At 35.8% G+C, this 117,768-nt stretch overlaps 1 protein-coding gene and 1 non-coding gene across 13 annotated transcripts; one reads left to right on the top strand and one right to left on the bottom strand.

Moving 5' to 3' along the window:
- Positions 1–4,437: 4,437 nt before the first annotated feature.
- Positions 4,438–106,664, bottom strand: PICALM (phosphatidylinositol binding clathrin assembly protein). Of its 12 annotated transcripts, none has more exons than XM_090265763.1 (22): positions 106,461–106,664; positions 74,411–74,553; positions 70,485–70,560; positions 67,363–67,465; positions 59,345–59,438; positions 55,818–55,929; positions 54,198–54,304; positions 51,920–51,961; positions 47,209–47,294; positions 42,882–43,005; positions 42,480–42,616; positions 40,238–40,341; positions 34,509–34,658; positions 27,318–27,425; positions 25,546–25,677; positions 25,419–25,449; positions 25,143–25,242; positions 22,445–22,468; positions 20,981–21,040; positions 19,374–19,478; positions 5,785–5,887; positions 4,438–4,535 (listed from the first exon to the last, which is right to left on the bottom strand). In XM_090265763.1, exons 1-21 carry the CDS (start codon positions 106,588–106,590, stop codon positions 5,795–5,797), a joined length of 2,061 nt encoding a protein of 686 aa, XP_090121889.1. In that variant the 5' UTR covers positions 106,591–106,664; the 3' UTR covers positions 4,438–4,535; positions 5,785–5,794. The 12 variants fall into 12 exon arrangements, with proteins under 12 accessions (XP_090121889.1, XP_090121890.1, XP_090121891.1 ...); XM_090265764.1 differs by having other exon boundaries at positions 25,546–25,662; XM_090265765.1 differs by having other exon boundaries at positions 34,509–34,637.
- On the top strand, positions 51,241–51,354 carry LOC150018655 (small nucleolar RNA SNORA27). Its single transcript, XR_016509509.1, has one exon. It is a non-coding gene; the product is annotated as a small nucleolar RNA SNORA27 (small nucleolar RNA).
- Positions 106,665–117,768: the final 11,104 nt, after the last annotated feature.

The raw sequence follows: 117,768 nt of genomic DNA, 5'->3' as shown, positions 1-117,768 counted from the left end.
CTATTCCTATTTGATTGAGATAATCACCGATATTTTCTCATCTTTTTAATTCCCTGCATATATACTTTTTAACCCACTTGGAATTTACTGGAAATTATGCCCCCTTCTCCAAATAGATACATGGTACTAGTAAAATTGTTTAAATAGTCCATCTTCTTTTTAATACTTCTGACACCAGATGTGTGGGTTTTTCACATCAATTTTAGAAGACTAAGTGGGGGTCCTATAATTCTTACACTTAAGAGTTGCAACAGATGCCACCCCATGTGTTAAGGGCTCAGTCCCAGATTGCTCCCCACTCCCACTTCAGATGCCACTTCCAATTCTAGGTTGTCACCTGTACTTCTGGCTGAGCAGCTATAAATCAGGGTTCCTGTGACTCCCTTCTTGGGTTCAATAATTTACTAGAATGGCTCACAGAGTTCAGGAAAACACTTAATATTACCAGTTTATTAAAAGGATACAGCCACATGAAAAGATACATACAGTCAGTCTGGAGAAGTCCCCAGTGCAGGAGTTTCTGTCCCTGAGTTGAGGTGCACCACCCTCCTGGCACGTTACTATGTTCACAATCATGGAAGCTCTCGAAACCCCTTAATAATGGTATTTTTATGGCAGCTTCAATGCATAGGCATGATCAATCATTAACTCGGTCTCTAGTGCCTCTCACCTTCCTGGAGGATGGTGTTGAGATTGAAAGTTCCAAGCTTTTAATAGGTCTTTGTGGCGAACAGCCCCCATCCTAAAGCCATTCAAAAGCCCAGTAAGAGTCACCTCTTTAGAACAAAGGACACTACTATCACCCAGGAAATTCCAAGGGATTTAGGAGCGCTATGTTAGAACTGGGATCAGAGACCAACTACTAGAACAGATGCTCCTGGTGTTCTGAGCACTTAGGAAATTATATTTTAGGAACTCTGTGCCAGGAACCTACTTTATGACAAAATAAGAACACGGAAGAGCAAATTTCATTTTGTGCCTTTTAAGACAGTCACTAAGCTAGCTGGCAGAGCCAGGGTAGTGTGCTTCATGCTTTCCTGTAGTGTTCTTGAAAGGCCAAGGAAATCTATTAAGTTCTGTACCTGAGTGCAGACAGCTTGGAGTCCGGGTGCATAAGGGGAGTAGGGGCTGCTTGCTTCTCTTGATACTGTACTTTCTTCCCTACAGTCCCAGTCAAGGGCAAGATGCTTGTTTACTGGTGGTACTGGACAGCTGCCAGCTGCCCGAGTGCAAGAGAGGCTGAAGTGTCTGACTGTAGAAGGCTCAGACAGGGTGGAGTGTAGCTCCCTAGGTGATTCTCACATAGCAATTTTTTATCTCAAAACCAATTTTAAAATTAGTTTTGTAGCAGATCAGGAAAAAACAATTTTGAATGAGTACTTATTTGGAATCAAAGTTTCCTTAAAACTTTCTCCTTGCTCTTCTCTCCTAGCTCTCTGACACAAGACAGTTACATCTGCCCCAAAAGAAATATCATAGAAAGAGCTTTACACAACTTTTGACAATGTGGGTAGTTTTATACAGCATAAAAACAAGACCTGCATGCTACATCAATAACAAATGGAACATTTACATACTAAGTGCTTATACCAAAATTAGACTAGAAGTATGAGCTAGCAACTTACATGATTGGCAACACACCAAATAGCACACTACTTCTTAATAATGGCAAGAAATCAGCTTGAGATTTCCTAAGAGACTGCACAGTAGATGATCTTGCAGTCTTTCCATTCACAGCCTATTCAGACAGCAGAATTCCAAAAAAGCTAGTCAGACCCATGGAGGGAGGCAAGTGTGATGAACGAAGATCTAAGGTAGGCACAGAGGTGTGTGGATGGAAGCTGGGGTATCACCTTTTCTGGAAGGTGAGAGTAAGCTCATCTGGTTGAGTGCTGTGGCCACTTCATATACTCTGTGACAAAACGAACATTTTACTTTGAAAATGACTTGGGATGGGTATAGCTACCCTCTGCTAATAGTCTTCTCCCTCTCTGGAGCCACTACCAACTTTGCTAGTTGTCTAGTTAAGATGGTGTGGGCACGTACAGGTTAATAACCTGATTTAGTTATGCATTCAACAGCTGATGTACTTCATTTGTTTTGTTTTGATTCAAGTTAATATAATCATGTTTTGTATTTTTCCTTGTTAATGATGTCTAGACATCAGAAAGGAGACAGGAAATATGATCCATAGGAGATCATCTGGGAATGAAGAGTGGTTATCAGTCTAGACCACAGAGGGGGAAAAAGTTCCCTTTCCAGTTTATCCACCTGAATTAAAAACAGCAGGTCACAGAGAAAATGAACCATGAAACCAAAGACTTGACTCCTCTGCCTGTTATTTTATCAATCTGAACAGCTCTTTTCTAGTTCCTAATTTAAATCTGTAAAATGGGTAAAATATGGGTAATACCTATCTATCCAAAAGTCATTTGAACAAAAAATAAGATGGAAATGTTTATGAAGCATCTTCACAAACTGAAACATACTTAAAAATGTAAGATAATATAAAAGGAACAAGCATAGGCCTCAAATGTAACATCCACTCAAACACCAGCAGAGAAAAATAAAAATCTGTGATGTTAAGGAATTTAACTTACAAAAGTACAATTTCCCAAGTTAATATGAATATAGTTTAATAATTGTGAAACTTAAAAACTGGTAAAATTAACAAAAGTATATTGACTAAAGACTATTTTTTTCCAACCATGGCAAATATTATGCAAACATTTATCAATGCACAAAGCTTTTAACTCCTCTATTATGTATTTTGAATCCTACCTACTATTCAATATGAAACATGATACAGTCAGAGGTTTCTTTGGCAGACATAATCACATGCATCAATATATCAAACTCAAAGCATTTTCTCCCTTAAACTTACCTGACTAAAGGCATCTTATCAAAAGACAAAAATGAACATTTTTTAATTTGTAGTTCAGTTTATCAGTAAGAGCCTAGAAAGTAACCGAAAGCACAAAGGTAAGACTTTCTGGAAATTAAGTTAAAACAGGAATAAACTTTGCAGTTTATTAAATCAGCAAATATAATCACCTGCATATACTTTGATTAGGAAAAAAAAAAAAGATACTGATGATAAAGAAAAAAAGAAAGAAAGAAAGAAAAGAAAAGAAAAAAAGAAAATACATCTCAGACCAGAAAAACAACAAAAGTTTTGTGGAAGCTGCATTTTATTTGAAAATCCACCCATTTTTGCTAACATACATTTTAATATTGTAAACAAAAATAGAATCTGCAGAGACAATGCAACAAGTATGCTTAAACTGATGTACAGAATTGCTTTCCTACAACAAACTTTCCTTCTTAAGGCCCCGCTCAACCCAAATGTTAAGATGTATTTACACAAAGCACCGATCAACAGTGCAGTTTATTTTGTTAACTAAACTCTTGGCTAGACATTAACTTCAAAGATATTAATTCCCCTTATTTAAAAGGTACATGATCATAACATGGCATGAGCCAAATAAAAGGTTCAAGGATTGTGTCCCCTTCCCTCCCCCCATAACACCTCCTAGAGTTTTACTGAAAAGAAGGAAAGTCTTGAAGTGAAAGCAATTCCTCACATTCATTTGGAAAGGCCCTAATGTCAAATGGAAAATAATGACATGCCAAGCACAAAGCAGTGAAGCTCCTTCTTGATGCACTAATGCTGAATTTAAATGTAGTGCTTTTCCTAGTCAGTGAACTGTTCCCTTGCAAAATCCTAGGCACAGAATTGACTATAAGGATTAATGCATTTATAATGCTTTCCTAAATCCCATAGACTGAAAATTCTTAAGTGATTCAGACCTATGGATTTGCCTTAAAATACTTAGTGCTCTGTATGTCAGCTGAAAAGCATTCTGAATCAGATCCATTCTTGTGGATAAAAATCAAACATACCATGTACACCCATACTCATTTTCATAAGGAGGTTTGATACAATATTAATGTTATGTAAATTGATAATCATAAATAAATACAAATACTTAGGGAATGTCTACTGCAAACTGAATATATATATATATTTTTTTTAAAGAAAAATTAATATTAGTTATTATTTGTGTTTGTGAGGATGGGAGAAAACAAAGATACTGCATAATTAAAAGTTATGATTTTGATCTTCGCAGAGTCCTGTTGCATTACAGTAAAGGACACAGCTCTTCTCTCCAGGCAGCTTTTCCAAGTACAAATTTCACACTTTCCAAATAAGGGCTTTTCTTGGTAGGTTACTGATTATGGGTATTAATAGAAGTTGAAAGAACTGAAGGGTTAGTCACCAAAAAGACAGATCTTAGTCTGAAATCATGGCAATTCTTGGCTTTATAAACTGCATTAATATGTTCTCATATGTTCTCCTATAGACTAGTCCCAATTTCCTTCATGGGCCTCCACTGTGTTACTGTAGCATTCTAATGGAAGAAGAGAATTTAGAGACAGCAGTTTGGATTTTGCTGGAAGTAAGTGTTTGCTGCTTGAGCACTTGTCTTTTTGGAACAATTCCATTCTCTTCCATCTAGTTACATAAACTGTATCTGAAAAGAAAAAAGAGAGAATGTAAGTTAATTCATTGCATTGTAGGATGTCTTCTCACAAGTAAAAATGTTTTGTGGCTTTTACCACTCAACTGGCTCAGAAGTGTTCATAGCATGCTTATCACAAACCTTGATTATAAAACAAAGTCAGTATCATCAGCTTATCATGTGACAGAACTCAATATTTGAAGCAAATTACAGGGTCTTCCAAGTATCTTTCTAATTACTAAAAACCAAGGGATAGAAGAAAGAAGACAAATGAATAAGTTTTCATGACAAGTTCAGAAAATCCAAGAATACAAAAATTCCATGTAACATCTCTTTCAGGAAAGCAAAATTTGAAACATTATTTCCAAATGGTATTATAAAATTAAGAGATAATTAAGGGAATAGTAATATTATGCTTATTAAATCATTTTTTTACTAAAATAAAAATCTGAAAGATCTACAAAGGAATACTTTTCAATTGGGTATCACTGTTCATTGAGATACTTCACTCATGAAATCCATTAAACTGCTCATCCAGAGAGAGTACTTAAGTAGAAGTGCTAACGAACTACTGTCAAATCAGAGGAGTACAGACTCAGGATCAAGAAGGTATAGCTACACCGGGGGCTATAGCACCAAGAAGAACAAATTACACTGTCTTCCAGCAAAAACAAGCAGTATGGATCAAATGCAGAATCCTTCTATCAAAAAGGCCCCAAGGAGTCACTTTCCCTAATTAAAATAATAACAACATAAGCTGGGTTTAAAAAAAAGTTACTATTTTTAGATGAAATGCCATACATAAAAATACAACCCTTTAAAGAAATGGTTAAAATAAATCCTTCACACCAACCCTGGCCATTATGTTAAAACTGAAGATGTTCCTATCAGACTCCAAGCTGATATTTAAAATTGTGTTCCCTGTAATTCTTTTAAAACTGACTAAAACACCCTGTTTTTAAGAGCGGTTATTTGATCTCATCCATCTGCTGTGAGCAGTGGATGCCTGTATGTAAACATGAGAGACGGTCTTTTGACTTCACACCTTCTAATTACATTACAGATGTTTTCCAAAGTTAGTTCCCCTTATATTCTATCTTGTTCTATTTTTACTCGCCACTTAAAGAATAGAGGAGGAGGAGGAAGAGAGGGAATCTAGAGTCCTTTAAAGAAACTACAGAGAAGAGCAAATGGTGCTTAATTGTTTGGTAATTTAAAAAAAAGTATTTAAGCCCCCATCTCCCCCAACAAGCAGCAATACCTAAAGTGATTTATAAGAAATCCTCCAGAGAGAGCTCTGCAAAAGGGTCCTTTCCTGAAGCTCTGTGAGGACTGTGACTGGAGGGGCTGGAGGCTGCCGACAGCTGGGGGAAAGAAGACAGAGGGAGGGAAAGAAAAAAAGAGCTCAGAATGACAGAACATGAAGGCAGAAAATGTAATGAAAGAAGAAGTGGTTTTGTTTTGTCATCTTTAATAAATATAAAGGCAGCCTTTGTAGAAAATGGAATTATTAAAACAAAAATTTCTGTCCCGTGTCAAGCTAAAGGGTATCTAATGGCAAGCATTTTTCAGAAAACAAATTCTTGTTTCTGAAATTCCAAAGGGATAAAGTCTTTTACCCAAAAAGGTTGACATAAGCTGACCCGTGGTTAAGACTTTTATTCTATGTGTGCGTGGGAGAAGGGAAGAAGCGCATAATTGTGGTGGTGTTTTTTCAATTGAGGGAAGATGGCTTCCTGTGTCCAGGCTGTCTGTCAAAAGCTGTGCAAAAGCTGACCCCAGTCTAGACCCAACACATCTAGTTGCAAAATTCCTTCCTTCCTTCTTCACAGGACATGGAAATCCTGCCCTCAGTACTCACACTCTTTGCACATTGAGTTGGCTTCTGTCTGTTGCCTAGACGTGGTGCAGCTGATGCGCATCCTCTGGGAGGGGAAAGCGACCTTAGAGGTCACCTAGTCTAACTGCCCACATACTGCCCAGAATACAGGAAATTAAATTGAAGATTTTTTGACTGTCCTTCCTGCTTGAATGTTTGCTTCATTCTTGGAATTTTCTCCTATGGTTTAATATATGGTAAACCAAGTAGAATACTTTGTTGAATTCAGTAACATGATCTTAAGTTATTCCCCCAATGAAAGACAGTTCCTGAACACCCAAGATGTTCATTTTCATGTACCTATCTCCTTCATCAAGCCTACTTTCAGAGTATTCAAACCAAACACGGCCATTTTAGTTTGAAATGAACTTTTAATAGTTTCCCCTCCCCTGCATTAAGACTGCAGTCATGTGAACACAGAGCTGTTATAAAATGAGCTGTCCTTTTTTGGGGTGTAAAATTGAGTTTTATATCAAAGTTGACTAAGTGAAAATATTCTCAATTTATACTTTAACATTCAAATCCTATAAAAAATTTCAGTCCCCTATATCTCATTGTTGGTTCAAAGTGATCTCATTACACCTTTTTTTTTTTTTTTTTTTTTTAAAGAGAAACACTATAGAGAATGAGTAGCCAATGAGTTTCTTAAACACTACATCAAAAGTATATGCAATTTACTGTTTTGGATGCCAAGACTAATTTATAAGTTTAGAAACCATCTTTCAGTTATATCAGTGGTTTACTCATTTTCTAATCCATACCTTGTTCTCAGAAATAAATGTTCAAAGACAATGGGAGAGATGATGGAAATTACAAAAGCAGCTACAAACAGGAGGACAAGACAGCATGTCTGGCTTTGGAGATTCGAATATAGAGATTAAAGTACAACTTAATTGCAAAGTCTCCTTCTCCTCTCTCTTAGCCCAACCATGGATAACCATTTAGTCAGAATGATTTCAAGTGAAGATATCATCAGTCATTGAGCTGGAGGGAGTCTAAAATTCACTGGGTTTCTCTCCAAAACAAATTTTCTTTCACTTGAAGTTAAAATAAAAACAACAAAAAACCTTGCTTATTGCAGTTATTTGGCATTCAAAATCACAAGTCTCCTATGAGAGCCACACACTAACAGGTCTTCTTAAATCACGTTTTCATGACAGCAGCAGAATGAAGACCTAGAGGAAAATGTCCTTGAAGAGTGTGATCAAAGGGAACACTTACTCATTTCAATAGATGAACATGCTGCTAGAGAAGAATCCTAGAGGCTTACAAATAATGCTGAAGAAAACGATTTTTCTTCAGAGAAAAAGTGCTAGTTTCTAACTATACTTCTACTATTCTCTTAAATTGGCAAAATAATTACACGTACATGTGTCCCACACCTAATGTAGCTAAATTAAATTAAAACATGGAAAAATGAGACTTAATATTCCTGCAATAAGTTTCAAATAATCAATATCCTCCTCAAGCAGATGTTGAGATTGTGGCCCAGACGAGTTTGGCTAACTGCACAGTGTCAAGGACAGGGCCATACAACAGCCTTTGGCCATCTGGTGCCACTGCTCCCCACCACCTGTACCAAAGCATAGGCACACCATGCACGAATGAGAAAGCTGTCAGCTCAGAGAATAAATGAGAAAAGAGAAGGAGAGGAAATACGCTGCAATAGTCTAATTAGTGCTCAAGGAAGGCAGTAAGAACAAAAGAGCACAAAAAATCAACAGGATCATGGCGCGTAAGAAGCAGCAGGATTTAAAGAGCCTGAGAAAGTCTGACACTATCAGGACTGACTCTCCTTAACTTATCATTCTTGTGAGTAAATTAAAAGAACATGTAGGGCTGTTAAGTATTAGAGAATAGGGAGTTTTTTAAAAAAGGAAAAAAAAGGAGACTTCCGGTCAAGATGGAGGCCTAGACTGACACGCTCCTTCTCCCTCCACAACTAAGAAAGAATAAAACTACTGCAAAACCAGAATAACCAGAAGTTCCAGAAAATAAACGGAAGCCCAATGTATGAAGTTACAAAGAAGTGGTGCTCATCCAGACGGGTAGGAGGGGCAAAGCTGGGGCGGAGAGGTCAAGCTGTGCTGACGGCGGCGATGGTGGCGGGACAGCAAGAAGCACAGACACCCGTATTTAAGGGGAGGCAAGAAGTGCCTAGGGAAGGCAGACCCCCATTGTCTTGGACTGTGAGTCCCGGAAGGAATGGGGACGGAGGAGGACGTTTCCGGTCTCTCAGTGGAGAGTAAACAGCAGGAATCCATCTTGGACCCCTACCCCCACACAAAACACCACAGCATGGTGAGAAGGGTCACCCAGTAGTGATGAGTGCACAGGGCTCCGCCTCCTATAGCGTAAGAGGTGGGATAGCCCCGCCCAGGAAGCAAAGGTAAACACAAAACTGTCAGGATGGCACAGATCATGATAGAGATCCCAGTGACACACCTGACCAGACAGCAAATACCTAATCTAACGAAGCAGCAGATAGGAAATCTTTGAGGCACAGTTCAGAGTTTTCGTTATAAGAATGCTTACAGACCTAACAGCAGATCTTAAACAAGACAGGAAAAGAATGAAGGCTAGTCCTGCTAAAATGAATGAAAGCACATATGAAACTAGTGGTGAGAGAAAGAAAACCAGGTATCAAATCAACAAATCGAAATATAGGGAAGGAGCAAACAGTCAAGCAGTGCAGAAAGAGGAAACGAAAAGTGAGGAAAATGAGGAGAGGCTCAGAAACTTATGGGACAGCTATAAGCAGGCCAACATCTGAATCATAGGGTTGGCAGAACGTGAAGAACAACAACTAGAAATCGAAAAATTATGTGAAAAAATAATAAAGCAGAACTTCTCTAACTAGGGGAAGGAAAGAGACTTACAGGTCCAGGAAGCACAGAGAGTTAAAAAAAAAAAAACAAAAAAAACTAGACCCAGGGAGAACCACACCAATATAATCAAAATGTCAAAAATTAAGGATAAAGAGAGAATCTTAAAAGCAGCAAGAGAGAAGAGAATTACACACAAAGGGATCCCAATAAGACTATCAGCTGATTTCTCAAAAGAAACTCTGCAGGCAAGAAGGGACTGGCAAGAAATATTCAAAGTAATGAAAAGCAAAAACCTACAACCACGATTACTCTATCCAGTGAAGTTGTCATTCAGAATAGAAGGACAGAGAAAGTGCTTCCAGGGCAAAGTAAAGCTGAACGAGTTCATCAGATCCAAACCACTGTTATATGAAATGTTAAAGGGACTTGTTTAGGAGGAAGAGGATCAAAACTATGAATATTAAAATGAAAACTGTATCACAACAACCAACAACAGAAGTTAGGGAACCGAAACAAAGGCAAACTCAGTAGGCAACGAGAGTGGAAAAAGAATTATAGGTATGGGGAACATTATAGGGGGAGGTCAGCGGGGAGAGGGAAGAGGGGAAAGGGAGTGAGATGGTGCAGAAATTAAGAAGCATAGTATGAGGGAGTGGAGTAGACAGGAAGAGATTGAGAAGAACTATATGCACAACCAATGGACATGGACTAAGTGGGGGTGGAGATGACTGGAGGGAGGGGAGTCACTGGGTGGAGGGGAACAAAGGGAAAAGAAATTGGGACACCTGTTAACAGTTTATTGTAATCAATAAAGCATATTAAAAAAAGAAAAGAAGAAGAAAAAATTGAGGACTTCCAGTCAAGATAGTGCTGTAGGTAAATGTGCTACTCACCTACCCCACAACCACACCAAAACTATAGCCATGGCTGGTGTGGTTCAGTGGATTGAGTGCCAGCCTGTGAACCCAAAGGTCACTCGTTCAATTCACAGTCAAGTCACATGCCTGGGTTGCAGGCCAGGTTCCCAGTTGGGGGTGTGCGAGAGGCAACCTATCAATGTTTCTCTCACACATTAATGTTTCTCTCCCTCTCCTTCTCCCTTCCTCCCCTTCTCTAAAATAAGTAAAATATTAAAACAAAACAAAACTATAGCTAAACTACAAAAGAATCTGGAAGTTGTCCAACTAGGGAATTAAAGAAGAAACCACATCGAGACTGGTAGGAGGGAATGGGACTGGTCCCACAGCCATGTGTCAGATAAAAATTGGGAGGGATATCTGGACTGTGAAGGGCCTCCCTGAAGAGTAAGGGGTCCCAGTCACACACTAGAACCCCCAGGCCAGGGTCTAGTGCAAGGAAAAGAAGGCCCCATAAGTTCTAGCTATAAAATCCAGCGGGGATTGATGCTGAGAGGGTTTCTGGAGCCCCAGGCAGTTCCTCTTGAAAGGCCAGCACATTAGAAAATTTCTTATCATAAATATTAAAACAACAACAACAAAGCTCTGTGTTCTTAAGTCTATTACAAATATTTTCACTTGATCTTTATAGCAAACCTATAAAGTATACAAGGTAAAAATCACCATTTTATAGATTAAGAAACCAAATCTCATCAAAGTTACACAGGCAACTTGCCCTGAAATACCAAATTAGTGAGGAGCTGGGTTTAGACTGTTGAATTGTGTACCACCCTCAAAAGACGTTATGTTGAAATCCTAACTCCCAGGTACCTATGAATGTGACTCTATTTGCAAAGATGGTCTTTACAGATGTAACAGTACCATAATTTATAAAAGAGGGAAATGCCCGTGAAGACAGACACACAGGGAGGATGTCATGTGACAGAGGCAGAGACTGAAGTGTGGCAGTTGCAAACCAAGGAACAAGAGGGGCTACCAAGAGTTGGGAGGCAAGGAAGGATCCTCCTCTAGAGGATCCAGAAGGAACATTGCCCTTGTTCAGACTTCTGACCTCACAGAACTATAAAAGAATAAATTACTGTTGTTTTAAGCCACCAAGTTTGCGGTAAACTTTGTTACTGCAGCCCTAGGACTAAAGACAGACCCAAAAGAAGTTTCACTGACTTCAAGGTTAGTGCTTTATTCCGTCTCAAAAATTTGCAATCCCAATTAATTTCAACTCAGCTAGAATTTGTGGCTATATTTAACAGACAGAAAAAAGTTAAAGTGAGAGTAGACAAACTTTTAAAAAGACTTCTCTACTAAATGTTACATAGTCTTCAACCCCTGTGCTTTCTATACACATAGTGCTCTACATGGTCACTAATGTTCATCATGAAGATTTTGTACAACTTCATAGTCACCCAAGATTTTACAAATATGACCTGGTTTTAAGGTAAGAAATTAGATTTTTACCCTTTAGAAAAAACACCCTCAGCAATAAAACTATTAAAATCGTCTTATTCTACAGGCTGACTTTATAACAACAGTGATCACCGAACGGGGCTCCTCAAATTTTTGTTTTGACTAACTCTAGTGTCCGCTGGGGACTCCAGAAGCATTCTAAGCTACAGTACAAAATCCAATTCCTCAAGTAAATCCCCTCATGGTATCTTCTGCTAGGCAAGGATGAATGAGGATAATGCCCTGCTGACAGAGCAAAAGGCCTTCACAGAAATACAGCTGTGCAGATCAGCTGACAGAAGAGGCACTGCCAACACCCACAATTAACACACCCAGAAAGCAGGGAAAAAACCCCACAAAACTAGCCTAAAAGCAAAGAAAGCCATTACTGCCTACACACAAGAAAGTCATTAAAAAGGCCATTTTTTTTTTGCAAGCCTCAAATTATTCCAATATCTAAAGCCAACAGTACCCCTATTTAGAAGGGTAAAAAGCATGCACAACAAGTCACTGTTTCCTTTCAGACACTTAACTGATGTCAGACTTACTTAAAATTGGCCATTACAAAAAAAACCAAAGCTGCTGTTTTACATTTTTAGCCTTATCCTCCATAAACAAAACTGGAAATCCTCCATAAAAAAAAAACACCCAATACCAATCAAGAAACATACAAAACTTTTAATATGCTTATTTTAAAAATAAAATGCCCAAATGCAACACTCTGTGCTTTTCATATTGCTTTTGGGAAAATAGATTGACAAGGAATCACTGAGTTTCTCATACAAGTAAGTGATAAATACATAACAAGCACAACCACCCTCCCCTGCAATTATGTTCAACATCCTCACTGCCTTACAAACATTCCTTTAAAAACATGTTACTTCATATCACAGTGACTTTCAAAAGAAAACTGAAACTATGTCGACTGTCTTCATGCTTAATAACATAAGAGCTGGACACTGCAGTGCAGAAGTTTACAAACTATTGGTCAACAATGGACACTCCAATTCATATACCAGTAAGTACCAGTAATATTTACATAAAACACAGGAAAAGAAGGTATTATAACAGTCCTCCTTCTCTCCAAGTTAATAAAGAGACACACTAATAACCTGCAACGACCAATCAAAAAGTGAGCAAACACTACCAGTCAAGATGGCAGCACAGGTAAACATAAAGCACAACCACATAAAAATCACAAACTAAAATATAGAACAACCATTATTCAGAACCATCAGAGATTGAGTTGAATGACATCTAACAACTATAGAATTAAAGAAACCACAGCCATCCAGACTGGTAGGAGGGGCGGAGACATGGAATAGACTGGTCCTGTGTCCACAGGAGGGATATCTTAGAAGCAGAGTCCCAGCCCCACACCAGGGTTCCAGTGCCAGGAAGATAAGCCCCCATAACTTCTGGCTCCAAAAACCAGTGGGGATTGAGTTGGTGAAAGAAACTGCTGGAGCCCCAAGCAGTTCCTCCTAAAGAACCCACACATGGACTCCTTACTCAGACTCACTCCTTCTGAACTCCAGCACTGGGGTGTAGCAGCTTGAAAGGCACCACTGGTAATACATGGAGGATGTGAAGTGTCTGGCATCAAGGTAAGAGCTGGGAGACAGCTCTCTCCCAGACAGAAAGGTGGGCAGAGGCCACTGTCCCTTTTCTGAGCCCTCCCCCAAGAGTCACAGAGCCAGCAGGCAGGTGCCATATTTGAGACTCCATCACCCTGGCTACTACTATTTGCTCTGTCTTGGGAGATTCCTTGAAACTCTGCCCCAACCAACTTTCCCCCACCAAAGCTGCATTTCCATATGAATGGCTGGTCTTGTATTTGTGCTTCACAACTTCTCAAATCCTATCAAATAAGCAACAGACAGTCTCAGTGAGCCCACAGCCCCTGTACCTCTTCCTAAGGGCCCCAGGCCTAGCACAAGCAGCAACCAGTCTAGATGCAAAGCTTGGCTTTCCCTGGGAATCTCCAGGTCCAGCTGATGTAGCAGCCATCTCACATTGCTTTATAGTTCAGGCAGGGTGAACGTGGGTAAAACACAGGTGGGGGCTGACCCTGGACTGCACCACACAGGAAATCCCAGAGCTTGTACACCGAGTAGACAGCTACAGATCACGTCAGAACACCACCACCGTACCCCCTACACAGCTGATCCTCCACGGGTGGCAGAAGGTGGTGGTCAGTGGTCACAGGCAGTCCTTGCAATTGATGTAAACCCCTCCCATTGATCTGCCAACAGCAATCAAGGCTCAACTCAAGAGGAGGGCGTACTCGGCCTAGATGAAGAGCTCACCTGGAATACTCAACTTGGGTGATCAGGGAGGCTGTGCCATTGGACCCTACAGGACACCTACTACATTAGGCCACGCTACCAAGACATGGAGTCATAGCAGCTCTACCTAATACATAGAGAGGCTGCCAAAATGAGGAGATAAAGAAACATGGCCCAAATGAAAGAGCAGATCAAAACTCCAGAAAAAGAACTAAACAAAATGGAGATAAGCAATTTATCAGATGCAGAGTTCAAAACACTGGTTGTAAGAATGCTCAAGGAACTCAGTGAGGACCCTAACAGCATAAAAAAGGTCCAGTCATAAAAACATACACTAATTGAAATAAAGAACAATTTACAGGGAAACATGAGTAGAGTGAATGAAGTTGAGAATCAAATCAATGATTTGGAACATAAGGAACCAAAAACAATCAATCAGAAAAACAAGAAGAAAAATGAAGCCAAAAAAACCAAGGATAGTGTAACCAGCTCCCTGGGACAATGTCAAGTCTTCCAACATTTGCATCATAGGGGTACCAGAAGGAGAAGAGAAAATACAAGAAATTGGAAATCTATTTGAAAAAATAATAAAAGGAAACTTCCCTAATTTGGTGAAGTCCTAACATGCAAGTCCAGGAAGCACAAAGAGTCCCAAACAAGATGGATGCAAAGAGACCCACACCAAGAACACATCATAATTAAAATGCCAAAGGTTAAAGATAAAGGGAGAACCTTAAAAGCAGCAAGAAAAAAACAATTACCTTCAAGGGAGTTCCCATAAGATTATTAGCTGATTTCTCAAAAGAAACTTTGCAGGCTAGAAGGGACTGGGAAGAAATATTCAAAGTCATGAAAAGCAGGGACCTACAACGAAGATGCTCTATCCAGCAAAGATATCATTTAGAATGGAAGGGCACATAAAGAGCTTCCCAGACAAGAGAAACCTAAAGGAATTTATCATCATCAAACCACTATTATATGAAATGTTAAAGGGACTTCCTTAAGAAAAAGATCAAAACTATGAACAATAATAAATGGCAATAAATACATATCTATCATCAATTGAATCTAAAAAACAAACTAAGCAAACAAGAACAACAGAGATAGAATCATAGATATGGAGAGGGTTTTGATAGTTGCCAGATGGGAGGAGATATGGGAGAATGGGTGAAGAGGTGAGGGGATTAAGAAGTACAAATAGGTAGTTACAGAATAGCCATGGAGATGTAAAGTACAGTGTAGGAAATGGGGAAGCCACAGAACTTATATGCATGACACATAGACATAAACAATGGTGGGGGATTACCTTAGGGAGTGAGGGGTGCTGGGTGGAGGGGGGCAAAGGGGGAAAAATTTGGACAACTCTAAATAGCATAATCAATAATATATAATTTTTAAAAGTGAGCAAAACTATGAAGTACAGAAGACAAAAAAAATTAACCACAGGATCTAGTATTTCCCAGGTAATCAACATCTAAGAAGATTGACTAATGTACATCTTTTTTTAAAAAAAACACAATGTTAGGCATGAAATAGAACTTAATGCCCATCTTTAAGTAACCAGTAGTCACCTAAGCCAGCACAAAAAAATGGGGACAGAAAGGGGTTGCGTGTATAAAAAGGCATAATTTCAATACTACAGTGTTGTCTATTAAATTAAAGTTGTAATAAAGGCGATTTCCTAAAAACAGAACAAACTTTCTCAATAGTAAGCACTAATGCAGCACTTACAGTAACCTAGATAATAATGTAGAACACACAACACATGGTTTGGAATGCCTCACTAAATAGTGAGAAGATAAACATATCTGGGAGGGCTGAGGTACTCTCAAAAATATTAATCGGATTTTAAGAGTAAATAAAGCAAGAGAGCAGGAGCCATAAGTTATGCCCTGGGTGAGTAATGGCTTCCAAAACACTTCAAGGAGCAGAGAAAGACTTTTGGCAATAGCTATAGAACTGGGATTTGATTTAAATATTTTACTTAAATTAATGGGATTTCATTTTACATTTACACTATCATTTACTTTATTATAACATACAAAGAGATGTCCCCTGCCCTCAAGGAATTTTGAATCCAACTGAAAAAAGAGAAAAATAATGAGAGAACAATTAAGTGGTAATTCATTAAGAAAAATTATGTTGGTTACAGCTAGCACCAAAAGGACAAAATTAATCCAAGAAACTGGCTAAGAATCATTTAAAAACTAACGTATGAGAAAATCTCACCTACTTTAAATATAGTTTAATTTTTAAATTACTAAAAATATTTAATCATGAAATCAAAGGCATCTTCATTCTTTAGGTGACAGTCATCTAATATTTTAGCTAGAGTAACTATTATCCAACAAATTAAAGCAATATTGAACGCTGCTATATTTTCTTTTTTTAAGATTTTATTTATTTATTTTTAGAGAGAGGGGAATGGAGAGAGAAGAGAAAGAGAGGAAGAGAAACATCAATGTGCGGCTGCCTCTTGCATGCCCCCAACTGGGGACCTGGCCTGCAACCCAGGCATGTGCCCTGACTGGAATCAAACTAGTGCCCCTTTGGTTTGCAGGCCAAGCTCAATCCAGGGAGCCACACCAACCAGGGCAATTTTCAATGGTTATAAGTAAGTAAAAAGAGAGATCAATGGAATAGAGTAAGATACACAATGGAACAGTTAAGTTTTTCAATCAGATTCACTTGTTTGACAAATAATGCTCAAAAACTCTCATAAGTCAGGTATTGTTCTAGGAACCAGGGACAAAGAACTAAATAAGCCACATGAAAACCCGCCTCTATAAAAGGCTTACAATCTAGTACAGGAGTCTCTGGCTAGAGTGGATGAATGGATGCACAAGCAGATGGACAGACAGATATCAGGTAGTGATAAATTCTTTAATGAAAAAGAATGCAGAAAAGGAAAAGACTTTCAGACCTCAGAAAGTGTAGGAAAGAGATGAATAAAGAACAAGTAAAGAGTAAATCCATTTTTACGACAGGGTCTTATGGAAAAGACAATAGCAGCAGAACATGGGATACTTATCAACAACTGTGAAGGCACGGGATTTGAAGAACCTGAATATTGTTTCATTATTACTCTTACTAAGACTTTGTGACATAGTTTACAGATGTAAGGAAAGCTGAGGGGACATCTTATATATTCAGTTATATTTAGTTTCACTTCCTTAGATTTTTGAATATAGAGATATACTACAAATACTACATATAGAAGGTCATTCAAGTATCTACATAATGGAGTAAATTAGAATGGCAAGGAATACAGGGAGACTTATCAAATGAACATGGGATAAAGAGGTTCAAATCCAGGTGAAGGTTATAGAATGTAAGAACGGTGGATCTAATGATAGCAGAGAAACAATTAGTGGGACTATGTGATGAGAAACATGGAGAACAAAGGGGATAGAGAAACTGAATGTAAAATTAAAAGGTTCAAGATTCTGACTTTTAAATGATTGAAATGACTGTGTAAGGAGACCAAAGCCTCTAAACCACTTCCTTGCCATTGGATTTTCTTTTCCTAGTTGTCAATTTGATTCCTTTATGTGCTTTTTTAAATCAATAATATTTAGCATTAAGTAGTCATTTCAAATTTGACTGCTCAACTAAAAACTTATTACCTTAATGTTCTCCTTCTATTCTGTTCTGGCATAAGTAATTAGGAAAGGGTATTTCTGTTATGGTTTCTTTTCATGCACATGGAAATTCTTACACTATTTTTTGGTGTTTTAGTGAAAGAGTTATGTGGATTTTAGAAGCAACAGGACATAAAACTTGGGTTAACAGCAGATGCTAGATGGTCAGCAATTTTTTAAAGGTTAGAGCTTTACTAAGATTTCTTTTTAAACCATATTAAGAAGAAGAAAAACAAAACTAATATAAAATATTTCAAGGTTAATGGTATTCTCCAAAACCGTATAGAATGTTCTTGACAACTATAGTAGTTATATCCTGAACGTGTAAATTTAGTTCATAATCTAGCAGGAAACCCAGGGGACCTGCAGAGCGACTCTGACAAAAGGAAGGCAGCACTGTGCAGCAGCCACAGAAGCGCAGTCCTGTGAGTAGAGAGGTAGTGCGGTACCAATGAGCACTGGACTGGGACCAGGGACCAGGTGCATTTCACTAGCTTTTTAGTTGAAGAACCTTTTCCAGTCTCAGTTCTCTATATTTATAAAACAAGATGGTGATAGTAGGCCCATCTACCTTACAGATTATTTTGAGAATAAGGTAAGATAATGTATGTAAAAATGCTTGGGAACTGTCAGGCAGTATTCAAACTTAAGGTAACAATATATTCTGTTTCTGAGACAGTCGCAAGAGAACACCCAGACAGGGCTGAGGGTTTATTTAGCCACACATCAGGGGAAAACTTGTGTTGTCAGCAATTCCTGATAAGTTTAAGTTCTTATCACTTAGTCTCTTACAGCAAAGAAACAATTTTTTAAATAAATGATATAGATCTGAAGTTAAAAGAACAAAGAAAAAAAGTAAAGGAAATGAGGAAGCATATAATCTCAAGAAACCATCTACATCAATACTTAGGGAAATCAACATCTTAAAAGATTGTAAAAACCGAGTTTCCTTTTTCAGTAAGTTAAGCCAATATATTAAAGTACTGCTGGTAAATGATAAAAAACTATCCACACCTATAACTCATTTTGTAAAATCAAATGCATAAAAATTAACTGACTTTATAAAAGAGTAATAACTGCATCAATTTGCCCGACTCCCAGTTATATTCACTCCTAGTAAAATACTTAACTGATTAAGGAACAAGACAAAAAGGTCGCTGTAACATAAAAAAAGAGGCATCTGGGCAAATACATGAATTGCAAAGAACATGGATTTTACCTCTTAATAAGAACTAAATTCAAAATCTACTCCCAGTTACTGGTACTCCCCAAGATGCGAATTTATTAAAATAAGTTCAGTACTCAAAAAAGCTGAAAAATGAAAGAATCTCTTGTGCTTCACTAGTCTATGAAATACGTAGAGGCAAGATTCAAACTGGATCAACACAAACTAGTAACTTTCGCAATGTAACGCTATATGCACTGGCAAATACAATACTACATGCATTCAAGTGGAAAAGAATAACAAGTCCATTACCAATTGCACTGGCACTCCAAATGCCAAGGCACTGAAGCTCTGAGTTCAAGGTTTCTAGGGTTCACAAAGGAGATCATGCCAGAATCATGAACAGAAAGTAGGTTCCTTAACCTCAGAAAAACCGTCCTCTGGATTCACCAACTGTAAGTTATCAAGAATGTTCCATCTTTAATATTTGTAATCTGCTGTCCTTTTCTTTCAAATAATCAATATTCCTAAAATCTCTTAGATGAGAAAGATATAAAGCAAATAACATCCACCATGAAGGAGAATAATGCTAACAACTTGTTTCTCAAGTTGTATAAAAGGACTTTTTAGCATTGTATTTCTTCCACATCAAGCACATTAAAAGTTATATGTAGCGCATTAATTAATACCTGTGCTCCTGATACAGGGCCAAAGGGGTTTGGTGGTCTCATGACAGGTTGGCTGTATATTAAGGTTGGTTGTGTCATTACAGGTACACTTCCCATTTGAGGAGGCTAAAAAATAGAAAAATATCAAGTTAAAAATGTTGATTAACATCTCCTTTATTATAAATAAATAAATAAAAAGGATGACAGGGAGCAAAACTACTACTACTTTTGCTTTAACTCCAAGGGACGAGTCCTATAAATGCAAATAACACTGACAGCTACAAATTTTTTAAGAGTATTTATTTTGGTATGGGAAGTCTTTTAATGTGCCTATTTTTAAAGTCTGTATAAAAACTTAGGTTTTTCCATACAATGAGTTGTAAATTTTAGACCTTACTACAGTACAGCAGACAAAATAATTTAGACTAAAATTTTTCAAATTTGCCAACTTTAGACACAGGGAAACTTAAAACTGTAAAATGACTAAGACATTTCAAAGTAAACTTCCTTTCTATATCAAATCAAGTTCTTATGCCATTGTGAAAGTGATCACAAGCGAACACAGCTGATTCTTGGAAGAGGTTTACTCTCTAGTTCTTGCATTTTATTTTAGACATTTTTAGGGAGAATCAAGACGATGCTTAAATTTATACACAAAGAGGTTAATTCATTATTGACTAACTGAAAACAGAATCTCAACTGACCATCTCTTGCTTTAAAAATCACCAACTCCGTGGTATAAAATTAACATAATCAGTGACAAGAGCACACATAGACCACTACATAATTTTGGTTAAAATGCAATATAAAATCTTATCTTTCTATAGTTTCTATTTAACCTTTCAAGTAGACTCTTATTTGTAGAGAGAACTTCACTAACTTGACTGCCCAAGTTTTTGTATAGACTCCTTTCTTATGTAATGACCATCAACCAAAAGTTGTGAAACTTCTTCACATATAGGAAAAGAGCTACTTCCATAAGATGTAAATGAACACGTAGCACAGGAACCACCGTAGCAATAGGAAGGGATGTAGAGCTGCCTCCTATCAGCAAGGGTTCCTCCAACATTTACAGGGGGTTGAAACTACTACTTCCATTTCTTATCTACGTGAGTCTAGAGAGAGAGAGTTAGGAGAATAAGAGCTATCTAGAATGTGCATTGTGGCCAGCTTAAAGGGCAGTTTGTACTGTATCAACCACTGTCATAGGAAAATTTCTCTGGCCTTTACTAGACTAAATTTACCTCTACACAACTCAAAAACTTAATTATTCCCTCTCCTACAATATTAAGGCTATAAGACCTCAAAGGTATTAATATAAGGTCACAACAACAAAGCCTTGGAGTTAATACTAATGTCTGAGTTTGTAATGAAGTATAAAATGCTAGCAAAGTTATGACAGAAAAAACAAGCCAAGCAATACTGCGAACATTAGTAATGTTATCAGTTGTATGGCTATTCTAGAAATACTTATGAAACCAAAGAATGCTGTGGCACACACAAGGTTCTGCGTCAGGCACAAAGGATACGGGTGGCAGGAAGTTCCTCTTGCAGTTAAGTGCGTAATGAGAGCATGTTCAATATGAATCAACCTATTTTCAAAAAGCTGTGTAGAGAAAAATACTTACAATTCCATACCCTATCATGCCTGTTGGTGTAGTAGCAGGATAGGCCATTACTGGGGGTGCCTGAAATAGTGAAAGAAAAAATAAACAAGCAAGTATAACTTCTGTATGTCAACTGAGTTTAAGGAATTAATAGCTGTAGTTCCACTAAAAGAATTGCTAAGACAGCTGTGATTAAATGTGATACTTGTGATCATTAATAACTGTGTCAATTTGTCAACTATAATAAAAAGTGTCAGTGCTCAATGAAAAAAGGTGTCCTGCAATTAGCAAAAAAGCAGAATGATTAGAAGCAAAAAATACCCTTTAACTTAGATACTTCTGATCTAAGATTTCAATGAGTTTTTACAGCTTTAAAAATCTTCAGATTTTAAACAATATTCATAACTCCAAATTTTAAAGTCTATTACCATCATTAAAAAATGGTTACCCAGAAAAATTAGTATTACTGAATGTTTTTCTAGGCATTTAAGTTTTTAAGCAAAGAAAAATAAAATTAAAGATCCCAAATCAATTAATAAACTGATCTTCCAAAAAAGTTAATTTCTAAGGACCTCATGTACTTTTTTCAAAGAAACCCAGAGATGTCAAACCACTACTAAGTATGACTATTTCTATAGAACATATGGTTCTTACAGAGTATGTATATTAGCATTCCTTCTTATTTATCCCATAAATGATTTAAACTATCTTCTGCAAAGCAGCAAACTGAAAGAGCAACACATTTTTAAGTCTGTGCTTTAATGCTGAAAAGAGCCACCTACCACTAAGATGTTTAAGTTCCCCTCCTCCTACTTTAACTAATGCTCTATAAATACAAATTTTAGATATATTTGCTGTCTTAACAACATTCCCTGTCTGTGTTACTTTATAATGAAAACTAACACTGAACACAGGTGAAAGACCAATAACACTGCTTGAATATTAAAAAAAAAAACAAAAACCTGAAAATATATGGCAATTTGAACATACACATGGAGAAGGTAAATAAAGCAAAACTAAAGAGAATAGTTAAAAGTTTAGTATTTGGGTGAGCATGTAGGATTTATTGGTCTCTCCCTACTTAAAAATCGAGAGCTGCAAGAGCAGCAAACACACTGCCAAGTACAGCAGAAGCCTGTAAGATGTCATGCAGTTGTTATTTTCAACATTACCACAATCAACATTTCCCTTCATTCAGAAGTCATCAAGTGCATAGTGGCAGCACAGATACACACACAGACACCCAGCCATCTGGCAGCAAATGGCAGAATATTAAGCAAGAAAAAAAATTTATATTTCCCATGCCATCATCAGAATCAATTCTGCAACACACCCATGAAAATCAGTAGATGCTTGGAAGAATTTTGGCACATTGAAAATCTGAATGTGAAAACAAGTAATAGCTGAAAGGTTATGAGATTCTGCTATAGCAGTGGTTAATAGCATGCCAATTTATTGCAAAAAGGCTAGTTTTTGGTCACTTACGTATTGTGGAAAATGCATGCCATTCTGTTTTTCCCAGGGAGAACAATTACATAATGCAATAACACTGGATTAGAACAAGTACTTACACAACAGAAAATACACAGAGAGCATTTTAGTTCACATGTACATTGACAAACTACCTAAAATCCCCTGTATTTCCAGTATCTAATGTAAGAACATCTATACTAAAACACTATCAAGGTTGACAAGGAAAACTTAAGTCTTCGGCATTATCCCCTTGCATAAATAATAATTTATTGATTACAAGTGTCATTAAAACATAAAATCTATTAGTCATGTCAATGGTATAAAATTCAGTGCATCCCATCAACAAGGCTGCATCATATAACATCTACCACAGGAAAAAAAGCAAGCATAATTAAAAGAATCTGTAGTATTAACATCATTATACATTTTAATAAAATACCAAAGACTTTGTTTTAAATTTTAAAAAGATTTAAAAACCTTGACAGTGTTTAAGGATTAATAAAAAGGTTAGAAATGTAAAGAAATGTCATAAGCAGCAGTTTACCTAAGTAGTGAATTATATCACCAGCCCTAAATGTTAGTCATTAAAAAGAAATTCTATAAAACACATACACACAAATATTTTAACAAAATCTTAAGAGATGATACACATCACCATATATAACACAGCACCATAAATATTGTTCATTAACTTACATACGAATTCTAAATGGTTAGATGCCTATTATATTCTAGTAGTTTATCTTTACTAGCTACAAACTCCTAATATTTCATATAGATTAATACTAATAACTCAATATAAAATAAGAAGATATTCATTGTATCTTTCTCATATATTATTAATGTATAATTCACACCTGAGGCTATAAAACCTACAAACCTAACCCTCCTGCCATTCCCTAGTCAGTGAAGTATGTCTAGTTGCTTTGCACTTGGGGAAAAGTCATAGAACTTCATCCTTATAACTCAAACACCTCCAAGAGTGCATTGTTTATAGACTAAAGATAGTGCCTGTGTGTAGAAAGCTAACCTATTTAAATGCAAGATTTTATTATTCGTGATGGTAGTAACCACCATCAGTGAAAAGTTACTGCCTTAAAAAGGTGGCCAAATCAATATTATTTTCTATTTATGAAGACTGAAGATAACACAACTCTTTAGATGATGTCTCACAAAATTTTAACAGCGTGCTATTTTATAATTAACCTAAGTAAAACAGGGCAACGCCCTAGAAGGTATTTAATGAGTAACTCTAACAAGGATAATGGGGGTCTCTAACAACAACAAGAAGGCTACAGTGTGTAGCTTGTGTTGTTAAAATGCTGCCATTAGCACACTGTTACAAGAAAACATGTTTCAAATTCTTCCACAAGAAGAAACTGGTTTTCTCTAACCCAGGAACTTACTGGGGATGGTAAAACTGCAGCTGGCCAAGGACAAGAGTACAGTCAGAAAGCTTCACTGGAATAATTACGACTTTGAGTAATTAAAAACAGTTAATAGAACTCGTTCAGTACTAACTGCTAATTATTTAGCATATACAATTAATCTCCATTCTTCATAGGATCTGTATTTGCAAATTTACCCACACGCTAAATTTATTTGTAATCAGAAAATCAAGGCTTGTAATGCTTTTTGAGGTTATTTATGGACATGAGTAGAGTGGTGAACAATTTGTCTCCCTGCGCATTTGTTCCCAGCTTAAGCCGAACAAGGTAAGGCTCTGCATTGTTTCAGGTATAACAGGAAGATGACCCGAGGACGGAGAAGGGAGGGAACAGTAAGTACCAAGAAGCAAGAAGATCAGGCTCTGAGGCCACTAGACAAAACTAGAATCTCAACTCTGGCACTGTTACTGGGGCGGCCTCAGACAAGCCACTTTAACACTTCTAAACCTCACTTTCTCTTTTGTAAAATAAAAAATATATAATTTACCAGAATAAGATTTTTAAAAATTTATGATTAAAATCTAAGTAAGATATGTGTGTGTGCACATACATGTTTATACCCCCACACAGCTGATTTTACTATGGCACTGAATTGGTTAAGCACTGAACCACTGCTGGGGGAAATTCGTGTTGTGAACCTAGCAATGGTTCAATGTTTGGTGACTTTAAGAACATAAGTGCAGCAAATGAAGAGAATCAACTCTATAAATTACATGACAATATTAATAAAAGTCAAACAAACAGTTTCTTTACCAATGGTGAGATTAAAAAAAAAGTTAAAGATGATTTTTTTCTAGAAAAATGAATAATAAATTTGAAACTAGTGGCAGAGAGTAGTGATTAAGAGCATATGGCTACCTGGGTTCTAAAAATCCATCGTATTTCTTAAGAATTCTGTAATCCTGAACATAAGTACTTAAATTTGTCCCTCCATATCCTCATCTGTAAAATGGGAACAATAATAGTTGCTACCATTTAAGGTTAATTTGAGGATTATATAAAATAAGACCACAAATTATTTAATAAAACCACATATCATTTATTAGAATATGCCTGACACACATAACCTTTAAACAAATGGTAACTATGAAAATGTACCGGTAAATAATTAACTAAGCCTCCTTAAAAGAAATATAAATTCCTTCTATTTCTAAAACTCAGTAACAATCTTTCCATTTATGCCTATCACTTTAAAAACATTTTTACATTATACGTTTACCTAAATTATTCATGTCAGTATATCATGAGCTCTTTTGACTCACCATTGTTGCAGCATTCCAAGCAGTTGTTGGTGCAACTTTTGGTTGCCAGTTAGATCCCCCAGTTAGCTTCTTTTCACCTGGCTGACTCCAATTTACATCACTTTAAATAAATATAAGTGAGCATATTACATGTCTGTTATTATGAAGCTTTTTTACTATATATTTAGACTGAACAGAGCAGTTAAGATGCAGATAACATCTCTAAACACACTTTCGAGGTGAAAGTCAAATCCACCTCTAAGTGGCACATGGGAAAGAATACAAATAAAAACTCACTTCTTAGTGGTTCCATTTCCAATGCCAAGATCTAGGACATGAAAAAAAGAAAGTAGTTAAAAACCAGATTCTTTTTTAATAAAACAACATATTTCGAAGAAAAGTAAAAGATCTAAAGAATACTTACTGCCCACAAGGTTGGCTAAGGACGAATCCAAGTCATCAGATACTAACTTATTAGGTGGGAGTTTGGCAGCAGGAAGACTCTGGTTCTGAGAGGCCACTGTTGGTTTGAGGAGTCCACCTAGTTCATCAAAGCCTTAAAGTTACAAACAGATGAAATAGGACTTGTAAGGAAGTTTATGGTGCTACAGCTTTCTAAAGGAGGTCTCTGCCTTTTCTCCTTTTTTGTTTACTAAAAAAGTCCTCCAAAAATCGGTAGTAAACATGAAAAAGAAGAAATTCACCATTTAAGTGAGCTGGCTGAGAAGGCTGTATTTGCTTTGACAGAAATAATTTGTCTTATCTCATGATAAAACTACATAAAGGTTAAAGGGGATGAAGAAAAGAGCACTCAAGTGAACTATTCTTATTTCAAAGTTGTAAAAGAGAAAGGAATGAAATGCAATTCACCCCCTTATTGGACAACATTTTCTTAAGACTCTCATACCTGAAACAATACAGGCAATCAATCAATCAATCAATCAATCAATCAATCTCTGGAAACTTTGAGAAAAGTTTCTATTAAGAAATAATATTTTATTGATCTTTTTATACTCTTCAAAGTGGAGAATGCAAGGTATATATAAAATAGTATATTAGAAGCAAGTCAAAATGAACCATCAGATAATCTCTTTGGTTCTGTCTAAAACCAGCTAAACTAAATTATATCTTAGAAACTGCTAAATTATGTTCCAATTGCATAAAACCATCTAGTAAACTAGGACACTGCTTAGAAATAAATAAGATAAAATCCCTTATGATTCTCTACTAAAGGGTAGAAGGTAAAATAATCTGATCAAACCAACACCTAAAGGACTAAACAACCTAATCTAGGGAATACCAGAGAATCTGAAAGTCATTAAAAATGGTGGTTTACAAAATAAATACTTGGTCTCTATTTTCTTTACCCCTTTTCTCAGCAAGATAAACACAAAAGGAAAAAGTCAAATGCATCAAAATATATAATTACAACCCCACTAGTGTACAGAAAAAAATGCTCAGTCCATACATATTCTGTAACAGCTCGCTTCTTACTTTTTGAATGACTAATTGTACATTATAAAATTAAGAGTATCTCAATATATTTCTTTAAATGGCTTGAATTTAAGTACTAACCAAAATCAAAGGTCATCCCATGGTAAGAAGAGAATTTTGAATTTCATAGGAACGCTTCATTTTTATAAACTTTTAGAAAACAAGATGTTAAATGGAAATAATTAAGTAGGAAGTTGGCTCTACAATTTATAAAGTTCTTCTAAGACAAATGAATAAGCACACTCTAGTAAGAATTATCCTCAAAACGATACAAAGCCCTTATACTCATACTGTGATATTTAATATATTCTAGCTATTTATACATGGACTACACAAGTCAAAGTATGACAGGTTATATTTTCCTGGTTTTCAAAAAGTCAATTTCCTTTCAGTAAAAATTGTAGCGAGTAAAAGGCCCAACAATGTATACACAACCACTATCAATTAGCACTACAATTTGAGCAAAACCTTTTTCCCCTCTCTTATTTAGCTCTGGGAGAAACAAGATCTTCCTAGAGTCAAAATGCTACTAAGAAAGATTAACAGTTAATCGTCCCTTGATGTTCTCATCTAGTGGTTGGAAAAAGAGGGATAACTTCTTTGGCTACTGCAATTTATTTATACGTGTTAAGAGGAGTATTACCTGTCCTTACACAAAATCTAAATTAGAACATTACAGTAACGTTAAGAATATTTTCTTACCCCCAGAATCTATAATAACATTGGTAGATTTATTTCCAAACACAGATTCAAAGTCAACATTAAGGCCAGCTGAAGGATGTGGCTGTGCAACTGGAGAAGGAGTGAATCCTAAGAAAAAACAAAATGCAAAATGCTCAATTCTTTAATAAGTCTGCATTTATATCTTCCATGATAACAGAATAGAAAAAGCAATACATTCCCACAAAAACAAGGCCAACCCTCCAAGCAAAATGTTTCCTACACCATTACATCTTTTTGTGGTGATTACACAATCTGTAACAAAAGTCCCACTGACAAAGAAAACAGAAGAGCAAATGAAGTTGAACTACTAGTATGTTTTGTTGCAGGAAAAAAAAAAAAATCCTTGCTTATTTTCTACCTTAATGTTGTATGTTGATGATCTTAAAAAAAACAAAAACAAAAACTAAACATCTAAAATATACACAAAGTGATGGTTTATTTGGGAATGATATAAGTAGTCTATGTTGCTTTAAAAATAAGCGAATCCATTTAATATCTCCATGTCTTTTTCCTTCTACCAATTCACCTTCCATATTTCTCTCTTTCCTTCCTTCAATGATTAATAAAAAGTTATATGGTTATATTCATTTCAGAAAAGACAGGATTCTAAAACTTACAACCCACTAGTCCTTACATTCCCTTGTGTCATAGTGCTTTTCAAATATCAAAACCCGCCCCCTGACCCCAAAACACCAGACCATTTTCAACTCTTCTAACTTTAACTTACTATTTCCAACAGTAGGGTTAACAAATATACAATCAGGCATGCTAATTTACCTAAATCTAGTCTAAATTACCAGAACATAAATAGGAAATCTTATTTTTTCTTGTGTTTTATACTGATGCTAGTGGTATTAAGTCAACAAACACCCAGCTCATGCCTCTGAAACCAGACTACACTGAGGTAACAAATGTAAGGTCTTCAATTGTGTAAGGTTGAAATCATTTAAAATTATAAAGACTCTCACATGGCTTGAGGAGTTTTCAAATCACTTAGTACATATCCAAATACAGACTAGTCTAGAAAAGGTCACAAAGAAGCAATTCTTTTACTTGTTAGAGGCTGTAATAAATGGCTCCTAAGTTTTTTCCCATCTCTAAATGCTATAAACCCAGAAAGGAAGGAAGGAAAGAAGGAGAAAGGAGAGAAGAGAAGAGGGAAAGAAAGGAAAAAGCAAAAAGGAAAGAAGAAAGGAAGGAAATCTGATATTAGAAGATTAGTAACTGTATCATTAAGGGAGAAATTCAACTTTTGAGTCCTAAACATAGGCTAACTTTCAAATTTCTGCTGAAGGACTTTTAGACTGTCAGAATCTCACTTTGAATTCCTAATGTACACAAAACCAAGATATAACGAGTATAATATAATGTTAAACCAAGAAGACTAGTCCTAAAAAAACAAAAAACAAAAACAAAAAAAACCCAACAGTAAAAAGTAGGACAAGATTTGGTGAGAAATCCAAAAAGGTCCTCAAAGACAAGGGCCAGAAAGCAATGACTTACTATTAACAATGACTCACAATCTAGTACACATCAATAACACTACTTTAAAAGTAGCATTTTATATCATAGCATGAATATTCTGTATGGCACAAATTTTTAAGAATGTACAAATTTGATCTTATTTCCTTAAGTACTTAACCCTTAAAATATTCTTTACAATGTCAGCATAAATACTATCAGAATATAAAATAATTTACTATATAAATCTGACCATTCATCAAAAAGGTCCTAATATCTATTTTACAGACTTAACAATTTAGCAGCATTTTAAACTGCACAAGCCGTTTAAGAATTATACCATGGGTTTACTGGTTCTTCTTACAAAAAATAATCAATGTATCTACTCAAGAAAAACAAAAATCTACCATGCCTAATTATGTGTCCATGCTATCATTACAGTGTAAAAAGTATACACGTTTTTTAAATCATTAGGAAACTGCATCTTGGCTATGATGTCACTAAGCATTAAAAGATACATGGAACAATAATTTATAACTAGGACAGTAAATATATCAAATTCCTATTTTCTCCTATTTTGTCCCAGCTTTTTAGAATTTGGTTGATAATCAGAGATTAACCTATATTTTATAGTAACACAAGAACAACTTTATTACGTTCTGTGAAGAGAGGAGCCATCTTCTGAGGCTCCCAGGAGTATCAATCTGTGAAATTACATTATCACCTAAAAGTATAAAAGTTTTGAAAATATACAAATTCAGAGCTAGTAACTCAAATTTAAAAAGCCTTTACATAGACAAAGAAAACATGTAAACATAAAATTTTAAATGAATTGTAACAGCTGATTCACTACCATGGAAGCAAGCAGCATATTTTCAAAGTAACAGTTTAAATAATTAATAAATGCTGGTAACTAACACACACACACACACACACCAGCTGGAAACACAGATACACCAGCTGGACACACACACACACACACACCAGCTCACACCAGATGGAGACACACACACACACCAGTTCACACCAGCTGGACACACACACACACCAGCTCACACCAGCTGGACACACACACATTAACACACACACACCAGTTCACACCAGCTGGACACACACACACACACAGCTGGATTTCAAAGTTTTACTGTTATTGCATTGGCCCAGAATATATTTGGAAAGACACAGATGAATTCAAATTGGCCATTCCTCTCTGGAAACCGCATACCATTTCTACGCCCTTTGCATAGTGCTGAAAAAGCATGTTTCTGTGCAGTAGAATCTCTGTAACACCCACACAACTTCTTGGGTCAAAGTTATCTACTGTTCTATCATTACACCTATCCAAAGAGCTTTAAATTCCATAAGCATAATATTAAAATGTTATCAATTTTTCTGAGATTTTTGAGTATAATTTAAAGTAACTGAAAGATGACGGGTATCCATTCACAACATAATAACATGTTTAATCAAGGAAACAAAATTCAGCAAAAATTGATCTGTTACTTAAAAGCAAGTATTTTTTTTCTTACAAATCTTAAAAAATTCATTTTAAGAAAAACCGTTAAAAAATTATTTTTGCATTAATTGATAAATGTTAAGAGATAACATTACCTACCTCCAAATAAATCAGCTAGAGTAGAAGGGTCCTGGCACATAAGCTTGAGTACCAGAAAAAGAATCTAACAAGGTGCCTTGGTGTGGAGGGGTACATGGATACCAACACTATAAAAAGCTTGTGCTCAGACTCTTCTTCCTGGAGGGGCCGGTACAGAAGGCAGACCCTTCCAAGACTTCCTGGGGGTATCTTCCTCTCTCTATTTAACTGCACTGAGGGAGAACCCAGGTCAGGGGTGGATGAGGAGCACCTTGGTTCACAGGATGCTGTTTGCTTTAGGGGTACCCATGCACTTACCCTCACCTGAAATCAGTGTTATTTAATCTGCTTAAACTTCTTCAGAAATAAAGTGAAAATAATTCTGGGGAAAAAAAATTTGACAAGGCACATGGTAGGTTGGACATGGGGTTTGGGGGAGAGGGTGCGTGGAGCATAGTTAAAAGTAGAATGGAGTAATTAAAAACAAAAATCCAGGGGAGTCCAGGTACTTGGCATTTTTCAAATGAAAACTTACTAAAAAGAGCACTTAAGGCTCCATTATGAGTACTATATTTAAAATATACGTATTATACTTACAACAAATTTTTAAAAATAACCAACACTGCGTTTAGATAAAAAATATGAAGCAGTTGACTTTTTAGCTAATATTAATCTGTCTTCTTATGCCTTCTTTTACAGATGAGGAAGCACATCTATGCAAGGTTGCAGGCATGGCATAGCTGGGACTACCACCAACTCCCCTTGACTTAAACATAATTCAGTGTTCTTGTAACTTTAATGAGGACAAGCTTAGTACCTAGTACACCGAACATCATATCGTGAAATCGGTGTGCTCTTCTAGAGGGCCTGGTGGGTGTCTACATAGCTATTCTCTGATTTTTATGGGTTGTTCTTAATCCTACAGAGTGGCTGGCAAACGATAGGCTGCGGCCTATTTTGACAAGCCCATGTGAGCTAAAAATGGTTTTTACCTTTTAAAAGGGTTGTTAAAATTAAAGAAAGGAAAGAAAATAAAACAAAAGGAAAGACAAAAGTACTCAATCAAGATTTTATGTATCCTGTAAACACTAAAGTATTTACTATCTGGCTCTTTACACAAAATGTTTGCTGACAGCTGTTCTAGAACAGATCTAACCAGTAGAACTTTCTAAGAACAGAAATGTTCTATAAATCTCTCCTGTACAATATGGTAGTGGCTAGTTATATGTGCCATTGAGCAATGAAAAATATGGCTAGTACAATTTAGGAAGTAAAATTTAAATTTTATTTAACATTTAGTTTTAATTAATTAAAGTTTAAATGACAATATGTGATCAGTGGCTAATTGGGCAATGCAGTTCTAGGAATGGCTCATCTTGGGTGGCCCTTTCATGCTATTACTACTCTGAGTAAGAAATTGTTGGAATTTTTATCACATAATTTCTCAGAAACTTTTGACTTGGGTTGAAAGACTTATTAAAGCCTCTTCTAGGGCAGGCATCAGCAAACTACAGCTGCATGTCTTTAAAAAGTGTTGGAACATAGCCAAGTTCATATGTTTATGTATTTCTATGGCTGCTTTCAGGATATAATGTCAAAGTTGAGTAGCTTAGACAGAGACTGTGTGGCTCACAAGCCAAAAATATTTGCAATCTGACCTTTTAAGAATAAGTTTGCTGACCCCTGTTCTAGACAAATGCCTACTGATTTACATTTGAGTGATTTTTAGTTTCCCCTTCTGTACTAATTTTCATTAAAAAATGAGTGATTAACAAGTTTTTTCTCCCTATTGACAAGAGGTAGCACATGTAGGTTCTTTTAGTTATACTTTATACTTTCATTTGTGCCATTTACTTTCAGAAAGAGAATATAAAGACTTAAAGTCTGTACTTCCCTTAGTGAAAGAACACTGCAGAGCAAAGCTACAAGTCTCCTGCTTAAGGCTTTGCTCCCAATAGCGCGGTTACCTTGGTAAATTTAACTTTTCTGGGACTCAGGTGATTCATCCATAAAATGGTAATAATATTCTCTTATCAGTATTAGAGTTCAGCAGAAGATCTTTGAAAACTCTAAATCACCAATTTTATTATTTTGATTTTCAAATACACCTGCTCACTTTTCAGTATATGGCCATCAACTTTACTAATCTGCTTTGCTTTCTGGTCTTCCTCGTCTCATAGGCCTTAAACTTAAGAAATATTAGGGAAATGACATTTCTAGTATATATATCCCTCTTGTAACAAACTTTCCTTGAAGAGCCAAAACAATGATTGACTAACTCTCTAACAATGGCTTTTATTTTATTTATTTTTATTCTGCTTCTGTTTGAATGTAAAATAGCCAGGGCCTTAAGCTTAGCTTAAAGCTGCTACTCTCCATTCTGTTCCTCTTCAGTGCGCATAGGTGACAGCCTGAAGCCCATGCACTGCTCTAACCTAAAATAGGAAATGACATAATGGCCCAAAGTGAAGACACATCTGTTTCGTATCTCCAAATTAAGGAAACTGGATAAAAAGACACAAGCAGCTATATTTACTAAACATATACTGTTTCACATATAGTAAATATAAAGAAAATATAAGCTTGTAAGAAACTAAAAAAAAAAAAAAAACCTCCAAGGATAACTCAAGTAACCTCTCATTATCAAGCAAACAGGTACTTCATTTCACAAATTTTCTAAAAAATAACAAAATGTGAAATTTAGTTCCCACCACTTTTTATATAATTTTTAACCCTCTGAGTGCCAACACTGCTGTGAGAGACACTGACAAATTTTCCCAAAAGTGCCAGCATCACTCCCAGCAACTCCTTTTTCAATGGCTATCAATGTAAATAACAATGGAATAAGTCATACTTTATGTTTTGTTTTTTTGTACCTCAGGTTATATATTGATATAACTTTTTCTCATGTTGATCCAAATTTCAAATTTTTACACTTGTTCAAATACTGACGTATTAATGTTTTTATAGACATTTTTCATAAACCCTGCATTTCTCAGCAAAATAGCCTGGCATTTTTCACATGAATTTAGCAATTACGCATGGCACTCAAAGGGTTAATGTATTACAATGACATAAAGGAATTACTGCAATCAATAATCACACATCGGAGATATCAGACTTGTTATAAATAACTAGAGCGCCTGTCTTGGAACATTCTCAAAACTCCAACTATTGCTTTCTTAGTCACCTCCCCTTCCTCCCTCTCTTTCAGATATATCTAATAGAATATTCAGTGTGGCCACATGATCTATATCTCGTGTTACATAGATGACTTTCTGCACGGTGATTTAATCAAAGATTTAAATTGTGTCACCTTAAGCTATTTTGCTGATTTGTATAAAAGCTGCTTCACCATCTTTTAAGTGAGGTTTAGCATCTTTTTAGCAGGATTCAATAACACTTCCATTTCATATATACTTAAAAAATTACTTCTTGAATAATTATGGTGTGAAATGTACTGCAATGAAAGGTTATTCAGTCAAGTTGTTTTACAGTCTCTACTTTTAGTTTATCTCAAGGTTAAGAATGAAGTAAGACTCAAGACAGAGACAGAAGATATGCATGGATTTTAGACAATCTAAAACTGTACTAGTCACAATTCAAAATGGAAAAAAGAAGATTGAGAGCTACTAATAGAACCACCCTGAATATAACCACCCTCTCTCACAAATACAGAGGAAAAATATAAGCACACATAAAAATGTATGTAAGTTTAAGAGATGTTATTCTTGAACCAACTCTCCCCATAATCAACTCTGGGAACTAATAAACAGGATGCAGCATGTGATGCTAGACAGCTTGAGTACTGATTGCAATATAATATGATAGAGAACAAAACACTAAAAAAAAAAAAAAAAAAAGAAAGAAAGTCCAACTTCAAAGGAAATTTTCTTTCCTAAAAACTTGCATTAAAATTAGGGCTATTAGTATCAATTTAAAAACCTCACTACATTATTGCTATCTAGTTATTTTAAAACTTGATATTAAAATCCAAAGTAATTATTTCAGTGCTTTAAAAAATATGAATGGTTATGTAAAAAAAAAAAAAAAAAAAAAAAAATCCTTAGGCAGTATAAACATTAAGTGGAAAGAAAGGTTAAATGGTACTTTACCAACAAACATTTCATGAGTAGGTGTCCTAGTAGTAAAAGTGGATACATCTGAAGAAATGGGAAGGTGAACATCACCACTACTTTTTGTGAGGAAAGGATTTAAGCTTGGAATGGCATCATCAACCGCATCTACAGTAGCAGAGAAAGGATCTGTGTAGTCCAATGCATTACAGCAAAATGAAGAAAGGAGGTAAATTAATTAGTATTGTGATTAGTCAAAAGATGCAAAGTGAAAAGTAGTAATTATATTACTATTTATCTTAAATGCAAAAATACCTAATCACCACTATAGAAGAACTGCATTTAACATATTTTAAAGTAAATCCTCAGGGGAAAAATCATTAATAGTAGCATACTAAGGATAGATCTGCTTTCCAGCATTAGGCAGCCAATATCAGGTAGTTAAAAAAGAATAAGAAAATGCTTCTGTAAAACAGCCACCAACCTTGACCCATGTTCCCCGCCCTAGATAGGAATATATTGGCTTTGGTGGCATAGTTATGTTTACTCAAAAAAACTGATAACCCTTGTATAGGTTCAGAGGTTGGAAATAAAAAAATAAAGACGGCCCTGGCTGCTGTGGCTCAGTGGATTGAGCATCGGCCTGTGAACCAAGTGTCGCTGGTTTGGTTCCCAGTCAGGGCACATGACTAGGTTGCACGTCAGGTCCCCAGTTGGGGGCGCGTGAGAGGCAACCACACAGTGATATTTCTCTCCCTCTCTTTCTCCTTTCCCCTCTCTCTAAAAATAAATAAATATATAAATAAATTTAAGAAAAAAACAAAAACAAATTATATTAAAAAGAAAAGAAAAGAAAGATGAAGAAAAGGTCTAATGATAGAGAAAGGGATTTTAGAAAAATTAAGAATAGAGGCTAAAGATTGGCAACTTAGGAGACTGTGAACAGCTTTGAAGGCCAAGCTAAGAGTTTAAAAGATTTGGCTTTAAAATTGTGTTGAAGAAATAACAAAAGTATTGTTCCCTACTAGAGTGTTAGCATATATATATATTATATATACACATACATACACAACACTATTATTAAATTCTCCATGTAAAGTTGTTTTAGAATCAAGTATTCACTGCGCCTATACCTCATTTAAGATAACTATAACTCTACTGATGGAAAGCCATTCATGCTACCTTAAGTAAATGGAGAGAGGAAAAAACAAGAGTAGCAAAAATTTAGTGTCACAAATTTTTTCTCTTGTTACACAATAAAAAATGAAAAGACAACAACCTGTTGTCTATTCTAATACGTGACCCTCACTGAAGAATACCATGGTACCTTCACAGTATCAAGCACTATATTTTACTCTAAGACTGTGTGATGGAACAATAAGAAGGCAGCAATGGCCTAAGACCAGTCATTTACTGTGATACAAGCGTACTTTTCTTAAAGTCAATAAATTCAAGGCAAATGTTCATAAACCCCACAAATGCTTACAAAAGGAAAATATAAAGAAACTATTAAGGTTATTGGCTTTAATATAATACTCTTTTTAAAAAAATGTTAATTTTTGTATCATTTAAGACCCTGTCTAGAATTAAGCATTAATATAGAACATCAATTCAGAGTCAGAAGTCAAATCTACAAAGGTATCAAAACTCACTGGTGTACTATTCAAACTCAAATGAATCGTGTTTTAACATCTTTCCCATCCCTCCACTCCTCAATACATGGAACTGTGAGGAAAAAGAATCAGGAAAAAATAATTCAGCAATAAAAAGTACAAAATAGATATAAGTAGGATTTTCTGTACTAACAAAAATGTAACGATGACCTCTCTAACTCCTTCTTATAGAAGAGTTGCATTAAGTTTAGATTTGATCGGTTCGGTTCAAAGTCCTATTTTTAAATATGCAATAGTGGCATGGAGTTTTAATGAAATTATATTTTGTAAGGACAATAAGCAACAAAGAACCTCTCTCTACTTTTCCATGCAAAGGAAGCCATGAGAGAAGTCATAAAAATTTTTCCAAAAAAAACCCAAAAACCAAAAAACAAAAAACAGGACACACTTTTCTTGAATAGATCTATTGGTTTATGAGAAAAGATGTTTGGGAAAGGTCACTAGTTATCTGTTTTTCTATTTATTGATAGTGTTTTACCTAGGTGCACAAGAGCAATTATTTCCTATTATTTGAAATATCCTAGAGAAGAATATGCAAGTGCCATTTGTATTTAGGTCAATCAGACTGTAAGAAAAACCAGTTCTTAATCTACTTGACAGAACACTACAGGTACTCTAGATGATGTTAATGTACGAATGGACACTATACTATATTTATTTAAAACATTCATTAAAACCAAAAAAATCATGCTCCTGCTATTCCAACTTAAAACTTTATTCACTAGATTGGCAACTTTACTCTAAATTCCTTAAACTTTTTAAAATTAAATTTTTCATTATTTTTATGATTATTCATTTGGAAATTTAGTTTTATGTTACAGTAGAAGCATAGAAAAATAATTCAAAAGTAAAAAAGGAGATTAAAATAGAACCAGTCCAGTCATAGTCTAGTCTTTACACACAGAAAATTGAGTTTTTTTCATAAAACATTACGTGTCATGCCAGCTAAGAGTACATTAATTTTTTGCCTGAATTAAATTTTAAAATCTTAAAATATACAACAGTGTACTAAGTTGATAATATTGTAGTTTCAGATGCGCTGTAACTGTTTTCAAAGCAATGAAAACTTAAGATTTTCTCAGATATTAGTATTCAATACCAAGTGCTTGTTTAGACTCCAGACCATTTCTTGAAAAATGAAAGGCTCATTAATAATGTAATGAGAGGAACAGGAAAGCTTGTGTTCTCTTTTCAGTGGAATCTTAAATGGCTTTCACATAAACATACAAACCTTACTTCTCCTTATTCTGTATCATTAACCTATCTGTGATTGGGAATATACATCATCTCTGTGGTGCTTATGGTAAGAACTAAATTAAATACCAAATCTATTAACATCTATTTTTAGCAAATGAAAAGTAACAGAAGTGTAGAATAATAGAATCATCAAAAATAATTATTATCTTTGTTTTGTCACATGCTATAAAAGCAGCATGATATAAAATGGTACATATTTCAAATGTTCAGGTAGATGATTTCAAAAACCTTTAAAAATTTATCTTTATAATCAAAGCTTTTTATACATAAGATTTATTTACTTACCTCAGTCTAACTTTAATAGGATAATTTCAAAACCTCTTTAAAATTATCATTGTAATCAAAGCTTTTTATATGTATGATTTAATATTTATCTCAGTCTAACTTTAATCTTAACAATAAAGTAAAAAATCTTAATTTGAATTGCATGGAAATGAACAATCCACTAAATTAAAATAAGCATTCAAAATTTATTTTTAAAATACTCTTCAACTATCCAATATGCAAAAGTTAAAACTAAATTTTTAACTTTTTTAACTTCGCTCAGAAGCCAAATATCTTTCTATGAAAGTTAAGACAAGATTTAATTCTTCGCCTAGCCCAGTAGCTGAGCTGGTTAACGTGTGGTCCTAATATCCCAAGGTGGTGGGTTTGATCCCCTGTCAGGGCACATACAAGAATCAACCAATGAATGCATAAATAATTGAAGCAACACAAACCAATGTTTCTCTCTCAAAAATCAATAAATGAAAAAGAATTTTTAATGTTTATTTTAAAATATTCAATTCTTCTTAAAGTGAAGAGTTCATAGTAAAGATCACTGTTCTTTCCTCATTTGAAGTGATAAGCTTTTCTGCCTCTGTACTTGCTCCCACTGTACCTGATTTATATTTTTAACACTTTTAACAGTTTCACTTGTATACTGCAAGTCTAATGTTAAAATATGGGGAAATTTTTCATGAAGATAGTACATAGAACAGAAAAACCAAAAACAGAAAAATAAAACATATTAAATGTATTCCAACATACTGTATTCACACACAGTCTGCTATGGAATATTTCTCATAATAGGGCATAGAATAATTCTTACAGGCTGAAATTACTTAAAATTATTCTTCTATGCTAACAGTATATTTGCCTTCCAAACAAATACTTAAAAAACTTGTCATTGCAAAAATTAATATTGTATTATGTCCAGACAAAACAGTTCCAGTTTTTTTGAAATGTTATATTAGTTCTCATTAGCCTTTTGTAAAATTTTTCACCTATTGAGAAAAACAACTTTTCAAACTTAATTTAGAAAAACTACTCTTTTTCAAAAAGGAAGCAAGGTGAAAATGCTTAAATGATCATGTTAATTCTACTACTCTTTTCTAAAGCAATTTAAAATAAGCAAAAAATAAGCAAGTTTCGGCAAATTAAAAATCCTAAAACTAGGACTTATCATCAGGACATTAAGAAACTCATTTCTTAATCTGAATTAGTTGTATACAATTTATTCAGATAAGTAATTCTTAACCATTTATTGACTTTAAATTAGCTTATAATTTTTAGAAACTACTATTCCCAGGTCTTAGGCTTTAGCTAAATTAAATGTGCCTCAGAGACCACTAGTATTTAATAAAGTTATGGCTCACAAAATAAGTTTCAAAATTTAGTATTTTAGTGTTTCACTGTTTCTGTTCCCTGACCTTATATTATGAACCAGAATTAACCAGTCTACCAAAAATAAAAATGCCCATTCATTCAACAAATATTTCCAACTATCTATTACATATCAGACTTTGTAGGTATAGCACTGAATAAAACATTAAAAAATTTCTGCCTTTCACACAGATTATGTTCTATTATACAAAATAGAGCCTTAAGAAATAACTATAAAAAACAAAAGTTCTTAAAACTCGTCATTAAAATAAAAAGTTTAATTCATATACCATAAAAACTCACTATATTCTTTAATTATCTTTGTTATGAAATTCAGATTTTACATATGAGCCACATAAAAATTTTAAGGTAGCCTGCCATTTGCTATAGTTCCCTATATACAGTGTCCTTTCTCACAATTTCCTTTCCCTCCAAAATAATTTTTAATGTTTGTAAATAATACTTTCATATATATAAACAAACAGAAGCACCAAAACCAACCAAAAGAAATGATTTGAAAACAAGCATGATTGTCTGAAGAAGACTGCTTAAAAACTGATACAGACGAGGCTCACTCCACTCCTTCAAAGATGCCAAGATCATGGTCATGACATGGTCACCTCTAGATAAGCAACTATTGAAGGGCAGCAAACATTCCTGCTGGTACTAGGGAAAAACCTGTGAATGCCAAAATCTAACAAGTCTGAGTTAAACCAACATTTTAAATATAAGCAGCATCTACTTTGTCATGACACTGCTGGTCAGAACATAGCTCATTGCCTGAAAACACCACCTGAGTTTTATTACAACTTCATCATATACTTACACAGGATGGCTTTTGACCCCTTGCAGGTAAATTTTTTTTCTGTACCAAAAGTAAAGTAATTATTACACACTTTCTGATTATAGAATACAAATTTAACACTGAAAGAATAATTTTATACTTAAACATTTGGACCTTCCCCTTCACCTTCATTAACCTCATTTCAAATTTAATTGAACATGAATTCCAAAATTGCATTTATAAATAAATAAAAATATCTTCAAAAGGGCAAACTCATTCATTGCCATTTTAGTATTTTTTTAACTTCTATGTATCAGGCATAATCAAAACTATACAGATAAGTAAAATACCAAAGAGTAAGGAGTGGAGATGCCTACACAACATATAAAGCAGAATCCATTAATGCTTACCTCCCCATGTACTTGCTACCTGAGAAGCAGTTGGCATAGGAAGTACAGATGGATGAAAAGTTGGCTGTTGCAAATCAAGCAAATCATGCGGTAGCTTTGATGTGCTATGAAGATATTTTGAAAAGATGACTTAATTATTAGGTAAACTTTGCCACGTTAGCTACTCTCTTCTCCCGCCCCAGTAAATTATAACATTAAAAAGAGAACTAAGAGAAAGCCCCAATAATGTAAATCTCAATAGGAAGACGAGTTTCAGCAAGGTAACAATGGCATATCTTTCAATGGCCTAGAAAAATATTCAAGTACCATATCTGCAGTTTACATAGGATTCAAATAATAACAACCCTTCAGGAAAGGATCAATAATTGCCCCAGTAAAATACTGATTTTCTTATTGAAATGAACCTAAACAATATGATTCAGAAATATGAAACATTATCGCAATTTTAAATTGTTTAAGAGAATATGCGCTTTCTTACTTTTAATTTTTAAAGAACTTTAATTGCATCTGTAATACTAATACCCCTAACAAAGTAAATCTCACCTCTGTTGCTTCTTAATCCAAGCAACATATCAATAATACAGGGAAAAAATTACACATGCATATATGATATAAATTTATAACAGAGCCACCCATTACACCACGCCAGAGGGGACTGCTTACATTATACACTTTTTACCACAAGACTTTTATGTAATTAAGGAATAACAACTCAAAAAAAATCCTAGCATTTCCAGGAATAGAAGCATTACGTATACAACAGCACAGATCACTTTTAACTTACATTAATAACTGTTTTAAATACCTATCTTTTAGATATTAAAAAAAAGTTTTATTGGTAGATCAGTAAAAATATAAATACATTTAGAATATGCAATAGGCATTCTGTAATAGGCTGTAAGATTTGCTCTCAATTAGTATTGAAAACGTAAAAACTTGAGTATATTAAGTAAAATAAAGTCATATTAGTCCTTTATCTAATACTTGTTTAATCTTCATTCAACATTCTTTTCCATTCATCTCCCCTCCCCAAGTAGAAAACTTGACATTCAATGTCATTTTCTTGGGGATTAAGAAAAGTGGCATACTAAAACAAAACAAAAAAAAAAATAAAGCTGAAAGAAAAACACATAACTAAATTCACCAAACATCTACTAAGACTTTAGGGAGCAGGTAGCAGCTGAGTTAATGAAAGTTACATTAAGCTGTGACAGGAGTCAGTACATGGGAGAGAAGACCTTTTAAGGATGAATTAATAAAATAAACAATTAACGACAATAAAAATTAAAAACAAAAACAAAAAAACCCATCACTCTCTATGGCGCATTTACCATGTGCCAAACACTGTGCTAAATCCTATTTGGGAGTCTGTTGGAAATGAAAATTCTTGGTCCTCACCCCACACCAACTAAAGCAGAAACTCAGGGTGGGGTTCAGAAATCACCCTTCAGGTGCCTCTGATGCTTGCTAAAGATTGAAAAATCCTGACCTATATATACCATATATTATCTTATTTGGAAACTGAGGTTAAAAAAAAAAAAAAAAAAAAAGATTAAGAAATAACAGAGCCAGGATTTGAATCACATCTGACATTCACACTTCAAACCACTGTGAGGTAAAAGACAAGGAAGATATGAAAGAGCCAATTATTCTAATTTCCTGGAAATATTATATTTCCATTGTTAAGTAGTAGCTTAAATCAAGCAACAAGATTATTGATGTTGGCCTGGTAGACTTCAATACCACAGAAATTTGGCAACTAAACTCTTACTGTGTTCTAGATTCCTGAGTTTAACACCAGGGAATAGACATGAAAGACATTTAATATCCAATTAAGATATTTTGAAACACATATCATGCCCATTAATCACACACACACACATACACACACACACACACATGCTTTTCCAAGAAGTTATAAGGGGTCTTGAACCATTAGATACTTAGTTAATATGTTTAATTATAATTTTTATACAATGAAATGGTTGCCAAGAGATAACCCACTACATTCTAATTAATATAAATTTGGAATTCAGCCATCTTCCATTTCCTAAATAGGCAAAATACAAACTTATCACTTTATATTTAGTTATTATACCTCTATCTCCATTTATCACCACCTCCTTTGTGTGATTTATGATTACAAATGATAAATCAAACTAAACCTAAAAAGCTCTGCAAAATTTCTATTAGAAGTCTTTAAACCTAAATATTCAAAGGAAATCTTTAATCGCTCACCTACCTGTTAGAAGAACTAAGGGTAGAAAACATGTCAATGACTGGTGCAGTCGTTATACCCCCTGCTGAGGCGGACACAGGAGAGGCTGCAGTTGTTAAAGAGGTATGAGGTTTCTTTGCAAGTTCTTTGAGGCGCTGTTCCTGTTGATAAAGGTAACTACCATAAGGAATTCAGAAACCAGATGTTTGTATGTCCTCTAAACAAAGGCATTTTCTAATTTTGTTCTAATAGCAGAAAGGTATACTCCGTTTATCAGTCAATTTCACGATGAAAAATTAGACTTTGTACTGAGTTTTACCCCATTTGGATAACTACACATTAAATACAGTTATTCTCTATAAGGTCCTAATTATTTTATGAACACCTGTACTTGATTTTCCAAATAAAAAGAATGCACACACCTACCTTTAAAGCTTTTAAACGAGCCTGCTCTTCCTCTAATGCTGCCTGTTTTTCCCTTTCATCCACTTTGGTTAGAGACAGGCCAGTACTTGCCAGGGAAGAGACTGCATTGGAAAGTGTCGTTGCCCTAGAATAATTGGACAAAGGTAATTTGGCTTTTTGCCAAACATTTCACATTACAACCTGGTTATGAAATGATCTAACAACCTTGGCATGGACAGGCACTATAATTATGAACTTAACTTATGAAGCCAAAACCAGTACTTCATATGAAATATTCTACCCAGTAACCCAGAGAATTATTAGCAATTAGATGATTTACACACATACTTACTCTTTTTAAAGTTAAGTGTTAAGATTTTGGAAAGGATTCACAGTAGCGGTGAGAGAAACTGCCTCTTCTAAGCCCCCCAAAAGAGAACCTATACAATTAAGATAAGAGCTTATACACTCCCAAAAAAACCCTGATGGGTAAAAAATACTGAGCTTCTCACAGAAAATGACTCTCTACCAATTTACAGTCTGGGTTTTGGCAGTACTACTACAGGAACACTAAAACATGAGGACCAGTAATAAACAACAGGTATATTTCTCTTATAACACCCAAAGGAGTCATTCCCAGAGGACCCAGAGGTTCTTTCAAAGGAAGATCAATTTAATTCCAGTCACTGGTCCATCTGGCACTACGTTTCCATCTGCTACCCTTTTACCAAGTTAGAATTTCCTTTTCAAACATATTATATATACACAATGCAGCATCTCTCACTGGCAGATGCATAGTAGGCTGCCTTCCTTCCCTTATATCAAAACCTTACCAAATACCATGAGCCTGAAAATTAAATTCCCAAATGTCGATTCTAGGTAAAATAAACCCATGTGAAGAACTACTCCTCAGTGATGACCTTTATTCATTTTCTTTTATCACACACCAAACATCATTAATTTCTACTCTAAATACACAAGTGGCAAAACTTTTGAAATTTTATGTAAAATCAGCTTATAAATGAACCAATATAAAGATACAATTCAGAAGACAAGGAAAGAGTGATCTAGTTGTGACAGAAATGCAAAATCCAAAACAAATTCTATGATAAAAAATATATGAGGTAAATCAGTGAACCTGAAGTACGTGGCTATACTTTTCATTACTTTCGCAAATCTCTGGGCCTTATAATTTTGGCTTATACTTCTAAAAAGCTACTAGAAATCTCAAACAGCATATGTGTAATTATAAATTATTAAGATTCATTAACAACATTTTCTTTTACAAATTACTTAAAATTTTGTTGCTAAAAAACAAAAAAAAACAAGTTCTGAAACAAGTCTAAAAAGAAGGTTCTCATTATACTTCATACAAACTTTATCTTCATATTGTTTAAAGGAAATCTTTGTTAAAAAAACATGACAATTAATCAAGTCATAACACAAAAATCATGTAACAAAGTTGATGTGAGATGGTGTACGTTACTTTCAATTTGCCAGATTAATTGGTCTTAATCTTGGAAATCAGGTCAATGCTTAATAAACTGATTAAAATATAGTATGTGAATAATCAACCCCATGAACTGGCATTAGACTTTCTCTAATGGTAAAATTTGATGTCATACATCCTAGGTTTGACGCCCAGAGTTAATACTTGTATACTTCACAGGGCTATAGTGAGGGTTAATCAAATTTGTAAAAAGGCTAGTAATTATAAAACATCATACAAATAAAAGAATTATCATCTTTAAGAGAGTCACACTAAATGGAATACTATGTAGCAGAAAGAAAGAAGGAACTCCTGCCATTTGCAACAACATGGATGGAACTAGAGAGAATTATGCTTAGTGAAATAAGCCAGGCAAAGAAAGAAAAATACCATATGATATCACCTAATACAGGAAACTAAAGAACAACACAAACAAAGGAACTAAATAGAACAAAGAGCAGAATAGCAGTCAATAGGGGGGAGGGGAGAGGGAGAGAAGGGGGATAAGTAAGGGAAGGGTTTAATTAAAGAGCCTGTATGAAAGACTCATGGACATGGACAACGGGGAGGGATATGATTGTGGGAGAGGGGGTGGGTTGGGTGGGGGAGAGAAATTGGGGGAAAAGGGGACAACTGTAATTGAAAAACCAAAATAAAAAAATTAAAAAAAAAAAAAAAAAAAAGAGAGTCACACTATGAACACAATTCCAAACTAACTAACTAGTCACTGTCATCACCTTAACAGATATTAACATTTATTGAAGATCAGTAACTATTCCAAGAATTTACATGTATTAACCCATTTAATCCTTGACAACATCTCTACGAGGTTGATACTACTGCTAAACCCATTTTAAAAGTAATTAAATCAAGAGACATTAAATAACTTGGAACTTGAGGAGACTTCCGGCCAAGATGGAGGCCTAGACTGACACGCTCTGTCTCCCTCCACAACTAAGAAGGACTACAACTACCACAAAACCAGAAATAACCAGAAATTCCAGAAAATAAAGCTACATGGAAGTCCAACGTATGAAGTTATAAACAAGTGATGCTCGTCCAGACGGGTAGGAGGGTGAAGCCGGGGCGGAGACATCAAGCTGTCCTGGCAGTGGCAGCTGTGGCGTAAGTGGCGGGACGGCAGTAAGCACAGACACCTGTATTTAAGGGGAGGCGAGAAGCGCCTGGGGAGCACCTCTGGCTGCAGACCAAACCCATCAGCTTGCGATTCCAATGCTGGGAAAGGCAGACCCCCATTGCCTTGGACGGTAAGGGCTGGAGGGCATGGGGATGAAGGAGGAGGCTCCTGGTCTCTCAGTGGAGAGTGAACGGCAGGAATCCATCTTGGACCCCTGCCCCCACACAAAGCGCCACAGTGTGGTGGGAAGTGTCGCCCAGTAGTGATGAGTGCACGGGGTTCTGCCCCCTCTAGCATAGGAGGTGTGACAGCCCTGCCCAGGAAGCAAAGGTAAACACAAAACTGTCAGGATGACAGGGATCATGATAGAGATCCCAATCACACAGCTGACCAGACAGCAAATACATGATCTATTGGACAAGCAGATAGATCATCTTTCTGAAGCTCAGTTCAGAGTTCTGGTTTTAAGAAAGCTTACAGACCTAACAGCGGATCTTAAACAAAATCGTAAACAAGATGGGGAAGGAATGAAGGCTAGTCCTGCTGAAATGAATGAAACCACATATGAAACAAGTGGTGAGGGAAGGAAAACCAGGGATCACATCAACAAATCGGAACATAGGGAAGGAACAAACAGTCAACCAGTGGAGAAAGGGGAAACGAAAAGTGAAGAAAATGAGGAGAAGCTCAGAAACCTCTGGGACAACTATAAGCAGGCCAACATCTGAATCATAGGGTTGCCAGAAGGTGAAGAAGAACTAGAAATTGAAAAATTATGTGAAAAAATAATGAAGCAGAACTTCCCTAACTTGGGGAAAGAAACAGACTTACAGGTCCAGGAAGCACAGAGAGTTCCAAAAAAAACTGGACCTAGGGAGAACTACACCAAGACACATTATAATCAAAATGTCAAAAATTAAGGATAAAGAGAGAATCTTAAAAGCAGCAAGAGAGAAGAAGAGAATTACATACAAAAGGGTCCCAGTAAGACTCTCAGATGATTTCTCAAAAGAAACTCTGCAGGCAAGAAGGGACTGGCAAGAAATATTCAAAGTAATGAAAAGCAAAATCCTACAACCATGATTATTCTATCCAGCAAAGCTGTCATTCAGAATAGAAGGGCAGAGAAAGTGCTTCCAGGACTAAGTAAAGCTGAAGAAGTTCATCAGATCCAAACCACTGTTATAGAAATGTTAAAAGGGACTTGTTTAGGAGAAAGAGGATCAAAACTATGAACACTAAAATGAAAACTGTATCACAACAACCAACAACAAAAGCTAGGGAACTGAAACAAAGGCAAACTAAGTAGGCAACGAGAGTGGAAAAAAGAATTACAGGTATGGGGAACATACTGGGGGGAGGTCAGCGGGGAGGGGGAAGGGGGAAAAAGGAGGGAGATGGTACAGGAATTAAGAAGTATAGTAGGAGGGAGTGGAGTACATAGGAAGATGTTGAGAAGAACTATATGCACAACCAGTGGGCATGAACTAAAGGGGGGGAACAACTGGAGGTGGGGGGGGGTCACTGGGTGGAGGGGAAAAAAAGGGAAAAGAAATTGGGACAACTGTAACAGCATAATCAATAAAGCATATAAATGAATGAATGAATGAATGAATGAATGAATAAATAAATAAATAAATAAATAACTTGGAACTTGAACCGGATTCATCTGCTCTCTCAGAAACATCACTCTGGATCTTGCCCTACAAAGAATAATGTACCTGCTTGCAGCTGTAGAATCTTTGATCTTCTTTCCTTCCAAGGAAGCTAAATGTTGTTCCAAAGCATCAAGAAGACTGCTGGGGGCCTGAAATTATACAAATATTAAGACTTTCATGATAACCAGGCCATTGGTCAAAACAAATCAAGTATCATCTGACATAGGAAAGTAACAAAAATAGTTATATTCCTCATGAACTAATTAACAGTGGAGTTTTAGCTACCTAAGAATGACATTATTATTTTTATTATATAACCGTGGCCTAGTAAGGGATATTAATAAACATAATAAAAAATATGAAAACTAAGGCTATGTAAACATGAAACCTTTAAGATCCTGCAAGTATTTAATATTCAACTTATTTGAATTTTAAATAGAACCATACTCCTAAAATTGGACATAGTGTTGAGCATGTCACTGATACTTAATAAGTACTTCTTGAATAAATTTTGAATAATTATTTTTTTAAAGATTTTATTTATTTATATTTTTAGAGACAGAGGGAAAGGAAGGGAGAAAGAGAGGGAGAGAAACATCGATGTGAGAGAAAATATCCATCAGTTGCTTCCCTTACACTCCCACTCCCTAACAGGAGACCAAACCCACAACTCAGACATATGCCCTGACTGGGAATCAAACCAGCAACTTTTTGCTTTGCAGGATGATACCCGACCAACTGAGCCACACAATCAGGGTGGATAATTATTGATAAATGAAACTGTAGACTAACATCAAGGAAATAAAAATTAAAGTCATAATGAGATACAACTAGAATGGTTAGTGTCAAACAGACTAGCAATATCCAGTGTTGGTGAAAACAGGGAACAACTGCAACTCTCATACACTGCTGGTGGAAACACCTCCACCTTGAAAAAAGACTTGGATTTTTATCTATCTTAATTATCCAATTCCATTCCTGATTATTCACCCAAGAGACATAAGTGTGTTTTCACAAGGAAAGAGCAGTTCAAGAATGTTTTAAGTGGGTATCTGCATAACCACAGACACAGACAACAGTGTGGGGATGGCTGGAGGGAAAGGGGCAGCAAGGTCTGGGTGGAAGTGGACAAAGGGGTAAAAAATGGGACATCTGTAATAGTGTAAACAATAAAAATAAAGTTAAAAAGAATAATGTTTTAAGTAGCTTTATTTATAATGTTAGAAAAACAGCAAATAATCCAAAAGTCCATCATTTGGATGAATAATCAAAATTGTGGTAAATTTGCATGATAAATTACTATGTGGCAATAAAGACGAATGAATTAATGGTACATAAATCACATGGACAGATCTCAAAACACTATGATAAGAAAAAGAAGCCAGGCCCAGGAAGAAATACTCACATGATTCCATTAATATTAAATTCAAGATCTGATAGAATTATGCTATTAGAAATCAAAACAATGGTTTGCATGCAGAGAGCTAGGGAGAGACTGGAAGGGCACACAAGAATTGGGGTGACAGAACTGATTTACATCTTGAATGGTGTGTTGAATACACAAATGTTTATATAGTTATCAAAACCTCACTGAAATATTTACCTCAAATTGAAAAAAAAAAAAAAAAAGACTAGCTTCTAAACTCTCAGGCTATAGGTCAAATCTCAACTTAATATAAAGGGTTAATTATTTACAAAAGGACATCTTTTCAATAATCTAAGAAGGAACTATTACTAACTTTAAGTGACGCAAATGCATCAGTGGCATTTAATTACTCCGAATATTTAGAGTTTCTGGATTACAGGGATCTAAAAATAGTTGGAAGATGCAATAACTAGCTAATTTCTCTAACAATTATGATTTGAATAATTTCCTTAAATATAGATATATGGTGACATATACATATGAATGATTGATACATGTATCTTAGCACAAATCAAATACAGTAAAAAAATAAATTAAAACCAAAAATATTAGATTGTAACATTGATTTCTAGTTGAACTGAGAATACTTAATGCAACTCACCCAACCCCAACAAAATGTAAAGAAAGCACTGTGCCAAGAGCTACTGTCAGAGATAGACTGCTGATGAGAGCAGTTAACATTTTAAAAGTTCTTATAATACAACAGGCACTGTGCTAGCTACTTTGTAAAAATCACAGACTATAAGGAAGACACTGCTGGTATATCCTATTTAAAAATAAATGAGCTGAGACTATGAAAATTAAGTTAGGTACTTATCTAGGAGCCAATATAAAATCTAAGGTATGTCTGATCTGTAAACCTAGATATTAACTACTATGCTACAGAATCCTAAATTAAAACTGTGGTCATTTAAACTACAGTTAATATTTTTCTGAAAGGCTTAAATTGAGGCTTACAAATATTAAACGACAAGTTAGGACCAGTAATAAACTCTTTTCAAGATCCCTCCTAAATACTGGGTTGGCCAAAAAGTCCATTTAGGTTTTTTATAAATAAAAGACACAGTTTTCATTTTCACCAATAACTACTGATTTGGATATTTTAAGTATGTAGGCTATCTCCCGTTACTGGCCTCTAGTGGGGTAGAGGCCAGGGGTGCTGCTAAACATCTTCTAATGCATAAGACAGCCCCACAGAAAAGAATTATTTGGCCAAAATGTAATACCAAGAAATTTCACAAACCACTTCTGACACATTTGGTCAGTCACAGCACCTTCTTCATACAATGCACAGATTTTTTTTGTGTTTCGGTTGTGTTTTTACCTTTCTTGAAATAATAAAGCATAATACATCAAAAATGTTGAGTATCTTCTTCCATCTTCAATATTAAAATGGCTGCACAAAAACTCACCAATTTTGATAAGTTTTAAAATGCATAGTGGTATGACAGCTGTCACAATACAATCTAACAAAATTGTTTCAAATGATGTTAAAGACAACTAAGCACTTCTTAGAGCCATTGTACAAAAAAATAAACTTGTTGGCCAACCCAAAATATCTTGCTAGTCTTTACAAGTGAAACCCACCTTATGAAGAGTGAAGGAAATGTGATGCCTAACATCTTAAAAAGAGCAATTTATATCAAAGAATAATAATCTCAAATTTCCACTCATAGGTCTAATAACCATCATCTTCCCTGAAGTATAAATAGCTTTGTTTTAGTTCACTTTTGAAAAATTTCTGAATCACTCAGAAATCAATGAAGAAAGAGGAAGGGTCAGGAGGCTGGCCAACCCAACCCAGCTTCAATGCCAAGGGTACAGTACAGACAACTGACAAGATAGGTGAAGAGGGCATGACAAATGGGGTACTGGGGAATCTAAAACTGCCTAAATCAGCAATGACTCGTCTCATATTTATCCCACAATAATGTACTTAATCTTAATGGGGTTAATTTAACTCAAATGTAGAGTGTTTTATTTACATGTAAGCCATAACTAGATCCATTGTGTACTCTTGGCCTGGTGATCAAAGGGATGAATCAGAATGAGTACAGAGAAATACAACTGAGATCCTTACTTAAAAGATGTCCCAGAACAATTTAAAGTAAGGTAAAAGTCTTAATAGGAGAGAAGTGATACAAATGTCACAATGATCATTTATGCCAGGTACTTTCATTCTTAACACTCATTAAAAAGGAAAAAAAACACCACTGGGGGTGGGGGAGTATAAAGGGACTAAATGGTAATGGGTAAAAAAATACAATAAAGACTGAATTTTAAAAATACTTAAGAAAAAATAAAAGCCTCAGATAATGATTTTTTTAAAAGCCAGAAAAAAGGCAGGTTTAAAGTTTCTTCCTTAGATTTTTTTTTTAAGATGATGATGATAAAAACAACTGAGTGCTTAATGCTATGGTTTAGGTTTTAACTCACTTAATTGCCCCAACTACCTTATGAGGGAGAATCGTACATTCTCCATTTTAGAAATGATGAAACTGAAGCATAGAGAGTAACTTCTCCAAATCACAGGGCAAGCTAGTGGCACAGCCAGGACTCAAACAGATGAACAAAGCCTGCCCTCTCCTTCTAATATCATGTTTTGAGGTTTATCCCTATTTAATACTCCGACTTGAGTCAAATAGCCAAAGCTAAATGTTTAAAACAGGAAACACAAATCCTATATAAAATAATCCTCTATCTTCAAGTGGGGCAAAAGAAATATCCTTTTAAAACTCAAGCAAACTAGGTGTTTGTCTTATATTCTGTCAGAGGAAACAAATAGAAAACAAATTCTCTATCAATAGTATAGTGCACGTTTTGTTTTAAAATACCATTCTCTAAGTTCAGTTTTCTTTTAAATAAATAAATAAGTCTTTTTATTTATTTATTTATTTTTAGAGGGGAAGGGAGAAAGAGAGGGAGAGAAACATCAATGTGTGTTGCCTGTTATGCACCCCCAACTGGGGACCTGGCCCGCAACCCAGGCATATGCCCTGACTGGGAATCTAACTGGCGGCCCTTTGGTTCATAGTCTGGCACTCAAACCACTGAGCCACACCAGCCAGGGCTCAGCTCTTTCTTTTGACAATGATGGTGATAGGAAAGAGAAATTAAAATGAATAAACTAAAGAAATGGTATAGCAGTGGCTAGCTCCACCAATATAAGAGGTGAGTAGATCATTCTATCTGGTCATAATGTTAGAACAACCATCAGAGAAACATCGAAATACTAAAATAAAATGTCTGATCTCCCTGACAGCATGGGTTGCATGTTATTCATCTTGTGCCCTTCATACCTAGCAATACATAGCAGACAGTGAATTGATATTACAACAAAATGCTTACCTGCGAAAGGTCTGGTATATCACCTCTGTCAATTCCAACTTGCTGTAAGAAGAAGCATTGTATTTAATAGATAAAATTATAATAAAGATGTTTTATAAATAGAAATTATACAATGACAATTATGACTAGTACTGGGAACAATATTTTATTTATTTTTAATTAATTAATTTATTTATTTTATTTTTAGAGAGAGGGGAAAGGAGAAAGAGAGGGAGAGAAACATCACTTGCGCCCCCACCTGGGGACCTAACATGCAACCTAGTAATGTGCCCTGACTGGGAATCGAACCAGCGATACTTGGCTCACAGGCTGATGCTCAATCCACTGGGCCACAGCAGCCAGGGCATGGGAACAATATTTTAGATAGACTTCTTTAAAATAAAAATATTTAATGTCCAAATATATCATTCAATATTTCCAAGGGCTTAGATGTTATCTAATGGCTATATAAGTTATAGAAGGAGGGGAACTAGAGTTGGAAAGTCATCAAGACTACTAAATTACCATCTCTGTACCTTCTAAGCACCTATACCTTGTTACAATCCGAAAAACATGACAGCAAGAATGAGAAAGGCTGACCACAAGTTCCCTGGGGCATAAAAAGAAGTTAAAGAAAAACCTTGATGACAATGACTTTGCCTTTCTTCATAAAATATGTTTTCCTAGGTAATCACTATAGATAATGATTTTTAAACCCTATTTTTCAAGTTGGCCAGGTTTTATATAAATGCCAAGTGATATCTAACCAGGATTTAACTGTTTCCACAAAGCAATCCCAAACACACTTTCATGATGTTCAGGCACTGGACAGTTTCCAGCAAAAAAAAAAAAAAAAGAAAACCTTTCTTACTTATTACACTAGTACCCAATTGAAAAACTGTATCCCTCCCCTGTGGCTATGCTTCATTTTCTAATCATTCTCTCTTCCTTTTCTTAACCTCTCAAAAGCCAGACCCAGAATGACATCAATAGAAAATTTGATGAAGTAATTCAAACTGAGATCTTGATATGCTACATTTTCTCCCTTCAAACACATTTGAAAAGGGTACATGTGCCTTTACTCCAAGAACTAATATTTCATAATGAAGCTACAACCCGAAAGACAGCCACATGAAAAAATATTCTAAGGCAGGCGAGTCTTCTCATTTCTCAGATCATATGGAACAGATGGTGTATTCCATTTCAAACTAAGACCACCAGAACTGGAAGTAAATAAGGACTTGAAACTTAAGTCAGTAACTTTACTATAAAATGAAAAGGACATTAGAGATCAAAGGGAAAAGTCAACAAATTAAAGCTTATTTAAAGAATTTACTAGAATCATAGCATAAACTTTTATCTTCTGCTTTTAATATGTGACTGACCCTAAAGAAATGGGGAAAAAACATTAATTTCTCCTTCAGGGAGATTTTAAATTAAAAATAAATTGCAGTAGACTTTATAAAATAGCTGATTAACAACACAAATCTATTTTCTTCAAAGGTCTCATCATCTTGTTTTGTTGTATTCATCTATTGCAGAATAAAGTATCACTATGGTAATAAAGCTAAAATCACCAACTTGCTAATAATTCCAGATTAATTACATTGATACAATTGACCAATTAAAACCTAGTCATCTTCCAGAATTATCCTAGCAATTCTCTGGTGGTGATAGGCAAAGGGTAGAGAAAGAGAAAACAAACAAAAACGCTTTAAGAGCTGCCTCTGTAGAAGTAAGATAATGCCTGCAAGCACTACCACAACTGTGTTCTGTGACAATTTCAGAAAATTATTTCTTAAACAGATCTGCAAAATTAATTATCCTATAAACCTAGATTCATGGTTTTTATAATCACTGATAAACAATAAATACACTAAATTCATTCCTGCAGGGGAACAACACATTTTGAACAATGTGGCTCCAGCTGTGAATCTCACTGGAGGAAAGAGATTTGTACTAACACTGGATGAGAACAACTTTTGATTATGCATAATATAAAATACATGAGTAATTCCAAACATAAAAATTGCTGCCACCACTATGTGTCACCTACCTAATTTATAATTTTTAAATGATTACTTTTCAATAATCAATATTGAATTAAATATACAGGATACATTTTATTCAATACTATGTATATCATATATACATCGTAACAAAAAATATAGCATATTAATATAACTGTATATATACCATGGTATATTTAAAATGGGATTTTTTTGTTGTTTGGATAATAATTTCTTTAAAATCAACACTTACAGACAAAAAAGCAAGTTAAGAAATAAAGATAGTTTACCTCTGCAACTTTGAGAAATTCTGAGATTCTTGTCATCCTGGTCAGGAACTTCTTATAGATGTCAAGACCTTCTTTGCACTGGTTCTTTTTCATATCAAAATATTTTTCTGCCAGAAATGAATATAAAAACACTTTTACTCACATCAAAATATAACACTCAAAAAGAAAAAAAGAAAAACAAGTAATAGCTTCTAAGAGATTATACAGGTGTCAAGAACACTCACTCTAGAGAAAAATACCACTAAATTAGCTTAGATATTTAAAGCAAGTTAAAATACAGATGCTACCGTAATAAAAACAAAAATTACCTGACTTCATTCACATTATTAAACAATATTTCCCTAATAATTGCCTAAATATATATTTGAATGATAATACAACATCACCCTTTAATCCATTTAAAGCAGTACCAACTTCTATTTCAAAATATTCTTAGTGATGATATATTAACAAATATGTCTATTTCATATCCAAATTTCACTTGAAAAGCCCATTTATACTTAAAATATAAACTGCTGTAAAGAGCTTTATTTATAGTAATCACAAAATGGAAGATTATGCATGCTTTCCAAAGCTTTAAAGAAAACTCTGTATTTTTCACTTGTGAAAAAAAATAAACACAATTTTTTAATTTCTATGGAATAAAGCATCCATGATTAAGTTCATGTTACCCTCCTCACCTACGAAAAACAAATTTAAATTAATTCTAAAAAAAAATTAAAAGGAGTCGGTAGAGAACAAGCACATTGCAGTAAACACATTTGATATTTGTGCCTTGGCACTATTTGAAGACCAAATTGTCTACTCTCTGGAAAGAAAGAAAAGAGCATTTCTAGGCAAAATTAACTGCATTCCACATACACTTAACCCTTGAACACCACAAGGGTTATCAATTCCCAAGCAGTTGAAAAAAATGTGTATAAATTCTGACTCCCCCCAAATTTACCTACTAAATAGCCTACTGTTAACCGGAAGCCTTAGGAATAACAATCAACTAACACATATTTTGTATGTTATATGTATTATATACTGTATTGTTGCAATAAAGTAAGCTAAAGAAAATGTTAAGAAAATCATAAGAAAAAATATATTTACTGTATTTGTCAAATAATAGTACGCATATAAATAGACCTGTCTGTTCAAGGATTAACTATATACCGAATACACAATAAAACACCATACGGTTCTAAAATGCCTCAAAATACTTCAGCCTTAAAAATAAATGTTTAATGCACTAAAAATAATTATCAATGTTTAAATAAAGTTTAGAAAAAATATCAACTTTACAGCGAAAGTTCATTAATGGAGTGAATTGTAAGAAAATAAGTTTTCCTGAACAGAAAAATTCCAACTTAATTTTAAAGGAATTTTTATATTTCTAAAAATTATAAAACTTACAGAAGAAAACACAGATATATAAAAACATAAAGTTCATTTAGCTAAATGTCCTAAATGTAAAAGTATTTAACCACTTAGCATACGTTAACAAGTATAAAATTTTTTTCTCCAAATAGTTACAATAAAACTTTAGGCAAGTTTAAGTAACAAACCAGACAATATTATTTACCCACATGATAAAAGATAAGAAATAAAATGTCATTAAGCTACAACAATATTTACCCAATAGGTTAATAATTCCTTCATTGTATGCTGCAAACAGTCTAATGGCATCTTTGAACAAGAGCATGAAGGCAGCATTTATTACTCCATTTGTAAGTTCATTACTATTAACCTGGAAGAAAATTAGAAAAACAATTAACTAATCTTATGTTTTAAATAACGACTTCCTTCAAATTAAAAATACAGTTAATTCACATATTTAGGTGTATTAAAGAAAAAGACATTTATATCTTGCGATAAGAGTTACAATCAAAGAAGGCAAAAATCTTAAAAAGGTCAGATTTATGCAGAAGCCACAAGCAAACAAACATCCTACAACGTTCAATTTAGTTTTGAAGTAAGTAGTTGAAAACAAAAATACCCTTTAACTCTTGTAATTCCTAGATTATATCTCAGAAGTCTTTTATTTAAAAAGTTCATTTCAACATGAAATACTTCTAACTGCAAAATAAAGCCCATTTCTAGGTGGACATTCACTGAGTCATGAAGGATTTACTGCATATTTTTAAATCAGAAAGTATTTATTAAATGGCTCCTGCAATCACCAAAGCACTTTGCTAAGCTTGGTAGAAGATATGCTTAAAAATATATAAACTTTTTCTCAATATTACAGATGAAATGACCTTCAAAATGATTGTGATAATATTTCTGCCTCATTTGGTTACTGGGAGAATTAAATGATATACTGAGTGTCAAGAGCCTAGTGCAATACCTTACACACGAATGGTCGATATTATTATTATCATTACTGAATTATGCTGTAATAAAAAAATAGCACTTATTTATTAAGAATATAAGGAATAATTTTATTATCTCAAGGAAATAAAAGGAAAAGTTCCTTCTTAGATAACAAGAATATCTAGTACATGAAAATTAACTTGTTAGGTATACAAAAGCATAAGCACAAAGTTAAATAGTAAGCAACAAACTGGTAAATATTTGCAGAATATCTAACAAGGCTGATTTCTATTTTAAAGAGAGAATCTTAATAACAAAGCAAAGGCCAAACAATTCACAAAGTAAAAAATACATATGACTAAAAATATGTGAAAAGCAGCTCAACTTATCAGATAAATTAAGATATAATAATCAAATTAAATTAATGAACTATATTTTCCTGAGAACCAGGCCGGTAGTATCAAAATAATCAAAACCAAGGTATTATTCAGTACCAATAAAAATGATAAAAGTAAAAAATAGGCACCTGTTCACAAGTGACTGGATAGACACTTTTTGAATGTAAATTGGCAGTATTTAAAAAATTTTAATGTTTGTGTCCTTTGAACTACCAAATTCTTTTTTAGGCATTAACCCTATAGAAATAGGTTTATAAATGTGCAGATATACACACTGTCTATTATCTAATACACACACACAATTTAGTGTCCCCGCCCTTCTTTGTTCTTTTCCCATTTATCTTCTGGGTTAAAAAACAAAACAAAACAGAAAAATGCTTATCAATAGGTGTATCAGGTAAATTGTTACATACAATTAGGTACAATATAGACACCGAAAAAAGTACAATACAGACATAGAAGAGAGTAAGTACTTATATAAGGTGAAAACAAATTTCATGGTTGGACCCTATTCTCTATAAAAATCAAAATATTACGCAGTAGTTACATCAGTTTCCTATGTCTTCAAGATGAGGGGTCAGCAAACATTTTTTATAAATGGTCTGGTTGTATTTTAGACTTTGGGCTATATGATCTCTGTCACAACTATTCAACTAGGTTATTCCATCACAATAACAACCATAGACAATATGTAAATATATGAACCTGGCTGTACTCTAATATTATTGCAAAAACTGAATTTAGATTTCATATAATTTTCACATGTTAAAATACTAATTTTTAATAATTATTTTCAACTACTTAAAACACGTAAAAATCATTCTTAGCTCACAACTATACAAAAACAGGCAGCAGATCACAGTCTGATAACCTGTTCCAGTCTATGAAGCACCTACAGGATTTATTTATTGAATGTTTATTTAATAGTACCTATGTGCCACACACTATTGACAATAGGGACACAGCAGAGAAAAAGCAGACCTGGGGCCTGCCCTCAAGCAGCTTAATGACTACCAATTAACAGGACCAGTTAAAGGAAAAATCAATTTCAGCATGAAATTGTCACAGCTCCACTCACTATCTTACATTTATAAGCTCTACAATAAACTGTCAAAACAGATGCTCTCCCCCAAAAACTAATGCTAATATCTAGCATATTAAAAAACAAATAACAAAGCTGGCAACTTGGTTCAAGTGATGGTTATTAAAACAAAAATTCCAGGGAACACAATGCCCTGGGCAATAGCTACAAAACAGTCTGTTACAAGTGTATTTGAACTTCCTTTAATTTCTTAGTAATTGTCACACTTTGAAATACTAAGTTGACTATTACTAAAGAAAACTGTCATACATTTGTAATTTTAATCCTCCTCTCAGGACATTTTCTCATTGCTTTTACAGAGAGTGGAAGAGAGCAAGAAAAATATCAATTGGCTGCCTCCCATACTCACCAGGACCGGGAATTGTAGGTGTCTGGACGGAGGACCAAACCTGCAACCTAGGTACCCTCTCTATATCGCGGATCACTTATCGCAGCCTCATTGTATCGCGGGATTTTTAAAAATACTATATTTATTTATCGCGGATGTTCCACTATATTGCAGGATTATGTGGTGCTGTATACATATGTTGTTAAAGTTACGTAGGTTTAAGAGTGTAGAGTAAATGTAAGGTTCCTACTTCGTGGGGGGTGGGGGAGGTTCCAGAATGTAATACCCATGATAAGTGAGGGAATACTGTAATATGCCTGGTAGGGAATCAAACCTGCACATCTCGTGCAGAGTTTTTTGGCAAACATCAAATCACCCAGGTGACTCAGCCCCCATACAGCCCAAATTTGATGCCCTGAGACTTCTGGCTTTTCCCAAAACTAAAATCACCTTTGAAATGGAAGAGATTTCAGACCATCGATGAAATTAGGAAAATACAACAGGGCAGCTGATGGAGATTAGGAGAATTGTGTGAGGCCCCACAGTGCCTACTTTGAAAGGGAGTGAGGCTTCACTGTCTTATGTACAATGTTTCTTTACCTTCTACAATAAATGCCTCTATTTTGCACAACAAGTGGCTGGATACTTTCTGGACAGACCTCATATATGGAGGAATGTGTGTAGGTTATGCAAATACTACTCCATTTTATATAAAGGACTTGCATATCCGAGAATTTTGGTATCCACAGGTGGTTCTTGAACCAATCTCCAGTGGATACACAGGGATGACTGTATACCCTGTAATTCTAGAGCTAGAGAAGCACCACCCAAAGAAATCAGAGTAACTCTAGAATTATTATAAGAATGGAAAGTAATCTGATTTGGACCCACATTTACAGAAAATTCTTAGACAACTAGGATATTAGTGTGAAAACTTAAAAATAGAAACCCTGACCAATTAATTAGGAGGATAACATTTTTTAAAACCTTAAATTATACAAGACTTGTGCAAACAACTTACATTAAAATCAAGAAGGGCATCCATTTGATTTTGAATAATTGGTACGGTTTTTAGGAGTTTTTCTGTGTTCATTGTCCTCATAACTCCATCAGCCCTGTTTTTTTTAAAAAAAGAAACAATTAAGTTTATTATTAAATCTACATTTCAAACTCTCATCTGGTTCTCCACTTAAACAGAGAACAAGTTGCTATGAAACATCATATAATTTTAAGTCATTACTGAACCTGAAACCTCAAGCATAAATCATATAGAAAAAGCAAAACACAGGAAATATTTATGTCCATCAAGGTGTTCAATTTAAAACTTAAAAAAGATGTAAAATGAGAAATAAAAATCAAAGCTTTTATTATACAGCCAGATTTATAATGCACTTGTCACATGAGGAAACCTGCTAATCCTCACACCACTTATGTATGTAAAGGCCAATTTTACTATTTTTTAAAAATCCAAATAAAATAATTCATCTCAAATCTTTAAAAAGTTAGGACTTGATGGAGCCAGTAGTAAACCTCAAGTCTTGGTGAGCACTGCTTTATTTGAGGTATTTTATTCATTATTCAAACACCAATAGCTTGTTATACATAAAGTTATAACTAAAATTATTTACTATAAAATAAGACAATTTTACCAAGACAGTCTAATCTGACCATTAAATAAGTGAATATTAAGAGGAGTGTTTTAAATAAAATATTGTTAAATAATTCCAAAAAAGAGTCCTTTAAATATTTCTTTAGATATTTCTAAACAGAGAGAAATATTAGCAGTGCCAAATAAACTAGAATTTTACAAAACTAGTACCAAAAACACTAGGCAAAAGGTACTGGGGCTAAGGCACATAACTAACACTAAATGCTTATTATATATCAGGCTCCATGTTAAGGACTTGATGTATGTTTTTCAAATCCTCACAAAAAATCACATTTTATAGGTGATGAAATTTTAGGTTGTGAGGTTATATGACTGACTGTCTACAGTCAAAGAACTAACTAATCATTGGTAGGGTCATTACGTAAATCCTACCATATGAGATTTCAAAACAGTGCTTTTCATAACCTTTTGGCAGAGTAACAAGGCACTTTCAGAAAGTGTGCAAGCTTTCCCTGATTTACAAATAAACCATACTTATAATCAGCTGCTCCAACCCTTCAATCACAACCCCAGAAGCCAGGGGAAAAAATTAAGTTACGAAAGGCAACAATACTGCATTGTGCCACACAACAAACAGTTTAAAAGAAATGGACTGCCTTGGGTAGGCAGCTACTGACCAACTTTGGTCCAACTCTCCCCAATGAGACAAGTTAACCTCTCAAATAATAAACTATGCTGACTGGCACTAGCTGCTGGAGTTTGGGATAAGGACACTATTCCCTCGTTGCAACCCTTTCTTCACTCTCATAAACATCTCACACGCTCATCAGTCATCATTTAGTTCCCTTTTAGTTCTCTGCTTGCTGAGGTCACTTTCTACCTATTGGTCACTTCCCCTACATCACAGAAGACATGAATTCTTTCTCAGTTTTTCCTGGTTAATTTCAACATCTACATGGACAACCAATCCGACATTTTGATTTCAAAATCCCTTGATCTTAGTTCCTATTCCCGTGGTCAGATCCTGATTTTATTGTCCCCAAAACCGTATCAAACGCTCCTCACCACCACCGTGAAAAAAGACAAAATTCAGACACCTTAGCCTATAACAGTAACCTCTTAATCCTCCAGCCTTGGTCAATTATCCCCATGGCAAAAACTGTTGGACTCCAGCATAAACTTCAATGTAACAAATCCCCACTAACCCACATTGATCACTTCTCATTTTTACTCCCTTCATCTAATTTAGAATTCCAAAAATTATTATAATCACTCCCTTGCAAATATCCCTAACTCCTTGTACTCTCTTCTTCCTTTGCAGTCACCTGACATGATCAGAATCCTGGATGAGCAAACATTTACCTCCTCCATAACTGTAACATGCAGCTGAGGACTGGTAAAGAAAACTACAGAACTAAGCAAACTGATAAAACTATGATAAATTCATAATCATCAACCTCAAATGGGAATCCAGCACTGCCAGCAATTCTCTTAGCCTTCTCTAAGTGAATTCCTCTCCTAACTGTACTTTCAAACCTCCTTCTCCCACCACTCCCTTTCTTGCCTCTCCACACCCAACACACAAACTCTCAACACTTGACTCCCAAAATACTTAATTAAAAAAAAACAGAAAATGACAAAAAGATTGTCTGGTCATCTCGCCACCGAAACTACAACTATCTATTCTGTTCCTATTATAGTAAAGGAAGTCTATTTCTTTCTAGCAAATATAAAATACCACTCACACAGGTCCTCTGGATTCCACTCTCTCATAATCCTTTCTTTGGTTGTCATCTTCTCTAACACAGCACTGTCCAACAGAACTATTAGCAATGAGGAAAATGTTCTAGCAGGGAGGAGGAAGATGGATGGAGGTGAAAAGAATATAGGGGGGATAAATGGTAATGGAAAAAAATACAATAAAAAAAGTAAAACGTTCAAACGTTCAGTACTGTACCATTCAATATGGTAGCCACTAGTCACATGTGATAACTGAGCATCTGAAATGCGGCTGGCTGATGCAATCGGGGAAATGATTTTTAAATTTTATTTGACTGTAAACAATTTAAATTTAAATAGCCACATGTGGCAAGTAGCTACCATATTGAACAATGCAGCTTATTATTTCTTTTATACTAGATCATTGCCATAACATGCAAGCCAAGTCTCTAGACTCACCATTCTTTAAACACACACACACCACCACCACCACCACCGATCTCATATTCCCTAATGGAGCCAAGCATAATTCTCAAAAGAGTTGCCACTTCCTCATTTTTTGTTCATTATTAAATTCATTCCATTATGAGCCCCACTCCTACCATACTGTTAAACTTCTCTAGTTTAAGTCATTTAGAAATTCTATGTTGCTTCTCCAATGAGTACTTATCTAACATTACCTGACTAGACTTCTCAACATCATTCACAAGTTTTCCTCATTCTTGTAATACTCTTGTAGTCTTAGCATTCCCTATATCCCTGTCTCTCTCCTTGTTTTATTCCTATGTCAGTATCACTTTTTCAATCTCTCTGTTAACTTCCTCATCCTTTACCCATCTTCTAAAATAGATGTTGAGTATCTCAAGGTGTTTCTGGGCCCTCTCCTCTCATTCTACACTTATGCCCCTGGTGATCCCAAGGCAGAAATTAGCATATTGCCATAGACAGTTTATATTCCCAGACTAGAACTCTGCAAGTTCCAAGTTAGTATATTCAATTACCTACTTGATATCTCAACTTGTACAAATTACTATACCCTAACTTGCCGTACTCTCCCAAAAATCTTTCCAGTAAACAGTGCCATATCCCCATGGACTTATGACAGAAACTGTGGGGTTATTTCTGATTCCTCCCTCTCTCACTAGCCTCCACATCATTTCTTCCCAGAGAAGTTTAAGTTTCTTAATTAACAGTTATCACATGCTTATATCAGACTCAAAAAACTCAAAATAAATCACAAACCCAAATACTGGAGCATGATTCAAACCAAATGCATGACAATTCACACTCCATGCAAAATCCAAGTTTTTATGACTTCTAAAACAGAACTAAATTCAGGTACTTGCTTCCCAAATATAGTAGCAGCTAATCGTCCATGTGCTTATTCACATACAATACTTAGATTAGTCTTTCTTTTGCTTGTTATATAGTACTGTCTTGTTACTTTGAACTGTACCAATTTAGAATTCAAGATAATTCAACCTAAGTTACTACCACTAAAACACAGAACGAAAAGAAAATGAAGAGACCAATGTTTAACCAACTAACAAGACAAATCTACAGGCAATTTATTGGATCCATTTTTGATTGAACCACTTAATGTACTGTTTACAAACTCTTTTAGTCATCTTTTTCAAAACCTATTAAACATCCTTGATATTTAGACACTGTAAAGTCCTGAAGATATGAATATAGTTAAGATTCTATTTGAGAGTGTCATATAAAATCTAACAGAAATAAGGCTTCCTCAAAGAAATGCCTGTCAGTATAGATTCTTAAAAAATAACTAAGAATTTGCCAGAAAAAAAAAAGGTCTTTATAAAAGTACAGTTGACCCTTGAAGAATGGAGGGGGCTTAGGAACAATGACCCCACCCCCATGCAGTTGAAAATCTGCATATTAACATATACCAAAAAACTTAATGTGTCCCTTGCTATCAGCAAGTGATTGGTTCCAAGACCTTCTGTGGATACCAAAATCCACAGGTGCTAAAGTCCCTTCTATAAAATGGAATAGAACAATGTGAACAGTGGACTGTCTGCATCTGTGCATTTGAAGGCAGAGACATGAAAGGCCAAGTGTATATTTATTGTTAAAAACCTATGTAAAAATGGACCTGCACAGTTCAAAGTCATGTTGTTCAAGGATCAACTGAATATATAAGTAAAAAGTCATTTAACCATTACTGGGTAATAATTCATTTTGATTTTTGAATATCCTATATTTCTATTAAAAACTGTAGGTAGTCTCCACCTCACTTTTTTAATACCAAGATATATCCATATGAGTCAAAAATTTAAATATAAATTACTGAATCCATAAATATAACCAATAAAAACATGAATAAATAACTGATCATTTTGGTGTAGAAAAGCCTACTCTGGAGTTTGCTTAAAGGACAAAAGCTAGACTTCCTGTCAAGATGGAGGCATATGTAAACTGCTTTGACTCCCTGCATGACTACAACAAAAATTACAACTAGACTACAAAACAAGTATCACCCAGAATTGTCAGAAAATTAAGCTGTATAGAAGATGTCAACCAAGGATTTCAAGAAGCCACATTCATCCAGACGAGTAGGAGGGGCAGAGAAGTGAGGAGAGGCGCAGACAGGTGCAGAGATGGGGAACATATGGTGGATAAAAATTGGGAGGGGCACCTTGCGAGCAAGGGATCCCAGCCCCAGACCAGACCACCTAGCCCAGAATTCCAGTGCCAGAAAGATAATTTCCCGTAAGTTCTGACTATAAAAACCAGTAAGGGTTGGGGCAGTGAAGAAATGGCATGATTCTCAGGAGACTACTCTTAAATGGCCGCAACAGACTTAAGACTTATGCAGACCCACTCCCTCTAGACTTCTGCACCAGGGCGACAGTGGAAGGGCAACAGTGGCATATACTGAGAAAGTGAAGTGACTGGCAAAAGGGCAAGTGTCGGAAGACAGCTTCCTCCTGGGAAAAACTCCAGAGGCCATGCAACAGTACTGTCCCTTCTCTGAGCCCTCCCTCACACAGAGCCACAGAGCCGTGACACCGGTTGCCATGCCTTGGCAATTACCTAAGGCTCTGCCCCATACAATTTACAGGTACCTTTTCTACAACAGGCCACACTACTAAGACAGGGAGTCAAAGTAGCTCTACCTAATACACAAACAAACACAGGGAGGCTGCCAAATTGAGGAGACAACGAAATATCACCCAAATTCAGAACAAAATACCAGAAAAAGAACTAATCGAAATGGAGATAAGCAATCTATCATATGCAGAGTTCAAACCACTGGTTATCAGGATGCTCAAAGAAATCATTGGGTACTTCAACAGCATAAAAAAGACCCAAGTGAATGAAAGTTACTTTAAGTAAATAAAGAAAAATCTACAGGGAACCAACAGTGGAGGGGTGAAGCCGAGAATCAAATCAACAATTTGGAACATAAGGAAGAAAAAAGCATTCAATCAGAATAGCAAGAAGAAAAAAAATTCAAAAAATGAGGATAGACTAAGGAGCCTCTGGGACATCTCCAAATGTACTAACATCTGAATAACAAGGGCACCAAAAGGAGAACAGGAAGAGCAAAAAATTGAAAAATTATTTGAAAAAATGATGAAAGAAAACTTCCCTGATTTGGTGAAGGAAATACATACAAGTCCAGGAAGCACAGAGAGTCCCAAACAAGTTGGACCCAAAGAGGACAACACCAAGACACATCATAATTAAAGGTTCAAGACAAAGAGAGAGTCTTAAAAGCAGCAAGAGAAAAGCAGATAGTTACCTAAAAGGAGTTCCCATAAGACTGTCAGGTGATTTCTCAAAAGAAACTTTGCAGGCTAGAAGGGAGTTGCAAGAAGTATTCAAAGTGATGAAAAGCAAGGACCTACAACCAAGATTACTCTATCCAGCATGGCTTGCATTTAGAATCAAAGGTCGGATAAAAAGCTTCCCAGATAAGAAAAAGCTAAAGGAGTTCACCACCACCAAACCAAGATTACAAGAAATGTTAAAGGGACTTCTTTAATAAGAAAAAGATCAAAAATATGATAAAATGGCAATAAATAGATATCTATCTTTTCACTGCTTTCAGGGAGAAAGGAAGGGAAAGAGAGGAAGGTAGTGAAGAGAGAAAGCGAGCAAAACATCATTGAGAGAGAGAAACACTGACTGACTAGCCTCTCACATGTGCTAAAATGGGGGATCAATCCCACAACCCGGGTATTTGTCCTGATCAGTAATCAAACTTGTGACCCTTCGGTCTATGGGACAAGGTTCCAACCAAGTCACACCAGCCAAGACTATAATTACTTTAAATACTAATAGATTAAATGCTTCAATCAAAAGACATAGGGTAACTGAATAAATAAGTAAACAAGACCCTTATATAATGTCTACAAGGGACTCATTTCAGATATAAAGACATACAGACTAAAAGTAAAGGGATGAAAAAAGGTGTTTCATAAAAATGGAAATGAAGAAATAAAAAAGCTACTAGAGTAGCAATACTTGTATCAGACAAAACACACTTTAAAACAAACGCTGTAACAAGAAACGAGAAAGACTCAGGAATTCCATTTCTGGGTATTTTTCTGAAGAAACCTTGAACTCTAAATCTAAGACATATGTATCCATACGTCCACTGAAGTATTATTTACAATAGCCAAAATATGGAAGCAACTTAAATGTCCATCAAAAGATAAACAGATAAAGAAGAAATGGTGCATATATACAATGGAATATGACTCAGCCAAAAAAAAAAAAAAAAAAAAAAAAAACAAAGAAAGAAAGAATGAAATCTGAAAGGATAGATATACCTAGAGGGTATTGTGCTGAGTGAAATAAGTCAGAGAAAGAAAAATGCTAGATGATTTCACTTAATATGTGGAATCTAAAAAAAACTAAATGAATAAGCAGAACAGAACAGACTCATAAATACAGAGAACACTGTAATGACTGACAGATGGGAGGAATGTTGGCGGGATGGGTGAAAAAGATGAAGGGATTTAGAAGTACAAAACTGGTAGTTACAGAATAGTCATCGCAATGTAAAGTACAGCATAGGGAACATAATCGATAATATTGAATATATATGGTGTCTGATGTGTACAGTTTTATCAGGGTGATTACTTTGACTAATCACTGGGTTGTATATGTGAAACTAAAATAATATTGTATGTCAAATGTAATTGAAAAATTAAAATTTTTAAAAAATGTTATGTTTTGCAATTTGATAGTAGTGATGTAAAACCTTATAAATGTACTAAAAACCACTGAACTGTAAACACTAAAAGGGTGAATTTTATGTTGTGTGGACTCTTATCTCAATAAAGTTGTTATAAAATTTTTAAAATCCTAGTACAAATAGTATCCAATGTACATCTTCAAGAAAAACTGAAGTTCAATATAGTTTTTAAAAATATTTTACTTATTTATTTTTAGAGAGACAGAAAAAGAAGGAGAAAAAGTGGGAGAGAAATATCTATATGTGGTTGCCTCTTGCGCGCGCCCAACTGGGGACCTGGCCTGCAACCCAGGCATCCACCCTTTGGTTCACAGGCCAGTGCTCCATCCATGGAGCCACACCAGGTGGGCCATTAAGTTCAATCTTTTTAATCTGGCCTCAAATTCCATAAAATTCTTAATCTAATAATTTTTGTGGTTTATATTTTTTAATATTCAAATCTATTAATGTCAAGAAAAAGAAAATATAAAGCTTAACTCACCCTCTTTTCACTTTTGTGAAATCAAATGCAACTTGTCTGTATGAAACTGCTTTTTCATTTAGATATCTACTATACCGCCTAATAAATGTAGACATGTCATATCCTATAAAAAAAAAGGAAAAAGTTTTCATAAATTATTAAAATTTCAATTTACTTAGAAAACCAACTTATTTCATCCAATGACCATAATGTCTTGATATTCCAACCCAATTTTATGGTGTAAATTAAATGACTAATGGATAATATTGCATTAAAATCTCTAAGACTTCACATTTTTAAGCCAGGTATGTCATATGTGGCTTTGAAAAACCTTCCCCCTTAGAATTTCACTAAAATAATAGTTCTGCTTTGCTTCTGATCATCATTTCTATCTTTTAGTTATCAGAAATTAGAAAAAGATGTTATCTTACACTACTCGATAACCTCATAACTCAAATGTAACATCCTATGGAACCACAACCCAATTCCTCAAATCATTAAGCAGTTTTATAATTGTCATGCCTAAGAAATTATTATTTGTATGTTATTTAGAACGAGAACCATGTACATCAACCTTATTAAAAAGTACAGAAATTAATTCCATAGTACAATGAAACAAATGTCAATTTGCAAGTTAAGGCATAACAAAAAACATAAAGCTTTCTAAATTAATACCTAAATCAATCTAAGGTTTTGTTACAGTACAATCATGGGATCTGAAAACTTCAGCAACATAAAATCTAATCAATGTTATAAAAGGAAAAAAACTGGCATTTTAGTTATTGCCTCACTCAAGGAAGTTTATAAATTTTTTTGATCCTCATTAAAAAGCAAGTCCATTTTATTTTGGCTCATCTTCATTTAACAAACTTAACTTTACTCGATGATCTCTGCTACTTCAAAAAGGCAAAACAAGCAAAAAAAGAAAATGTAAAATGACTGGATTTAACATAATCAGTTCATTTTTTCAGCAAATATTTCTTCAATGCTTATTAAGTGCAACTTGAAGAAAAATTAGTAAACAAAATAGAAAAAAAAATCACTGCACCCATAATTTCTCATATCCACTAATGTATTTGATAAAGTGTTACACATTCATATTCCTCAGCTCTTTAATTTACACTGTTCCCTCTAATTGATTCTCTCCTCTCTAGTGGTGGAAATACCTCTCATCCTTCAAGGCTCAATCTGTCCAACTTTGCCTGCACTCTCTGAGCTCACACATTCTTCTTACTTCAATTACAGCTTATAGCTATTATATATGCACAGTATCTATCTAACACACTAGGTAAGAAGCTTATTTATATTTACATACACCTAGTATTACACCCAGTACATATTTAATAACATATTAAGACTCCACCTAACAAAATACATCAGCAAACAAAATTACTTTTCAAAAACACCATTGAATATGCTTTTAATTGTTTCAGTCCTATTTTATAATCAAGTGGCTAATAAGCACAAAAAACCTCACTTGGACATATGCATATACTCTAATCTACAGTAGTAGTTTGCATAATATTTTCCACAGACTCTTAGTTCAAATAAACTGAGTAAGGGAAAAGGAAAAAATAAAAAGATGAGCCAGCAGTTTCTTTTCATGTCCCCCAAAACAGAGCAGCCCCAGTTTTATCTCTGGCATACATCTAGCTTCCATTTAAGATTTTTTTAATTTGAAAAACAGATTTCCTGCTTAATTTTTTTTCCTTAACTACTTAAGAGTACTATATACTTCATTAAAGGAAAATCAATCTTCTAACACTTGATTCTATGTATAGATTACTGGTCCCCCAAAATCTCTGGAACATAGGGTGTTCAATTCATTCTAATTAATACATCCACCTGCAAAAAGTAAACAAGTACTGAAACTGGACAGTCCCTAACCCAAACAAACCAGTCACTAAATTTTATTGCTTTTATCTCCACAAGAGCCACAATTCAGGTTCTCATTAACTCTCCACTAAGTGACCGAAATGATGACCAGAAGTCTTGATGTCTTCAAGATTTTACTCTCTCTAAACCAGCCTGTACTGAACTATGATGCCTGCTTTATCACACACATTTTTTTCTCCCCTCCTCCCTCAACTCAAAAAACATTGATGGTTTCTCATTGCATTACAGAATTCCAACTTTATCAAATTCTTCCTTGCTTGATTTTGGACCCAAACCGCTTCTTGAGGGCTATATGTCACTACATGTTCTCCAATAATCATCTATACATTCTATTCACACTCATTTGATCTTTAAGCCTCAAATATCCCATGTTCTTTCATATCCATGCATATCTGTGTACCTTTGCTTAAGGCAACTCATGTCTTTGTCCATCTCTCATAGCCCAGCACAAATCTCACCTTCTCTAAAGACACTTCCCAGACTGAGCCTTTCTGTTGGACATTCCCAAGTCATCTGGTATATCCTTTTTGAGGTTCTTCCTAGAGTTGACATTCTATAATGTAACCACCTAGCTCTGGAACTAAGTATTATACAACAGAATTGTGCACTGAGGGCTACAACACCACATTACAGCTATTTCAAGTTACTAAATTAAAAGTAAAATAAGACAAAATAACAGGTGTATCAATGAGCAATTCATTTGAATAAAAACACTGCTTACCTTTGCTACCAAATAGTCCCAACTATATTTCTTGGAACTAAGCATAAAAAAATAACATACAATGAAGGCAGAGACTTAAGTGTTTCTTGTGTGCCAGGACTTGTTTTAAGCACTTTAGATTGATTAGGTTAAGCCTCAAGCAAAGAACTTAAGAGTAGGTACTATAATTATTCCTGATTTTACAGATGCAGAGGTGAAGGAACTTACTCAAGTTGGTGCAGCTAGTAAGTGGTGAAGTAACGTGCTCAAGTTCATGCTAGTAAGTTGTAGAGATGGGATTCAAACCTAGGCAATCTAGTTCCAAAATCCATGCTCTCAAACCACTACCCTATACTGTTTCTCAAAGAGCTTTAGGCATTAGGTAGTTATGCTAATCTTACTCTTCACACTAAGTTTTTTCTTCCCTACAACTACTAGAATTTGAGGTTCCTTTACAGCACATGTTCTAAAAGACATAGTTCAACTCTGCAGTAATCATCACATGGGGTCAACTCTTGATATTCCATAATAAGTAAGTAGTCTTTACCTTGCAATCCACTTTTATCCAAAAAATTGCTTAAGTTAAACAACGTGTTTCTTGAAGCCAAATACTGAATAAAACGCTGGAAAAACAAAAAAATAATTATGTCAAATTAAGATGCTGCCATCTAACAAACTCTTAATTTCGGAATTAGGGAGAAAAGTGGTTAACACATTCTATTAAGCTTATCTAGTTTAAATTTCTCATCCTCAGTCTTATTAACTAGTTACCAAACCTAAACACACATATTTTTCATTAACATGCCAATAATTTATTAAAGCCTATGCCCACAGCTATTTAAGTCAATATAAAAATGGGCACATTTAAACTCGATAATTTTGCCCTTTATCGCAACCTATTTGGACTACAGATAATCACTTAGGTGGCATCTGACTTAAAACAAAAAACAAAATACTATAATCATATGAGGACAAGAGAACAATATTATAAACATCCTCTTACCCACTGCCCAGATTAAACACATTATAATATTTACTTTTAGAGTTCTTTATAGCATCAAAACATTATAGCTTCTATTGAAGACGCACTTTTAATTTCATTCCCCTTCTCTCCCTCTTCAGAGGTGATCACTTTTCTGAGTAGGTATACATCTTTCCCACACAGGTCTTTATAATTTTACTACACATCTATCTATAAACTACATAATTTTGTTTTCTATTCTAAATTTACAGAAATATCATACTATACTTTTTTTTCTAATGTGCTTTGTAACAACTTTTCTCCAAGAATTATTCATTTAATACGTAGACCTAGTTCATTCATTTTATTTTTTTAAACACTTGTAATGTTTTAAAAATTCATTTTTTTAAAGATATTATTTTTAGAGCGAGGGGAAAGGAGGGGGAGAGAGAGAGGGAGAGAAACATCAGTTGCCTCTCACATGTCCCCAACTGGGGACCTGGCCCACAACCCATGCATGTGCCCGGACCAGGAATCAAACCAGCAACCCTTTTGTTCACAGGCTGGTGCTCAATCCACTGACCTACACCAGCCAGGGCTCATTATTTAAATGATGCTCTAGTATCTAAATGAACTAGTAGAATATTATGTATTCATTTCTTTTTGGATATTAAAATTCTTGTCAATTTCACTATTATTAACAATGTTTAATTGATATCTTTGTACTTGGTGTCCATGTGCAAGCATACAAGAGTTTCTCATGATATATACTTGAGGCTGAACACTTGGGTCAGCATGTATTTAAAAATTCATCTTCTTAAAATGCTCTCCAAAGTGTTTACCATAGAATACTATCTTAACTTCCCATTACAAACAACCTGAGTAAAAGGGAGCTAAAGAAACTTCTTTCAATTTCACTTCTAAGGATTTGCTTTTTATTTTTTAAGTGTGCAGAGGGTTATCATCAATTAGGATGCATACTGTCACTCCCAATTCAATCCTGTTGATCTGAGATCATCCTAAACAAACCAACCAGGATTTTGAAAAAAAATAATCTATAAATCAAAGACTCATCTGTCATCACTTATCCTAAAACAGCCCATTCAAAATGGCAGTATTAGACTCTGATTTTCGTATGCTTTGATAATTCTTTGCTGTCAGAGCCTGTCCTGTGCATTATGTTTAGAAGCATCCCTGCGCTCTACCTGCTAGGTGCCAATAGCACTCCCTCCAGTTGTGACAAATGTACCTAAGTGGGGGAATCACGCTCCTCCCCTGCCCTATTTGAGAGACACTGTTCCACGGTATTCCCAACACCACAGCGTAAGATCCTATGCATACTCTCACACAGACTAATAACTGCCAATGTGAAAACCCAAGGATAGCACAAAAAAATAAGCAGAGCATTGTATTTCTTATAGCTGCTTAAGGGAAACTAAACATGAGTTTATCTAAAAACCACACTGAAATGCTTTCTCCTCCTGTCAGTCAATTGTAAAGAATGACAATCAACTGTTTCTTGGCCTTTACAGCCTATTTATCTGGCATTGCAGCTGGTTATATTTGTGGCCTTTTCTTTTTAAAGAATAAACTAAAGTAGACCCTTGAACAATGAGGGGGTTGGGGGTGCCAACAACCAGAGCCGTCAAAAATCCACATATAACTTTTGATTCACCAAAAACTTAACTCCTATTAGCTGACTGTTGTAGGTATTATATATTGTATTCTTACAATAAAATGTTATTAAAAATTTTAAGAGAAAATACATTTACAGTATTGAAAAAAAAAATCCACAAAGAAGTAGACCCATGAAATACAAGCCCATGTGTTCAAGAGCCAAGCGTACATTTTTCTTTTAAGTGAAAAATAAGCCTGATATTCTTTGGACTAAATGATCATGATCTTAAGTAAACACATTACTGATAAAAATAATTATCCTAGTTAAGATAAAAAATTTCAAGTTACACTGAAATTAGTATATCCAAGCATTTCTACTAACTCTGTACACTGGTTATAATGAATTAGAAAGCAAATGAGTAACATATAGCAATATATGTCCTAAAAATGGTCATGCCTTTTGACCATGTTTCAGGTATAACACTTCTGGAAATAATTTTTTAAACTTGAAAACTACAAATAAAATCATTCAATGTGGTGCTATAACAGTGAACAATTGGAAAACTAAATTTCCAGCAAAGGGAACAGTTAAGAAAATCATGAACCCCTGACCGGGTAGTACAGTTGGTTAGAGCGTTGTCCCGATGCACCAAAGTTGAGGGCTCAATCCTAGCCAGAGCACATAACAGAATCGACCACTGAATGCATAGACAGAACAACATACCAGTGTTTTTTTCTCTCCCTCTCCACCCCCATCAAAGCAAAAAATAAAAAACTTAAAAAAAATCACGGAGTATATGATCAACTATGCAATAACTAAAGGTGATTAATACAAAGAACATAGAGCACAGCAATGCTTATGGTGTAATATATTAAAAAACTAAGTATTTTATCTAGATATAGCTATAAAAATACTTTTGGTCAAGGAGCAAAAACAAACACCAAAATGTGCAAATAGATCTGTTGCAATGATAAAGTTGTAGACAAATTCCTGTTTTAATTCTGAACTTTAATGATGCTCTACTGGTATATGTCAAAGATGACAGAAGTCTCATGACTGAAAAGCTCAAAATAATGAGTAAAGTGATGGATGTCTGAAAATCATTATGTTCAGAAGTCTAATGCCAATGACTCAAGTCCCTATCCATCTCTATGGAAGCTCTCTCCCAGCAACCAGTGGGCTGTATTTTTCTAAGGCACATATCAACATAGATTTGTCTATTTCCACTCAAATGTTCTTTTAACACAATTTAATTTATTTTTTTAACACAATTTCAAATTGTCCTTTTAACGTAATTTCATAAATTAAGTATATTGGGCTGAGAACATCATTTAGAGTAAGAACCGAAAAATGGGCTGCCAGACTGGCATTTAAAAAAAGATCATTCTATCCAAACATTAAACTGCAAAAGCTTGTGCATCTTACTTATTCCCCTTTTAGGTAAAGAAGACTTCAGACACATGTCTCATCTATGCTGAAGAAGGCCTTCTTCAAAAGGCCATCACACTCTTGAATTAGGCAAAGTGCTTCTACAGCCAACTATATAAGATCAGACAAATCTGATTGGTCTATAGTAAAAGAGCAACTGGATATATATACACAAGTCTATACACAAGGCCTGCAAAGTGCTGTTTACGGAACCCATCTCTAGGTGTTGATCTTTGCTTCTTGATCTCATTATTGAAGCCCTGAATGCTCTGACCTACTTTCTGCTTTCTGGCTTACAAGTGATCTTTCCCCAAATTGTAAGTTCTACAAGTCTTTGTAGAGACCTTCCCCTATTCACCTATATTATTCAGTTGCTAAAGCCATTCCTTAAGCTTCAGGGAGAGAAGCAAGCTGAATGATCAGTCAACACACCAGTATGCTCGTTAACCAAAAAAAATCTGCTTACCTCATTTCCATATACCATCAAATGATGAGTTGTAATGAGAGATTTGAAGACCACCACCCAACTACTGTTAGTAGTTCTTTCAAATAAACTGTCTGCCAACTGTGGGATGTTCACATTCATCTCATTTGTGCACTGAATTAAGTCTGCAATAAAAGAAAAAAGGATTCATTCTCTGCCTTTAATTTATTGCTAATACCAGATTTGCTAACAAGTAAAAGATCTAACAGAGTGCAGGAACAATAGGCAGTTTGGAAAAGCTGTTACAAACCTCTCAGAACAACTGACACCAACCACTATAATCTACCTGAGAAGTAAACAGGTATTGATTAGCATTACATAAATGATCAATAATACCAGAAAGTAAATCAAACTCCCTCAAAGAGTAATTCACCCTCAAGTATTTTATCTCAAAGGGAATTGTTTCAAGGCCTTGAGGAACTTTCACAGTTCTCTTACTACTCATAAACCTTCAGAGTTACAACACTAGTATTATTCATCCCTACCTTTAAAAAACATTTAAAAAAAACATCATGCATGTAGAAGTACGAACAAGCTGAAGGTCAAACTACCTTTATTAGTATCCTCCCTAGAATACCATGTTTGCATTTTTAGGAGGATAACAGATATTTGGTCTCTGACAGGGTAGGATCTCAGTTTATAAAAATAATTCTCATTCTTTTCTCCCTTCCACTCTGCTGCATTATCTCAGATATCAGTTGATAGCAACTAGCTAACATTGGCAAAACTGAAAAATAGACTTAAGTTTCTTACTGCAATAAATTTCCAAATAAGAAATGATCCATGAATTCTACTCAATTACTACTCTGAAAAGGTTAAAACACAAAGTTCCAATTTTATATTTCAAACTGGAAAGTGCTACTATAAAATAGTCTAATATGCAATTGTTTTAGTACTAAAACTGAGAAAAGCTTTTAACAGATCAGTTTTACCTCCAATCTGTTTAAGAGATTATTATTGGCAAAGTTAACAAAAAAGAAAATACAAAATATAGTCCAATTTAGAAAACAGAGAGGAAGACCAAGAAATGAGTTGTTTTACTTTTAAAGTATATATAAGTATCTCAGTTGTAACTACCATAAAGGGGAAAAAAATTAAATTTATTCATGATTCATTAGCAATTTGTCCACTTTTAATCCTTAGTGCATAATGATTAAATATGAATTCAAGTGACCTAACTTGGCCGTGATTGCTAGTAAGAAATATCAATGTAACTATGCCAAATTATCTATTTATAATCTTCAAAAATGTTTATTCTAAGAGGTCCAATTATTATACAAAGTAACATCTGATAAGCAAACCCATTTTAGATAAGCAGTTAACCTAGCCAACAATGCTTAAAAAAAAAAAGCACAACTGTCTAACAGAATGCCCATGGAACAGAAGAATGACTCAAGGCTTTCAAAATTCAGACTACCTGAAACAAAAATTAAATAGTGCATTCAACTTCTTATGTATGGTTCAGCTCCTAATAGTAAAAAGCAGACTTGATCTCTACCTTCTCTGAATCTTCTTACTTTATACCTGTCCTATGACACTGAAAATATATACTGTACTGGCCTTATTTCCAAAACTAAGCTTTCTTTGTCTCTCAAAATATAATCTATTGAGGGCCTTTCTATTTCTTGCTCATTGTGGATTCTTTAAAACTTCAAGCACAATGGTCAAGTTCAGAATCTAATTATAAGAAGTTATATTCCTAGCTTTTTCCTATATTTATCTTTATAATTTTCTATATCCTTCCAGAAACAGTAAGCTACCGGTTCTTAAATATAACTTTCTCATGATCACAGTAAATCATTTTACTCCTCATAACCTTATTTGATTAGTTTTTAAAACAATCTGTCACAAAATTTCTTGTCACAATGTACCCCCCCCAAAGGCACTCCTACTCCTGTGTGTGTTTATTTACATTTCATAAAGCCAATTAGTAAAGAAGTCTCCTAAACATCTGGCAATTCCACTTTCTCCTCTCCATCCCACTGTCACTGCCAAAGCCAGAGTTCAAATCTCATAAATTTCTTAAGTAGGGGTACCATGTCTAGGAGTGATGATCAATTTGGGAAGAGAGATTATCACGCTCTCTGAGGGGTTTTAATGGCATTTAATATCAAGAATGAAGGAGACTGTCCTGTAATGTACAATCAGCACTCCACAATTAAAAACTGCCCCACCCCAAAGTGTCCCCACTGAGAAATGTTGGACTGACTGCTTCACTTTTATTTTTAATTCTATTTATTTATTTATTTATTTATCTTTTTTTTTTTTTAAGAGAGAGGGGGAAAGGAGAAAGAGAGGGAGAGAAACATCAATGTGTGGCTGCCTCTCATGCGCCCCCAACTTGGGGCCTGGCGGGCAACCTGGTCATGTGCCCTGACTGGAAATGGAACCAGCGACACTTGGTTCACAGGCCGACACTCAATCCACTGAGCCACAGCAGCCAGGGCGACCTCTTCACTTTTAATGACACCTAATTTGGGGACTCACTCACACCACACCACCAAATATTCTCTAAACTGGTCATAGAATGACCTATAACTCAACACTGTCACTGCTTAACTTTAATGATGTCCCCACTGCTTAAAGGATGGCATAGATTTCATCTTTGTCAATATCCTCCTTGAATCTCAGTTTCCAACACAAACCCACTTTCCAGTTTTCTGTGATGTGCCTTGCTGTTTCATAGCCAATCATTCCATTCTTGCTCATTCTTCAAAAATGAATAAAGCCTGCCCTCTGTGAAGTCTTCCCCTTCACAGACTAAGGCCTCCACAAAGTCATTAAACATGGTACATAATTCTACCCTACAGAATTACTCTACACTATAATTATTTATTTCCAAATCATTCTCTTCTACTAGACCGAGAAAACTTAAAAGGAGCCTGCGAACGGTTTTGTTAGCAATTTCCATACTCGTCGTCGTCGGCAGCCGTCCGTCTCGAGAGACGATGGTGTAGCTTCTTAAGAGTCTATCTGCACCGCCGAGAATGGCTCTGCAGTCCAACTCGGGAGTGACACGGTATCTGTCTCCTCCCGTGTTGAATCGACATCTTGTGATGACGCTGGAGTGTCCTCTCCAGTGAAGCTGAAGCTACAGAGCCTGGGCAGGGTGATATGGAGGGTCTGCTGTTGCCCATGCAGCAGACCCCCCCCCTCTTCGCAGCTGAAGGGTCCAAGGGAAAGACGGAGTCAATACAGCTTGGCTTCAGGTGCGCCGCAGGAGTTGCCGGTGTTGACTACAACGTCAAACCGCCTTAGGGACTCCGGCTCCGGATTTTCTGTCGGGGTTTACTCCCTTAGCCTTTCCCCTGAAGAGGTATGCCGCAAGGCAGCGGAGGTTTTTTGGAGTCAGAGTTTTCCTTCTCTGATGTCTTTAAAACAATATACCATAATTATTTAGCCAAACTCTTTCAAAAAGGTCATTTTGAATAATACTCTTTGCAACTGCCTTCAGAATCAATTTTGGTAACATAAGACTGATTTCATCAATCATCTAGAAGATTGGAGACACAATCAATTTGGAATCAATGTTGGAAGGCAATTTAAGTGGTTCATTAAATGTTGCTTCGCTGATTGGATTTTTGAATCTTCCTAGGCAGGAGTACCAATAAAAGGAACAAATATTCACACACAAAAAAACAGTAACTAGAGGGTAAGAAAATTGTTTCTGAACTTTTGATACAAAGAATCAGCAACATTATTTTCATTTAACACAAATTTGGAAGTACAGTATTCCCTCACTTATTGAAGGTATTATGTTCTAGACATAATACCTTCCCTCGCAATAGGTGAAAATCCGCGAAGTAGGAACCTTACATTTATTTTAGTATTTATATATATATTAAGGCTTTATAAACCCTTCCCACAACTTATAAACCATTCCCAGTCCCTTATTAACCTTTCCCATTCCCTTATTAACCTTTTCTACACTTTTATAAATACTACTTATGTTCTTAAACATATTCTACTCTTAAATCTATGTAAACTTTTAACGACATATGTATACAGTACTCCAAAAATCCGCAATAAATAATTAAATATTTTTTAAAATCCCGTGATACAGTGAGGCCGCGATAAGTGAACCGCTATACAGAGAGGGACTACTGTATTTAGAAAACATGCTAACTGAAACCAGACTGAAGCCAAAACAAATGACACACAGAGGCACATCTGCCTAGTCAGAAGTGTCAAATGTCTGGGAAACACAATGAACTCATCTTACTCCTTACCATTTTTTTATATAAGGGGGGTCACAAAGTATGGTCCAAATTAAGATATAACTGTTACAATTCTATCTTTTAAAGTTTGTGGTGTCCTCTGTGAGAAATAAGCCATGTTAAACTTTAACATAATTTCCATGAGAATTAACAAAAATTAACATCAAGGATTAATTTATACCTTAATAAATCTAATCAAAATGTTAACTGGATGTCAAGATAAAAACCAGGAAAAGATAGGATGTAGAATGCTCAATACAAGTAAAAGGACTGAGTTAATCTGAGAAGAGGAGAGAAGGAGGCATGCAAAGAATTAAAAAGAAATGACAAAGATACCCAAATGGTTTTGATAAAAGTACTATGAAGATGCCCTGGTTGGTGTGGCTTAGTGGCTTGAGTGCCAACCTGTGAACCAAAAGGTCACCAGTTTGATTCCTAGTCAGGGCACATGCTTGTGTTGGGGGCCAGGTCCCCAGTTGGGCGCGTGAGAGAGATAATCAATCTCACTCTTTCGTCCTCCCTTCCTCTCTAAAAATAAATAAGTAAAAATATATAAGTTAAAAAAAAAAAGTACTACGAAGCTAAGGAACCTAAGTCACAATATAAGCAGACATGTCCAATAACAATGGGATAGTCCATTAAATGGCAGCAGTCCGACAATGATACACTACGATGCCAACTCATATGGCAAAAAAAGGGGGTGGGGGTGGATGAAAAGGAGAAATACAGTATATTAAATCAAAACCATGCTAAAAAAAGAACAGAGTAAGATTCCATTTTTTTAAATTGTGGATGTATATTTGGACATATATTGTACTTTTCTAAAAAGTACAAAAAAAAACACTTTCAAAATTATTCAGCAACTAAGTTACATATAAACAGGTAGTCAACCAATAAGCAAAGGAACTATCACTACTACTTCCATAATTTGACAAGCTTCAGTAAGCACCTCTCAGGTCACACAACAGATACCAACGCCATACTGTAATTCATTCTAGACTCTTCGGAGCATATCATGATGGCAGAAAGTACAGCCATATGTCCCTTTATTTCCTTAAGGATATGAAGAAGAAGTGGTGTAAGCACAAGAGTTGCATTGTAAGATAGCTGGGGATTTTGTATTCACTATTACAGAGGTACGCCAATATTCTGAACAGAAGTTCAGTCTCCCACCATTATAGATGATGAGGAATCTCCAGAACCCACAAAGAAAGTAAGTCCAAGTCCCATCTTACTAAAAAAAAAAACCAAACAAAACAACAACAACAAAAAAACAAGTTGCAGCTATAGGAATAATAATTTGACAGCACAACTAGCTATGCTATTTCTGCTAATGTATTCTCTGCAAAATGAATGGACTAAAGATTCATGCATGTAAAAACTAGGAAATAAAATAACTACAATTTGGTAACAGTACATATTATACTTAACTTGGTTATTAAGTTTTTCTTTCTTTTTAACTGATTTTTAAAAAATTACTATGTAAAAGGAGAGCCCCCCCGCCCTTTACCCCCTCTTTAAACTACTCAACAGAAAAGCTGCTGTAAACCTTCACAAATTCTCTCATTCTCTGGCTCCGCTTAAACAGAACTTTCTGAAGATATATAAACCTAAGACCTCCATCAATGCTAATTTCAGGTGCTTATGGAGGCCACCTAAATAAATCTTTTTTTTTTTTAATAAGAGGATTAAAAAAGGCAACAGATTTAGAAAGCATTCCTGGGGCTATACCACACAACATCAAGTGTGGCCTGTCTTCAGAAACTTTAAAAAGCATCAAAGGAGAAAGGACTGACCTCCTTTTTATCTGTAGCAGGAGAAAGAAGCGAAATAAAGAGGGAATGCCTAAAAGAAGAAAGAATTCAGATGGAGCCAGGTAAACAAAGCCAACCCAAAGGTACTCTACATTAATGTCTGGCTAAAATTTAGCCCTCCTGAGTCATAGCTGAACACAAGCCAAGTTTGCTAAATTGTCCATACTTTAATTTCAAAGTGAAAAATAAACTGTTTTAGTTAATGGAAAGATTATGTACTTGCCCTAAAATTTTAATCATATATTGGGTTGGCCAGAACGGCTGTTTAGATTTTTTCCATAAAATAAAAAGGCAGTTTTCATTTCTACCAATAGCTTTATTGATTTGGCTATTTTGACTATGTTGGCTATCTCCCACGTGGTATAATGTTGATTGTTCTCAATTAAGGTCTCTAGTTGATCGCTATCTACTTTAAGAGGTCTACCCGACCATGGAGCATTGTCCACTGAGAAATCCCCAGCACGATACTTCACAAACCACTTTTGACACATTTGATCAGTCACAGCACCCTCTCTACACACTGAACAAATCTATTTTTGCATTTCAGTTGTTTTTACCTTTCTTGAAATAATAAAGCCTAATATGCCAAAAACGTTGCATATTTTCTTCCATCTTCAATATTAAAATGGCTACACAAAAATTCACTCAATTTTGCTAAGTTGTTTTTAATGCAGGCTGATATGACACCTGTCGCTTACAATCTAACAAAATTGTTTCAAAGTTAAAGACAACTAAGTCCTACTAGAGTCATCTTCTAGAGGAGAAAAACAAACTTTTTGCCCAACCCAACACAAAGCATCCTTTCCAAATCAGCCCAACTGTCTCTTAAAATTATCTATCATTATTCATGTATTTGCCTCTTCACCCACAAATTCCTCAAAAAATGTTACCAAAAAAAAAACCAAAACAGTTTAAATAATTAAAATGCTACATAAAATGTTACCCCCAAAAAAAGTTTAAATCATTAAAATACCACACAGAAAAACATATAGAGTACTCTTGGAATACTCTAAAGAATTCACTGCCACAGACTTATTTTTCAAATGAAAGGGTTATTTGCCCCTATTAACAAAAGCTTTTAGTCTTCCATATAAGCATTATTAATATAAATAAGTCTAAAAACCTAGAGCTTCCCCTTTGTTGTCTGGTGTACTCTACATTCCTACCACAAGATGGAAGACTATAAGAGAAACAATAGGACTCTGGCAAGAAGGAAAAAACGGGTTTAGACTCATCAATAAACAAACTCCTTAATTTGAGATTGTCTGGGATCTCATTCTAGTACTGCAAAGTGGTGATTTCCAATTCTAGACACCCTAGTCTCATCCAGATTCCAAATAATGATATTAGAGGTGAAGAACCATATTTTGGTAAGTACTACCTCAACAGTAACTATTATTTGTGTTAATATAAACACATCACCTAACATAACAATTGTAAGTTTTATTTGTCCTGGCCAGATGGCTCAGTTAATTGGATCGTCATCTCATACACTGAAAGACTGCAAGTTTAATTCCCTGTCAGGGACTTAAGGAAGGCAACCAATTGATGTTTCTCCCTCACATCGCTGTTTCTGTCTCTCTCCACCTCCCTCCCGCCCTCCTACTCAGGTTAGGATTAAAAATAAAATAAAAAAAATTTTAATTTAAACTAAATAGAAAAACAAAACGAAAGCATTAAAAAAAGAGAGAGACTGAAGAATGTCCATGGTATAAATGCAAGGTGTACTTCCTTTCTTTGAAGATCTGAAGTTCAGAATTACAATCCTTTCTGTAGGAAAGAAAACATATCAAGTATCACATAGTTTAAGAATAAACGGCAAGGCCCTGGCCAAGTAGCTCACTTTGTTATAGCATTACCCCAATATGCCAATATTGCAGATTCAATCGCCAGTCAGGGCACATACATGACACAACCTATGAATGCATAAATAAGTGGAACAATAAATTGATGTTTCTCCCTCTCTCTCTCAAAATCAATTTTAAAAAAAGTAAATGCCAAAATTACAAATTCTCTTTTTTGTAAATATTACATTCTACTAATAGTTCATGAGCCCAGTTAAGGAAATACAACCAGGATTCTCAAAAATAATCTAATACTGGATCAGAAACATACAAAACCTGATTTCTAAAAAGTATCCAGCCATGTAATATGAAAAATAGGAATTTATTAAGATACACAATACAAGAAATATTGTTTATATGACAATGACGCTTCGATCCCCCTCAAAGTAGGCACCTTGGGACCTCACAGTTCTCCCAATCACCATCAGCTGCCCTATCATATTTCCCTCAATCTCATCAATGGTCTGAAATCTCTTCTCTTTCAAAGGTGATTTTATTTTGAAAAAAGCCAGAAGTCGCAGGGTGCTAAATCTGGGCTGTAGGGGGGCTGAGTCACCTCAAAAAACTGCATGAGACGTGATGCATGAGCAGGCACCATGTCATGATAAAGTTGCCAATCACTAGTTGCCCAGAGCTGAGGCCTTCTGAATCATCCAAATAGTTTCCACGGACGAGAATGCTCAAACTTAATGCAAAATTGGATGTAGATTCATTGCTCTACTCACTCAGTCACTTTGAATGGGATGGCCACACATGCTCTCTTGACAGTATCTGCCACCCCCACTGACTAGTACAGTGAAGTCATCATTGTTCACAGATGCGCATTCCAGTTCACTCTCCTTGGCTGCCAAGTGGCATCGATGTCACACCAACCATTCTCATTATATTAACAATGGCTGGACTTTTTCTGAACAGACTGCGAGTGTGTGTATCCAACTAACAATACATTATGAGTACTGTACTTACCTCCACATGCTGTAAACCATAAACAGTCAGGGGTGGGGGAGCAGAAAAAAATGGAACGAATTATTTCATTCCAACAAGACCAGGATATAGGAATTAAAGCTTGAGAGAACCTGTGAGAGGTTCAAAGAATTGGAACTAAGTCTGGAGGAAAGTATGTTATTAGTAGGGGGTGATCGAGTGTCCTAGTTTGCCTGAAAGTTATTTTTACACCTGTTGTCCCATTCAGATAATACATTCTTTCACTCTCAAAAGTGACCTAGTTTGGAATAAATTATAATACATGTCACCCTAGTTATAAGTGACCTAATAAAAGTCTACATGTAGCAAAGGAATTAACATACGACTACTATCTACTCCTGTTGTATTTGCAGGCTATATTCCAATTCTTCCCCAGCATTCCTAAACATGCATCCAACCCTGAGAAAATCATCTAACTGCCTAAACTTCAATGAATCCTCTATACAAATGATTTTCAACTTTCTTTTCTGAAAATCAATCTAAGGTCCTCTGAAGAGCTGGAGATATTAGAAATTTTCATCTCTATGCCCAAAAATATCTCATGCTTATAAAAGAGGAATATAATCTCAACTGTGACCTGACTGATCAATTTTTGGTTTTAAGCAATCAAGACCCATTCTTCATTTGTTAAAGATTTTATTTATTTATTTTTAGATTGAGGGTAAAGGAGGCAGAGAGAGGGAGAGAAACATCGATGTGCAAGAGAAACATTAATTGGTTGCCTCTTACACGCCCTCAACCTGGGACCTGGCACACAACCCAGGCATGTGCCCTGACCAGAAATCGAACCAGCGACCTTTCAGTCTGCAGGCCAGCGCTCAGTCCAGTGAGCCACACCAGCCAGGAATCCTGTTTTCTTTTATCTTCCATAGTGTGTGGTACGGTACCACATGCACGTGTTGCTATGATGGCATAAGTATTTATAGATGTATAAGCAAAACAAAAGCCCATTTCTCCACACAAAGTTCAGGGAGAAAAAAGAAAATAACAGGCAAAAAGTCCTCCCATAGCTAGGTTCATGTAGTTCTATAACAGTCAAGCCCAAATCTAAAAATTAGGAATCCAAAACCATTTTCATGGCTTCAGAGTCTACCTCATTCAGAAAACACAAGTTTCATGTCCCCAAAGCAATTAAAACCTAAGATTCTCTATATTCCATCTTCCCACAGCTTTCCAAACCTCAGTACAAATAAACAGAAACCCTTCTTATTCAACAATATTCATTGCATACTATAATATGCCAAATTGTCTTAGGAGTTGGAAATATACAATAGTGACCCTGGCTAGTGTGGCTCACTTGGTTGGAACACTACCCTATAAACTGAAAGGTTGCAGGTTCGATTCCTGGTCAGGGCACATGCCTGGGTCACGGGTTCGGTCTCAGTCGGGGTGCATGTGAGAGGCTACCAATCAATGTTTCTCTCTCACATCAATGTCTGTCTGTCTCTCTCTCTCTCCCTGCACTCCTTCCCTTCCCCTTCTCTCTAAAATCAATAAGCATGTCCTCAGGTGAGGATTACAATATAAATATATAAAAAGAGATGAGGGGACAAAATTCCTGCCATCATGAAACATAAACTAGGGGGGAGAGACAATCTTGTAAACAAATGAACCAATATGCGTCAGATGGTGGTAAGTGTGGGATGGGTATATGTTTGGAGGAGGTTCCTATTTATACCTAATGATCCGGAGTCTGGGATAAGAGACTTTTAAAAACTACAGTAGCAATGGTAATGTGTCACCAGTGGCCTGGAAGCCTATGGAACTGACCACTATGATCAGCTAACATCTCCACATAAGAGGGGAAGTATGAAGGCATCACATTCATTCTATTTCACACATGTCTGCTTCATCCTTGCCAAATCAAAGTCATGTTGAAAAGAAATCTTCTCTTAGTGATTCTGCAAAACCTCTAGTTTTATGTAGACAGCAAGTAGGGACCATGAGTATCTCATATATTAATTCATACTCTTCACAATTAAGTCAAAGCTATCTGTTCACCTTGAGTCAAAATGATAACAGTCACTTACTATAGTTCATTAAGTGCCACATCTGTGGCAAGTAGGCATCAAGGGAGCCCTCTAAGCCACTGGGTGACATGTGAAAGCCATTTCTGAAAAATCTTTTCTCAAACTGCTATAAACAGTAATGACACATATAGCTAAAAATAGTAAAAAACAAATAATAACCTATCTACAAAGCTTTAAATTTTGAAATAATGCTCCATAAACAGAAAATCTGAGTAATTGACATATATTAATAAATCACCACAAAATAAAGTCAAAGTATTTTTCCTAATTAAACTTAGGGCGTTAAGTTTTCACAAAGAATAATCACTAGGAATATTTTAACAATAATTTTAAAAAACTCTATCCTCACACATTTCATTATCACACAACTGTTTTTAAAAATTCTGTTTGACCCATGTTTGCTTGTTTCTTGGCACTTAAAACAAAAAACAAAAACCCTGATTAATTTCATCCTGACAAATGCCTCCCATAAAAGGCATAATATCTTCAGAGATTAAAAAAGATCTGCTTTATTAAGCTGCTAAACTTAAAGTGAAGATGTTAGTTTTTTAACTTAAAAAGTGCATGTAAATTATGCCTCAACTAATGTTAACAAAATGGGGGAGTGGGGCACTGGTTCAAATGTAAAAATCCAAACTTTGGCCACCAAAAAATGTTAATCTGAGAATAAGAAAAAACAAACTCGAAATGGTGCCCAACTATAGGAAATTTGGTATTACTTTATTTAAATTCCAAAATAAAGTTATTTGATTCATGCTGTATTTAAAAAGGCTTTAACTACTTCTCAATAATAGGCATTGTGAGAAACAGACCTCTGCTACTAGAGAATTTTAGAAACAATGAATTTAACACCTAACACATATAGTATGTAATATTTACAGTGGTTTTGTTTATTTAGTAGTTCTACTTCTCCGTACCAACTACAATAAAACTAAGAATAGAATAGGTGATTCTTTCATGGAAGTATCTATCTATGTTTAGGTATGTAGATAATATCACATAATTTTCCAAAATCTACATTCTCTCCTTAGATGGGTATCTGAAGAGTCCCTCAAATTTCTGAATTTATCTTCCTCTTGCTTATGAAAATGTAATATAAATCTTAAATGGTCTAGAGAAGTAGCAAGGAAAAATTAAACCACCTTTCTCCCTTCGTTCTACAATACTAATCTGTCACCAGTTTACATTTTTGCTGTTGTGACAAAGGCTCCCCAAATAAGCCTTCTACACAATTAAAATGCTACTACTTTGCAAACTACTACTTTTCAAGTATGATCCCTCCCTAAACCTGACAAATACTGGAGAATATAAACTAGCTTTTGCTTTCACTGCTATGTTGGATACCTTCAGAACTGGATTGACAGTTCTTTCTATTTCTTTCAAGTTCATTTCTCCCTAAACCTCTTCTCTGACTCATACTTATTTCATAGTCTACCCTAAGTGCTATTCATTTCTAATCTCTGCTTCAAACAATAACAATGATGCTAATTTCACCACCACAAACATTATACTCAGGGCTCTCCTATCATCACTTCCACGTATGGCCCCATCCATTTCCATGTGCTAGGACTGTACTATAATAGGATAGTGACAGCATAACGAGCAAAGGATGTAAACCAAATTCCAGATTCACTATTGACCATTATGACTTCAGACATGTCAATTAGCCTCTCAGTTTCAATTTCTCCACTTAAAAAAAAAAAATGAATCATTGTCACAACAATATATTGTAAGGCAACGTATTTAGAGCAGTTTGTAAGCTTTAAAGCACCATTACCAATAGTAGACACTTTTACTTAGTACCGTAATTTATTGGTAAGGTTTTCCCTCATTTTAGTAGACTATTCCACCATCAGTTTCCCAATATAGTATTATGAAATCACCTCAAATTCACTGACTTTTGTAAAACCTTCTTTAGGTTTTCTTCAGCTGGGAAGTGTTACCATAGTTACTTGCACTTGATCTGAGATGTGGCTAAATCTTTATAAGTGCAAATTTTTAAACATTTTACAAAGTTCTTTTAATCCTCAGTCATCTGATTATTAGGACAGCCTTGTGACAAGCAAGGAATGCTGTTATCTCCAATGTAAAATTTAAACACAAAGGAGTAGCTGTGCTGGAACTAGATACTTTAAAACAAAATCTTTCCACTAGAGCAGTAGTTCTCAACCTTCCTAACCGCGACCCTTTAATACAGTTCCTCATGTTGTGGTGACCCCCAACCATAAAATTATTTTCGTTGCTACTTCATAACTGTAATTTTGCTACTGTTATAAATCATAATGTAAATATCTGATATGCAGGATGTATTTTCATTGTTACAAATTGAACATAATTAAAGCACAGTGATTAATCACAAAAACAATATGTAATTATATATGTGTTTTCCAATGGTCTTAGGCGACTCCTGTGAAAGGGTGTTTGACCCCAAAGGAGTCGCGACCCACAGGTTGAGAACCACTGCACTAGAGGGATGCCTGAAGATATACAAGATATACATATTTTCTCTCAATTCTCTGTCTCTTCATTCCAAGTGGTCTGAGTCTTGTCATCAACTATTCTAAAGCTCACACATTCTCTCTTTTTAACCCTCACAAATCTAATTCCTAGTATAGACAGTAAACCATCTATTGTCTGGTACAGTATATTCTACTCATGAGAATCACCTTCATTCTGGCTATAATAAACTAAACTTGACTAGATGTAAGAAGGTATATTATTCAACCCAAGTGCACAAGGAACAGGTTTCAAGAGTTTTGGGCATCCCCATCTCCAAGCACCTCAGAAAATCACAAGACTTCAATTATAAAGCAAAGTTTTTTAAAAAGGCCCTGGCTGGTGTGGCTCAATGGATTGGGCACCAGCCAGTGAACCAAAAGATCGCCGGTTTGATTCCTGGTTGGAACACATGCCTGGGCTGCAGGCAGGTCCCCCGTTGCGGGCCTGTGAGAAGGAACCAGTCAATGTATCTCTCACACACTGATGTTTCTCTCTCCTTCTCTCTCTCTTCCCATGTCTCTAAAAATAAATACAATCTTTTTTTAAAAGAAGCCAAGAATGTTACAAAACAAACTAAGTCAACTCACCGGATTTTCTGTGAGTAGTGCCTACATGATTTTACATGAGAGGAATACATAAGGCAGTTTTCCAGTCATCCGCCCAGAGATGTAATCATTCTAATTAGAATAGGTAAACTATGTTTTTAAAAACCTCAAAAGCTACACTACCTTCTAGTTGGTCACTGGTTAAGTTAGGAAAACCTAACTAATGAACAAAGTCAAAGAAAAAGCACTTCTACGTTAAGTCTACAGACCCAAAAATAGGAAGAAGCTTAAGCTTCTCTCTTAAAAGGTTTCCCCCAATAGGAAGAAATGGCTTTCTCCCTGCAGTAAGTCAAGCAGTATCTCAGCCTCCTGAGCTACTTTATAAAATAGCTTCCTAATTTAGCTGCCAGTTACAAACTGTCTAACTAAATTTTAAGTCAGCACCCATGGTTGTTTTTTACCAATACTCAAACATTTTGTGCAGTGTTTCTGGGATGTGCTACAGATATCACCTAAAAATAACACTTTGGCCAAGTCTAAGTCACCAATTCAAAACGATATGTTGCAAGAATATGAAGAACAAAAAATAAATGAGTGTTTATATTGTACCAAGTCTAAAATCTTAAATTAAAACCTAACACAAATTCCAAACCTGGTATCTACACAATTAACATTATTGCTGTAAAGAAAAGTTACAAGCTAATGTTGAGAAAAGAAAAAATAAAGGAGGAAATACTACCAGCCAAACCATAACTCCTCAGTCATTATACAACTGGCTTTACTTCTAAAAGGAAATGTACAAATGGGAATAAGGATAATGTAGTTATTTCGTCCCAATCTGAAAACAGAAGATGAAGTGATGATGTAAAGAACAAACCAGATGGCTCCTTTAGTTTCCTATCAGAAGATCAAATGCATGTATCCTATAATCCTATTAAATACGCAGTTTTTAAAAACAAATTGATTGCACAGCAATCCATTCACCATCAAATCTTCACATTGACCTTAACTATCAAAACTGAACCAATTCCCTCACAACAGCTCACCTGAAATTAAACTAACTACAATTATAAAATCAGTTTTATTTTCTACTCACCTAATATAAATGCTACACCTTCCCAAAATCCTGCCCCTTTCTTTCCAAAAATGCTATCTAAAAATAGACAAACTTAGCAGTTAAAAAAGGTATCAACAACTTTTAAAATAACTTTCCTAGGTTAAATTACATATTGAATACAAGTAAAGATTATTCTAAACTACACCAATAAGTTGCTTATTTAATTTCAAGTCACGAAAGGTAAAAAGGTAACCAAAGAGAAAGTCAGCTCACACTGTATTTGGCAAGTCAATTCAAAACTAGCTACATGTACTTGCACATGTAGTGTTTGTTTTTTTGCTCTTCTCTTAATAGTTATCATGGGCAAACAAAAGGCTATAGGCCAAAAATGAGTAGTTAGTCAGAAAAACTGATGCAGCCTTGGCCTATGACAGAGTTCTAGCATTAACTCATCCACAATATATATCCACTGTATACATATACGTCAAGAAAACATAGTCCTTCCAACAAGCAAACAATAATAATGCTTTGATTTCTATGGTTCTATGAAATTAAAATAAGGGATAAAATGAGGTTTGAGGCAATAATTCACAAGTTCATCATTTAAACCAATAATTTTAAGATGATGTTACTGTGCATATGAGGATATAGTGATGGATTAGTGATGCTCCATTATATAATTTCAGGTGATCTCCCATTAGGACCAAGAGCCAACAAATGCAAGACAATTAGCCAGTCTAAGTCATTTAGTCGGTGGCAATAGTTAAGGGACCACCACCATCATTCTGTTTCAGGAATCAAATTCATTATCCTAGCATGAACACCATAAACCTATCAGGTGAACCAACTAACTGAAGACCAAGATCACATATGAGTATTTTCAACATAAAGATTAATTCTATTCAAGAACTTCATATTTAAAAAATAAACAATAAACAGCTGACCAAATAGTTCACTGGCCCAGTATATGGAAGTCAATTATCTTCCTCAAAGGTTTATTAAATATTTACTAAAATACTATTATGCACCAGGCATTATTTTCTGGGTACTGGAAATTCCAAGATGAATAAAGCAGAGTTCCTGTTTTCAGGAGAAACACACACAGGATGCTACGAGGGGGTATGGAAAAAAAAAAAAAAAAAAAAAAAACCCCGAAATTATTTTCTGAAGGGCTTCCCCTTCTAGGTGAGTGTTCTAAGAACCCATCTGTATCAGTGTGCCTGCTGGCAGATTGTGAGAGGCTGCAATTAACTTCAGTGAATTTTTAAAAAAAACTCTTTCAATGCATTTGCCCATTTCATGATGGGTGACTACCACATCTGCCCAGACTGGGCTGAGTGTTCAGCAGGTTTTTACCAAAAACAGCATAACCCCCGTGTTCCACCCTCCCAATTCACCTGATCTCGCTGCCAGTGATTGTTTCATTTGTTTGTTTCCCCAGATGAAAAGTCATCAAAGGGAAACATTTTGCCAATGTGGAAGTGATTGGGGGGGCGGGGGGTATGGCAGAAGCACTATTAAGGCATCAAAATTAATGAGTTCAAAAACTGTTTTGGACAGTGGATGGGTTTACTTTGAAGGGGACTTAAGTTTAAACATGGAAGAATACACAATTTTTAATAAATAAATTCCAGGGTTTTCTGGGTCCCCCCACCCCATATGAAAGGAGAAAAGAGAAAAGAAAATGCTTCTGCAGAACAATAGGGGAGCAATCTGATTACTAATGCTACCCATAGTTTGCTAAAGATGGCTCATTAAAGGGGGGCTGGGAGGGTGGAAAGAAGAGTCCTGTCCTCCCTCACCAAAGAAGGGCATTCAACAGAAACATACATGCCCAAAGGAGACAAACCTGGAAGAAAGAGAATTATCCTTTGGTCAACCTGGCTAACTGAAGTGAAAAATGCAGAATAGCAAACATCTGAGACATGGTTGAAAAGGCTAATATGAAGTCTTTCACTATTGATTACTTTTACATTTTTCACATATTTTCAAAAAGATAAACAAAAACTCATTTTGTTGGCCATTTCCTCCTAAAACAAAATCATAATAAAAAATGCTCCTTCTTACTCCCAATAGCAGTAATATATGTAAGTTCAAACTGTTTTTTCAAATAATGATGATATACTTGGTCGCTGGGACAGTCTAATGGAGAATGAAGCAAAAATTAATAGAGAAACTGTCCCTAATCTTAGTTTCCAAAGCACCAAGCCAAGAACAAAAAGCTAAAGGGGCACAAATATAGCCACAAAATAGCAGAGCAGAGAGGCAATTTAGACAATAAGCAATTTAAGTAAGGGATTTTCCTAAGCTCATATGAAGTTGGGGCCAACATCCCATAGTCCAGTTCATATTAATAATTTACTCTAAGAAGTACAGGAAGTTGCTTTTTCCAAATGTAATCTTACATATTTACAGAAATTGTATTACTCAAAGAAACGTTTTCTCCTAACTATATCCCATTCCCTCAAAGTTCTCTGTGAACTAGGAGTCTCCAGATTGACTGACTTTCACTCAAAGTTCTTAACTGACATTTAAATGTTAAATGTATTCCCTATTTACTTGTACTAGTAGTATCTCAGTTGATATATCTGTACAACAGAGCTAAGACTACCTATCCAGTAGGTTTTTATAAGGATTAAGTGTGTTAACACATGTCAAGAGCTCAGGGCAGAAAGGGTTCCTTACACCTTAGCTATTATTCCCATCATGCAGGTTATGTTCCAACTAAGCTGATTTGACACTAAAGACTTCAGTGTCTTTAACGTTTAAAAAAATCTATCTTCAGAACTTCCGGCCAAGATGGAGGCGTAGACAGACACGCTGCATCTCCCTCCATAACTAAGAAGGAATAAACCTACCTCAAAACTGGGAACAACCAGAAGTTCCAGAAAATCAAACAGCATGGAAGTCCAGCAAACAAAGATATAAACAAGAAATACTCATCCAGACAGGTAGGAGGGGCAGAGACGGGGCAGAGAGGACCCGGTGTGGTGGCGGCAGCAGTGGCAGGCCGGCAGAAAGCACAGTCACAGGTTTTTAAAAGTCAGGAGGGACACCTGGGGAGTGTTCCCAGCTCCTCACCAGACCTCGAAGCTCATGGTCCCAGCACTGGGGAAAATCAAGCCTCATTGCTTCTGACTGTGCAGACCAGTGGGGGTTGGGGCGGAGGCAGAAACTGCCAGTCGCTCAGCAAAGTCCGCTTGTTTAAAGGGTCCCCACGGACCTAGAACGTCAACAGACCCAACCGCTCTGGGAACGACGGCCAGGGCAGTGGGGGAAGTGCCTGGAAAAGGGGTGAGTGCTGAGCAAGTGGCATTGTTTCCTCTCGGACCCCTCCCCCACATACAGCGCCACAACGTGGTTGAAAGAGGTCGCCCTGTACTGAAAAATTCCTAAGGTTCCGCCCCTTACAACATAACAGGAGTGACAGCTTTAACTAGGACTCAGAGATAAACACAGGAAGCTGTCAGAATGAGACGACAGAGAAGTATGGCCCAAAAGGGGTAACGGATCGAGGTTCCAGTGGGAGAACTAAGCGATAAGCAAATAGTCAACCTAACAGATGAGGAGATAGACAGTCTTACAGATGCAGAATTCAAAACACTGGTGATAAAGATGCTCACAGGCTTGACAGATATGCTTGAGTACAGCAAACACATAAAAGAATAAGTGGAGGCTATGCTAAGTGAAATGAAGGAAAATCCACAGAAAACCAATGGTGAAGGGAATGAAACCAGGGTTGAAATCAATGATTTGGAACATAAGGAAGAAAAAACAGTCAACCAGTGCAGAATGAGGAAGCAAGAATTGAAAAAAATGAGGAAAACTTCTCAAATTTTGTGAAGCAGATGGACATACAGGTCCGGGAAGCACAGAGGATTCCAGGCAAGCTAGACCCAGAGGGGACCACACCAGGACGCATCATGATAGAGATGCCAAAGGTGAAAGATAAAGAGAGAGTCCTGGGGGCAGCAAGGGAGAGGTGGAGAGCTGCCTACAGGGGGTGCCTATAGGACTATCAGCTGATTTCTCAGAGCGCACTTTGCAGGCAGGAAGGGACTGGCAAGCAGTATTCAATGTGATGAAAGGCAACCTGCAACCAGGACTACTCTAACCAGTAAGGCTATCATTTGGAATGGAAGGGCAGATGAAGTGCTTCCCAGAAAAGGTGAAGCTAAAGGAGATCATCATCACCAAGCCATTATTATATGAAACATCAAAGGGACTTACTTCGACCATGTCCAGCTTGAAGCAGCTAGAGGAGCTTGAGACCTTCACCCATTGTCCTTTACAAGATTACAAAGGGTCCTAATATTTGGGGGGGGGGGGAGGATAGTTAATTTTTACGAACCAGTGGTATGGACTTGGGGGGGATTGCTGGGGGAGGGGGGTGCTGGGTGGAGGGGAACAAGGGGGAGAAAATTGGAACTGTTGTAACAATATAATCAATAAAAAACATTAAAAAAAAAAAGAAAAAGATCAAAACTGTGAACACTAAAATGACAACAAACTCAAAACTATCAACAACAGAATCTAAAAAAATAAAAACAAAATTCAACTAAGCAAACCAGAATAAGAACAGAATGATGGGTATGGGGATCATTTGGAGGGTTATCAGCTGGGAGGGAGGAGGGGAGAAATGGGGATATGATGCAGGGATTAAGAAGCATAATCGGTTAGTACAAAATAGACAGGGGGAAGTTAAGAATAATATAGGAAAGGGTGAAGCCAAAGAACTTTCATGCACAACCCATGGACATGAACTAAGGGAGGTGGGATTGCTGGAGGGAAGGGGGGGTACTGGGCGGAGGGGACCAAAGGGGGAAAATATTGGAACTACTCTAACAATATAATCAATAAAATATACTTAAAAACGAGATCTATATTATTTCTGTTCAGACTTTTTCAAATCCTATGCAATCTACAGATTGAGAAATTCCCAAAGCTCATATATTGCCACTATTAATAATAATTAAGTTTATATAAAAGACTTAAAGCAGCGAAATTTAACTCTCAGCTTCAAGATCAACAAAAACTCCTTGCCTTCCTATTTTAATGCTGGCAGCAGAAAATAAACATATAGCACAATTTTGAAAATCAGCTCTAACTATGGTCCAAATTCACCTACAATAACCAAAAGCTACCTGGAGATGAGATATCTAATGGTTATATGATTAAAATCCAAACTCTCTCCACAATCTAGCCTCAGACAATTGTTCCAATTGTATTACTACTTAAACACAACCTGTCCCTCTCCCAGCCACAAAGCACCCTATTTGTCCTCTACAAACAAACTGTATTCCACTGATCTGTTTGAACATTTTCATTATTAGATTTCAAGTTCCTTTTCAGGTAAGGAACAAGTGTCATTCATCTTTACATTCTTGTCTTCATCACTCTCTCTTCCTGCTCCACTTACTGCTTCTGACCAGGATTTTTGGCAGTACTGATCAATGTTAAAACAGAAGTCAGTCTAAGAACCTTTCCTCCATATTCTTGCTCAGAGAGCAAGAAAATGATTTTAGTACAATTTCCTAGAGAATTTTACTAAAATAACATGAAACAAGAAATGATTTGCTCTTATAATTCTTTATCCACTCAGGCCTTCTCCAAGAAAAATGACTGTCTTCGGTCTTTAGGTATACAAATGTATTAAGATTTATCTCCATTTCACTATCAAAAAAAAAGTAATCTGAGTTTTCATAGGCAATTCACCATAGAGGCCTAAGACCAGAAAAGAAAGGGCGTAAATAGCTAAAGTACGTAGTAGAAAGAAGCCAATCAAGCTCAATGCCCAGCTCATTCAATATAGCATGTTAGTCATATATTTCATTTCTGACTATATTTGAACTTTAAATGTTTTGCCAATGTCATATAACAAAACACACAAACATTTAGCAAACAAGGCCTTATAGCATTCTACTGCCAGATGTGAATAACACAAAGTCTAAAATCCAGGACTCCCTGGAATTCACCTTTACCCACTCACAACCAAATAATCATCATAAGAGAAAGAAAGCAGAAGACAACCCAAGATTTGACTACTAAGCTCACTTGTTTTCAAATATACCAATAATATGTACGTTATGAAATAAATATTTTAGGGTGTCAAACTACCTTAATTTTACACAATCTAATTCTAGAAGTTTATTTCCCAAATTCCATAATTTCTTGCATTTTCAACCAACAAAAATTTAGTTGATCAGGAAAGCACAAGTTCAAACAACCACTGTTCACAGCAAAAACTATTACTCCAACAGCAATCTTTCTCTTCCTTTACATAAAAAATTTTAAAACAGTTTTGGAACACATTAGAAACCACCCATAAAAATTTTCATCCTTCTTCATTTATTCAGCATCTTTTTATTAAATATTTACTATATGCTATATTTAGCATAGTAAAGAAAATAGACAAGGGCACTCTATAAATAATTATAGAAGCTATAAATAATAATCATGTGAAAAGTATCATTGTGAGGAAGTGTAACATACTATGGCAACATGCACATTATTCTGTGTGGACAAAAATACCTGCTTATTGATACTCATGCAACCATGTATTATTATCTTTTCACATATTTAAAAGCCTATATTGAGAACCAAAACAAAAAACAAAAACAGGTCTTTGGATTAGTCCACTCAGATGAAAGAATGTTTGACTCATGTATTTCCATTTATCAGTCAACGACTACCATCAAGAAAATTGTTTCTCCTTCACTACTCTCTATTTCCATATTACAGAGAGATTGTAGAGTTGTCTTCCGTGTCAACTTCAAAGGAAGGGGAACAATTCAAATATCCTTAATTTTCCTTAATACCAACCACCTTGCCTCTTCACATCATATACAAAAATTAACTGAAAATTGATCAAACCTAAAAGAGCTAAAAACTATAAAACACTTAGGAGTAGGATTAGGTATAAGTCTGTATAACTCTGGGTTAGCCAATGGTTTCTTAGATATTATACCAAAAGCATAATCAAAGAAAAATAGAAAACATTAGACAAAATTAAAAACTTTTGTTTATCAAAGGGCACTATCAAAAAAGTGAAAAGATAAGCCACAGGATGGGAAAAATTATTTGCAAATCATATAAGAAATTACTGTAGTATCTGAAATTTGTAAAGAACTTTTCTAACACCCCAAAGACATAAAGAACCAAGTTTTAAAACAGGCTAAGGATCTGAACAGACATCTTTTTAAGACTATACAAGGGGTCATCAATAAGCACGTAAAAATATGCTCAACATCATTAGTCATCAGGAAAGCAAATCAAAACCACAAGATACCACTTAACTTCCACAAGGATAACTACAATAAATTTTTAAATTAATTTTTAAAGAAACTTGAAAACAACAAGTGTTGGCAAAAATGTGGAGAAACTGGAACCTTCACACATTGCTATTGGGAATATAAAATGGTGCAGCTGCTATGATAAACAGTCTTGTAATTTCTCAAAGTTAAACATATAATTTTTGATCCAGCAGGTCTTCTTGGTATTTACCCAAGAAAACTGAAAACACATGTTCACATGAACACTTGTACACAAATGTTCATAGCAGTATTATTCTTACCAGGTTTGAAAGAGTAAACAACCCAAATATTCATCAATGAGTGAATGGATAACCAAAATATGGTACATCCACACAATGGAATATTATTAGATTGTAAAAAATAAAAAAAAACTACTGCATGATAGAACACTGATGAACTTGAAAGAATTATACTAAGGGGAGAGGGGGGAAAGGACATAAAAGGCCACAAAGTGCATGATCCCATTTATAGGAAATGTCCAGGATAAGAAAAAATCCATTGTTACATGAATTACATCTCTATTTACAAACTACAAAATAATAAAAATAATAATCACTTTACCTCACAATCCCTTTTTTCACATTAGCTTTGGATTAGTTAGATAATATTTCAAATCATTCAATACAACACATGAATTAAATTTTTCGAAACAATTGTTTCAAGTACATCAAAAAGGTCTGCCAAACCTCTCCAGTATGAATACCACCTGCTATTTACTGTCTGATATATACTTGAATTACAATAAGATTTTTTTGCATATTAGATGTATTTAAAACAGCGGTTCTCAACCTGTGGGTCACGACCCCTTTGGGGGTCGAACAACTCTTTCACAGGGGTCGCCTAAGACCATCGGAAAACACATATAATTACATATTGTTTTTGTGATTAATCACTATGCTTTATGTTCAATTTGTAACAATGAAAATACATACTGCCTATCAGATATTTACATTACAATTCATAACAGTAGCAAAATTACAGTGATGAAGTAGCAATGAAAATAATTTTATGGTTGGGGGTCACCACAAGATGAGGAACTGCATTAAAGGGTCGTGGCATTAGGAAGGTTGAGAACCACTGATTTAAAAGGTACATTTCTACCTGTTAAGTATCCACAAGATTATTAACTCTATTACCGGAATGTGAAGTTTTTCAAGACACAAACCAGGACCCTTATTCTCAGGTTACAGTCACATGAGACTACCTAATTATTAATATACTTATTAATTACATAATTAATCACTAGAAACATGTACATTAAAACACAGCAACTGAGTGAGTACACCCTATGAAGTCACATGTAAAGTATATCTGAAATCTTTAGTGAGAGAAGAAGATTGGAAAGCATTTCTAGCTTCCTCAACCATTTCTCAGAAGTGTCCCTTGAGTAAAATTACCATCCTTAGGTTGGTTTTAGTAGTAAGTTTGTTTCTATAAATACCAGAATGACTTCAGAAATTTCTGCTGAAATTCCAAGTGTTCAGAGAAAACTTTCAGCTATTCCCACTAGCCACTGGAGTCAAGTGATGGTCTAGATTCAGTGTTTCAACTATCACAACCATCACTACTACCACTACAACCCTTGCCTCAAACTTCATAAGGCTTCATTCTAAGGGTCATTTCTTTCCTTTTACATTTTTATTATCTACTAAGTGTACTTTATCCCTCCTACCTCTAAAGTGCGCAATACACTTACACTCTGGAGGCACACTACACATGGACTACAATGTGATCAGCACCCCTTGAAGCTGTAAGAAAGCAGCTCTGATCAACATTTCAAGTCTATTTCTGGTCCCTTGTTTAATTCTTAAAATTAATTTCTGCAACACATGCATTTTCATATAGTTTTCAAACTGAGCAACTGCAGCAAAAAATTTTTTTTGCTGTAACAGTATTTTGGAACACACCACATAATAGCGAAACAAAGCTAGATCTCTTAATACCGCATGTGTTTCATGAAGCACAGAGCAACTTGTTATGTATTTATCAATGCTACTGATTGACTTTATATATATACATTTGTAGCCACGTAACTGCAACTAAGATAATCATAAAAATATTAAATGTCAGGGAAGATCTCTATGCTATGTCTTTAAGTTGTTCATGGAAAAGTCTGAGCTGTGAAAGGAGATAACAGGTAATTGTTCAATATTTACTGAGCACCCACAGGATCACTGATTAGGTATCTTGGGAAGAGATATAAAACAGTACAAAAATAGTTCCTATTCCACAGAGAAAACATACATGAACCCAAAATACGTATAAAAGCATGATACTAACTACAGTTAAACAAAATTATAAACTTTAAACAGTAGCAATAATGTGTGAACGATAAGACCACCATAAATGCGAATGCTAACAAAAGCAATTTAATTTAAAGGATGGATCTGTTATGACAGAGGAAAATGAAGATATTTGAGAATAAAGAATGCAACATGCTAAGTCTAATGGTTCAAGGGGCCAAGAACTCATTTGAAACAATTGATACCTATACCTGCTTGGCTGAAAAGAAATAATTCAGATGTTTGGGGTGGGGAAAAAAGTGAGGAAAAAACAAAAATCAAGAGTCCCAAAAATGACAAGCTTTATTTAAGGCCTTTTAGGGAAGGAAAGGAAAAAAAAAAAAAAAGACATTAAAGTGAAACTTTTTGCCTGCAGCAGTCCCCTGTCCAAGTCGCACAGCACATTCTTTCCAATATACTTAATGTATGACATAATCAAAGGATTATGCCACATATCCTGTTCAAAGTCCTCCAATGGTTGGGTCACTGTTAATCACCAAATCAAATACAAAGTTACTCTGAGAGTTTAAAGGACCTCTTAAAACTAGTTCCTCTCTGAGAATCCTTTGCTCCCTTCTAATACATGCTCTTCCTTAGAGTTGCATTTTTTAGCTGCAGAACTTTCACAATGCTAAAAATTGAGGGCCCCAAAGAGCTTTTGGTTATGTGGTTTTTCTCTATTAATATTTACTGTTAGAGATTAAAACTTAGAAAATTTAATTTTTTAATTCATTTAAAAAAACTCATCACATGTTAATATTTTCCATGAAAAATCACTATTTTCCAAAATAAAAATTTAGAACAATGGCATTTAGAACAGTGGCAAAGTTTAGAACATTTGCAAAATTGTTTACATCTAGCTTAATAGGAAACAGTTTGATTCTCATGTCTGCTACTACATTCAATTTGTTGCAATATCACATATCATACAGCCTCTGGAAAACACTACTGTATAGTCGTAAAAGGCAAATAATGTCTTAATATACAAATAGTTTTGACCTCACAAATATACTGAAAGAGTCTTAGGGGCTCTCAGGAATCCTAGAACCACACTTTAAGACACTGCCAGGAATAAATGAATATAGTTTATTCATTTCTTGGAATAGAAAAGCATTAAGTAAGAAGCATTAACTAAGATGAAAGCATAGACCTGATGCTAGACTAACTAGGTTCAAATCCCAGTTCTCCCCTTCCTGGCTGTGTGAGCATAGGAAAGTTAGTAAAATGGTTATAATAATAAGATCTCTCACAAAGTTATTGAAAGAAATAAGCTAGTTAATTAATGTAAAGTGATTAGTATGGTTGAGTGCCCAGCACAAAATAAGCATAAATAAATATTTGTTAAATACATGTAAAATCAATCTAGGCATAAGCACAAACAACAAAGTCTAGTTGTATTTCTACTATACTCCAATATAATAAATTCTTAATATTCTGGTAACCTGGGAACTACAACTCTGAATATTTAATATAAAAATTTAGGTTCATCAAAATTCCCTTTTAAAGGAATATCATTAATAACATCTAATTGCCCAGAAACTATTCTCCATGAAAAGAACCACATACACAATAAACATATAAAATTCTAAAAATGTCAAATCCAAAAATTTCAGATCTCTAGAGGAATGTATATATAAAGCAGTTTAACTGGGAACATACTGAAACAGAACACAAAGTAACGGAAATGCCACTTCAGCCACCAAAAAGAACAGGAAGAGCAAATACTAAAAGCCTTTACTTGAAAAATGTAACCCTACTTGGTAGGGCTCTACCCTCTTGCCAAGAAGCCTTTAAGTTTATTTTTCTTCTTTGATCTTAAGGGAGAAATCATGGAATTAAGCACTTTGGAACTGAAGAAAAGAGAACAGAAATGACTTTCTACACATTGTGGTGAACTTTCACATTAAATATGTAAATGATAATCAGGATCAAAATAAACAATTTAAATTAAAGCAATTCTGTCAATTAAAATAAATTATTTTTAACAATTAATGTACTTTTAAAATACCTAATTATTTTACACACGTGATTCACAAATCAAATGAGGAAAAAAGTCATGTCACATGAAGTTTCATTCTTTCACCCAGTACTCTAAATTAAATTCAAAGATACCTTTTAAAACATTTCAGATATACAAAATATATAGTAAACATAAAAAGCACTGCTATAAGGGTAAAAATTAATGTGAGAAGTGAAATAGTATGTCTTTTAAAAAGCCCATCAGTGAAGCCTAGTTACTTCACCAAGATATTTTAGAATTTGCTAATTATAAATAAGACAAGTACCAAAATGGCTATATGTCAGGTTCTCTCCAGTTTCTCTTTCAAAATACATACTATTCAGGAACATAATGATATATATCAAGAAGAAAAAAACTTTACATTTATGAAGTTCTGTATACATCAAGCATTTGACATGTGTCATTTGACACAAATTTTATCATTACTGCTTTCATAACTCTATTACCATTTTCTGTATTTCAGAACTATTAAGACTAAATGAAGAATAGGTCAAATAATGAAAATAAAAAACATATGGTTAATTCTTATGGGAAAGAACAGAAAGCCCATACATTAACTATAAAAAAATTGTCTGAAAAACAAGATCCACTTGGAAAGAAAGCCTCAGTTACTTCTTCTCTAAACAAGAGACATCTTGGGACAGATTGTACACTTAATTACCTTCCTTACATGCATCTTCTTGTAAATCAAATCCTGGTTACCAGATACTTTCTTGATAATACACAAACAAAGCAACCGCTCGATGTCCTGAAGACTTTAAAAACCAATACATTTGCTTAAAAAGGTAATTACTTCAAGTACATTTCAATGTATTATATATTCCTTTTTTTAAATAAAGATAATTTTTGTGATTATATTTTTATTGTTTTTTATTGTATTTTTTCTACATATATTTAATGGTTAAACAAACCACTAACTCAAATACAAATTCACCTTGTACATATTCAAAAGATTCAAATTACTACTTTTAAAAAGCTTCCACAACTAAAATTAGGGAGGTCTAGATCCACACAAATACCTACTCTGTATCTATCAGAGATATGTTTATAATAGATGCTTAATAAGAACATGATTTTGTCAGAGAATATAAGGCAGAATGGTGGCTGGAAAGAAGTATCCCCAGATATTAACTGGGAAAAGTATGGTTTTAAAAAAAGTGAAGCTATTATAGCCAGTAGCATAAATGTTACATTCCAGTGCCCAATTAAACAAGTACAAAGGGAATTTTCATATTAAAAAAACAACTAAAGTTTGTTAAATAATTTTTTATTATGAATTTATAAACTAAAAAATTGTGTTTGTCTATACTTCATCATTATGGATGTTTTTAAGCTTTCTATGCCTTCTTTAAAAGGAGTTCAAGACTACTTTCTATACATATGGTTTGCCCCTCCCACAAATGAAAGGGTTAAATTAGATAATGGTTAATAAGTACCTGGCAAATTGAAGTCCTTAAAATTTGTGTTTGAACTCTTTTTTTTTTTAAGGTTTTATTTACTTTAGAGAGAAGGAAAGGGAGGGAGAAAGAGAAACATCTATTCGTTGCCTCTCACACACCCCGAACCGGGGACCTGGCCCACAATCCAGGCATGCACCCTGACCAAGAATCGAACTTGCGACCTTTCGGTTTGCAGGATGACACCCAATCCATTGAGCCACACCAGTCAGGGCTGTTTGAACTCTCATGGGCTATTCTTCTACCTTGATGATGGCCACAAGAGCCCTGGACTTAAGCTAATCATGTTCATTTTACAAATACATTTCAAGTTTGACAACTCTATTCAAACTAGAGACACTAAACACTATTATAATCTATTAACATCTATAAGCAAAGCAAAAGAACTTACTTAAACAAGTATACGAGGTCTATAAGGAAAACGTCCAGTCATGTTAATATAACAAGAACGGTTTAAGTGACATCGATGTAACTTGGCAGCCAAGGAGAGTGGACTGGAATGCATGCATATGAACAATGACAACTTCCCTATACCAGTCAGTGAGGATGGTAGACACCATTGAGTAAGTATGTGTATTGTGTGGCCGTCAAATTCAAAATAACTGAGTGAGTAGGGCAACAAATCTGCATCCAATGTTGTGTTAAGCTTGAACATTTCTCCGCACAAACTATTCGGGTGATGTAGAAGGCCACAGCTATGGGCAACTGGTGACTGGCAGCTTCATCACAACAATGCACCCGCTCATGCATCACATCTCATGCAGTTTTTTGGCGAAACCTCAAGTCACCCAGGTGACTCAGCCCCCATAAAGCCCAGATCTGGTGCGCTGAGACTTCTGGTTTTTCCTAACATTAAAAGCACCTTTGGGCTGAAAAAAAAAAAAAGCACCTTTGAACAGAAAGAGATTTCAGATCATTGATGAGATTCAGGAAAATATGACGTGGGCAGCTGATGATGACTGGGAGAACTGTGTGAGGTCCCAAGGTGCCTACTTTGAAGGTGACTGAGGCATCATTGCCCTGTGTACAATGTTTCTTATATCTTGTACCTTTTTCAATAAATATCTCTATTCTACATAATAGATGGCTGGATATTTTCTGGACAGACCTTGTATAATATAGCATGATTTCAGTCATTAATCCATCAATTACAATAATCACTTCCTAATACGGAAGACCGTGGAGGAGAACAGAAACCACATCCACACTCTAAAGTCTTGGGTGAGAAGGGGGCCCTAAGCATATTTTTGTTAAAAGCTAACATTTAAAAAAATGAAATTATCGAAAGAAAAAGAGAGAGGGGGTAAGGAAAGAAGGAAGGAAGGAAACTGAAGGAAGGAAGGGAAAGAGGGAGGGAGGGAGGAATTATTTTTATTAGGTTCAACTAAGTAGGCAATATTTGGGCTGACATTAACAGGTGCAACAGAACTAAACCTTCACTAGAAGGAAAAGTCCTGTAAGAGGAAAAAATCAGCCCTACATTAAAGCCTAAAATGCATGGTGTCAAGACCAAGAACTGTAACAGCCTTTTCAATTTTCTCAAAGTACATTAAAAGTGTGTACGGAAGGTGTTTAGAAAAACCACTCATTGGTCAGACTACACTTAAATTTATTTCATTAGTGAGAACTGGTTAGAAATGCATTTTAAATATAGGAAAAATAGTATTACTATTTTAAAAACCTCACTGAAAAGAATTGAGGCTCCTTATTTATATGAAGTTTTTAAAAAATTCAAACATTACCAGGAATACTCAAGTTCTAAATAAGAGGGAGTTTATAAACACAAGTGGTAGAGAAAAAACTACAAACGTGGGAGCACCCTCCAAATTTAACCCCAGTTAGCATCTGCAGTATCTTCTATTACAAGAGAAAAGGTTAAACATTAATAAAACCCCAAGTATCACCATCCTAACTTTATCTTGCCTATTTTCTGATCTTCGTTGCAATGTATTTTTTTAAAATGATAAATTTGAAGTATGACAAAAAAAAAAAAAAACCTTTATAAGAACTTTTAAAAGTTATAGCTATTCTTGCTGTAATTTATTATTTTGAAGTAAGGGAAGAGGACACTACATAGTTCACAATAACAAGTTGTTTCTTCACTTATTCCCAATACTAAAAAGAACAGTAAAAAACAACAAAAGAATGAATACAGTGTTAGGGCAAACCATAAGATTTGGTAGAGCAAGCCAAGCAGTCATTTGAAGAGAAAGAAACAGCAGAAATATCTACTCCAAATACCAGATTAAAAAAAAAAATCACTCAACAGTTTCACAATGAGTTTTAATTAAATTATGTGCATTAAATGTCACCATTTAAATATAGTCTGCATTCTCTACACAAGCAAGGGCTGATAGTTAAAAAGCAGCTGCACGACTCGCACATCACAGAGAAGAACCAAGCAGTAATGATACATACGTATTTCTTAATATTCCAGCAAAGGAACCAGTCGCAATGAATAATGGGTCTGTCTGTAGCGATAACCTGTTTCAGCAGTACTTCATGAGCAAAGTACCTTGGAAGAATTCACATTTTGTACTTTTTTATTTTTATTTTTTAAGTTCAAGCCTTAAGGCCAAAGTCCAAATGAGAAATCAAAACAGGACTCCTGTCAGAGAATTTCCTTTCAGGACATGCACACTCTTGCTTCCACCAGTAAGGCAAAGTAACTTTCATGCAGGATTAAGTCAGTCAGGGTAGTAAAAAAGGAAGTTATTATTGCACCTACTTCCCTGTCTTGCCCTTAAAGTTTCAGGTCAAAGCTCCATGGAGTCAAAACCTTGAGTAATCCACTGAGCTTTGTACCTTGAGGTAAAGGAGTGGAAAGAGAAAGGAGGCTATTAGAGGTGGCTTCTAGGTTTGGAAAAAGTTGGGAGCAGTTAGGTCTAGGGGTTGTATATTAAGTTAGTGAATGGAGCGATATCCCGCCGTGTAAGAAAAGCTAGTCCCGCAGAAGACAGCTAGCATAAAATTAAAACGAAGTCCAAATTCGAGTATCATCAAACATTTTTCATGAGGTTTCAGAGAGGTTATTTGTAGGTTTGACTATTAATCCATTCTGAGTTCCAAACATCTACGCTTCACACTCCAGCCTCTAAATTCAAACTGCCAGGTTTGTTAACAGTTCCAGGAAACCTTTTCCCATATCCCCATTAGAACAACAACAAATAAAAAAGGGTGGGGGGGGGTTGCCTAACATTCACAACTCACCCCAATCCAAAGAAGGGAACCAAAACGATTAAATTCCACCAGCGCCAATTAAAAATCCCAACTTTCCACAAAGCTTTCCCTACACCAAACGGAATCCCTTTACTTCCACTGCAACGAAGACAGTAATCTGGGACGAAAGGCAGCTCTTGAGTATGATATTTAAAATAAAAGCAGACGGAGGGCTGGAACTGAAACTGCAAAGTAACACAAATCGGGTTGCAAAGGTGGAAGAGCAACCCGGGAAGGGGCAGAAGATGCGAGCGGAGCAAAGGAAGTGGGAATCACTTGAAGGGTGGAGGAGAAAAGGGATCCGGGTTCAAGCCAGCGGGCGTCTACGGAAACCCCGAGGAAGGCTAATGGGGAACAATGGGACGGTGAGATCGGGGAGCAAGCGGGGAGACGCTCGGGAGAGGGCGACTGGGGTGGGAGGAAAGAGCAGAAGGCTGCAGTACATGGAGAAGGCAGGGCAGAGAGAGGCCAGGTGGCGAGGCATGTTGGTCGGGTGCGAGGGGGCACGCGGCGTGCCGTCAGGGAAGAGGGGGTCCCCTAGGAACCCGGAGGGGAGTGGCTTGTCAGGGATTTTTACAGGGAACAGACACCGTGAAGGCAGGTGTGATGGAAGCAAAAGAATACAGCACGAACGAGCTCAGGACCCGCCGTGCCAGACAGGACGCAGGAAGGGTAAAGGCAGCTAAAGGGTGGTAAGAAAAGAAATGGAGAGAAAGACGCGGGTCGTGGGGCAGCGGTCAGCTTCACTCACAGTCCAGGTGCTTTTTCTTGGGCCCCATGATCTCGTGGGTCGTGGCCTTGCATACTGTCTTGGATACGGCGGAGCCGGTGACACTGTGCTGGGCGGCGGTGATTCGGTCCGTCAAGCTCTGGCCGGACATCTCTGCGGCTTCTCCGCCACCCCTCCCGTTCCTCGGCCGGCGGGGACTGGGACCCCCAAGCGCCGGAGGACCCCCACCCCCCACCGCACCCCGTATCCCCACCGGCTCCTTCTCCGCCCGCCGGCCTGGGGCGGGGCTCAAGGCCGCGCACTGTCACCCAGGCCGGGAAGAACTGGCTTGGGTCACCCGTGGAGTCAGGCACGGTGTCGGGCGCTCCCCTGCCCCCGCCTCAGCTCAGCCCACCCCTTCCCTGGTCAGCTGGAGCCGGGCAGGGTAAGAGGGACAGGCAGCTGCAGGAAAATGGCGGCGCCAGGCTCCTCCTCGGAGCTTTCCGGGCTGCCCCAGGTCACGTGACTCGAGCACCGCCCCTCCTCTTTCTCCCGCCCCTTTTCCTTCTCTCCCTTTTGGACGCTCGCCCTCCCTCGCTCAGCGAGGGAAGAGCGGGGCGGTACCCGCGTGTTACGAGATGGAACCCGCCGGGCGGGCGCAACAAGAGGCCCGCCCGAGGCCGGGGGCGGGGCGGTGGGGAGGGGGAGCGTGCGGCCGGCCGTGTCACGTGACGCCCCTTGCCAACAGGTCTCCGGAGGATGAGTCGGCTGGGGTCACAGAGAGGGGGCGGGGCGGGGGAGAGGCGGTGATCTAGGCGCTCTGGGGGTCGGCTGCTCCCCTCTCCTACCTCATTCCAAGGTTGTCCTAGTGGCTATGGTTGAAACCAGTAGCTTGACAAAGAGGAGGGACAGCTGCCTGCACAGTACCTCCGGAGGAAGGAGCTATCAGGCTTCTGGCTTCCCAGGCTTCCCCAGCATAATATGTTTAGGGACGCCCCCCAAGGCCATCCTCCTGACTGTAAGGAAAAGGAAAATGGCTTCAGTGGGTGGATTTTGTTGGCCTGCCGGCAGGCCTTCCCCCACCACCAAACCCTACCAACCTCTCCCTGCTTACTAACAGCTCCAGAAGGGTTGAGGTTTTTTCCCCCGTTTCCTGAGCGGCTTTGAAATGACACCTGTTCTTGTTTCTCTCTTTGAAAATTCGACACGTTGCTGCCAGTCTAAATTTAGATACTAACCAGCCAGTATTGTTCTCTAGGGCGTCAAACAGGACAGGAAATAGATAATTTCACTGGAATTTGAAAAAGGAAGTAGTAGGATGATGTCAACCAAAGATTAGCTTGAACCCTGTAAGGCTAACTGATGCGGTGATTAAAGATCCAGACCCTAGAAGGAATTGAGAAGTCCCATTTAAAAATTGGAGCATCACTACCTGCTATGTCCCCTGGTTTATTTAGTTCTTATCCCCTTTTCTCTTGGGTAAACCAGATTTTCAGGGAAAGAAGACATTGACACTACCCTTTAGGCATTTTAGAGGAATTATTATATGCTATGAATCTGTTCTATGAGACACAGATCTATTTCACAAGACTTAAAATATTATCAGGGCCCCACATTTAACCCAGGTTTTGGGATAAGTTTTAAAATCTATATGAATGTTAAATTACCACAACAGTTCCTATGAAATCCTGCTAGTTTCAAATGAAATGCTAACATACTCAGAAAGTGTGTACACCATCTGCCAGCCAAATCTAGATACCATGCTTCAATCTGGTGACTCTCAAAAAGAGGCAAAGCTAATAGATAACATTTTATGTATTATATCATGAATTTTGTGGTATCCTCCCATTCCCTACCCCCGCCCCTTTTTCACTATGGTGAAATTCTACAACATCATGCTTTTGCCAAGAACATACAGTTCTTAAACCAGCAGGCTTCATCTTTGCCAAGTCAGCCCCAAATTTCACAAAACTGTAATGACTTCCTTCGATGCATCTGCAGTCCATCTGTGGTTGGTGTCCAGTTGGCTGCCTTGTTTCTATCTAGCAGTGGAATTACCCGATTCTCAAGACATGTCAGACATCCATGCTACTCTTCTATGGATTCCACTGAATAAGTTACAATTGGAGTGAGCCTCTCCACTGGTAAACCCCTTGATGAGGTCATCATGACTGTGGCATTTAGCTATCAATAGCTAAATATTTCATTCTTAGGGAAAATGCTAATTGGATGAATGAATGAAAACATTTTGAAGTCACCCATTTGGAAACACCAAACCTCTCATTTGACAAAATCTGCCCACTTTTTCACACTTATATCATGTCTACCCCATAATTATCTGTTGGCGCATCATCCTTATTTCAGTATCTTATTAATTCTTTCCCTGTATTTCAAAAATATGTATTGCACACCTACTATGTATCAAGCATTGTTCTAGGCTCTGAATACTATTCTAATGGTGAACCCATTAGTGTTTTGGGAACTAATCAATTCCTTTTTAAAATTTTTATTTATTGATTTTTAGAGAAAGAGGAATGGAAAGAGAGAGGGAGAGAAACATTAATTTGTTGTTCCACTTATTTATGCATTTATTGGCTGATTCTTGTATGTGCCCTTACTGGGGATCAAACCTGCAACCTTGGCATTTACTCTAAAGCAACTGAGCTTTCCAGCCAGGGCTCTAATCAGCTCTTAACTTTGACCACCAACTTGAAGCCTGTTTGTTTTAGTTAAACATGAACAGAACCAAAAACAGAAGAAAAAACTTGAGTAGCACATAATATTTCCTAGGTTTTCCAAATTAAAAAGTATGTTCTCCAAATTAAAACTGGGGAGAGGGGAACAAGAGTTTTTTAAATGCCTTCTATGTGTTAGGAATACTAAATACATAAAGTTTTTCTTTTAATTTCTCATTGCTATAACTTTAAAAGTACTATGCCTATTTAATATGGGGGAAAAGAGGGTCTTAGAAGTTAAGTCTTAGAAGTCTCAGAATACCACAGATATTAAAGTGGCAGAAGCAAGATTTAAAAACTTATTTCTTTCTGATACTTTACCCAGACCTTTTAGGAAAGACTTGTAGCAACTGCCATTAAAGGTTAAATTCATCCAACAAATATTTCTTGCCTGCATACTCAATGCTAGGCATTGCTAGATGCTAAAATATATAATAATGTGTGAGACGAACATGGTCTCTGTTCTCGAAGTTCTTAAAATATTTTAATTGGCAACAGATGAGAAGAAAATATGCTTCACACCTGAAGAACCTTTGTATTGTTTATGACTTAAAAGTAAGAGAGTGAGAAAAAGAATATGGAAGAGAGAATTGACCAAAATTATTATTCCTTATTACTTCACTCTTCACCCTTTCCCAAACCCAATGAGCACACAAGCTCCCTATTCCCACTCTTCTTAGACTTTAGAGTTATCTAAATCATGATGTTTTGACATTCTGTTAGCTAAGCTAATATGAACACCTCCCTCAACTTTCTGTGTTTTTATTTCCTGATGCTGCCACATCTGTTGAAGATCATAATCTTATATAACCTTACCAAAAGGTAAGGACATTTCTTTGAATGTTTGCTGAGCTCTCTTGTGAGAACCTCAAAGCAAGTACTCAACTTCCAACTGTGAGGTCCTTATTCAGGTTCTCAGCATACAGACTTGTAATAATAATATGTAACTTTGTTGGTTACTCACCTTGTGCTTAACACATTACATGCATTATCTTAGTTAAACCCTAAAATTGCTTCAAGACCTTAAGTGGCAGAAACAGCTCTGTGTTCACCAAACTGTTTTCTTTTCTTCTGAACACAGACTGCATTTCCCAGCCTCCTTTTTAATGAAATTGGGGTCATGTGGCTGATTTCTATCCAAGAGGATGTGGACAGAAATGATGAAAGCCATTTAAAGCTTTGTCCACAGAACGTGTAAAAACTACACATGCCGAGTGTTCTATTTTTTTTCCCCTATCTACCCACCAAATGAAGATTTCAAACAATTTAGAGGAGTTTAAAACCATGAAATGGAAGACCCCTGTAGCCCCAAATAAATCCTAGGAGGAATACTGCTCAGAACTGCGTGACCAGGAAAACGTGTTGGATTTGACTTTTTTAAATTAAATTATGCCTCTTAAATTAGCTACTGTGCTTAATACACTTCTTTTCTCTCCATTTTACTGATGAAGAAATTGAGGCTTAAGGAAAGTTCAGTGACTTGCTTAAATTTGCTCAGCTATTGTGAGGAAGCTAGAATTCGATCTTAGATCTCTCTGACTTTATAGCCTGGGCTCTCACGGCTGAAGCATCTGTCTCATGACACTAGTTCATGTACTTTCACATTGTCATAAACTTCCACGTGGCCTTCAATACACACTGCTTCACCTAACATGCTGAAAAGAAATATTCAGAGTAACCTCCACGTTCTCTCACATATATTAGGCTCTCTTTCTATCCTTAACTCACTCTTGCCACATTTTTCCTTCTTTCAGATATATTAATTTTGGAATTTCATTGTGACTTTTGATTTTACAATTTCAATATGTATTTGGACCTTTTATACCTGTTTAGAGATGATATGCAGACTCATTGTTAAATATAATCCTTGCCTTAAAAGGAAAGCTTAATCAAATCTTAACCCTGAATCATCATCAAAAACTCTCTAATTATGAAGAAGAATAAAAACAGGATACCTGAGTTATTAAGATATTTGGGGTCCATTCTTCTCTGTAGCCTATAGAGGCTGAATCAATTAAGTATTAGAATATGCAACATTGAACTAAAATAAGATCAGAATTTTTAATGTTGTGGGTAAAGTCAGGGATGCAATATGGCTCCAGGAGTAAAGGCTGCTGGGAAATGTTGGACTCTGTTTAACCTTCTGTGACTGTTTAACTCTCTGTAGCCTCAGGCTTGGCTGACTACCCAGAAAGCCAGAATGCTGCCCAAAGATAAACGTTCTGCTCCCAGGAAGAATGTTAATGAATGTATAGAGTGTGGCTAACTGCCTGATATTATCTGCTAACTTAGAAATGCATTGTTCTTTCTGGTGTTCTACAGGACTACCCACCATATGGTTTTACTATTAACCCCCTATAAAAAACAGACCCTGTCATGGGATGGCGTGGATTTCTTCCTGGCCAACCACCAGTGGGAGCAAGCAGCTGCTTTGCCTGTGTATGTAAGTTTCTCCTATTAAAGCTCTTATGAATCTGCATGAGTGTACATGTCAGTTATTTGGAATCAATTCTGAATTTAGACTTTTGGGGTTTTCCCCCAACAAATGTTTATGACGTTGAAATTAGGATATTGAATTTTGACCAGTTAAGTATCAGTAAAATAAATGAGATTTATTAATTCATTTGAAGTGATGGGAAAAGCACCAGATCTGGAGCCAGATATACTTAGGTTCAAAATTCTGTGAAAGTTATCCAGATTCCTCATATATAAAGCAGGATAATACCTTACAGATTTATTATCAGCATTAAAATAATGTACATGAAAAACTAGTATGATTGACACACAATTGTTACTCAATAAATAAAATCAGTCAACAAACATTTACTCAGAATGTATTATTGCCAAAGCACTCTTAGATTTTCAGAATACAGAGATGAGTTAGACAAAATGTCAATACAATGTATTAAGTACTATGACCAAGGTATGCATAGAGGACTATAAGAATAGAGAAAAAGGACTCCTGGTTCTTCTTAGAAGAATCAATGAAGGTTTCACAGGGGTAGTGACACATGAGCTGGGTCTTGAAGGATGATTAGGAATTGGGAGGGAATTGGAGAGAAGTTATTCCAGGTAGAGGAAAACCATGTATGCAAAAGAAGCCATTTGAGAATTGCAGATCGTTTTATATGGCTCACACAGTATGTGTGAGGTTTCATTTCTTTGCTCAATCAGCAAGAAGTTATTGAACACCTACATATATTAGATAGTATTCTAGGTCCCAAAAAGTGTTAGTGACCAAAATGGGTAAGTGTTCTGCCTTTTTATTTTATTTTATTGTTGTTTAGTTACAGTTGTTCCAATTTTTTTCAGTTGTTCTCCTCTGCCCCACCCATCCCCACCCTCAGCACCCAACTCCCACAGTCAGTCCCCACCCTGTTGTCCATGTCCAGTATTCTGCCACCTTTAATGGTGCCTCCATTCAAGCAGGACATATCAGACAAAAATAAATAAATATGAAACAAATGCAGGAAGTGATGAGTATTATGAAGAAAAATTAAGCAGGGTAAAAGATTCAAGAGTGACAGGGCAAGAGAACTTTAAATTGGATGACAAAGGAAAACCTTTCTAAGGAGGTGGCATATGACTTGAGTGGATTGTGGGAATCAGCCATGCAAATATGGGAAAACCATTTTGCATTAAGGAAATGATAAGTAGAATGGTCCTCAGGAAGGAACAAGGTTACCTTGTTTCCAGAGCACTGAGGCCAGCGTGGCAAGAGAAATGAGTAAAGAAAATAAAGAGACTTTGGAGATGACCTCAGAGATATGGATTTAAGGCATGTTGAGGAGTCTAGATAATATCCAGAGCTGGATGCCCCATGTGAATGGATAGCTAGCCCTAGATCCTTGGAACAAGCTGGTGACTGCATGCAGTAGACTGTTTCCAACCAAGACACCACAGATTGCCATATTCCTCTTTGTATGTGTAGCCTCTTGGCTTTGCTGCTTTATCCTCATGGCTATTTCCTGCCCCCACCACCCAATCTGGATTAAGATTCTAGGTTGTTAATGGACATCCTTGTTTTTTACTCATGGTATTCCTAAGACCTGTGTCCTTGATAATGACCAAATATAGGACTAATTCTTCATACACTGGTAAGATCAAACAGACCCTACTCAGATGAAAGGAAAAAAAAAAAAATCCAAACTTGGTTATATGAGGAAGATCCAAATAGATTATGTCACGGGCTTTCATTATCCAGTTTTTTAAATTTAGGAAAATAGCTTTGAAATGCCTTGCAAACTCTAATAAGTTTTTTCTTAGTGTCTGCATTGCAGTTACCAGATAAATGATCTTCAGAGTCTTAGATGCTGCATCACAGCCATTGCTATATGACTTACAAATGGTCATCCAACAAAAAGAACAAGAAGGCCTAATACTTACAGAGGTCATTATGGCTGCCATGAAAAACTCAATACATAATTGCAACTTATCAAATAGCAGTGCACATCTGGATTGATCATATCCCCAGAAAAATAATGGTCTGTCTTCTAGCATAGGCTACAGATTGACCAAAGAAGGGGGACTGAGAAATGAAGCAAAAACTGTAATGATTTGCAAAATTAAATGAAGCAAAAACTAAAATAATCAACTGTACCTTTCCATGATATGGAACACAAACTATTTAAGCTCTTACTGTTTTAACACAGCTTGTTTAGACCCATATGATACAAGGTAAGACCGGTCGGCAGCCGTCCGTCTCGAGAGATGATGGTGTAGCTTCTTAAGAGTCTATCTGCACCGCCGAGAATGGTTGTGCAGTCCGACTCGGGAGTGACACGGTATCTGTCTCCTCCCATGTTGAATCGACATCTTGTGATGACGCTGGAGTGTCCTCTCCAGTGAAGCTGAAGCTACAGAGCCTGGGCAGGGTGATATGGAGGGTCTGCTGTTGCCCATGCAGCAGACCCCCCCTCTCTTCGCAGCTGAAGGATCCAAGGGAAAGACGGAGTCAATACAGCTAGGCTTCAGGTGCGCCGCAGGAGTTGCCAGTATTGTCGTCGTCGTCGTCGGCAGCCGTCCGTCTCGAGAGACGATGGTGTAGCTTCTTAAGAGTCTATCTGCACCGCCGAGAATGGCTGTGCAGTCCGACTCGGGAGTGACATGGTAGTATCTGTCTCCTCCCGTGTCGAATCGACATCTTGCGATGACGCTGAAGCTACAGAGCCTGGCCAGTATTGACTACAATGTCAAACCGCCTTAGGGACTCCGGCTCCAGATTTTCTGTCGGGGTTTACTCCCTTAGCCTTTCCCCTGAAGAGGTATGCCGCAAGGCAGCGGAGGTTTTTTGGAGTCAGAGTTTTCCTTCTCTGATGTGCCCTGACTGGAAGATCGAACCAGCGACACTTAGCTCGCAGGCCGACGCTCAATCCACTGAGCCAAACCAGCCAGGAAGGTAAGACCATAGATTAACTAATTTACCTGTAACTCTGCATAGACTCAACTGTTCTAGTGATTCACTTAGTTTACAAATACTTACGAATCCCTGCCCAGGCTACTAACAGTCACCATAAAGGCCCCTTCCCTCCTGGAAATTTCAATTCTAAAATAAGAGAACAAATTCCAATAAGTCACTACGCTTGTGGTAACTTTGTTACAGCAGCAATATGAAACTAATGCAGTCAGATTTGGCAGGCATTTGGATTTTATTCTGAGTAAAATGAAAAGTCATCAGATGTTTTGAACAGAGGAGTGACATGATATCAAAAAAATATATTTTTTATGAACATTGTTTTTGTATGAAGAATTGCTTTTGACTAGAAGAGCAGTCAGTGATACTGACTTGGATTAGAGTTGAACGCATGGAAATGAAAAAAAGCAGATAGATTTAAATATGTATTTTAATGTAGAATTGGTAGAATTTGCTGGTGGATTGAAGAGTAGGGAGTAGAATCTTGGGACAGTGGCTCAAGGGAAAGAGACTGTACAAGGAAGACTCCTAGGGTTTTGGCCTGAACAACTGGGTGAATGCAGAATAGGGACAGATGAAATTGGGAGATAGTGGCTAGGTTGTGAAGAACCTAGTATGCCATGTTACAAAGTCTGGATATTGTCCTGAAGGCAATGGGAAAGCATTGAAAAGAATCTGAGTACAGGAATGTCATGAAGGACTAACTGATCTTAGTGGTCCCTTTCATTTTCTAAATTAAATTAATATATGCATTAAAAGATGTCCCAGAGCCATAAGCCATTATTTTCTTTCCTCATTCCTCTACATGTGTAATGCTTTGGTTGTTAATTTAATAAAGTCTTGTTATAAGATAAGTTATCAAGAAAGTTCTGAACAGCTAAATTTTACATTTTATGGTCTGCATTAAGCCTGGTTTACAGTTATCTGATAGAATATTAGAAAACAAAAAGCTCATAAAAAGTTGTACTTGTTCATAACACTTTACCCAAGGACAGATCAAGGGAAAACTGGCTGGTGGATAGAGGGCATTATGTCAGTGGCATTAGAGAGGGAAAGAAGAAGCTAGATTCTAGAAATAGGAGGTAAAATGCTTAGGACTTGATAAAGAAGTTGCATGAAACAGATAATTGAAAACACAATGTCTAGGTTAATTTTGAGGTTTTCGACTGTGGTTGTCTGAATATATCGTGATTCTATTCCCTGAAAAGGAGGATACTAGAGGGAGAAGAAGTTGGGAAGGTGGCAGGGAAAGAATGATGTATTCAGTTTGGACACACTGATTTCTTTAAGTTAATAAAATTTATATTTTAATAGTTTTAAGTTCACCACAAAATTGAGTGGAAAGTGTAGAAAGTTCCCACATTCCCTGTCCCCACACATCTACAATCTTCCCCACTATTAACAACCATGATGGTATATGAGTTCCAATCAATAAGACTACATTAACACAGTATTATCACCCAAAGTGCATAGTTTACATAAGTGTTCACTTTAGGTATTGCACATTCTGTGGGTTTCTACAAACGTATAATAATATATATCCACCATTATAGTATCATACAGAATAGGTTTACTGCCCTAAAAATCCTCTGTGCTTTGCCTATTTATCCATCCCTCCCCCTCAACTCTGATGTCCTATGATCTTTTTACCATTCCCAGAGTTTATCTTTTCCAGACTGTCCAATAGGTGGAATTATACAGCCTTTTCAGATTGACTTTTTTTCACTTATTAATATGCATTTAAGTTTCCTCCATGTCTTTCTGTGGCTTGATAGCTCATTCCATTTTAATGCTGAATAATATCCCATTTTCTGGATGTACCACAATGTATTTATCCATTCACCTGCTGAAGGACATCTTCGTTGCTTCCAAGTTGTGGCAATTTTGAATAAAACTGCTATAAGCATGTATGTGTGAGTTTTAATGTAGACTTAGGTTTTCAATTCATTTGGGTATTATCAAAGAGCAAGATTGCTAAATTGTATGATACGAGTATGTTTAGTTTTATAAGACACTGCAAACTATCTTCCAAAATGGCTGTAGCATTTTACATTCCCACCAGCAACGAATGAGAATTCCTTTTATTCCATGTCCTTACCAGCATTTGGTGTTTCCAGTGTCCTGTATTCCCTAATGACATCTGATGTTGAACATATTTTCATATGCTTATTTACCATCTGTATATCTTGTTTGATGTGGTGTCTGTTCAGGTCTTTTGCCCATTTTAAAAATTGGGTTATTTGTTTTCTTATTGTTAAATTTTAAGAGTTCTTTGTGTATTTGGAATAAGTACTTTATCATATGTATCTTTTGCAAATTTTTCTCCCAGGCTGTAGTTTCTTTTCTACCTCTGAAATTGTCTTTTGCAGAGCAGAAGTTTTTCTTAATTATTATTATTTTAACTAAATTCAACATCAGTTTTTTCCTCTGATGGCTCATGTCTTTGGTGTTGTACTTAAAAAGTCATTTTCATGCCTAAAAGCCATCTAGGTTTTCTCCTAGGCTTTTCTATGTTATCCACTATGAATTTTACAGTTTTGCAATTTACATTTAGGCCTAAGACCCATTTTGATTTAATTTTTGTGAAGGGTGTAAGGTCTGTGTCTATGTTCTTTTTGTTTGTTTTTGCATTTGGATCTCCAGTTTTTCAGCACCCTTTCTACAAAAGACTGTCTTCGCTCTTCTGTCGAAGATCAGATGACTTATTTTTATTTGACTCTCTTTGGTCTCAATTCTGTTATATTGATCTGTCTATTCTTTTGCCAGTACCACACCAATTTGATTACTATAGCTCTATAGCAAGCCTTGAAGTTGGGTAATTTCAGTCCTTCAACTTTGTTCTTCTCCTTCAATATTGAGTTGTCTCTTCTGAGTGTTTGCCTCTCTACATAAACTTTAGAATCAGTTTGTTGGTAGCCATAAAATAACTTGATAGAATTTTGACTGGGACTGTGTTCATCTATAAGTCAATTAGGAAGAATTGAAGTCTTGACAATATTGAGCCTTCCTATCCATGAACATGGAATATTCCTCATTTATTTAGGTTTTTTAAGATATCCTTCACCAGAATGTTGTAGTTTTCCTCATATAGATCTTGTACATATCTTATTAGATTTATACCTAAGTATTTTACTTTTTGTATACTAATTTAAACAATAATATGTTTTTAATTTCAAATTCCACTTGTTTTTTCTTAAGACTC

The sequence above is a fragment of the Furipterus horrens genome, unplaced genomic scaffold, assembly GCF_987537825.1.
Source record: "Furipterus horrens unplaced genomic scaffold, mFurHor1.1.pri manual_scaffold_2, whole genome shotgun sequence".
NCBI lineage: Eukaryota > Metazoa > Chordata > Mammalia > Chiroptera > Furipteridae > Furipterus > Furipterus horrens.
The sequence above is the reverse complement of the archived record's forward strand: the minus strand, read 5'-3'. Positions and strand labels throughout refer to the sequence as shown.

What these genes read in the sequence shown, in the direction of transcription:
- PICALM (XM_090265763.1), bottom strand. Translation starts at nt 106,590, where the DNA reads ATGTCCGGCCAGAGCTTGACGGACCGAATCACCGCCGCCCAGCACAGT. An exon ending in CAAGAAAAAGCACCTGGACT is followed by an intron (nt 74,554 to 106,460) that starts GTGAGTGAAGCT and finishes CTTTTATTGCAG; the next exon opens with ACTTAATTCAGTGCACAAAT. An exon ending in GGAAATGGAACCACTAAGAA is followed by an intron (nt 25,243 to 25,418) that starts GTGAGTTTTTAT and finishes ATTTATTTAAAG; the next exon opens with TGATGTAAATTGGAGTCAGC.